Here is a 144179-nt window from a genome sequence, read left to right as displayed (position 1 = left end):
ATTCGTCTTAGCCATTATTATTTAATCCGTATTAAATAATTGTCTCAACATCGCGTTTGACTAATTACTAGTCAATAACTCCGACTAACTGGTTAGTCAAATTTGGCATCAACATGACTGTATTTTCATACTGTCACATCTCTCAAACGTATCTTATAGGTGTGACTTTTAGGGACCAGTTGATCACCGCCATCTGTATGACAATAACGTCAAACTTATCTAGCAAGCCAACCGTTATTGATAAACGTGGATCAACTGATAATAATACCAAAAGTATGCCCTTTGATCCTTTTAGAGATTTATAAGTCCTTGCACTAACTGTAAAGGACACCAGCCCCAACACCCACGAGTCTCTAAAGTCTGCCTCCACAATTCCAACTTTCTCTCCACCCCCTCTTTTGTCTCATCAATCAACACAATATCATCAGCAAACATCATACACCAAGGGATGTCGTCCTGAATATCCCTTGTCAACTCATCCATAACTATAGCAAAGAGAAAAGGACTAAGTGCGGAACCTTGATGCACCCCGATGGTAATAGGAAATTCTTCCGTTCTCCCAACATTAGTGCGAACACTTGCACTAGCCCCCTCATACATGTCCTTTATGAGGTCAGTATATTTTCGCGACACACCCTTTCTCGCCAAAGCCCACCAAAGTACTTCTCTTGGTACCCTATCATATGCCTTTTCCAAATCAATAAAAACCATATATAAGTCCTTCTTCTTGTCCCGGTGGTATTCCATCAACTGTCTCATGAGAAAAATCGCATCCATAGTCGATCTCCCGGGCATAAATCCAAATTGGTTTTCTGAGATGTCTACACATCTCCTAAGCCTTTGCTCGATTACCCGCTCCCATAACTTCATCGAATGACTCATAAGTTTAATTCCTCGATAATTGGAACACTCTTGAACATCACCTTTGTTCTTGTACAAAGGGACAAGAGTGCTTCTTGATACGTGCCTAATGTATAGTCTTTTTGGCCTATTTCAGCACGTATTTCCATGCATTTCTATACTGTTTTTATAGTATTTTGCCCCGAATTGGCTACTTTGGTGTATTTTGTCCTTTTTGTAGGGATAATCGCGGAAGTAGCGGAACCATGCTCCATTTCGTCCTTTTTGCATGCATTTAGAGGAGACGGGATTGTCCCAGGAGTGAGATGCTGCACTTGGAAGTGTCGTTGCACGCATTACGAAGCATTTGGGTGAAGACGTGAGCTGAATTGAAGACCCAAGTGGTCTATCGAGCTGTTTGGAGGTCGATCGAGTGGTTCCAAGGCTCCCTGAGGCTCGATCGAGAGGTTCCTTCCTCGATCGAGTTAGCTGAACATGACTAAGTCCTCGATCGAGTTGGTTGTTGGTCGATCGAGGGACTTCTGCTGAGACATTGGTCGATCGAGTGGTTTTGTCTACTCGATCGAGAGGTTTTCGACATATTGGGCTTTAATCAGTCCGTGTTTTATTATTTCTGCATAAACACTTAGGGATTTTTGGCTATTTAACCTATGTTTTACTAGGTTATTAGGCATTCATTATTACTATTTCTCTTTACTATCTCTTTTACTATTTTGACATTAGAACTCCTGCTACCTTCCTACGTTACTCTTTTTCTTCTACTGTTGCTTGCATTTTGGGATTATTTCACTCGGACTCGGTTGTTCTTTACGCCGGAATCGCTTAGATTGTAATCTCCTTCCTTCTTTAATAATAATTAACCTTCTGTTGCTTTCAATTCTTGTTATTGTTATTATTCTTTCTTGCCCTAATTTCTATCATTGAATTTTACTATTATCTCGTTATGTATTCTGCTGGGAATTTACATGCTGTTAGTTTAACAATAGACATGAGTAGCTAATCTCCCTTCATGTTGGGATTAGGGGATCTGCGGTAGAATAATGACGACGTAAGTGAATGAATTAGACAAATTGACATAAGAGACTCTGTCACTATAGCAATATAACTGTAATTCTCGACCTAGTTGAGTGCACGCTTCTATGTCACCCATTAATCTGGCTACAATTAATCCTGGATCGAAAGATTGGACTAAATAGGCCTGCTATAAACAGTAGACTACCCTAATGAGGACGAAAGTTAAGTTAGTGGTATTTTAGGGTGGGAAGTGGACCGAAAGGACCTTCTAATATCCGTCTCGCATTAGTTCGTCTGAGTCATTTACTGCCAAGTTGTTGAACTACCGTAGTGAACCGAATTCCCGACATGTCCCCCTCTTATTGATAGTTTTAAATCATTTTCCTGCTTATCTGCTCTTGCCTTATTTCTCTTCCTTTCAACTCCGTAGTTAGAACCAAAAATTTAATCAAACCCAATTGTTACCATAGGATTAGAAATTGATAGCTGTAGTTACATTACCTCCCTGAGGATTCGATACTCGACTGCCTCTACTACATTTTTAGTTGAGACCGTTAGGTTTTATTTTTGACAGTGCGCGACAGGACGTGTCAAATTTTGGCGCCGTTGCCGGGGAGGCAATTGTTTAATTTACTAGCTGTTTTATTTTTAATTCTTCTTTTAGTTTAAGGAACATCGTTCCTTAGACTATTCTCATATCTTGTCTGTAGTTTCGTCTTATGCGCAGGTCGCAAGGTGGTCCACTACTACCTTTTGATCCCGAGATTGAGAGGTCTCTGCACATAAAAAGGAGACTACTATTTCAAGAGCAACAGGCAGAGGAAGAGCCTAGTTCTCGCGGCAACTTTTACGAGAACGAGCTTTTCGAAGACAATCCGCCGTCTTCTCCAGTTTCCGATTTATCTCTTGAGTCTATCACTTTCCCAGAATTTCCTGAAATGGCTGAGGAAGCAACCATTGCTAGTCACTCCGAGCCCACGGCTGACAATCTCTATAAAGGGTTCGAATTACCAGGAGATGCTAGGAAGTTCGAACCGAAGCCTTCTTACATTAGCATGGTCGAGAAAATCAGTTCGGGAGCTGCGAAGGAAGATGCGGCTCAAAGATATGGAGACCTTCATTGATTACTGCTGCTCCCATACCTCCTCCCGCCGGCGTGACAAATGGATCGATAAAAGAAACCATGTTCATCTTCTCACTCCGCGATGCTGCAAGGGAGTGGTACAGGGATTTGGACCGAGCTGCTCACGCCATAACGGATTGGAATTCACTAGCATTGGCGTTCTATAAAAAGTACTTCTCTGCTTCGAGAACCATAGCCATCAGAGCTCAGATAACCAGTTTCAAACAGGGGCCCGACGAGAGCTTCCACGAGGCATGGCTTCGATTTAAGAAACTAGTGCGGACCATACCGCACCACGGTATCGAAAAATGGAGTCTGTGCAACCATTTTTACAATGGTTTATATGATGATCAGAGGGCTATACTAGATGCGGCAGCCAACGGTCGATTTTCTGACAACTTGGGGCCGACAAAGGGATGGAAAATCATAGATGATTTAGCCACTCATAGGGCTGAATACGGGAATTCAAGGGGAAACCAAAGGAGAGCCGTTGAATCCTCTTCAGTGGCCGCGTTAGAAGCCCTTACTGCTAGGTTCGACAAGTATGAACTAGGGGGAGCTTTCAAGCCAGGGATGTACCAGGTTAATGCTATGACAGACGGTCCTTTCGTGCATGCGAGAGTGCGGGTAGATGGACATGTCGCCGATTATTGTCCTAGTCCTTATGAGCAATGTGCTTTCAACACTACAGTAAAACAACACTCATTACGAGCCGAATATCCACCCCAATTTGAGGTGGAGTAACCAGAACAACGTACTCAATCCCACCGCTCCTCCAAATCAGCAGCAGCAGCCCTATATTCCTCCACACCAGAAGCAACAAGGCTATCAGAAGCCTCCGTCTTTCAACCCTCCTAACCAAGGTGCTTCGTCATCTAGTGGGGTGAGTGAGATAGGTGAGTTAAAGTCCATGATGCAGTCCATTGCAAAGCAATTACAACAGAAGGACACGGCATTCAAGGCACTTGAGACTCAAGTTGCTCAACTGGCTGAAAATCAATCTTCGAGGAAGCCCGGTCATTTGCCAACTCAAAATGACAAGAACCCAAATGAGACGGTACATCTGATAGAGTTGAGGAGCGGTCTCTCTTATGAGGGACCAGAAATGAAGAAATCAGACCTGGAAATAGCTGTAACTGATGATGAACAGTGTTCTGTTAAGAAAAAGGGGCTCACGACGAAGCAGTTACTCGATCGACTGAAATCAGGTGTTCGATCGAGTGGAATTGGTGAGGAAAGCCATCGATCGAGTAGTCACTCTGCTCGATCGAGTGAACTGGAAGCTGAAGATGGTCGATCGAGTGGAAATGTTGCTCGATCGACTGAAGTTGCTGAAGAAGGTGCTCGATCGAGTAAACACATTGCTCGATCGAGTGATATTGATGACGGGAAGCTTGTTCGAGAGCCTGCTAGTGCTCGTTCAAGCGAGGAATTACCAGAAAGGCCTCGTTCGAGAGGTAAGAAGCGTCCAAAGGACACCGAACTTGCTCCGGAAGACACTTTGGAGGCGAGAAATAAGGGACTTGAGATTCCAATCACGGTTCCCTTCCCGAGGCGGCTGCAGAATACCAAGATTAATCAACAGTTTGGCAAATTTGTTGAGCTTTTGAAGAGTTTGGAAGTTTCCGTGCCGTTCACTGAATTGCTAACCAAGGTACCCTCTTATTTAAAATTTATGAAAGAAATTTTAGCACGTAAGAGGACTATAAATGATAATGAGACTGTAGCTTTGACTGAGGTGGGGTCAGCCCTATTTCAAAATAAGCTACCTCCTAAGCAATCAGACCCGGGTAGTTTTTCGATCCCTTGTCATATAGGTATGCAATTGATTGATAATGCGCTATGCGATTTAGGCGCTAGCGTAAGTGTTTTACCTTTGTCTCTAGCTAAGAGACTTGGTGTGACAAAGCTGAGTTGCACCAACATGACTGTCCAGATGGCCGACCGTAGTTTATCACGGCCACTAGGTGTAGCAGAAGACGTACCTGTTCAGATCGGGAAGTTTTTTATTCCCGTTGATTTTGTCGTCTTAGATATCCCCGAAGATGTGCACACCTCTATCATTTTAGGGAGACCATTTTTGTCCACTGCCCGTGCAGTAATAGACGTCGGGGGGAAGACTTTGACCTTCCAGGTAGGGGACGAGGAGCTGACTTTTCATCAGTCCAAGTTCCGAAGGGCTCCCATGCAAGCTCAGCCTTGCAATGCCCTTTCTTCTGTTGACCCTATTATTGACACTCCAGGTGAAAATATGGAGAATATTGCTGTTATTGCTAACCCTCCGCCTCATACTGAGAGCAAAAAGGAGGAAAAATCGTCTGTTTTCCTTACTGCGGGTACAGATGAAGGCAAGAAAGGAGTTGTCAAAGGACGTGGTACAACCATTATCAATCGAACTGGAGCCAAGGATGCCAAGGAAGATGACAGAGGGGCGAGAACGAAGGCAGTTCGAACCTACATAGATTGGAACTATGTTCCTCCTCCTCTTGCGAACAGTAATTCAAGCTCATGGAAGTCAAAGAGGACGGTCGATGTCGCCAAGTGACGTCCTCCAGTCAGAAGCCCACGAAGGGGCTACTGAAAGCTAATGGGAATTAAACGGGGAAATGCCCCGTGTAACAAATTGTAATAGATATTCGTTTGAATTTCTTTTGAATTTAATTTTTATGTTTTTAATTAGGACAATTAGTTTAGACATTTCTTTAGTTTAGACTGAGACTATAGACTGTGTTTGCTGTGTATTTGGTATTTGGGATGTGTTTGGACGTGTTTTATGCAGGTTTGGGGAAATGTCACGCATTTCGAGGAAATAAAGACGGAAATCCAAGAGTCAACGAGAAGAAGCCCTCGATCGAGTACTTTTTGTACTCGATCGAATGGCGATTGGATCGATCGAGCTGGCTGGTTACTCGATCGAGGAAGACCAAAAAGAAACAGGTCGATCGAGAGGTTTCGTATTCGATCGAGCAGAAGGACATCAAAAAGTCCTCGATCGAGTGACTTAAAATCACTCGATCGAGTGAAATGAACAGGAGACGGGAGTTTTCTTTCTTAAAACTCTTTACTTTCCTAATTCTATTTCATTTAACCCCTAAATTCCGTCTAACTCCCCCTTAATTGCGATTCCCATTTCCCCCAAATCCCCAATTTTTGCCCAAAATCATCAAATCCACCACCTACATTCTATCACTAGCTAATTAATCTTCAATAGCCCCATATTTTCCCCATCTTTTATGCTCGTTTTCTCGGTTTTTAAGGGAGATTAGGGTTTGCGGTTTTTCAATCGAAAATCCGCCCTTGTTGCTTGTTATTTGAAGTTTAATTGCTTGTTGTAGGATAATCATCATCAAGTAAGTGTTTCTATCACACTCTTTGCATTTTCTCTTCATTTAATTCGATTTTTTTGAGGTGATTTGACTTAGGGCTCGAAAATCCATGTCTAGTCGATTTTGTTTCGACTTATTTGTGTTTATATGCCCTTAATTAGCTTGATTGATGATATTTTCGCAACTCCTCACTGTTTCTGCATGTTAAATTCGAATTTTGCGCGATTTCCGCGACTAGGGTTCCTGTGAGTCGAAATGTGTCGACTGCCAGACGGTTTTATGTTTCCTTGCTTGCTTAACTTCAGTCCATGCTTACTTACCACTGTTGTTAATTGCCGTTACCGTCCCCTATCGCCTTTATATGCTGTGAATTGTGGGAAATCCCGTGTTGTGAGTAGCGATCTTCGACTGCTAGGAGTCTTATGTGTTCCCCTATGTGGTTTTCATGCTGTGTTTGTCTCCTCTAGCAGTCACTACTTTGTCAATTTACCACCACTCACATGCTACCTTTCGAACTTAGTGAGGATTGTTGGATTTTGTATGCTGGAAGTCGGTTTTCTTGACTGATAGGGCTTTATATTTGTTGTCACATGTTGGTTGGCGGGTTGTTTTAACCACGGTTAGCAACATCATCCCTTATTCATGCCCTTTGACACTTTGCAGGATGGACGCCAGTTCTTTGCCCTCTGCTAGTTCATCTTCCAGCCCTTCTTCGAGCGAGCCAGTGGTCCCTGCTGTTGCCACTAGCTCTGCCTTGGTCACCACTGCAGCACCAGTTCTACTTGTCTCAGCTGCAGGGATAGTTTACTCCGCGAGCAGCTCAGCCGGGAGCTCGGTTCAGGCTTCACCAGCCACTACTCCTAGGCCTTTCTCTCTGCTAGAGTGCGGATTCACACCCCGTTTTCCGCAGCCTGGTATGCTGCCACCGAGGCCACATCAGCCGGCTAGCCAGTTAGCCATCACTTCCAGCCCTTCTGAGGCTGTTGCTACGGGGGAGAGCGCACTCACACCTCTACCGAAGATGCCCACGGTACGTTTCACTTCAGAGGCTCACCGGAAACGGTTAGTCACTTTACTTCGTTGCCCTCTCTCCCCCACCCGTTTCCTTGCACGAGCTGACCTAGAGACCTTAGGCATTTATGAGGAGGTCTGTAGTTTGTTAAACGGGACGGGTATGTCGGGTCTGATTACCATGCAGGAGGCTACCATTCGTACCTCTACTTACGAGTTTTTTAGCTCCTACTCTTTTGACACCGACTCTTACCAGGCTGACCACTCCAGTTCCTGCATTCACTTTCGACTCCGCAATGAGTCGCATCACTGGACCTTGGCCAAGTTTGGGCAGGTTTTGGGACTAGTTAGTGACGGTCCCACTGCCCCACCTCGAGAGCTCCTTCAGCCACTTTGGGCTGCGCTCACTCACACCCCCTTCCAGGCACGGAAGGGAGCTCATGTTCACTTACCTGCGCCCCGTTACTACTTGCGTCTGTTAGGAGAGACTATTTTTGGGCGCCCTGAGCCCAATAACGTGACCAACACTGAGCTAGCGATTCTCGCGGGGTACCTCAACATTGACTACGGTACCTCGTTTGTTCTAAACATTGCCTATCTGGTAGCTCAGCATTGGAACGGAATTGGGACTCGGGTCAAGACCGCAGTTGTCTGCGGCGGGCTGGTGACTAGGATTGCCCGCCACCTTTACCCCAGTGAGCCCGGACTCACTGCACCTGATCAGATGGCTCATCTTGACCTGGAGGCCATGGCTGACTTGACCTGGTTCCCAAAGGCGAAGGGGAGTGCGAGGACGTGGAAGATCTGTGGTTCCACGTCTGTTACCTTGCCGTGCTCTACCCTTCCCCCACTTTTACCGCTCTCATCTGCTGCTGAGGGAGCGAGGCCACCTCCACCTACCTACCACCTTACCTTCACCCCTCCTTCTTCTTCTAAGAAGAGGAAGCGGGAGGCCGGAGCATCCTCTAGCTCTCAGGCTCAGACTCAGGCCCAGGCTGGACCGACCCCCACGCCTCAGCCTACACCCTCACACACACAGACTCATACTCCACCTCCACTTGACCCTCCTTCTGGTTCGGTTTTTTCGGCCAATTTTGTCTGCCCTCCTGTCTTAGAGGCGCCCGAGGTCATGGACCAAGGGCGTCGTGATGCCGCGCTTTCGGATCTGTGCAGGTACATTACTGAGATGAGACGGGATATGGCTTTGGCTGTATTCCCGCTCTACGAGTTCCACATCCGAGCCCGGCGACCGATTCCAGAGGGGTGGCCGCATCCTTCCTTCTACCGATACCCAGCGGACGGGTACCCTCCACTACCTTCGACTCGTCGAGTCGGAGCCGGAGGAGACAGCGGTAGCACGAGAGGTGCGATTACGGGCGGAGCGGGCGGCACACCCGAGCTGCCGAGAGGAGGAGAGTGACCCTCCGTTCGTGCACCCTGGTGCGGAGGATCGGGATGGAGATGACGACCGAGTCTCCCCCTTGTTTGCTTTGCTGGTTTGGGAGACCGTTTTGTTGAGTCGGAGTACCGAGAGACAATGGTCTTGCCGACGACAGTAGCTTATCGGTCTACTCACTTCCCCGTTTTAAGTTGGTTTGGGGAAGTTCGTGTTTTGTATGTTCTCTCACTCTTTTTATTTCGTCTCCTTTATTTTTATTTTTATTTTATTGGTTGTATACCCCCATCCCCCATTTTTCTGCTGGTGTATGCTGGAGGACAACGAGGGCGTTATCCGTTTTGGTTTGGGGAGGGTATTGCATCCTTTTGAGTCTGCATCTGCATTTGTTTTGCATTCACGTTTAATTTTTCAGTTTGCATTTGTTGTTTATTTTCAAAAAATCAAAAAAATCCATAAAAATTAGAAATTGTTAAAATTCAAAAAAAAAATTCACGTTTATTTTTGCATTTAGGTTGAGTCGGAACGGTAGATTCCCGTGATGAAATTGCACTTAACTTGTCAATTCACTTGAGCCTTGCACTTTATTGATGGTTTTTAGCTTTGTCATACGCATAATCTACGAATTTACTCGTTCAAATAATAGCCGATTTTTTAGACTTGACCTGATAAATTGGCAAACTACTTAAAAATTCTGAGTTTTAGAGCCATAACTGGTGCCATTTATGACCAGTTCATTAGGAATTTGAGAGTAGTACTCCTTGCATAGCATGTTCGTCTCATTTGCACATTTATGACATTCAATTTCTCGTCAAATGCACATATTCGGGTTTGTGGTTGGTGTCACATGCAGGGAGGGTCTTGCAAATTCCCCTTTCTTTACATCTTTCACCTATTTAGCTCCACATTGACCAAAACTTGCCCTTTTGACCCATTAGCCACATTCCAAACTAAGCCTGCCTAGTCAAGCTAGTTAGTCTGTCCTTTTGTGGTATGTTTTCCGTTGCAGTTTGGTCCGTAATTCCCGTTTGGAGTTGGTGTTTGTATTAAGGAAGGAGGAAAAAAAAAAAAGTATTGAAAAAAAAAAAAAAAGAGAAACGTGAAAGAAGGAAGAAAAAGTATAAAGAAAAAAAAAAAAAAAAAAAAGAAGAAAAATGAAAAATGATGAGATTCACGAAAAAAAGAAAGAAAAAGTTGTGAAAAAGTTGGACCCTCTTGTCAGAGTTGAGAAGATGTTTGAAGACGTACAATCGACAAGAGGGTTGGTTGTTCCAGTTAGTTGTCTCAGACGGTGTTTAAAAAAGGGAACTTTGTGACCGTCCAGCTCCTCCATTCTTATTCTATATTTTTTTGAGGAGATTGTGCTTCCAGTCTAGTGAGTTTTGTGCCAAGTGAAGGGCACCTGTGTTTAGTCTTTCAGACAGTTGAGATTCGGATGGTTTATCATGGTCCTGTTAGGAACTAGCTTGACGCTTTTACCTCCACATTTCCATAACTTGTTTTACCTTTTCTCACCTGAACCTCACTATTCCCATATTATTTGCAAACCCTCGGCTGTGACGGACATTATTGGTTGGAGTGTGTGCATTAGTACTTGAATTGTCTTTCATTTTTGTTGCATGCATGCTATGTAGGTCGCAGTTAGGCGAGTGACTGTCTTTTCTTATCTCTTTTACATATAACATTTGCCCTTTGCTTCATGAGAGAAGAGTGACCACGTGAGAGTCCGGTTTTGTTGGTCTTGCAAGGTCGATAGGTCAGCTTTATTTCTGAACAGCTTATAATTCGTTTGCGTATTGACTGCCTAGCTTTAACTGTTAATTTTTGTTGCATTAAAGTGGTTCAAGTAGATAAGTTAAGCTAGCTCTGAGTTATCATGTCCGTTCCATTAGTTTAGTTTTGAGTTTACTCGAGGGCGAGTAAAGGTTTGGTTTGGGGAGATTTGATACATGCCTAATGTATAGTCTTTTTGGCCTATTTCAGCACGTATTTCCATGCATTTCTATACTGTTTTTATAGTATTTTGCCCCGAATTGGCTACTTTGGTGTATTTTGTCCTTTTTGTAGGGATAATCGCGGAAGTAGCGGAACCATGCTCCATTTCGTCCTTTTTGCATGCATTTAGAGGAGACGGGATTGTCCCAGGAGTGAGATGCTGCACTTAGAAGTGTCGTTGCACGCATTACGAAGCATTTGGGTGAAGACGTGAGCTGAATTGAAGACCCAAGTGGTCTATCGAGCTGTTTGGAGGTCGATCGAGTGGTTCCAAGGCTCCCTGAGGCTCGATCGAGAGGTTCCTTCCTCGATCGAGTTAGCTGAACATGACTAAGTCCTCGATCGAGTTGGTTGTTGGTCGATCGAGGGACTTCTGCTGAGACATTGGTCGATCGAGTGGTTTTGTCTACTCGATCGAGAGGTTTTCGACATATTGGGCTTTAATCAGTCCGTGTTTTATTATTTCTGCATAAACACTTAGGGATTTTTGGCTATTTAACCTATGTTTTACTAGGTTATTAGGCATTCATTATTACTATTCCTCTTTACTATCTCTTTTACTATTTTGACATTAGAACTCCTGCTACCTTCCTACGTTACTCTTTTTCTTCTACTGTTGCTTGCATTTTGGGATTATTTCACTCGGACTCGGTTGTTCTTTACGCCGGAATCGCTTAGATTGTAATCTCCTTCCTTATTTAATAATAATTAACCTTCTGTTGCTTTCAATTCTTGTTATTGTTATTATTCTTTCTTGCCCTAATTTCTATCATTGAATTTTACTATTATCTCGTTATGTATTCTGCTGGGAATTTACATGCTGTTAGTTTAACAATAGACATGAGTAGCTAATCTCCCTTCATGTTGGGATTAGGGGATCTGCGGTAGAATAATGACGACGTAAGTGAATGAATTAGACAAATTGACATAAGAGACTCTGTCACTATAGCAATATAACTGTAATTCTCGACCTAGTTGAGTGCACGCTTCTATGTCACCCATTAATCTGGCTACAATTAATCCTGGATCGAAAGATTGGACTAAATAGGCCTTCTATAAACAGTAGACTACCCTAATGAGGACGAAAGTTAAGTTAGTGGTATTTTAGGGTGGGAAGTGGACCGAAAGGACCTTCTAATATCCGTCTCGCATTAGTTCGTCTGAGTCATTTACTGCCAAGTTGTTGAACTACCGTAGTGAACCGAATTCCCGACATGTCCCCCTCTTATTGATAGTTTTAAATCATTTTCCTGCTTATCTGCTCTTGCCTTATTTCTCTTCCTTTCAACTCCGTAGTTAGAACCAAAAATTTAATCAAACCCAATTGTTACCATAGGATTAGAAATTGATAGCTGTAGTTACATTACCTCCCTGAGGATTCGATACTCGACTGCCTCTACTACATTTTTAGTTGAGACCGTTAGGTTTTATTTTTGACAGGTACGCGACAGACGTGTCACTTCTCCTCCAAGCCGATGACATCTTGTTGCTCCTCCAAATCTTGTTGAAGATCATGGTTACCCATTCGATCCCTTTCTCCCCGAAGCACCTCCAAACTTCTATGGGTATACCATCCGGTCCCTCTGCTTTCTTTGACCCCATCTTCCTTAACGCCTTTCTAACTTCACTCTTTTGTATTCTACGCACAAATTCCCGATTAACCATGCTTGGTGTTACCTCTACATCCCAAAAACCTTGTTCCTGATGTCCATTGAATAAATTATCAAAGTAAGAACTCCATCTAGCCTTTATTTCGTTATCCTGAACCAGAACCTTGTCGTCCATATCTTTCACACACCTAACTCTCCCAATATCTCTCGTCTTTCGGTCTCTTATGCGAGCCAGTTTATAGATATCCTTCTCTCCTTCTCTCGTGTCCAACCTGGCATACACTTCTTGGTTAACTTTTGCCCTCGCATCCCGTACGGCGTTTTTAGCGGCTCGTCTAGCCTCCTTGTACTTTTCAAAGTTCTCATCACTCATGCATTTCCCCATAACCTTATAGCATTCACGTTTAGTCTTTATCGCTTGTCTCACCACATCGTTCCACCAAGATGTGTCCTTACTTGATGGTCTATTCCCTTTAGATTCCCCTAACACCTCCCTCGCCAAAGCTTTTACAACATGCTCCAATTTATCCCATGTTGCATCAATATCTTTCTCATCGCAATCCGACCAAATATCGCTACTTCCAACCTTATCCAAAAACGCTTGTTGGTTTCCCCCTTGTAGCTTTCACCACTTGATCCGTGCCTCACCGATTATCTTTCTCTTCCTCAAGTCTCTCTTACTCCGAAAATCAAGAACCACTAGTCTATGTTGTGTTGCGGCACTTTCCCCGGGTATGACCTTGCAATCGGTGTACTCTTTCCTCCACACATTCCTTACCAAAATAAAGTCAATCTGACTAGCATTACCTCCAGTTCTATAAGTCACCAAATGAGAATGTCTTTTCTCGAACCAAGTGTTCATTACACCCAAGTCATATGCCAAAGCAAAATCCAATATGTCACTTCCTGCTTCATTTCTCTCCCCGAACCCAAAACCCCCATGAATGTTCTCAAAGCCAACTCGACTAGTACCCATATGCCCATTGAGGTCACCACCAATGATCAATTTCTCTCTAATAGGGACTCGTTCTACAACCTCTTCCAAATATTCCCAGAAGGCTCATCGAAAAGAAACATCCAAACCTACTTGAGGTGCGTAAGCACTTATAACCATCACCACCTCATCCCCGACTACAAGCTTAATGCTCATAATCCTATCACTCTTTCTCGATACTTCTACCACATCATCAATGTAATCTTTATCAATGACAATACCCACTCCATTACGAATTTTGTCTTTACCCGTGTACCAAAGCTTATAACCCCAATGCGATATCACCCTTGCTTTATCTCCGACCCACTTTGTCTCTTGTAGACACATTATATGCACTCTCCTCCTTTTCATAACCTCCCCTACCTCAGCTAATCTCCCTGTCAGAGAGCCAACATTCCAAGTACCAAAACGTAACCTACTACCCTTCCTAAAGTCATGTTCTGATTTCTTTACCCGCTCTTGACCATGCTTCCTAGATCCAAACCTATTTGACACCACACCCATACTTCGAGGTGGCGCGCCGCTTTTGGGTGACGACCTAACAACCCTTGCATATTTTTCACTACACCCGGGTCTAGAAGATGTAGCGCACCCTTGCCTATTTGACACCACCCCCAGATGTAAAGATGGCGCGTCGCTTCCGGGTGACGACCTAGCAACCCTCACATACTTTTCACTACATCCGGGTCTAAGAAGTGCAGCGCGTCGCTTCTGAGGAGACGCCCCAAAGATGTTCAAATTCCGATTCATGTCCATAAAATGTGACTAAGTTTTTATGCTGGCTGCCACAGACCTACCGCAACTCTCCTCCTTTATCCGGGCTTAGGACCGGCAGTGAATGCCCGAAAACACTCACAGGCGGAGTTACTACTCTATATTACTATATATATATATATATATATATATATATATATATATACACTAATACTATAATTAGATTAATTGTGGGTTATTAGCTTATTTTGGGATCCTTTCCTCAATGAGGTTTGAGGAGTATTTATAGACTTTCACCTTTTGTCACGTAGTGGCCAAGTGACCAAGTGGCAGAGCAGGTGGAAAGACTGTTCTACCCTCGGCCGAGGGACCCATGGCAGGCCGGCGGGCCCTGTTGACTCCATGCCGAGGGGTCTTGGATGTGAGTGCGCGGATGTGTGTCCCGGCTGGCTAGTTGCCTAGCCGAGACCCAAGTTGCGAGTGCCGTGTGCTTTTGATTGCCCCCAGCCGGTGCTGCCAAGCTCGGTTGAACAGCTGGCCGTTTAGCAAGTAGATACCAAGGGTTGTTTTGAAGAAGATACGTCGATTGGCATTCAGTCAAGGAGCGTGTTGAAGAAGTTTTGTAATCGCTTTGTCGATTGACATTCCATGGCTGCATGCTTGACACGTGGCTCGGCGTTGATTGGTTGACGCTTCATGGCCTTTGCTCTGATTGGTCGGATTGAGTGGGCTTTGCTCTATAAATAGGGCAGTTACCCCCTCATTTTGGCCTTCCAAATTTCATTTCTCAAAAATTTCCTCTTGTTTCGTTTTTCTTTCGCAGAGTTCCTTTCTCTTTCTAATTTCTCGAAGCGTTTACTCGGTGTAACATTTCCTTCCAAGGTAATCAAACAAATTCTTCAATCTTTTTTCTTGTTAAATATTCGTTGTCATGTCTTCTGCTGATGCCGGACCTAGTAATCCTGCGCCGGGGGGTTCCCCGTCGCGCCCTGATGAAGAGGAGGCACTAGCCGCCATCCCGATAAGGTCCGGGGGCCCTAGGTCTCCTTCTCCTGAGGTTGATGTGAAGGAAATGTAGATTCATATACACTAACATATTCATATATGTTTATAAATTAATTTGTCATAAAATTAATAAAGGTCTTATGCATGCAAACATTAAATAAAGAGATGAAAAATCTATATCTCACCATGTGATATTCGGATTTATGGGCACAAGTGAGTTCACCTACTCACTTGTTCTTGAGCTTTCCAAATGGAAGAACAAGGATTCAAGTGTAGAATCCCTCCCAAAAGCATATACCCAAGGAATACATCTTAAAGACTAAAAATAATGTGATCTAGAATTATTATTAGTCTTACTTAAAAAATGACACAAAATGTTTTTGATCTCTCATAAATTTTGGTTGAGAGAGAAGAGGATTTTGTGATTTTATTTCTCTAGAAATCTCATAAGATGTAGAGAGCATTTTTAATTTTCTTACACTAGAAAATTATTATATTCTATGAATGAATGAATTAGAAAAAGAAAAGCTCCTTTTCTTTCCTTAGGTGGCCGAAAAAGGCCTTGGGTAGCATGCCCAATGCCTTTAGATTTTGCTCTTCTCAAAAGCTTAGGTTGGCATGCCTACTAGCTAGCTTTCATCATTGTGTTTTTATATTTAAACAATCAACACAATTTCCACTAACTCCCTCTTAATATTTCGGCACTTATAAAATGGAGAGTCCATTTTATATTTTGTCATTTGTCAACTTTGTCACATGTTACATGTTACATGACATGTTACAATGCAATGTATTTTCATCATATTAAAAATCAACGTATTAATAAAAATACGTCATATACAAAAATCGACTTAGTAATTCATAATTACTTGTACCAAAATATTTTACCAATTTATAAATCACAATAAATTGTATTTATAATAATTCATTCAATTCAATTGTTTCCTTAAACAATAATTTCATCTGAGCAATGATACAATTCGATTACTCAGACCGTATCTCATTTAATCATATTTACAATAAGTTACGTAAATTATACTCACAAAATCATCCGTCAATTTTAAGCAATTTAATTAACTCGTATCGGTATACGATTAATTAAATAATCAATTAAGAGTATTTCCCTATAGGTATGACCTAAGGGGATCAATGATCACCATCGTCGCACGACAAGAATGTCAAACTCTAGTCGACCAATCATTACCGATATATGTTGACCATTGACATAAAAAAATTACTTCCCAATTGTATTCTTTAAAATGAGATTTAATAATGATATTTAAATCATGTGATCGCACTATTGTTGAGGACACATTTCCCAACAATCTCCCACTTGTCCTCGACAAGTGTGCGTCACCAATTCTCTTGTCCTATTACTATCTCCCACTCAATGCAAGGTGTCTTTCGGTCGTACTTGCAAGTGATCATATCAAGAGTGGTTTCCTCGATCCGGAGAATAATCGATTGACCGGATTTATCCACTCTGGATACCTTCCGAGCGTGGCCACGCATTTCCAGTTCATTACTCCTCGAGTGGCCCTGAGATATTGTTTTAACCCTGACAAGGGGATGGACAATTCCTATCGCACTCATTCCCTTCGACTAGCCACAGCCATCATAACCCAAAATATGCCCATTTGACCCCATTTACGAAGGTCGTAGTAACACAAATCAAAGTTAATCTGAAACTGTGCCATCTTAGGTGAATAGTCTTTAGTCAAAAGAATCGACTCATTTGAATACTATAGCAGCTCTCGCCACGACCAGGCTATATAAATTTGCCAGAATTCTATAAACGGTCATAAGGCCCGACAAAGTGTTCCTAACATCTGCCTATGTGATCGACTAGTCATCTCATATGACTGTATGGCACTTGAACTTGCCATCAATCGCATCACACTCTAGTCACTTCGAGACGTCACCTCATACAAGTGACCATGGGCGAATACTATGCTAATCCGTGTTCACTTTAACGGGGTTCAATCGTCTCTACAACCCGTTTGGATGTAACAAAGTATAATAAAAGAGTTTTAAAAATAAAACTCGAACGACAAATGCGATTATCACATATGAATAGTCAATGCCTGATTACTATTTCATGTTCTATAATCTAATTTGATCTTGTACGTAGTTGTTCATTTCAATTCAATTGAAATGACATGACTCATCATGTTTAGCCTTTGAGAAGGCTTTGGTTAGTAGGTTTTATCAATTTCTTGTACCTTACTCAACCTTACTACATACTTGTTTTCCTTTGTAATGTATGCATTTGCATCACAAAACTTTCTGAGTACGTGTCGAGATCCAATCAAGACATAGGCCTTCTATCCTTAGAACAGCTCCCACTGATTTCGCAGTGTGCGGGACTCTTCCTTCTTGCACATCTCATGATCGCAAGTGTGCTCAATTTCCGTTATAAATATCTCTCATTGTTCTTTATTGCCTAGAACGATTCTAGAAAATCTACTTCTTAATTAACATTGCCACAATGGTATCTTAACCATCCTAGTGTGTTTTGATTATGGTTTTGTCGGAAACCATGCGCAATCTCAATTGTCAATTGTCACTTGTGTAATACCCTTACACAATATTGCATCATAAACACTTTGCTTTACTTCCTTAATACTTCTGCAAGCACTTAAGGGTAATCTATATGGCTTACTTGGCAAGGATTACTTAAATTCGATTTTGAAAACAATTCATCATACTCAAAGCATATGAAGTGTTATACATCATTATTCATTTAATTGATTCGCAGCGAAGCAAATGAAATCAATCAAATATATTCAATTTAATTGAACTAGTCATGAATCTTATCAACATAAGACTTCTTAACGACGCTAATATCATGTGGATTTATCTTCATAAATCCGGATATTCAAGATGTATTATAATACTCCAAAAGTCTTAAATCATTCGCAATGATCAATATGTCATCCACATATCGGACTAATTAAAATTTCCGTAACTCCCGCTAAACTCCATGTATAAACACAACTTCTCGACTTATCGAGAAATGTTTTATCACATGATCCAAAATGTTGATTCCAACTCATTGATGTCCTACTTAAGACCCTCTCTTAAGTTTCACATTATCTTAGGATTGCAAGAATCTTCAAAACTCAAGATATGTATTGAATACATTCCTTCTAATTGAAGAAGTGAGTTTTAGATTCACTCGCTATGTATTTCATAATAATGAAACACAATCCCTAAGAAGATCCAAATAGGCTTAAGCATTTCAATTGGTGCAAAACCCTTTGCAACCAATCAAACCTTGAAATCTCTCTTTATTAGTGCAAAACCCTTTGCAACTAATCAAGCCCTTTTATTTCGGATTTCCATGGCTCTAAGCCTTATATTGAGTTGTGACTTAAACACTCTTATGTAAGTCATATGTTCATTACTTTCTAGAAGTAATCAACTTGAATCAAACAATTTCTTTTGTAAGTTATAAGCTCTTTACTTTCTTAAAAGTAGCATGAATTCATCATTTTTAACAAGTGACGAATTTAACCTCCTAGGTTTTGAAGAAACAACGTCTTACACAAAACGTCTCATGTAGCCAAGAAAGACCAGTTTCTTGTTACATAACATTCTTTGTGGCTCTTGAAAAATTTCTCCCACTCTGTCTTCAAAAATAAACTTGTATTTTAGAAAGAAACGACTTCACGAGCCACAAACCCGTCGTACTCGTGATAATTGAAAGGGAAAAATTGAGTATTTGTTTCTTGTGAAAACTTACAAACATGGTACCCTTACCATTTCATATTTCATATGATTCGATTTAGTGGAAAAATAATTTTAGACAAAATGATAAAATCCCCAAAAGGATCAAGTAACTCAAAGTAACTTGATTGAAGTTCAAACCATATCGAATAGCGTTTGATTTCTTATCCATCCACACATTATTTCATAATGCGTGCTAAGAGAGATTAACTTGTGATACTATATCACATTTCCTTTGGCTTATATCAAAGTCTTCACTTTGATAGTCCCATCACGACTAAATCGTGATTCCTTGAACTCTTGAACTTCTTCAAAGATTTCTCTATTTACCTTATTAAGTGAACACACTAGTGTCAACTTAAATCGTTGGTAAAAGATGATGATCAACCTATTTTGGATTGATGATTTATAACCTCGATCTCCTTTTCAACCAAAAGGCACGAGACATCTTGCTTTGAATACAAGATACACATATTCCATTAACAATCTAATGGTTTCAAGAGTACTCGATAACTCTTTGCGTTCATCATTCCAGAAATTAAGGTTTAATCTTGGGTTACCAATTTGAGTCTTGCATCATCTTCATGATATATCATTCTAGTTTGGTTTAGAATATAATCACCTTGATGATGGGCTAGCCATACATCAAATCATGGTGTATAGGGTCACAAAAGTGAAACCTCTTTTGTATCTTTAACAAATTGTATTCTTATTTAGAGTTTATGTACTTAATAGTCACAATTAAGTACAACTCTAAACCCAAAACTAGATTGATTACACAATGACTCTATCTCTCAATATGATTGTTGCTAGTCGTCATATTCTAATCATCCTATGTATCAAGTACAATGATGAAAACCTCCATTGGTTTCTAATATTGACGAAGTGGTACTAGCAAAAATTATGTTTAATCAAATAAACATTTAAAGAAGAAGATCCTATTAGATGTCCCACAACTAATTTGTTGATTCTTCAATAATTTGGGGTAGTTTCCTTTCTCGTGTCTAACATTTAAGACAATGGAAACTTTATCGGTTGGGATTGATAGGTTTTAGTATCGTCATTCTAAACAACTTTACTTTTAACATTACCTTGTATCAATACCATTATTATCTTTACTTCTTGAACCTCGTTCTCATCTTAACGGTTTAAGAGAATGCTCCCACTCATTTCAATGAGTCTTTGCTTTGAGAAGCAAAATTGAATTCATGAAGATTACTCTTCATTTGTTCGTTTTAGTCTTAAAACTTTCATTGAAGTGGTTGCGTTATTTTGGTCAATTACGAATTCTGAAAATCTAATCACCAAAACAATTTATCGCATCAAGGTACTTAATTCAATTAAGTATATGAAACATAATCCATTGTAAGTAGAAGTGTTAGTCAAGAATCAAAACCTGTTTGATAATGAATAACTTTAATCTATACTCTTTACAAGAGATCCTTATCAATGGTTCATTTGAGGTTTTAGAAGCAAATTCATATTTGTCTTTAGTTACGATATTTTAATGGAGATTTGAATCAAAAACGAAATGATATCGTATATGAATTGTGGTAAAGAAATAGAACAATATAAAAACGGAATAGTGGAAAACTTAACATTTATCGTTTTATTAATACTTGTAAATAACAAGTAAAGCATTTACATAGTGACCTCTACCCAACTATGATAAATGATTCCAAGACCCAAATTCATATTAACTTGGGCACGGTGTGGCCGATAAAACCCTTATCAATATAACTCGGTGGATTAACGCTTTAATCGATTCTACTTTTAGAACTCTTGGTCGATAATATTACATTAACATTTATCTTTAGCCCAAAACACATTCAACAAGGGGACGGTGTGGCCGATGAAACCCTTATCGAAAAACTTTTGTTGAGTTCAATCCAAATTTCGAATAAATGTGTCCATGATCCAAACCCACATTAACTTGGGCACGGTGTGGCCGATAAAACCCTCATCAACATGAATTCGGTGGATAGACATTTATCACCCACTTCCCCTACGTAACAAGGTTTGTACCCGGTGTGGCCGAGTGCACTCCCTCACGAAATAGGTTTTCATGGTTTCTACTATTTGGTAAGGCTAAGTCTCAATTGTTTATTTTAGCGAGAGGTCATGTCAATTTATTATCTATCACGTTTTAAGTGAACTAAAGCGGTGAACTACGATAATTTTAATTGACACGGTCGATAAACTCGATAAAATAAGGATGCATGTTTAGTTATGGCGATTTAGCAATGCATGTGACATAAAATAAAATGCAAGCAAAAAGATAAATAAATCCTAGTATGGCCTTTCCTAAAATAGAAAAACTCTTTAACTATTACATATTCGGAAACCAACTCCATTGGTCCCTTGAACTTCGGTTGTGGCACGCATCTCGAGGTAACACCGTCTTTATGTGTCGCCATTCTTGAAGAAATCCGTCTTTAGGAACTCCGGAATGAATAAAATTACATAATAAATTACATAATTTCCTATTATACATTTGTAACTAAAATAAAATAAATCTATTAAATTACAAAACGGTGATACGAGATCACAATAAAAAATTACAACCGAATCGATATTCCCATACATTTCGGGAAATACCAATTAAAATCTAAGGCCATACTAAGTAAAATTACATAATTCAAAATTACATAAATTAAAAATTATGACAATCATAAAGAAAAATGCAGCATTATAATATGTATGAACATGCTCAATTTTATGCTAAATCGCCTTTTAATTAGCCAATATCGTATATTACTCGGTTTTTACGGATTTGCGTGATTTCAACATTTTATAATCACAAAAATGCACAAACTCATATTTATGCATAAGTTAATTACCCTAACCTCTTAGGACTCAAAACATAGTCTTCACTAATAATTTGACCATAATTAACCTATATTTATAAAATTGTTCATAAATGGACCAAAATTACAAAAATAAGCTATTAAACTTCAAATAAATCACAAAATTTCAAATAAATTCAAAATTTGAAATTTAAACTCATGAACATTCTGGAAAAATTCCATGACACTCATAATGTTCAAAAAACTTTAGGTTAAAAATTTCGAAATTTTTCCGGAAAAACAATGTTGCGGTTTATCGATATTTAATAAAATAATCATAAAAACATGGAAAAATTATTTTCATTAACTTTTCAATTTTAGATCTGAAAAATATAATAAAATTCAACATTAGATGTTTTTCCTAAGTCATAGATTATGTTCTATTAGTTTTCAACTAATAATGTCACTATTTATGCCATTTTTCTTCAAAAATTCATAAATCATGCTAAAAGACTTATTTATAGCCAATTATTTTACACACATCTTGTAAAATTGCATGTGACAACATATTAATTTTCTATGACCAGATTCGAAATTTAACTCATATTAACCTATTTTTCTCTTAAATCCGAATTTAATGATGAAAAATTCATTTTTCGAGCATAACAAGTCCAAAAATTATGAAAATTTACAGGTTATCTCAAAATAATATATGTAACAACATATCCAAAAACCAAGTGAAAATTCGAAGTATAGCTAATTTTCGACCAAAAATGACATTTTTACTCATAAAATCACATTTAAATGCCATTATTATTAAATATGAACAATAAAAATCCGAAAAATTAACCAAAATATCCTAAAACACTTTAGGACCAGAAATATTAACATGCATGTAATTATTTCGTGATATATCATAATAACACAAATTTTACAAGTTTTATTTTGTTATTCATATAACTCGGAAAAACTTTTAACCAATTTGCATGCAAACAACCTGGCTCTGATACCAATTGAAGGAAATGTAGATTCATATACACTAACATATTCATATATGTTTATAAATTAATTTGTCATAAAATTAATAAAGGTCTTATGCATGCAAACATTAAATAAAGAGATGAAAAATCTATATCTCACCATGTGATATTCGGATTTATGGGCACAAGTGAGTTCACCTACTCACTTGTTCTTGAGCTTTCCAAATGGAAGAACAAGGATTCAAGTGTAGAATCCCTCCCAAAAGCATATACCCAAGGAATACATCTTAAAGACTAAAAATAATGTGATCTAGAATTATTATTAGTCTTACTTAAAAAATGACACAAAATGTTTTTGATCTCTCATAAATTTTGGTTGAGAGAGAAGAGGATTTTGTGATTTTATTTCTCTAGAAATCTCATAAGATGTAGAGAGCATTTTTAATTTTCTTACACTAGAAAATTATTGTATTCTATGAATGAATGAATTAGAAAAAGAAAAGCTCCTTTTCTTTCCTTAGGGTGGCCGAAAAAAGGCCTTGGGTAGCATGCCCAATGCCTTTAGATTTTGCTCTTCTCAAAAGCTTAGGTTGGCATGCCTACTAGCTAGCTTTCATCATTGTGTTTTTATATTTAAACAATCAACACAATTTCCACTAACTCCCTCTTAATATTTCGGCACTTATAAAATGGAGAGTCCATTTTATATTTTGTCATTTGTCAACTTTGTCACATGTTACATGTTACATGACATGTTACAATGCAATGTATTTTCATCATATTAAAAATCAACGTATTAATAAAAATACGTCATATACAAAAATCGACTTAGTAATTCATAATTACTTGTACCAAAATATTTTACCAATTTATAAATCACAATAAATTGTATTTATAATAATTCATTCAATTCAATTCTTTCCTTAAACAATAATTTCATCTGAGCAATGATACAATTCGATTACTCAGACCGTATCTCATTTAATCATATTTACAATAAGTTACGTAAATTATACTCACAAAATCATCCGTCAATTTTAAGCAATTTAATTAACTCGTATCGGTATACGATTAATTAAATAATCAATTAAGAGTATTTCCCTATAGGTATGACCTAAGGGGATCAACTGATCACCACCGTCGCACGACAATAATGTCAAACTCTAGTCACCAATCATTACCGATATATGTTGACCAGGTTGACAAGAATAAAAAATTACTTCCCAATTGTATTCTTTAAAATGAGATTTAATAATGATATTTAAATCATGTGATCGCACTATTGTTGAGGACACATTTCCCAACATGATGATCAGTATTTGGATGGTTTCTCGGATGATGATGATGATGTTGATGATGACGGTGATGATGACGGTGATGATGAGGAAATGACTCATTCCGGTGAGGAGAGGCCGCATCTCCTGGATCACGGCGACGCCTGTAAGATCGGCCCTGATCGTGCTTGGACCAACAAGTTCGCCAGTTGTTCTGGTCCTGAATTTTTCGAACATCATTTCTCCTTCGGCAGGGAGTATAGGATTGTTATTCCTAAAGAGGGTCAGGCCGTCTGTTGCCCTCCCCCGGGTTGTATCGGCGTATACATGAGACACCGGAGTATGGGCTCCGGTTTCCTCTCGAATGCATACGTTGCTTTGCCATAATTAAAGCAATGAACGTCGATGTGGCACACCGCATCCGTTGGCCATTAGGACGATTGTTGGCTTTGTGTGGCTATGCCGCTTTAAGGGGAGGCCCCAACGGTGAACCTATTCCGCCGGCTTCATCACCTTCGACCGAATGTCCAAGGTGGCAAGGGGTGGTATAGCATACGACCGAGCCAAGCCGGTTATATCACCGTCTCTAAGCTTACTTCCTGCAAGGACTGGAAGGCACGGTGGGTATATGTTGAGGTTCCAGGGGATTATCCACTGCCCCGGTCCTTCCAAAGCCGCGTCAATTTACGGTGTGAGAGTCGGGGGGAGCGTGAGAAATATGTCTCCCGGAATAAGCTTAAGATGGACGCCTTTAGGGTCCATCTTAATGAGGACGAAAGGCGGGCGATGAAACTATTTGAGGCTGAGAAGGATGGGACGCCGAAGGGATGGATGCCCCCGACGCAGATCATTCTTCAGGATGAGCTCCTCTGCCACGTCGGCCCCATACCGGCCCTCGAACAGGGTGAGTGGGGTCGGTGTGAGGTCCATCTCTGCTTTTAATGTTTCTGTACCTTGGCCTTGGTTTATCTTCTTTCGTTTAACTTTTGCCTCGTTTCTTTTACAGACCGTTTTGGCCCGGATTTGTCTGCGGATATCCTCAAGAGGATGGGACTTGAAAAGGACAAGAAAGTTGTTGATTTGCATCCTAAGGCCCAGACACCTGATCGCAGACCGGCGCCAAATGACCTCATGGATCAGCAGTTGAAGGCCCTAGATGTGACGGCGGCCCAGGCGAAGGTTGCCAGTAAAGTGCCGCGCCGTAAACCAAAGGCAATATCTATGGCAGCGACGGCGTCAACTCCGGCTCCGTCTTCGATCCCTGCGGTCCAAAAGGAGAAGGTGGTGGTCGTCGACATTACCGATGAGGAGGTCACCGTTGCAGAGGAATCTCCTCTTTTTCGTAAGAGGAAAGAGACAGCGTCTGCTGCTGCCGCTGCTACTGCTACCGAGGCCGGCAAAGAAATGAGTCCTCCAACCAAGAAGGCCAAGCCTGGTACAGATCTAACCTGTGGCTCAGATTTAGCTGGTTCATTAGGCGTTCCTGATGACAGGCTCTCTGGCATGTCAATGAACGTTGACATGGATGCTTTGTCCGAATTTTTTGTAGATCAACCGCCGCCGTTTACCGGTCTTACTGAACGGCGTATTGAGAAGCGACCTGCGCAGACGGGTGATAAAGATGTCGTCGTCGTCTCCTCCTCCCAGAAGCCTTCCCCCGCCCAGATTAGGAAGATGCTGGCGAAGTGGGCTGATATGGCCGGTGCTCATATTATGGAGCAAGAAAAGGTCATGGCCGAAGCTGCCCCACAGCTTGAGCGGCTCGAGCTTGAGCTCGGCTGCTGCGAAGAAGAAAGCTGAGAGGGCCAAGGTTGAGGCTGAAAAGGCGGTCCTTGCTGAGCGAAAACTTAGGGAGGACGCTGAAAAGGCGGTCCTTGCTGAGAGAGCCAAGGTTGAGGCTGCGGAGGCTGATGCCGCTAAGCTGCTGGAGGAGCTTGACAAGCTTCAGGCTGCCTTCGACTGCACTGTTAAGAAGAGGGAGGAATGGAAGTCCATGTATACGGCCCAGGCGAAGTCACACAGGAACACAAAGGCAATCCTCACCCAGAGAGAGGAGGACATTGAGACGCTCCAAAGCGTCGTCCTCCCTAACATGTGCGCCCAATACCGGGACTTGGCCGAAGAAGCCGCCAGGGAAGTGATCGGAAAGCTCTTTCCTGAAGGCTCCTTTCCGTGGCAAAAATTTGACGAGCTGTTTAATGATAAGCTTGATGCTAAGGCGAAGGCCGCGGAGGCGAAGGCTGCGGAGGAGGCAGAGGTGAAGAAGGAGAAAGAGGATGTAATACTCCGTATTTATGTCTTGGGGGGTACTCTATCGAGTAGCCCTTACTCTGTCGAGTAAGGGCAAGTTGCGAAGATAAACAGTTTCTGACCTGTTGGGCACTCGATCGAGTAGCTGGGGCACTCGATCGAGTAGGGGGGTACTCGATCGAGTACCTTGGGTACTCGATCGAGCGTCCGGTTTATCGGGGGTTTTTCTCGGGTTTTGTTAATTACGCGATTAAGGTATTTAAACATATTCGTCTTTATTCTAAATCACTTTTTACAAAACCTAAAACCTGTTTAAGAGAGAAAGCAACTAGTCTTCTTCCTAATCGCGTTCTTGACAATTCCCGGAGTTCAGACGGTCAGTTTGTATCGTAGTTCACGTCGTTGGATTCCTTGCGTCGAGGGTAAGCTTCTAGCATAATTTTTATAATGTTTTGCTAGGTTTGGTCAAACCCTAATTTAGGGTTTGGGGGTTTTATGAGTAGTAAGTAATTGGTAGTCTTTATGTGTTATGTATGATAGGAGGAGAATTCGTAGAGGAGCCGTTTTGATACAAATTGTAGATACCGTCTGCGTGTTGTGCTTTCCAGGTAGGATTTCCTACTCAGTATTAGTCCCATAATGGGATATTGGTGATGTGCTGTAGTTAGTTGTCTGATACGATGATTGTGTTTGTGATTGTGATTGTGTTTGGTTTCTTTGGCTCTCGAGATGCGTTCTCGGCTGAGTGGGGTCACTTGCGGGAGTGATCTCACGCTTTAGTTTCGCCCTTCGTGGAACCCGCCACGAAAGGGGATGTGCACATTAATGGACAGGGTTATCGCTCGTACGATGAGCGGGGCTTAGGTGGGAACGGCTGCGGTCCCCCACTGCGTAGGCTGGTCCAAAGGACGATGTCGATATTGAGATGATGGGAGTTGGTGGTGTGTGTATGTGTGTGTGGCGGTTCAAATTTGTCTGTTTGTCTTATTATTGTTATTTATATTGATTGTGTGATTAGTACCGACCCGGTGTTGTTTTGTAAAACCTGCGGTGATCCATTCGGGGATGGTGAGCGAGATATTGAGCAGTATAGAGATGAGTACGGGGATAGCTGGGATGGCCACGACATGACGATAGAGTCTTCCGCCGTAGTTTAGCTTTTATTTACATTTCGATTGAGAAAGATAGTTTGGAATAATGTATTGTACTTTCAGTTGGTTTCGAGGATTGTATTGATTCATTTAAACTATTTACAATAAATGTTGTTTCTCTTTTGTCTATTTGATTATCATACCTCGGGCGACCGAGATGGTGATGTCTTCATACCTGAGTGGTCCTGGTAAGGCACTCGGAGTATGGGGGTGTTACAAATGGTATCAGAGCGACGATCCTGAAACCTGTAACCAATGAACTTAATGAACATAGGGAGTCAATTAAAATGAAACCGGGGTAAAAGTCGTAGGAGCTAGTGCAAAGGCTTGGGAGACGTCCTAAAGTCGCAAGGGGTCGCCCTACAACTTTGAACCGGTCACATGGGGGAATGTGTGTGTTGAGTCATGTGTGTGCTTAGTAACTTGCGTAACAATGTGATGGAATGTGTTGATGGTCGTATGTTCGAATTGGAAGTTGATGAGATAAAAGAAAAGTGATGTTATATATATATATAGATATTGTTGATGAAATGATAGCATGATGGAATGTTTACAACGTGGCAATTAATAGCATGATTGATATGATATAATGTGATTTATAAAGTTAGCATGTTAGTATATGACGTAATATGCGGGTAGCTATTACGTATGGGTGGTACTTGATCGAGTGAGGCCGACTCGATCGGGTAGGTTTTTGACGATTTTGAGTCCGAATCGCGTTTTGGGGCACTCGATCGAGTAACTAGGGGTACTCGATCGAGTAAGAAATCACTCGATCGAGTAGCCTAGATACTCGATCGAGTGGGTTAGAGATCGAAGGTCCGTTTGGTTCGGGTTTGGGTACTCGATCGAGTACATGGGGGCACTCGATCGAGTAGGCCGTTACTCGATCGAGTGGGTTTGGATACTCGATCGAGTTGGTCTTTGGGCGTGCGTTTTCGTGTTTTGGGGTTTAGTACGTGTGTTTATGTTTACCCTTTCTTTTATAGCTTCAAGATGCCGCCCAAGAGAAATGCCTTGTATGCGAGAGCCGAGCTTATGACTACGGACGACATCGTCAAGATGTTAGAGCACCCAGACGCTCTTACGAGACCCCGAAGAGAGTGAATGAGGACAAGGATAAGAGTAAGGAGAAGGAGGTTGACCATGCTAAAGTCAGCCTCTATATTGCAAGGTTTAACCCGAAGGAGTACAAGGGGGTTGAGGAACCTAATCTTCTAGATAGTTGGTGAGGGAGATGGAGAACATACTAGATTTAGTTCGTTGTCCCGATGAGATGAGAGTGGATCAGCCGCATTTTATCCGAGGGAGGCACTGGTGGCAAGTGGTGGGACTCAGTGAAAGTGAGTGCCAAGGAAATATATACCAACCAGGGGTTACCTGCTATACCTTGGGAGGAGTTTCGTAGGGGCGGTGAGGAAGGAGTTCGTGCGAACATGTGTGAGGAGTAAGTTGAGAGAGGAGTTCGACAAGTTTAAGATGACCTTTGAGATGTCTGTGGTGAGTACTACAGTGCGTTCAATGAGAAATCTAGATATCTTTGAGGATATGGGTTTGAGTGAGGAGAATCTGGCTTTAAGGTTTGAGAGAGGGCTAACCACGAAAATTATGGATAAGTTACCCGTGGGAGTCCTTACGATGTAAAGGAAGCATATGAGAGGGTGGGAGAGCCGAGAGGCTAGTGGAGATGGCTCAGGAGAGGTCGGGTGGAGAGAAGAGGAAGTCCGAGAGCGAGGGTGGTGGCCAATCTAATTTCAAGAAAGGCAACCACAATCAATCTAAGGGGTTTTCTTACGGGTTCGGGTTTAGTGTTGGAACTTCCTTTGGGAGAGGCCGTGGGAGTGTGAGCAATAGGCGGGAGTGACTGCTTTGGTTGTGGTGGCGTAGGCCACAAGAGACATGAGTGCACAAGTGCACCGGATCTTTCCGGAGACTGCGCAGAGCTTCGCGAGCAACAGGACCGGCGGGATCATGGCCAAACCGGAGAGGTCGAGCTACCAGTGGAGGCAACCGCAACGGTAATTCTTATCGAAGACACCGACGAACAACAACAACAACAATCGGGGGTCGGGTGCTAAGCCGACCGCATCAGCCAAAGATCTTGTCCGGGTAGGTGGGCGGAAGACCGATGTGGCAAGTTGTTCATGATGGACAAGAAGGCAAAATGAGGAAGATGCGCACGTTATCACCGGTACATTTCTTGTTAATGGTGTTCCTACGTTTGTTTTGTTTGATTCGGGGCTTCTCGGTCGTTTGTGTCTTGAGTCATGTAAAACAGTTGGGTTTGAGAGTATATGAGTCGTTAGGGAACAAGTTTTCATACCTTCGGGAGAGTCCGTATCGTGTGGGAGGTTGTTTAGAGATGTATCCTTGATAGTTGGGCAAGTCGATTTCCCTGTAGACTTGCTAGAGTTTTCTTTTAATGGTTTTGAGATGATAGTTGGGATGGATTGGTTAGGAAAGTATAAAGCTAAGATAGACTGTCATCAAAAGAAAGTGTCCCTAAGAGGCCCTAAGGGTGTTAGTGTGTCTTACCGTGGGTTTCTAGTCAAACCCAAAGTTAAGTTGATTGCAGTTGTCACCTTGAAGTCGTATCTGAGGAAGGGATGTCCTCTGATTTTGTGCCATGTGAGAGATGACCGGATAGAGAGCCCTAGATTGACGAGATACCAGTGGTGGGAGAGTTCGCAGATGTTTTTCCAGAGGAGATTCCGGGGTTGCCACCGAAGAGGGAGATAGATTTCACCGTTGAGTTGAAGCCAGGGACGGGGCCAATCTCTAAGGCACCGTACCGTATGGGTCCTAAGGAGATGGAGGAGCTTAGGAAGCAGTTGGATGATTTGATAGAGAAGGGATACATTAGACCAAGTGTATCGCCTTGGGGAGCACCAGTTCTTTTCGTGAAGAAGAAAGATGGGAGTTTGAGGCTGTGCATAGATTACAGAGAGTTGAACCGTGTGACGATAAAGAACGGGTATCCTTTGCCAAGGATAGATGACCTGTTTGATCAGTTGAGTGGTGCAACAGTCTTTTCTAAGATTGATTTGAGGTTGGGGTACCATCAGGTGAAGATTAGAGATGTGGACATACCGAAGACAGCTTTCACGTCGAGGTATGGCCATTATGAGTATGTGGTGATGCCGTTTGGGTTGTCTAATGCGCCGGCGGTGTTTATGGATCGATGAATAGGATCTTGAGACGTTCTTGGACCAGTTCGTGGTGGTGTTTATCGATGATATCTTAGTCTACTCTAAGACTAAGGAAGAGCATGAGGAGCATCGAGGATCATGTTGCGAGACTTTGAGGATCATGAGTTGTATGCTAAGTTGTCCAAGTGTGAGTTTTGGTTGGAGAAAGTTGCTTTTCTGGGGCATGTAATCTCTAAAGATGGGGTAGCTGTGGATCCGGCGAAGATAGAGGCAGTGACAAAGTGGGAAGCACCAAAGAATGTTGCTGAAGTGAGAAGTTTCTTGGGTTTAGCTGGATACTACAGACGGTTCGTGAAAGATTTCTCCAAGATAGCTAGACCGATGACAGCGTTGATGAGGAAAGAGAACAGGTTTCGTTGGGATGAGAGTTGTGAGACGGCGTTCCAAACATTAAAGGAGCGTTTGACCACGCTCTCCCGTCCTCGCATTACCTGAGGGGAGCGAGAATTTCGAGGTTTATACGGATGCCTCGAAGAATGGGTTGGGGTGTGTGTTGATGCAGAATGGTAAAGTAATTGCCTATGCTTCTAGGCAGTTGAAGCCTTATGAGGAGAACTACCCTACTCATGATCTGGAGTTGGGTGCAGTGGTGTTTGTTCTCAAGATTTGGAGACATTACCTTTATGGAGCAATCTTTAAGGTATTTTCTGATCACAAGAGTCTCAAGTACATCTTCACGCAGAAGGAGTTGAACATGAGACAGAGAAGGTGGATGGAGTTGATTGGCGACTATGACATGGAAATAATCTACCATGAAGGGAAGGCCAACGTTGTAGCTGATGCTTTGAGTAGGAAGAGTGTACATTCCTTGTGTACGGCTCTATCTTTGATGAGGCTGAGAGATGAGGTAGCGAGCTTTGGGATACATATGATGCGAAAAGGAGATGCCATGGGTGATATGACAAAGACATATGGAGTTTTATGATGATATTCGGGATAAGCGGGCTTTGGATCCTAAGATAGTGGAGTGGAGAGTCAGGGGTAGAGAAAGGGACAGTGTCCCGCTTTTCCATTCATACAGATGGTAGCTTGAGGTTTGATGGTAGATGGTGTGTTCCTAATGATAAGGAGTTGAAAAAGACAATCATGACAGAAGCGCATTGCACACCATATTCAGTTCATCCGGGTGGAGACAAGCTTTACAAAGATTTGAAGAAGACGTTTTGGTGGCCTGGGATGAAGAAAGAGACAGCTGAGTTTGTGTCCCGTTGTTTGACATGTCAGAGAGTTAAAGGGGAACAAAGAAGACCTCAAGGCAAGGTTCAGTCCTTGGAGGTGCCTGAGTGGAAGTGGGAATCCATTTCCATGGATTTCATTGTGGGTTTGCCGAAGAGTCAACAAGGTAACAATATGATTTGGGTGATAGTAGATCGTCGACCAAGTCGACTCACTTTGTTCCAATGAAAGATACATGGACTAAGGGACAATTGGCTATGGCCTATCGAAAGAACGTGCTGAAGTTACATGGAGTCCCTAAGGACATAGTGTCCGACAGAGATGCGAGGTTTATATCGAGGTTTTGGAAGGAGTTGCGGAATCGTTGGGAACGACTTTGAAGATGAGTACAACATTTCATCCTGCGACGGATGGGCGGACGAGAGAACAATCAAGACCCTAGAGGATATGTTGCGAGCTTGTGTGATGGATTTTGGTGGTAGGCGGGAGCGAGGGTTGGACCGATAGAATTTTCTTACAACAACAGCTATCACACCGGTATAGGTATAGGTATGGCAACGTTTGAGGCTTTGTATGGGAGGAGATGTAGGAGTCCAATCTGTTGGGACGATAGTCTTTGAGGCAAAGGGTTTTAGGACCAGAGATGGTACATGAGATGGTGGAACAGTTAAGATGATCGGGGAACGGATGAGAGCGGCCCAGGATCGACAAAAGAGTTATGCGGATCTACATCGTCGGGACATAGAGTTTCGGGTTGGGGACAAGGTTCTTCTGAAAGTGTCTCCTATGCGCGGAGTTATGAGATTTGGGAAGAAAGGCAAGCTAAGTCAGAAGTTTATAGGGCCTTATGAAATCTTAGAGCGAGTTGGGGAAGTTGCTTATCGTTTGGCTTTACCGGCTGCGTTGGAGAGAGTGCATAATGTGTTTCATGTATCGCAGGTGCGGAAGTATGTGAGTGACCCGTCACATGTGTTGGAGGCAGAGAGCTTAGAGCTGGATGAGTCTTTATCATATCTTGAGGTACCTAAGCGGATCCTAGACCGAAAGGTTAGGAAGACCGGGAGTGGTGAGACAGTTTTGCTTAAGATCCTTTGGTCTAACCACGAGACCGAGGAAGCTACATGGGAGGCAGAGGATATCATGAAAGAGCGTTACCCCTTCCTTTTTGATCAGGTATGTGTGGTTACGGGGACGTAACCTTGTTTCTTTTAGGGGGTAGGAGATGATCGCGAGCGATTTTAAGAGTTTTATGCACCTTTTTGTATGTTGCGTCGGTAGGTTGTCGGGATGAGTTGGGTAAGTAGCGTGTTTTATGTTGAGTTTTGTTTTGGTTGTTGAGTCGGTAATGTTTTGGAGTACCTTTGTTTTAGTAGTGGTTTGAACTTCGGGGACGAAGTTCCTTTTAAGGAGGGAAGACTGTAATACTCCGTATTTATGTCTTGGGGGTACTCTATCGAGTAGCCCTTACTCTGTCGAGTAAGGGCAAGTTGCGAAGATAAACAGTTTTACGGCTCTGTTGGGCACTCGATCGAGTAGCTGGGGCACTCGATCGAGTAGGGGGGTACTCGATCGAGTACCTTGGGTACTCGATCGAGCGTCCGGGTTTATCGGGGTTTTTCTCGGGTTTTGTTAATTACGCGATTAAGGTATTTAAACATATTCGTCTTTATTCTAAATCACTTTTTACAAAACCTAAAACCTGTTTAAGAGAGAAAGCAACTAGTCTTCTTCCTAATCGCGTTCTTGACAATTCCGGAGTTCGACGGTCGGTTTGTATCGTAGTTCGCGTCGTTGGATTCCTTGCGTCGAGGGTAAGCTTCTAGCATAATTTTTATAATGTTTTGCTAGGTTTGGTCAAACCCTAATTTAGGTTTTGGGGGTTTTATGAGTAGTAAGTAATTGGTAGTCTTTATGTGTTATGTATGATAGGAGGAGAATTCGTAGAGGAGCCGTTTTGATACAGCTGTAGATACCGTCTGCGTGTTGTGCTTTCCAGGTAGGATTTCCTACTCAGTATTAGTCCCATAATGGGATATTGGTGATGTGCTGTAGTTAGTTGTCTGATACGATGATTGTGTTTGTGATTGTGATTGTGTTTGGTTTCTTTGGCTCTCGAGATGCGTTCTCGGCTGAGTGGGGTCACTTGCGGGAGTGATCTCACGCCCTAGTTTCGCCCTTCGTGGAACCCGCCACGAAAGGGGATGTGCACATTAATGGACAGGGTTATCGCTCGTACGATGAGCGGGGCTTAGGTGGGAACGGCTGCGGTCCCCCATCGGCGGTGGTCCGGTGGACGGTCGATATTGAGATGATGGGAGTTGGTGGTGTGTGTATGTGTGTGTGGCGGTTCAGTTGTCTGTTTATCTTATTATTGTTATCTATATTGATTGTGTGATTAGTATCGACCCGGTGTTGTTTTGTAAAACTGCGGTGATCCATTCGGGGATGGTGAGCGGATATTGAGCAGGTATAGAGATGAGTACGGGGATAGCTGGGGTGGCCACGACATGACGATAGAGTCTTCCGCTGTAGTTTAGCATTTATTTACATTTCGGTTGAGAACAGATAGTTTGGAATAATGTATTGTACTTTCGATTGGTTTCGAGGATTGTATTGATTCATTTAAACTATTTACAATAAATGTTGTTTCTCTTTTGTCTATTTGATTATCATACCTCGGGCCAGAGATGGTGATGTCTTCATACCCGAGTGGTCCCGGTAAGGCACTCGGAGTATGGGGTGTTCTGAGAGGAGGCCGCGGAGAAGGCGGCCCATCTTTGAAAAGTTGAAGGCGGCCAGGAGGAAGCCGAGAGAGGAAAAGGCGGTGGCCGGGAAGCGCGCCAAGTCGGCTCGGGTCGCCCACCAAAGATGATGTCTTTGCGATGTCGCCGGTGATGAGCGAAGAACAGGGCATAGGGAGACGGGCGGTCGTCACCGGGTTCACCCGGCATCTCGGATAGCTTCATCTGTTCGGGGGCCAATTATTAAGCCTTTCCTCCCTGCCATCTTTTGGCACTTCATGTCTTATGTCTGTACCCTTTTGCTGTTCCTTCTTTTTTGTAAACTTTGGTAGGTAGTGTTTAGGCTATCCCTATGGGGACGGCCGTCGACTTCTTCCTTAAATTACCTGTAAACATTTTTAATAAGAGTTTGTTTATTTTGCCTCTGGCTTGGCCGAGGTCTTTTTCTCATTTTTGTCTGAGTTGTCTTCCTTCGTTATTAATTAAGCGCTTTTTCTTTCGTTTCCACCTTCGGCTTTGGCCGAGGCAGTTAGAATGCGTATCTCAACTGTACTTAACGGTTTTAAACATGTTGGCGTGTCGGTCGCTTCCTCCACCGCCCGAGGCAGTCAGATTTGCGTTTCCCAACCGCCGTTATGAACATGTTAGCGTATCGGTCGTTGTGTCCCCGTCACTCTCGGTCCTGCCGAGGCAATCGGGTTACGCGACAGCGTCAGATCTGTAGACGTGTTGATCGCTTCCTCTTTCACTCTCGGTCTAGCCGAGGCGTCCGATTTGCGTTTCTCAACCGTACTTATACGTTCCTAAGCATGTTGGTCGTTGTGGCGAGTAACAACTGCTGTGGGGCAAGTCGCGTTTCCCTCGTCACTCCCGTTTTTCGCCGAGATGAACGAGTTTACGTTTTGACTGCTGTTGTAAATATCTTGGTATGACTATGGGAGGGACATTTCACTTTGATAGAAAACTTGGAACATTCTTTATTAGATATAATCAAGCGTTGGGGTGCCTACAACGGTCTCGGACACCTCCGCCGCTATACAAAGTATTTTCTAAGATTGTCGGTGTTCCAGTGGCTCATTAGAGGCACTCCCCCCATGTCTGTCAGCCGGTATGTACCCGGCCTCATTTCTCCAACCACTTTGTAGGGTCCTTCCCAGTTGGCCGTCATTTTGCCATGGATGTTTCCTTTGTTGGTGGCGGCTGACTTTATTAGGACTAGATCTCCTACTCTTAAGTCTCTTTTGTGGACCCTACGGTTGTATGCTCTTCTCATTCGATTTTGATATACTGCCAAGTTAAGCCGTGCCGTGTCTCGGCTTTCTTCGACCAGGTCTAGGGAGACTCTCAGGCCTTCCTCATTCTCGACTGGGTCAAAGGTTTGCCTTCTGAATATCGGCACCGATGCTTCAATTGGGGGACGGCTTGGACCCATAGACTAGGTGGAATGGACTGTACCCCGTTGCTTCTTTCTCCGTGGTTCTAAGGGACCACAGGACGCCGGGTAGTTCATCGGCCCACCTTCCCTTTAGATCTTCAACCTTCTTTTTAAGCCCGTTTAGGATTGTTTTATTAGCTGCTTCCGCCTGCCCGTTGCTCTGAGGGTGGCAGACGGAGGAGTACGCAAACTTGATACCGAGCTCTTCTAGCCAGTTCATCACCATGTCACTCCAAAACTCTCGGCCGTGGTCAAATACCATGACTTGGGGTAACCCAAAACGAGTTATGATGTTCTCCCAGATTACCCTTTTTACGGCCGTCGTGGTCTTGGCAGGTACCGCGACAGCTTCGACCCATTTGGTGAAGTAATCAACAGCGACGATTAGGTACTTCCTTCCTCCGGAGGCCGTCGGAAATGGCCCTATTAAATCCATCTCCCATTGTGCAAATGGTAGGGGGCTAAGTACTGGTTGTAAGTCTCGGGAAGGTGCGTGTATCACCGGAGCATCCATCTGACAATTTTTACACTTCTTGGTCTTAGCTCTGGAATCCTCAAGCATGGTAGGCCAGAAGTAGCCGGCTCGGAGAGCTTTGTGGGCTAGTGTTCTTGCCCCCATGTGATGTCCGCAGATGCCTTCGTGAATCTCTGTCAGTATGAGCTCTGCGTCGGCTGGGCCGACACATTTCAGAAGTGGCCTTATTACGGACCTTCTATACAAATCTCCTTCAAACACCAAGTACCTTGCGGCGATCCTTCTTATCTTCTGGGAGAGTCTGCGGTCCTCCGGTAACTCATTTGTTAGCTTGTATTTCATTATCGGAGTCATCCACGTCGTCTCGGCTTCTATGTCGCCCACCATGCCGACGGTCTCAGTGATGCTTTTAGCATTCCTGATATCTACCAAAGACGGTTCGGTGACATTCTTGATGGTTGAACTGGCAAGTTTTGAGAGAGCGTCGGCTCGGTTGTTCTCGGACCTGGGGATACATTGTATTTGGAAAGATTTCAATTTTGCAGTGTCAGCTTTTACCCTTTCCAGGTATCTCACCATTCCGTCGTCTCGAGCCTCAAACTCTCCTCTGATTTGATTGGTCACTAGGAGTGAATCTGTCTTCAACACAATGTGTTCCGCCCCGGCAGCTCTAGCTAGCTCGACTCCAGTTATCACCGCCTCGTATTCGGATTCGTTGTTTGAGGCCGAGAAGGTAAACTTCAAGGCATACTCAAACTCGTCCCCATTTGGGCTGATGATAAGGATGTCGGCTCCTGAGCTGTTCGCCGTAGAGGACCCGTCGGTGTATACTTCCCATACACCGGGGTGTGACTCTTCTTGGTATGTGCACTCGGCTAGGAAGTCTGCAAGTGCTTGCCCATTTATCGAGGGCCTCGGCTTGTATTGAATGCCGAAGCCGGATAGCTCTACTGCCCATTTGATGAGCCTGCCGGATTGTTCAAATTTTTCCAATGCTTTCTCCAATGGTTGGTCGGTTAAGATCGTCACGGGATGTGCGTCGAAGTAAGGTTTCAGTTTCCTTGCGGCAACGACGACAACAAAGGCTGCTTTTTCAATTAGCGGGTAATTTCTTTCGGCGGGCAACAGTGTATGGCCGACAAAGTAGATTGGGTGTTGCTGCTTGTCTTCTTCTCTGATGATTACGGCACTGACCGTGGCCGAGGTAACTGCTATGTATAGATATAGAGTCTCCCCCAGCATCGGCCTGGACAGGGTCGGGAGAGTTTGAAGATGAGCTTTCAGTTGCCTAAAAGCTGTGCTTTGTTCCTCCCCCCAGCTGAAGTCTTTATTCCCCTTCAACACTTTGAAGAATGGGGTGCTTTTGTCGGCTGACCGAGAGATGAAACGGGCGAGAGCCGCCATTCTCCCGGTCAACATCATAACCTCTTTTCGATTCCTCGGCTCCGGTAGGTCCAGTATTGCTTGGACTTTCTCTGGATTGGCATCAATTCCCCTGGCGCTGACAAGTACGCCGATGAACTAACCTGCCTGGACACCGAAGTTGCATTTCATTGGGTTAAGTTTCATCTTATATTTTCTAAGTGAACAAAATGTTTCGCTCAAGTCGGCCAAGTGCTCGCTGTCAGACTTGCTTTTTACAATAGCATCGTCGACGTAAGCCTCGATGTTTTGCCCTTTTTTATCTTGAAACACTTTGTCCACCAGCCTAGTGTAAGTTGCGCCAGCGTTTTTCAAACCGAACGGCATCATTTTATACATGTATGTGCCGTGTATGGTGATGAATGCGCACTTAGGCATGTCTTCTTCGGCCATGAATACCGATGGTACCACGAAAAGGCGTCGAGCGAGGCTCGGCATAGTGTAGCCTGCCGTTGCGTCTATTAAGCTATCTATTCGAGGCAAGGGATAACAATCTTTAGGGCATGCTTTATTAAGATTTGTAAAATCAACACACATCCTCCACCCCCCTGATGACTTCTTTATCATTACAACGTTTGCTAGCCACTCAGGGTAAGTACAAGGCATGATAAAGCCCGCCTATAACAGTTTGTCTACCTCGGCCTTGATGGCCTCATCTTTCTCGGCCGAGGAGTTCCTCATCTTCTGCTTGACAGGCGGCGTTAGAGAGTACGTTCACCTTGTGAACGATCACCTCTCGGCTCACACTGCATCTCGGCGGCCGAGTACGCGAAGACTTTTTGTTCTTTCTCGGCGGAGTCCGGGAGGTCGGCTCGAACTTTGGCTCCGGACCGACACCGAAAGCGATTCGGTGCGCCCGGGTCAATTTTTATTTGTTCGGTCTCGGCCCCCCCCTCGACCATGCTGACGTTGTTGGTGCTCATCGGATCACCCTCCGGTCGTAAGGATGGGCTCTTCCCCTTCTCCGATTTCTTCGCCACTTTGAGGGATTGCATGTTACACCCTCCGCGAGATATTTGGACATTGACGATTTTCTCTCTTTCGTCCTTTGTGACGAGCTTTTGCGCTTCCCCGGTCCGAGACATACATCAATGTCGGGGCCGGATGAACATCACAAAGATCGGCCTCACTCAAGGTGACTCGACCTATGAGGACGTTGTAGGCGGACGAACCGTCAATGACCACGAACTCAAAGAAAAACATTCTTGGCCGCATCGGCTTGGCCAAACATCACCGGCAGTCTAATAGACCCCAGGGGTACCAGGCCGGCCCCGGAGAAGCTGTACAGTGGGTTGGTGCAGGGGCTCAGGTCCTCAATCTTCAGACCGAGATTGAGAAAGCATTCCCTGAACATGATGTTTGTATAGGCGCCTGTATCAATTAGGCACCTCTTGACCAAGTGGTTGGCTATGTCTAGGTGGACTACCAACGGATCGCTGTGTGGGGCTACGACTCCATCGTAGTCTTTCTTTCCGATGGTTATGTCGGGGACGGTGGAAGCGGGGATCGCTGTGGTGGGCACAAAGTTGATGGCTTGGTAAAGCTCATTTAGGTGCCGTTTGTGCCCATTAGCTGACCCTCCGTTCTCGTTTCCTCCGATAACCACCTGGATCACTCCCATCCTCTGGAATACTGATTTCCTATTCGCCCCGTCGGAGCTCATTTTCGGGGACCCAGCTACGTACTTGCTAAGGGCCCCCTTTCGGATCAGCTCCTCGATGGCGTTCTTGAGATCTTAAGACGATCGTCGGTCTTATGGCCGGGCTGGCCGTGGTAATCGCAAAATTGGCTTGTGTCGCCCTCCGCCTTCGTCTTGGGGGGCCTTGCCCACTTCTGGCCTTCATTCTTGCTCAGGGCAAAGACCTCGGCCGGTGATTTGACCAGGGGGTGAGACCGTGGTACCGCTTCTGGGTGTATGGTCCCGAACTCTCCCCGGCGCCCGCCGAGTTTGATTTCCTGTTAGATCTTTCAGGTCGTGACCGATTATTGTCACGGCGACCCTCGTCAGTGTTCTCCCGGCGGCTCCTCCTCTCTGGTTGCCCAGCTTCGTTGTGGCCTACCCAGGTCTTGTGGTAGTCCTCCACCTTTATGGCTCGGTCGGCCATCTTTCTGACGGAGGCTAGATTGAGGTCCTCGCACTTGATGAGCTCATTTTTGAAATCGCCTTTCGGCAGGCCTTTCATCAGTGCGAAGGCCGCCAGTTCGGGGTTCAGTTCACGAATTTGCTGAACCTTAGCGTCGAACCTCTTGACGTAGCTCCGGAGGGATTCGTCTTCCCCCTGTCGGATAGTCAGGAGATCCGATGTCTCCACGGCCCTTCGCTTGTTGCAAGCGTACTGGGCTATGAAATTATCCCTGAGGTCGGCATAACAGTACACCAAGCCATCAGGTAGCCCTTTGTACCAACTTTGGGCCATCCCGTGCAGAGTTGTTGGGAAGACTCGGCACCATATCTCATCAGGCTGCTCCCACACCGACATGTAAGACTCGAAAGCCTCGGCGTGGTCGGTTGGGTCACTGTCCCCTTTGTATGATAGGGACGGCAGCTTCAGTTTGGTCGGCACCGGAACTTCGAGGACGTAGTCATGGAGGGGCTGTCTGACCACGTGCCGAATGACACGCGGCGATCGGCTCCTCGCATCCCTAGTCCTGCTTCTCTCCCCGTAGCGGGAAGGGCTTCTTGTTATCCGACTCTGGTGAGTCGGGCTCCTTTCTTCGTTTCTTCGGGGGTGGCCTCGTTGTTGCCGCGGCGACGCTGTCCTCCCGCGAGGTGGGGAAGGACTTTGGTCTGCCACTGACACCACGGGCACCGCCGGCGTCCTTGCATGCTCAGCTCCTTGTATTGCTCCGGTCAAGTTGATCGGAGTCACTTTATGGGCCCTGGTCACCTGCGGGTGTGCTGCCGTCACCGTCGTTGCGGCGGGGGTGATCGGCGTGTTACCCCCCAGGTCCAGGAATAGCTTCAGTTTGGCTTCATCGACCACATGTCCCATGACAAGGCGTGGCGGCGAGCGCGGTTTTCGGTAGTATTGGCATCCCGTACGCCGGTGGAATTACTCGGCCGGTGGGGGACTGCCCAATCTCAGAATTATGGACTGTGTCATCCTGATAGAATGCAGTTTCGTCGGTCACAATTATTTCTTGTTGCTTTGACATCTTCTTAGCTTGTTAGGTGGGTTTTGTGTTTTTTTTTTTGTAAGGGATTTGACTAGATTTTAGTATGGTTCCCCACAGACGGCGCCAATTGTTCCGGGTGTAATTCCAGAGCAGATTTGTTACCACGTAAGCTTGTAGAATGATGACTTTGCTTGACTCTTCCTTTCGGCCTCTCCTGAAACAATGAACAAACTGAGGGCTCGGCTTGGTACCGAGCGGACTCACTCCGACGCTCAAGTCAGTAAACTTAAAGGGATTAAGTTGTGTGTTACTTGGCAAAGTATATTGTAGAGAGATAAGGGAGTTTATACCAGATTAATTGTGGGTTATTAGCTTATTTTGGGATCCTTTCCTCAATGAGGTTTGAGGAGTATTTATAGACTTTCACCTTTTGTCACGTAGTGGCCAAGTGACCAAGTGGCAGAGCAGGTTGAAAGACTGTTCTACCCTCAGCCGAGGGACCTATGGCAGGCCGGCGGGCCCTGTTGACTCCATGCCGAGGGGTCTTGGATGTGAGTACGCGGATGTGTGTCCCGGCTGGCTAGTTGCCTAGCCGAGACCCAAGTGACAGGCCGACTGGCTGCGTCGGTTAGGCTGTCTAAGACGTTGACTTGCTGTGGATATCTTTGACCTTGCTCAATATGTTGACTCGGTCAGCGGGTGCAGAATATGCCCCATCATTAAGTTTGGTGAGTAGATCTTGTAGCCTTGTATTTCCAGTACAGGAAATACGGCGGTGACGCCTTGTAATAAATTTGTTTTCAGTTTTTTTTATATGAAATAAAAACGTACTCTTTGTTATTTCATATTATTGTCTTTATTTCAGCGTTACAATCTTAAAAGTCTTGTTAAGAAAAAAATGTAATTTAAATCATATCATTTGTACATATTTTAATTATGACAAAAAATGGAAAAAACATACGAATATAAATAGATTGTATAGTATTTTCTCATTATTAAATCGGGTTGGATATCGAAATAGGTGCAAAAAAGATGGTGTGCTTTTTCGTGTGTTATTTGTCCCACATTGAAAAATAATGTAGGTGTGGTAAATATACGACATATAAATAGTTGAATTGTCCCACATCAGAAAATTATTATAAGGTGGGGTGATCCTAAAAATTAATTTAGGAAAGTATCATAAATAATATTTTTCGATGTAGAAAATAAAGTGGAGAATCTTTTAATTATTATAATATTTATTTTCTATATATATTCAAGTGATGTTTCTAATTTTTATGTAAAAACTTTTACATTTCATTTGGCAAAAAAATATCGTTAAGAAAATTATGAAAATAACATAATTTGATTCGTGGTAAAAATGCTATCATTAGCGTACAGATTTCATATAATTTATACATATATAAAATTGTTTACTTCTTAGTCTGTTATATGTCCCACATTGAAAAATATTGTAGGATTATATAAAAATAATAAAATTGTCCCACATCGAAAGATTAATATAAGATGTGGTGGTCTAATGATTATAAATATGAGGCATCTTTGGAACTTAGGTATCAACCCAACATCTTTTGCGTCTCTTAAATAAGATGTTTTGACTTTTGATCATATCTAAATAAATGATTAGACATAAGATGTAAATATTAAGACCTTCTAACCATTTTTTGTTACTAAGTTAATTACCTCGTTGCAATGCACGAACATCCAAACTAATACACAATAATGCACAATGTAACTAATCAATCAATCAATACATACATATATATAAAGCAGAAACTTTTCGAGCGATATTAGAGAGTCCAACTTTTCAAGAATTTCTAACAGGAGCAGATTTCGAAACAAATTTAATAAAATTATTATCCTAATAAAAGTAAATTTATTAGTATTTAATAAAATAATCCTAATATAATTAGATTTCTTAGTATTTAATAAAATCATCCTAATATAAGTAGATTAATTTTTTTTAATAAGATTATTCTAATATAAGTAGGTGGTACTCAAAATACACAATGTAATTAATTACAGTATATAGTAATTAATAACATAAACATTATTCATATATACTATATCTTAAATTTCATTAGTCATACTAACTAAAAAGTTAACTGAAACCTAAAAAAGAACCTTAAAAGATAACTGAAAATTAGAGCTGATAATTTAATTGATTAAGTAAAAAAATATTTGGCAAACTAACCTAGCTGTTTTTTTTTTTTTTTTTTGGTAAAATGATATAAAAGGACATAATAAGTTATCTATATTTAATCTTATAAATTGAAGGAATAAAATGTTACTCTTATTTTGGTACGTCATTTATCTATCAAATACCTACAAAAAAATTAAGATAAATGAAAATTTGGTCGAAAGCTTATTTCTTTGAAACCAAGCCTAAATACGAGATTTTTCATGATCTCCCCCGACCTTCCTCATATCTAATTAATTACTTGATGTTTTATAATAGCTATTGGTACAGAATAAATATTAGAAATTAGGCATTGTAACACAAGATACACATATACTTAAAAATCATGAGGAACAGAATAAATAAGTATTTGGTTCAAAATAAATGTTGGCTTTCCACATAAGAATAAAAATTATTGGTAGCTCTATAATAAGAAAAAACAAATTTGATCAAAAAGGAAAATCTATCACAAGTGTCCAACTATATCGCATTTGTCTTAGATGTAGCGAATATAAATAAAGTTAGGCTCAAACTGTATTTTAAATCGTGTTAACCATGGGTGTTATATAAGGGTAAAAATAATATCAGAATTATTTGAGAACGCTATAGAATAGACGAGTACATGACATTTAAATGGAATAAAACGATTTTAAGATCTCCCCAAGTTGAAGCGGTTATGGTTCTGAAATTTTTTACCTGCGACAAGTAGGGGGTGTAATTTTTCTATTAAATACATGTATGAAAAGGCCTAAATCCGTCATGTCTGATCGTCCCCCATATGACATCCTTGTTTTTAGGAGTCATTTTTTGTTTTCATTATACGAGATTTGGTAGAGTATTTTAGTTGGTGTAGACTTTTGGAGCAAGATTTATTACCTTTTAGGAATTCACACTAAATGTACTCCATCCTCTTCGCAATGATCTTCCGTATTGCTTCTACACAACCGTCAATGCGGAAGTTTGATCATGATTTTCGACATATTAATGGTGAAAGTTATAAAAGTTTGACCTCTAAGAAGCAAGGTGAAGATGTATAAGAAAGGAAGAGAGTATACATGATGATTTTTTTAATATAACCCATAATGGTATCCTCTACCAAGTGTGGTATGCCGGTTATGTTATTGAGAAACATTAACTCTGTAAGAGGATTATCTAACGAGATCTGTCTTATTATCATTCGCCTTGAAAAATACATAGTAGAAGGTAAGATACTTACGGGTTCCAAAGTCGACAACAAGTACTGAACCCGAGGATAATAATGACTTCTTCGGATACAAAGATTCCTTTCGTTCTTAAGTAGAGACAATATACGTTGAGTCCATGCTACGTAGACGTGACAAACTGATCAGGTCGTGTCAGGTTCAGGTGTCATATTTAAACGGGTCACGAACTCTTCCTAATCCCGACCCAATTAAATATCGTGTCGTGTTCGTGTCGATCCAGTTACATTAATGGGTAACCAAGCCTCAACCCTAACCTGTTAAATTCCGTGTCATGTTTTCATGTCATGTCAATATTTGAAAAGTGTAAGTATATTTATGTGAGGAACAAGAAAAGTTGGGATTAATTTAGTAAATAGGTTATTCGTGTCGGTTTCGTGGGTAGAGTGCTCGACCCAAACCTATCCAATTAAATCTCGTGTCGTGTTCGTATTGACTAACTTGCATAAATGGGTCGTTAAATGTCACCCAAACCAGTTAATTTCGTGTCATGTCATTATTTGCAAGCTCTAATGTTGCGCCATGACAATAAACAAGAGTTAGGGACAGTCACTAAATCATGTTGAAATTTATATGCCGAAACAAGTTTTTATTAATGGCCAGCTTTATGTAGAAGCGTCAAGAACAACGTCGTTCGAGAGATTACGGTTCTAGATCGATGATGGGGACCAAATGTAGCAAGGCCACGAGAAGGATATTTTTTACAAAGAAGTTTTCACAATTTACCAAATTAAGATGTCGTATTATATATTACGATTCAAAGACTATTTCGGTTAAAAACTGATGGTGCTGAGATAATAAGAACGGTAACTCTATAATCCAATTATATCTCTGAATGTTAGTATACAACTGATATAGTTAAATACCAAATGCCACAATGATTTCGTTGCGTTTTTGTTATAGGAACTGATGATTAATCTGTCGTCATCTAAATCAACCCCCAAAATTTTGTTTGCTCCCATTTTTAGCATAGTTTGATTTTTTGTTAAATTTAATAGTTTTCTATTACCAGACCATGATAACGTGAAATAACGTCTTCAGCGGTGCCATAAAATATATACTACTAAATGACATTATTATACTACCTTGGTAACCCAACTATTTAAAAAAAAAAATGACATAAACTACTAACTGATGTTGTCATAGATGATACTAGTCATACTACTAGGGGCTCGTGCATTCTATGTAATAGAATCAGAGATATTTTGATTGTGTTTAAAGACTACTAATTCTATTGGAATTCAGTTTGGATTTGATTTTGCGAAATGTTTATAACGAGCAAATACTCTTAATTATAAATAGTCAAGACAAAATTATGTTGTAAGAGATCTAACATTTTTTTTTCAACGCACTAGATATACGGAGTATATAATTATGATACCTACTATTTTTTTTGTAAATCATTCGTTTTATGTAGTTGTAAAATAATTTGCAAAACTTATAAAAACATGTTTCCGTTATTAAGGGTCCATATTGGTGAGCTCCACATGTTTATAGAGAGAGTGTTTTGCATTTAATTAAAAACCGGTTGCGCTTGTAAGTTGTAACAATAAAAAAACTAGCAATACTATAACTATGTCACTTGATGTATATTAATCGATGGCAAAACTTTTATGCTAAAAGCACTAATTATTCATCGGTTATCATCTACACTAATCACGAACTAGTAAGACTTTTTTATCAACTTAAAAATATATTTTTACCGATTATCCTAATGAGAGCCTCGTGCATCGCACGGGCTTTCAAACTAGTAAAACAATATAACAATGTACAGAATGCATGGTAAGTAGTGGGATTCCGAAATTTGGTCGATCTGATATTTAGTTAACTCTTTGGCCCGTCTTTAGTTATAGACGAATATGTGCCGTCTATAATGAGATTTTGTGATTTTGTAGATGGCGGCATTACCATAAAGCCACAAACATGCTGAACGATGTCATTCAACGTCCAACTTGGATTCAACAATATGTTGGTGAACATATTGTAAAATACAGACAAGGACGTCCAACATACGAAGACGAAGATGAGGAAAGAGAAGTTAATTAACCCATGTGAGATACAGCTTGCTCAACTTAATTGTCACAGCGTCAAAGTCAAGAAAGCGAAACGGGGCATCAACATTGATCAAAGCCTCTTAGTTAACAGAAACATGTAAACACCGTGATATATATATGTACAAAAGCACTTCCTGAAAAGTTTATTCTTAGTTATCGTTCAAACTTCAAACAAACGCATTCGCATATACGACGTTTGTTATTTACATGTTAGTAGGAGGAAGTTGGAAGAGCATCTAACCAAAACTGTAACCAAAATGTCACCATCTACAAATCCCGGGAGGCTCATTCTGGCTCAAAGCAAGTATTTCGTCATATCTCGAAGCATAAGCAAATCCCCACAACTGCATAAAATATAGATTATTTATAAACACTGGCATATGGCAACCGCGGAAACTTGGAAAGTATGGGCACGTATAAAATAACAAGCTTATCGTGAGACGGGGTCCTTATTACTCATGACTAAATGATGAATATCAAATATGAAAGAGTATTCCGGTCTTGCAAAAGATGGTCTCAATATCAAATGAGCATATGAAATCAGAGCATACCTCAACATCTTTGACCGTAAAATCCTCAGCATGTGCAAGGCAAGGATTACCGTAGGTTTCTGATGCTGCACTTGATCCGAGCGCCCTATTCATAATGCCAAAATGTCACGATAAGTTCCTCTGTACAGTGTTCTAAATGTGAAAAAATAATGCTTTAAAAATAATAGAAAAATATTACCATACAAACAGCTGCGAAATTTTTAAAAGTATAACCAGATATAGATATCTTACAAGTCATTATCCAAGTGCAATGCAAAGTGACGTCCACCTCCTAATGCAAGAAAGTTGGGAGAACACAAAGTGTAATACCGGTTTGAACCTGCATGGATGCATGGCTGGGTTAACAAAGCCGATCATAAAGGAAGGAAGGGTGCAATAAAGAAACTCCAAAATCAAATGATGCACTGAGAGCAAGAATCAAGACCATTTCTCAAATAGTATACCTAAATAAAAGAGAGGACAAAAAGAATTGCTTATAAGGCGATTTTAAATAAGCATTATTCCTTGAACGAATATTAATTAGCATACCAACATGAAAGAGACTTTTTAAAAACTACCATAACTAAAAGTGGTTACAAAATATCTTAGTGCAAAACCGCCTTATAAGAGCCTCTAAGCTAATGCATACTTGGAACATTTCTTATTCAAGAACTGTTGTACGCTAATACAGAATCTATATAAGATAGCCAGTGCTTTTTTATGTCATAATCTAGCATACGAAGTTCGTGTATCGTACCTGTGGGTTGATAAATAACTGCCTGGCCAGGGGCATCTGTGAAGAGAAATGAGGTATTTGATCCCTGTATATACTATGGGATTAGAAAGGTGTACATACACCAATCAATAACTTCAATAGCATTATCTAACCGTGCTCACCTGATACTTCTTCGAATTAGGTTTTAAAGGTGTCTCAATCAAGCCACCGAAGACAGCACCTCCACTATCCCCAACGACCTGTCACGTGCTAATAGAGAGTAAGATACTTAGGCAAGAGGAAAACTACAATTTGATTGGAGAGAGGGTGCATTTCAGGAGTGGCTCCAATGCAACCCGAGTGATAAAACCTAATATTCGTAAAATACGTGCTCCTGAACATTAAAGTATCAGGTCAAGTACTTGTTACTTAATAATCAAGGTTCAGGCAATGGCGGAGTTTAGAACTAATAGAAAAAGGTCTTATTTACAAATTGCAGTCTCCAGGAATTTGCCAAAAGCATGTAGCTCTACCATAATGAGATAATATGTAGAATGAAACATTGGGTCTTCAATTAACAAGCGGAAAAAAGGGCACAGCAACAATAGTCAACCCATCATAAAAGGAAAGGAACACTTAATAAAGACTATACCAGCAAGCCATGGCCTTTGCATAGGTTGCTTTTCCGGTATAGTGTTGACAGCGATATGCCGTGCCTCCAAGTACTGCAGGTGCAACACAAAAATTATCACACATTCGCCAATTCATGGCATAACACACCACATAAAAACCGAATGCAAACTATTAGCTACACACCTGTACAACAATACCCATTTCAGGCCTTGTACAAGGCACGGAAGGGAAACATAAAGTTTCATCCGAGTATCTCTTGAGAGAAGCATGGAGGGCTCAGACATGTCCGGAAGATCACCAAATGAGACTAGACCATGTCTACTCTCTAACGACCCCCCTTCCCCTCCATCATCTCGGACTTCACCCTTAACATCAGCTTGGCTTTCTGAGTTAGGCTTCCTTTGAGATGCTTGATTCCGGTACCAAGCTAATCTAGCAGCATAACTCATAGCTTTACTCACAGTCTGTTTCCCTCTAGATAGCAGTCCTCTCCTTCCACTACCCTCCTTCACCACCACATTAACATTCCCAGATTCTAAAACAGGCTGTACTACCTCAATTCTAGCATTGTTACCAACCTCGCCCTCGGATTCTAGCTCAGATTCAGCAGCAGCTTTGTTCTCCCTATCAGCACTAAAGTAATCATCTTTTAACAGAGAATACATAAAGGCAGTGAAAGATGAGGTATCAGGTCCCTCAACTGAAAAACCCTCTTCAGCAATTGTCTCATCTTCACACTTCTCAACCTCAGCTTCATTACCCTACACCCAAATATTTCCATAAATTACACACTTTAACAGATACCCACAATCATTTTCACTTCCAATTTGATAAATATAACCTCATAATCCTCTTACATCAAAAATCAGGAAACTTTCAACAAATTATCAAATTAGTATTCCCTCTGTCCCAATCATTTGTTTACATTTGATTAAAGTACGGCTCACAACGAATTAAAAAAGTAAACGAGTGACTGAGAGTCTGAGAGAAAGGGAGTACAATCAAGGTCAAGAAGTTCACTGAAAATCCATAAAACGAATAACGACCAAGCAGTAGCAGAGCCAGGATTTGAAGTTAGTGGCGGAAAAATTAGAATCTTTTAATTTAAAGTTGCAATTATTCCATGCCCTATGAAGCTTAATTCCGCCACGACAACAAAGATAACAACTTTTAACAAAATTAGACACAAATAAAGAAACCCAATATCAAAAAAAGAAGAAAGAAAGAGACATACTTGAGGAGATGGAGGAGATTTGTTGGAGAGTTTATCAGAAATAGGATTGAGAAGAACAGTAGTGAGGTCTGATACAAGATTTACTGCTTTACTTCTTAAAGATCTTTGTTTTCCCATTTTTCTATGTTGATTTTTGACCAATTAAAACACAATTGTATTGAATTGGAAGAAACAATCAAATTGGTTTTGGTTTTAAGGTTGTTGAATTTGTTGAAACATTGGATTTACATTTTGTACCAAATTTGTTTTGTTTTGTTTAAGACATGAAATGAAATCAACCCGATAAATGTGATCTCACAACACCCTAGTACCCTACAATAGTAATAGTAGGAGACAAGTCACCATCAGGTAAGTGTTGTCTTTGACCAAGTTTTAAAATGGACATAGAAAGGATGTTTAACAGAATGACTCCGTGGCCCAATGGATAAGGCGCTGGTCTACGAAACCAGAGATTCTGGGTTCGATCCCCAGCGGAGTCGTTTTTAAAGTCGGCTCTATTTTTTCATCCTTTTAATTGCAACTGAGGTTTGGCCGTCGCAAGTTTAACACGCATTTTGTTACGAAATATCTAGAGATATTATATAAATGTCCATATATTACCGTATCTTTAGGAGATATTATATTACCATATTATAGATGTACTCTTGTACTATATAATGCTGCCGCGATTTATATGAGGTTTGGCCGACGCAAGTTTTCTTACATAATGCTGCCGCGATTTACATTAAACATACATGGATATAGGATTATTTAATATGAATACTCCAAACTATCGCCCCCCTTCTCAAAATACTCCGAACTTTGTTTTAACTAACAATAAACCATATTATTGTCCTCCTCTTCTCAGATTATACTCGGGTAATCGGCTACCTATTCAGTAGGTCACTCCACTTATTATCCTTACATAACTCATCCATGCCACATCCTACCATTATCATTGGCAAATCACCAACACCACAAGTCACAACCGCCACCTATAAACACTTATGCGCAAATCACGGAACGCCTTAGCCCGACGCCCGACTGTCATAATGACACCACCCACGTCCAACCAAGCCCGAAATTAATATTTCCCCAAATTGATTTGGGGATCTATGATTTTCGAAATTTAAATCAACTGTTGGTGGAGGGGTACACGACGACAAAGAGGCAGAACAATTTGAGGATGCACGAAGTCACAGCCGCGGTGGTCGAAAGCAGGAAAGTGAGGCACGACTGTCAAAGTGACCTATATTTTATAGACGAAACGGTGGAGAAGAGGATGCGAAGGTGAAGAATGGTGGTCGATAGCTGAAGATGGCGGCAGTTGTAGTGAATGGTGATTAAGAATGCTGTAAATAATGGGCGATTGAGGATGGTATTGTGGGTAGTGGTTGAAAGGGTGATGTATGAGGGGTAGTGGGAGAGAAACGGAATTCAAATTGAAAAAAGAAATGCAGGAGGAAATTTGAGTATAATAAAGAAGGTGAGTTTGGGTTTTACATTATAGGGACAACATATTTTGTGGAAAATAGGGTATAAAAAATCGATTATTAATTAGAATGTCTTTGTAGATATGAATTTTAATTTAATTATTTAGGTGTATTGAAGGAGATTTGTGTATAAAAAGAATTGAACAGGGATGAAGCTGGGCATGAGGAACATTACTGGGGAAGTTTGGATGGGAGAAGATGAAGGTGTAAGTCCCGTGTTTGGTTACCTGCTACTCTAAGTTACAAAATGGGTTATTCTATTAATAGTGAAGAGGTGTAATAGTTCGGTATATTGCTAGTTAAATCAAAGTTCAGAGTAATTTGAGAAGCACTCGAATAGTTTGGAGTATCCTTGTTAAATAACCCCATGGATATATGCACAATTTACATAAGATATTACACGACACAATCCACATGCACTTTTCTACATGCAGTATATTAATACGTTTTTTTTATTTTTTTGGTTTTTTCTCATTTGTACCCTTCAACTATTAGCTTTTCTCACTTGTACCCCTTCATTTTCCAAAAGCGCATTTATACTCCCAAACTTTGTTAGCAACTTTCATCTGTGACCTAATATTTAATTCCGTCAAGTTTACTCCGTTAAGTGGTAACGTGACAAATGGTTAGTTTCTAATACTGAATAATAAATGAATCTCCCTTCATGACAACTTCTTTACTACAATGTCGCACTAACGTAGAAGTCCATTTCACAAGAACAATGCGACGATCTCGCCGCTAATTGGGACTCCACTGCCTGCGACGAGCCCAAGCCCACGAACCAATACCACCACCCTACAAAACACCAGGCCATCACACATATAACACTCAGATCATGCCCACAAATCTTCTCGCCCACCCTCGGTCTTCATTGTAAGGATAAGGGATTGATGTTTCGTGTTTTGAAAATGAAGGTTGAACGTTAAAGCCTATCTACCCTGATGACGGAGGTTGTGAGCACCAATGTCAAGGTGATAGAACATGAATGTGATAGGATGAGTTGTTGAGGTGTGATAAAGGTGGCCGATGGGAAAGGTGGACCAAGATGAGAATGGTGATAACTCTGGTGAGAGAAGGTGGTGGTCGGAACTTAGAAGGAGTGATTGTGGATGATGGAGAGAGGTGATAGAAATTTTTAGTCACTACAATAAAAAGGAAACATTTTAATATATATTGGGTTTAGGAGATTAAAGTTAATTAACAACTAATTATTTGCCACATCAACACTTAACGGAGTAAAATTGACTAAATTTAACTTTTGGTCACGGCTGAAAGCTACTAACAAAGTTTAGGGGTATATATGGGCTTTTGGAAAATGGAGGGGTACAACTGTACAAGTGAGAAAACCTAATAATTGGAGGGTACAAATGAGAAAATCCCTATTTATTTTTTATTTACTTTGTTTTATCCGTATTTAGTTTAGACCCATCGCAGGTTTATCTTATCATTGTTAAATATTTGTTTTAATCGCATATAATTAACTTGTTTTATTTACTTGATAGTTTAAGCATGTCGAATTTGACCAAACTTGAGTTTGCTGTAACACCCCCATACTCCAAGTGCCTTACCAGGACCACTCAGGTATAAAGATGCTACCATCTCGGTTACCCGAGGCATGATAATCATAAGACAATGAAGAAACATACTTTACTAAACAAGTTAAGTGATTACATAACAAAACCAACTGTAAGCAAAATACAACTGCTCTCAAACTATAAACCAACAGAAAGGAACTGTCCTAACAAACACAAATGGAAGACTAAAGACTCGATATGTGATGACTCCATCCCCAGACTAGATCCCACGCGTATCCAAGATATACCGCTTGAAGCAACCGCTCACCACCCCCAAATGGATCACCACAGTTTTTAAAAAATTTAAACGGGGTCGACTAATCACACAATTTATTTACATATCAACAATCCGATAAAAATGACTCACACACCGTCACACATACAATCACACCAATCCCAACAATCTCAATCACCGACCGTCCACTGGACCACCCCGCTGGGGGACCGCAGCCGTACCCACCAAATCCCCGCTCTTCCTACCGAGCGATAAACCCATGTTCATTAATGTGCACATCCCCTTCCGTGGCGGGTTCCACGAAGGGCGAAACCAGGGCGTGAAGCCACTCCCGCAAGTGACTCCACTCAGCCGAGAACGCATCTCGAGAACCATAGGCAACCAGTCACAATCACAATATCAACAACCGTCTGAATCTATCAACAATGTACAATCACAATCACAGCCGTCACAATACAATTACTATAACAAACAATCAATCTCAACACATCAACAATCATCCCATTATAGGACTAATACTGAGTAGGAAATCCTACCTGGTAAGCACACAATCATACGGTCTCTACTGCTGAGTCAAAAAGCTTCCTCTATGAACCCTCCTCCTATCATACAACATATAGAGGCTACCAAATCACATACTACACATAAACTCCCAAATCTCTAAATTAGGGTTTAACCAAATCAAAGGAAAGACAATAAAAAGGGTACATAGATCTTACCCTCGACGCAAGGAACTCAACGGTATGAACAACGATAAGAACTGACCCTCCAAACTCCGGGGATTGCTAATAATGCGATTAAGAAGATGAACTTGCTTGCTTTCTCTCTTAAACAGTAATTTAGGTTTTGTAAAAGTGGTTTAGAACAATGACGACAAAGCTTATATACCTTAATCGCATAATTAACAAAACCCGAGAAAACTCCCCGTAAAACCGGCTACTCGATCGAGTAGCTAAGGTACTCGATCGTGTGCCCCCTTACTCGATCGAGTACCCACGTTACTCGATCGAGTACCCAACAGGTCAGAAACTATTTTAAAACACAACTCACCCTTACTCGACAGAGTAAGGCCTACTCGATAGAGTACCCAAAGACTTATAAATACGGAGTATTACAGTCTTCCCTCCTTAAAAAGAACTTCGTCCCCGAAGTTCAACCCATACATAAAAAAACAACCATACTGACTCGACCAAGACACAACAACTTAGCTAAGGACTCAAGAACTCGACCGAACATAGAACATGAACTCTTGACACCCACTCCACCAACTATGTTTACTTCCACAACATGACTCACTATATCGTATCTACCACATATATATCTCTCACGACACCAACTCCATGCATAACCAACTACCATCCTCTAATGCTGCTAGCTCCATAATATCATCAACTATCAAATCCAATACCAAGACACTCCTAGACATCAAACGGAATGTTACATTCTACCACCCTTAAAAAGAACTTCGTCCTCGAAGTTTACTCACACTCGTAACCTCATCATCCAACTGTCAACACTAGTGAAATATTCTCACACTCCTAAACATCACGCTACTACAAGCACGGTCATGACCTTTAATAAAATCACCCACAACACGAATCGATCTTATATTCTACATCAAGACTCAACTTCCGAATATATTATCATATGTACAACCATCAAAATCTGTTTTATCGCATCCTACTCCTCTTAAGACAAATGTTACGTCCTCGTAACTCACTAATACCCAAACCATATCTATATCTCATTACCCTCTGTACCACCACATGTCAAAGATAACCGTCTATAAACCAAACACTCACCATTCTTATATCCAAGGCTCCCATACATAAACATTTCTCATTCCTCAACTCATTCGGCATAGCACCTAACCTATACCATAAACTCGTAGCAAATCACCATACCCACTCTTCATTATTACTGCCAAACAACATACCTCTCTATGTAAGGCACTTATCTCCCAAAAGCATAACTCATGATCCGTACTCATTACGTACACGCACACTAGATCCTCAAGTTCTTTCTTTCATTACCGTAAAACTCATACACAACTTAACATGACACTAATTCCCCAAACACCCTACACTCACTGTCTCAACAAAAGATTATGAACTACCTGCCGCTTTCAGATCATTACAACACATGTTCCACGAATCATTTTCCATTACCATGTCTACCGATGTCTCATCCAAAAACAAGATCAAAATTATCGTAACATGACAACAACGAAAACATATACAACTCTATTTCATATCATATTCTACCTCATTCTCAACTTAACTCGGTAAAGAAAACATCAATCAACGAATAAACGTCTATCTCGCACAAATCGAAACTCGCAGGAGCAACATCAAACAAAACAACAAACTATGTATAAATGGTATGTACTTTCGAAACTCGAATCATAATCATCCCGCCTACTCCACCACAACCGGTGACGGCATCACAACACCGCCACCAACAACCACACCGTAGTGCGAAAATACCCGCATCACAAAGACTATGTACCGTGCTTGGATCACCACCCGAGGCACCACAACCACACCGATAGACATCACAATCGCATACAATTCCCATAAATACGACTCAAAGATAACTTCTCGACAAGAAAAACTTACTCAAATCGACTTTATTAAATCACCACGCAACATATTATATGGATAAACAGATAAGCATCTCATGAACATCATTTCTACCATTTCACGGAATACACATGTGTTATCAATACACATAAAATTATAACTAGCCATGTCAAATCAATCAAATTATTACCTTTTTGGATATCATTCAATTAAATTACCGTGTCCAACATATATATTACCGAACATTCATAAAACAACTTTATAATTATCACACCATACCACTTCTTGTGAGGTCAGAACCTCACACTAACATTTACACATAACATAGACTCGTAATCACAACCAACTAGTCAATCCTGACCACGTAAGTTACCACTCGATAAAGGTTACCTGTCGCCCGAGTTTAACTCATATGTCCCTCATAACATATTCCCCCATTCGCACAACCATCACTTCCTGCCAAATATAACCATACCTTTACTATTCAACTATTAGCATCCGCCTCATCTAACCACATCTTATACCCTCTCCCAATCATACACAATAATCAGGTCCCTACCAAATCAACCTCTTTAGAATTGCTACCTTTCTAATATACTATCACTCTTAACCACTAGTGACAACACCACAATGCCACCACTGCTCGTATATCAACCTCTTACACTCATATCAACATAACATGGTTTTTCTCCTATTTTTGGTTAACATTCCAAATAACGAACATCAAACCCATCCACAAAATTATCTCAACATTATTCCCAATACCATCTTATTTGTATTGTCATCCAACTCTCCACCAAATATCTCGTATCGTGCCAATACTCCACCAACTTCTTACTCCCTTAATTCCTCGAAACTCATTATCAATCATGTTGTCCTGAAACTCCTATATAACCTTTAGCTAACATCCTCGTGATACTATCACACATTTCGATGATTCCTTACCTTTATATCACATAACTCCGGTGAACAATTTCCTCAGCTTACTTTTATCCTTCTTTCCTCTTTACACTCAATAATACCAATTAATAGTCCAACTCCTTATTCCTTCTAGCTAACTCTTTAGAAATCCAGTTACCCCTTCGTTGCTCCAAAACTCAAATTCCATTATTTTCTACCGACATCATCTCACTCTTTCTTACCATGGATCTTCTCTTATTATGCTATCACTAACACTTGCCACTAATCTATCCATAGAATCAACGTTTAATGTTCAAACAATTGCATCTCCCTTTTTACATCTCTAGAAATCAGAATTCATTTAATACCGTTAATTACCCAAGGAAATCACACAGTAGTTTCATCTTTCAATAAACCAACCCTCCCAAACTCACTCACTGTCTACAAATACACCTCGTGACATGTCTCCACAAAGTTCACTATATATTACTCTTCTCAACCCCTTTAAACGAACTTTCACTACATATATCCATAACCCACACGACTCCTAACCATTTCCCTCCATAATTCTTTACACATCTCAAGCTGCCACTATCCACATCCTTACTTTCAATCTTTTATTCTCACGTTCATTATACTCACATCGTCCCTTGCCCATATTCACTTACTTTTACATTACTCAACACACAATCATATCACTCATCCCGTCTCGCAAAACGTGCGCCATGCCTCAATAAACTATACCAATCTTCCTTTTCTTTTTCCACCGTCTATCATAATCACATATAACTCATGTCCTCCCCACCGAACTCATACTCATCATAAGTGCCACTCTTTACATCATAAGATTGGGTAACTTACGCTTCAGGACCAACACATACGTAAAACAATGCATAAAGAAGTAATACAACACCTTTGAATTAAACATAATATGCAACGAATGTCAAAAGATAAACATATGACCCGAAACACGCATATGACCTGCACGGACAGACCCCACTCGATCGAGTACGTAACCTACTCGATCGAGTTGAGGCTACTCGATCGAGTGCCCAATCATGCTCGATCGAGTGCCCCGACTCCAGAACCCAAACAGACCTTCTGATCTCTGACTTACTCGACCGAGTAGCCCGGCTACTCGATCGAGTGACCCCATACTCGATCGAGTGCCCGAGGTACTCGATCGAGGGCCCAAAAGCACGATTCTGGTCAAAATAACGACAAATACCCACTCGATCGAATCAAACCCACTTGATCGAGTCATGCAGACTCGTGAATACTACCCGCATGTTTTAAACTTTCATAACTTTTTATAACACAACAACATTACAAATCCACTTCATCACATAAACACTTCCATAATCAAGAAATTCATATCCTTACGAAATTGCCACTTCATCTTTTCCAATCAATTCATCTAGTTCAATCATATACTTCATCTAACAAGCGCATATTATACGATAGTAGACAATTATACGAACTTAATATATAGCTTTACGCAAACAAAACTACGAAAACAAATCTTATCACACCCCCTAACCACATGTTATTAGGATTGCCTCACTATAAACCATTCGTCCTGCAACATCATTATTCATCACGCATCATCATATACGAACTACTTTCTTTTTCTACCATATCATTCATCATTCTCATATACTTTTACAACGATTCCAACCAACATGTAAACCAACTATCATGCAACATGCTTTCAACAAACCATATACAAAATCACATCGTCACCATCTTTGTCTACACATTCCCCATTCTCCACAATCATACATCCACTGGTTCATACCACACATTACTATATAGATACACAATACACAAGGTAAACACATAGCGATCCCGACTCGTATCCCAAGGTGACCGGTTCAAAATTGTAGGGCGAGTTCGCGACTTTAGGACGTCTCCCAAGTCTTTGCATTAGCTCCTACAACCTTTACCCGGGTTCATTTTAATTGACTCCCTATATTCTTTGGATTTATTGGTTACAGGTTTCAGGATCGTCGCTCTGATACCATTTGTAACACCCCCATACTCCAAGTGCCTTACCAGGACCACTCAGGTATAAAGATGCTACCATCTCGGTAACCCGAGGCATGATAATCATAAGACAATGAAGAAACATACTTTACTAAACAAGTTAAGTGATTACATAACAAAACCAACCGTAAGCAAAATACAATCGCTCTCAAACTATAAACCAACGAAAGGAACTGTCCTAACAAACACAAATGGAAGACTAAAGACTCGATATGTGATGACTCCATCCCCACTAGATCCCACGCGTATCCAAGATATACCGCCAAGCAAATCGCCACCACCCCCCGAATGGATCATCACGCTTTTAAAACATTTAAACGGGGTCGGACTAATCACACAATTTATATACATATCAACAATCCGATAAATGCATACCCACACCGTCACACATACAATCACACCAATCCCAACAATCTCAATCACCGACCGTCCACCGGGACCACCACGCCCGATGGGGGACCGCAGCCGTACCCACCAAATCCCCGCTCTTCATACCGAGCGATAAACCCATGTTCATTAATGTGCACATCCCCTTCCGTGGCGGGTTCCACGAAGGGCGAAACCAGGGCGTGAAGCCACTCCCGCAAGTGACTCCACTCCCGAGAACGCATCTCGAGAACCATAGGCAACCAAATCACAATCACAATATCAACAACCGTCTCGAATCTATCAACAATGTACAATCACAATCACAAAGTCACAATACAATTACTATAACAAACAATCAATCTCAACACATCAACAATCATCCCATTATGGGACTAATACCGAGTAGAAATCCTACCCGGTAAGCACACAATCGACGGTCTCTCTTTCGCCGAGTCAAAAAGCTTCCTCTATGAACCCTCCTCCTATCATACAACATATAGAGGCTACCAAATCACATACTACACATAAACTCCCAAATCTCTAAATTAGGGTTTAACCAAATCAAAGGAAAGACAATAAAAAGGGTACATAGATCTTACCCTCGACGCAAGGAACTCAACGGTATGAACAACGATAAGAACTGACCCTCCAAACTCCGGGGATTGCTAATAATGCGATTAAGAAGATGAACTTGCTTGCTTTCTCTCTTAAACAGTAATTTAGGTTTTGTAAAAGTGGTTTAGAACAATGACGACAAAGCTTATATACCTTAATCGCATAATTAACAAAACCCGAGAAAACTCCCCGTAAAACCGGCTACTCGATCGAGTAGCTAAGGTACTCGATCGAGTGCCCCCTTACTCGATCGAGTACCCACGTTACTCGATCGAGTACCCAACAGGTCAGAAACTATTTTAAAACGCAACTCACCCTTACTCGACAGAGTAAGGCCTACTCGATAGAGTACCCAAAGACTTATAAATACGGAGTATTACAGTCTTCCCTCCTTAAAAAGAACTTCGTCCCCGAAGTTCAACCCATACATAAAAAACAACCATACTGACTCGACCAAGACACAACAACTTAGCTAAGGACTCAAGAACTCGACCGAACATAGAACATGAACTCTTGACACCCACTCCACCAACTATGTTTACTTCCACAACATGACTCACTATATCGTATCTACCACATATATATCTCTCACGACACCAACTCCATGCATAACCAACTACCATCCTCTAATGCTGCTAGCTCCATAATATCATCAACTATCAAATCCAATACCAAGACACTCCTAGACATCAAACGGAATGTTACATTCTACCACCCTTAAAAAGAACTTCGTCCTCGAAGTTTACTCACACTCGTAACCTCATCATCCAACTGTCAACACTAGTGAAATATTCTCACACTCGTAAACATCACGCTAATACAAGCACGGTCATGACCTTTAATAAAATCACCCACAACACGAATCGATCTTATATTCTACATCAAGACTCAACTTCCGAATATATTATCATATGTACAACCATCAAAATCTGTTTTATCGCATCCTACTCCTCTTAAGACAAATGTTACGTCCTCGTAACTCACTAATACCCAAACCATATCTATATCTCATTACCCTCTGTACCACCACATGTCAAAGATAACCGTCTATAAACCAAACACTCACCATTCTTATATCCAAGGCTCCCATACATAAACATTTCTCATTCCTCAACTCATTCGGCATAGCACCTAACCTATACCATAAACTCGTAGCAAATCACCATACCCACTCTTCATTATTACTGCCAAACAACATACCTCTCTATGTAAGGCACTTATCTCCCAAAAGCATAACTCACGATCCGTACTCATTACGTACACGCACACTAGATCCTCAAGTTCTTTCTTTAATTACCGTAAAACTCATACACAACTTAACATGACACTAATTCCCCAAACACCCTACACTCACTGTCTCAACAAAAGATTATGAACTACCTGCCGCTTTCAGATCATTACAACACATGTTCCACGAATCATTTTCCATTACCATGTCTACCGATGTCTCATCTGAAAACAAGATCAAAATTACTGTAACATGACAACAACGAAAACATATACAACTCTATTTCATATCATATTCTACCTCATTCCCAACTTAACCTGGTAAAGAAAACATCAATCAACAGACAACTGTCTATCTGCACAAACTGAAACTCGCAGGGAGCAACATCAAACAAAACAACAATCTATGTATAACTGGTATGTACTTTCGAACACTACAAAAAAAAGTTCAATAGGCGACGGACGGATCCGTCGCAAAAATGGCTTATCCGTCGCTAAAAGGGATTTGCGACGGATTTTCCGTCCCAAATGGTCCGTCGCAAATTTTCTTCGCAAAATGCGATCTTGCGACGGAAAATGCGTCGCAAAAATTTTGCTACGGAATTTGCAACGGAATTTCCGTCGCAAAAAAATTTTAACGATTTTTTTTTTTGTCTTTTTCTTGAACTTCGTCATTTCCCGCGTTTTTCAAACGCGCGAACTAATTCCCGCGTCAATTCTCAAGTCATAATGCAATCAAACAAGTAAGTGAAACAACCTTAATAAACATAAGAAATCTGTGTTTCTTCGTCGATGTGGGACAAATTTTTTTAAGTTTGCGACGGAATTTCCGTCGCAATTTTAACTTTTCCGTCGCAATATTTTTCCGCGCATGTGAAAAACACGCGAAATCCCAAAAAAACTTGCAACGGAATTTGCAACAGAATTTTCCGTCGCAAAATAAAAAAAATTCCGTCGCAAAAATGGTATTTCCGTCGCAAGTAAAAAATATCCGTCGCAAGTTCTTGTTTACGACGGAATTTGCATCCGTCGCAATATATCCGTCGCTATTGATTGTTTTTCTTGTAGTGGAAACTCGAATCATAATCATCCCGCCTACTCCACCACAACCGGTGACGGCATCACAACACCGCCACCAACAGCCACACCGTAGTGCGAAAATACCCGCATCACAGCACTATGTACCGTGCCCGGATCACCACCCGAGGCACCACAACCACACCGATAGACATCACAACTGCATACAATTCCCATAAATACTGACTCAGCATAACTTCTCAGACAAGAAAAACTTACTCAAATCGACTTTATTAAATCACCACGCAACATATTATATGGATAAACAGATAAGCATCTCATGAACATCATTTCTACCATTTCACGGAATACACATGTGTTATCAATACACATAAAATTATAACTAGCCATGTCAAATCAATCAAATTATTACCTTTTTGGATATCATTCAATTAAATTACCGTGTCCAACATATATATTACCGAACATTCATAAAACAACTTTATAATTATCACACCATACCACTTCTTGTGAGGTCAGAACCTCACACTAACATTTACACATAACATAGACTCGTAATCACAACCAACTAGTCAATCCTGACCACGTAAGTTACCACTCGATAAAGGTTACCTGTCGCCCGAGTTTAACTCATATGCCCCTCATAACATATTCCCCCATTCGCACAACCATCACTTCCTGCCAAATATAACCATACCTTTACTATTCAACTATTAGCATCCGCCTCATCTAACCACATCTTATACCCTCTCCCAATCATACACAACAATCAGGTCCCTACCAAATCAACCTCTTTAGAATTGCTACCTTTCTAATATACTATCACTCTTAACCACTAGTGACAACACCACAATGCCACCACTGCGTCAGTATATCAACCTCTTACACTCATATCAACATAACATGGTTTTTCTCCTATTTTTGGTTAACATTCCAAATAACGAACATCAAACCCATCCACAAAATTATCTCAACATTATTCCCAATACCATCTTATTTGTATTGTCATCCAACTCTCCACCAAATATCTCGTATCGTGCCAATACTCCACCAACTTCTTACTCCCTTAATTCCTCGAAACTCATTATCAATCATGTTGTCCTGAAACTCCTATATAACCTTTAGCTAACATCCTCGTGATACTATCACACATTTCGATGATTCCTTACCTTTATATCACATAACTCCTGAACAATTTCCTCGACTTACTTTTATCCTTCTTTCCTCTTTACACTCAATAATACCAATTAATAGTCCAACTCCTTATTCCTTCTAGCTAACTCTTTAGAAATCCAGTTACCCCTTCGTTGCTCCAAAACTCAAATTCCATTATTTTCTACCGACATCATCTCACTCTTTCTTACCATGGATCTTCTCTTATTATGCTATCACTAACACTTGCCACTAATCTATCCATAGAATCAACGTTTAATGTTCAAACAATTGCATCTCCTTTTTACATCTCTAGAAATCAGAATTCATTTAATACCATTAATTACCCAAGGAAATCACACAAAGTTTCATCTTTCAATAAACCAACCCTCCCAAACTCACTCACTTGTCTACAAATACACCTCGTGACATGTCTCCACAAAGTTCACTATATATTACTCTTCTCAACCCCTTTAAACGAACTTTCACTACATATATCCATAACCCACACGACTCCTAACCATTTCCCTCCATAATTCTTTACACATCTCAAGCTGCCACTATCCACATCCTTACTTTCAATCTTTTATTCTCACGTTCATTATACTCACATCGTCCCTTGCCCATATTCACTTACTTTTACATTACTCAACACACAATCATATCACTCATCCCGTCTCGCAAAACGTGCGCCATGCCTCAATAAACTATACCAATCTTCCTTTTCTTTTTCCACCGTCTATCATAATCACATATAACTCATGTCCTCCCCACCGAACTCATACTCATCATAAGTGCCACTCTTTACATCATAAGATTGGGTAACTTACGCTTCAGGACCAACACATACGTAAAACAATGCATAAAGAAGTAATACAACACCTTTGAATTAAACATAATATGCAACGAATGTCAAAAGATAAACATATGACCCGAAACACGCATATGACCTGCACAGACCCCACTCGATCGAGTACCAGAACCTACTCGATCGAGTTGAGGCTACTCGATCGAGTGCCCAATCATGCTCGATCGAGTGCCCCGACTCCAGAACCCAAACAGACCTTCTGATCTCTGAATTACTCGACCGAGTAGCCCGGCTACTCGATCGAGTGACCCCATACTCGATCGAGTGCCCGAGGTACTCGATCAAGGGCCCAAAAGCACGATTCTGGTCAAAATAACGACAAATACCCACTCGATCGAATCAAACCCACTTGATCGAGTCATGCAGACTCGTGAATACTACCCGCATGTTTTAAACTTTCATAACTTTTTATAACACAACAACATTACAAATCCACTTCATCACATAAACACTTCCATAATCAAGAAATTCATATCCTTACGAAATTGCCACTTCATCTTTTCCAATCAATTCATCTAGTTCAATCATATACTTCATCTAACAAGCGCATATTATACGATAGTAGACAATTATACGAACTTAATATATAGCTTTACGCAAACAAAACTACGAAAACAAATCTTATCACACCCCCTAACCACATGTTATTAGGATTGCCTCACTATAAACCATTCGTCCTGCAACATCATTATTCATCACGCATCATCATATACGAACTACTTTCTTTTTCTACCATATCATTCATCATTCTCATATACTTTTCCAACGATTCCAACCAACATGTAAACAAACTATCATGCAACATGCTTTCAACAAACCATATACAAAATCACATCGTCACCATCTTTGTCTACACATTCCCCATTCTCCACAATCATACATCCACTGGTTCATACCACACATTACTATATAGATACACAATACACAAGGTAAACACATAGCGATCCCGACTCGTATCCCAAGGTGACCGGTTCAAAATTGTAGGGCGAGTTCGCGACTTTAGGACGTCTCCCAAGTCTTTGCATTAGCTCCTACAACCTTTACCCCGGGTTCATTTTAATTGACTCCCTATATTCATTGGATTTATTGGTTACAGGTTTCAGGATCGTCGCTCTGATACCATTTGTAACACCCCCATACTCCAAGTGCCTTACCAGGACCACTCAGGTATAAAGATGCTACCATCTCGGTTACCCGAGGCATGATAATCATAAGACAATGAAGAAACATACTTTACTAAACAAGTTAAGTGATTACATAACAAAACCAATCGTAAGCAAAATACAATTGCTCTCAAACTATAAACCAACAGAAAGGAACTGTCCTAACAAACACAAATGGAAGACTAAAGACTCGATATGTGATGACTCCATCCCCGCTAGATCCCACGCGTATCCAAGATATACCGCTTAAGCAATCGCTCACCACCCCGAATGGATCACCACAGTTTTAAAACATTTAAACGGGTCAAGACTAATCACACAATTTATATACATATCAACAATCCGATAAATAGACAAATTTCACACCGTCACACATACAATCACACCAATCCCAACAATCTCAATCACCGACCGTCCACCGGACCAGCCCTGCGATGGGGGACCGCAGCCGTACCCACCAAATCCCCGCTCTTCATACCGAGCGATAAACCCATGTTCATTAATGTGCACATCCCTTTCCGTGGCGGGTTCCACGAAGGGCGAAACCAGGGCGTGAAGCCACTCCCGCAAGTGACTCCACTCAGCCGAGAACGCATCTCGAGAACCATAGGCAACCAGTCACAATCACAATATCAACAACCGTCAATCTATCAACAATGTACAATCACAATCACGGTAGTCACAATACAATTACTATAACAAACAATCAATCTCAACACATCAACAATCATCCCATTATGGGACTAATACCGAGTAGAAATCCTACCCGTAAGCACACAATCGACGGTCTCTCTACTCGCCGAGTCAAAAAGCTTCCTCTATGAACCCTCCTCCTATCATACAACATATAGAGGCTACCAAATCACATACTACACATAAACCCCCAAATCTCTAAATTAGGGTTTAACCAAATCAAAGGAAAGACAATAAAAAGGGTACATAGATCTTACCCTCGACGCAAGGAACTCAACGGTATGAACAACGATAAGAACTAACCCTCCAAACTCCGGGGATTGCTAATAATGCGATTAAGAAGATGAACTTGCTTGCTTTCTCTCTTAAACAGTAATTTAGGTTTTGTAAAAGTGGTTTAGAACAATGACGACAAAGCTTATATACCTTAATCGCATAATTAACAAAACCCGAGAAAACTCCTCGTAAAACCGGCTACTCGATCGAGTAGCTAAGGTACTCGATCGAGTGCCCCCTTACTCGATCGAGTACCCACGTTACTCGATCGAGTACCCAACAGGTCAGAAACTATTTTAAAACGCAACTCACCCTTACTCGACAGAGTAAGGCCTACTCGATAGAGTACCCAAAGACTTATAAATACGGAGTATTACATTTGCGACCTTGGATATCTCTGGAAGTAATTATTCTGAATGGGTGTTAGATGCTGAGATGCATCTTAAATCTTATGCCCTTGGTGATGCTATTAAAGTGGAGAGTACAACATCCGAACAAAATAAGGCCAAGGCCATGGTTATACTAGTAATATAACCAACTATAAACCAGCTCGTGGAATTCAAGGGTTTTAAACTAGCAGCTAGTCTTGCTATAGACGTATATATCCGTCTATAGCTAAAGACGGGCCAAATAGTTTGAAAGTGGTGACATTTTTTGCCCCCATCACCTCACTTGTTACTTGTTCTATTAGGAATGTGTATTGTATTTGACCCGTCTTTAGTTATAGACGGATATGTGCCGTCTATAATGAGATTTTGTGATTTTTTAAATTGTTATATCGATTAGCAAAATTACAAAGTACGAGTGACAAGACAAGATTATATGACGCAAAATTAAGGTCGGAAGACTTCTTTCCTGGCTAAAATTACAAAGTATGGTCTAGAGTACCAATCACCAATCCGTATTTATAAAAAATTCAAAGGAAAAAAAATATTAAAAATACGGCTATTGTGGTTGTGAGTAGTAATTATTAAGTTAGACGATTTCACAATGTGATACAGTCCATAATGTGAAAGGACAACTTATTTATTAGCATTATATGAATAACTTTTTTTTTTTTTAATAAAAATGGACCGTTATACAATGTGAACCCTTTTATTCTATAATTTGGGATTGTATGAGACATTCTCAGTAAATAAATAAAAGATGTTTATTTATTATAAAATCGAATGTTTTTTCTTTTTAACAAAAATGATTAGTTTCATAGTTGAGTACTTGAGTTTATCTTACTCTATAAGTTTCGAATAATTATTTTACATGCTTCACTATTTTTTTCTGATGAACTTTTAATGTGCACATGAGGGCATAAGGATGGGCTATGTACCATTATGAGTGGTGATTTAGTACTCTAGGTTATGACTTATGAGTGACTTTATTTGAGATTTTTTTCCCGATAATTTTTTTCACCATTTAAGTGAGGTTATATGTCCTTTATATTGTCTACAAGTATCTCATTAGACGTGTCAAACGGGTCGGGTGCATTGGGTCATGTGTTGGGTTATTCGAAAAAGGATCGGGTTAGGTCAGAATACGAGGTCAAAAATTAGTTTCTAACGACTTTTTATAAATTGGAAAGATATTTTTTATAAACGATATTGAATGAATTATTAAGTTATTTTAAGAATTATTTTATTATTAAAGGTTCTAAAAGAGAGAAAATTGATTTTTTTATTTGAAATTTAAAGTGCTAAAAACTAACATTTTTTTAATTATTTTTTCAAATAAAATATATAAATATCAATATTTGAATAAAAATTTTGATTTATCTTTGACCTAACAAGTCAGGTTATGAGCCAAAATTTTTCGGATTCTATTTAAACGGGTTGTCGGTCGAAATTTTTGGGCCTTAAACATGGAAAAAAGGGGTCAAGTTGAGTCAAAATTTGACATGTTTACATCGCAGTCATGTTTTGAACTCATAACTTATCATTTCATTAAAATAATATGACATAAAAATCGTACATCCCCTATATACTAAAAGATTAACACATCCCTAAATGTTTCCGCTTAGTTTTCCCGCCTAAGTGACCTTCTACAATAAAATATTTGCCTATCTCACTATCTATATTTACTCTTATTACAAAATTTACCTTTTAATTTATTATATACCTTAAATATTAACGGTAGTTATGGTCATAATCCTCCTATATATACTAAGAGAATAAAATTTTTCTAAAGTTTTCTCTCCAAAATGCTCAAACTTAAATATGGAAATTGATGGGGCATATTCTGCACCCGCTGACCGAGTCAACATATTGAGCAAGGTCAAAGATATCCACAGCAAGTCAACGTATTAAACAGCCTAACCGACGCAGCCTGTCGGCCTGTCACTTGGGTCTCGGCTAGGCAACTAGCCAGCCGGGAGGCATTACCGCGTACTCACATTCAAGTCCCCTCGGCATGGAGTCAGCCAGGCCAGCCGGCCTGCCATGGGTCCCTCGGCCGAGGGTAGATCGCCTTTCCACCGCTTCCGCCACTTGGCCACTACGTGACAAAAGGTGAAAGTCTATAAATACTCCTCAACTCTCATTGAGAAAACGATCCAATAATCCACAATTCACCCATAAACTCACTATTTATCTGGTATTAACTCCCTTATCTCTCTACAATATACTTTGCCAAGTAACACACAACTTAGGCCCTGTTCTTTCTGGCTTATTTTCACCTACTTGATTGATTCATTTCGATTCGATTCGATTCATCGATTCGATTCGATTCGGCTCCATTCGATTCGATTCGATTCGATTCACTCCATTCATTCGATTCATTCATTCACTCCATTGATTCGATTCGATTGATTCGACTCCATTAAGTTCAGCTCATTTCAGCCTTACTCATCTTAAATTTAATAGTTATTATTAATTTTGTTATCAATAATACTATTTTTTAATATTATTCTTTATTATTATTATTATTATTATTATTATTATTATTATTATTATATTTAATAATAATGTTATTAATAATTTATTTATTATTATTATGAATATTATGAATATTATTATTAAAATGAATAATAATGTTGTTGTTGTTGTTGTTGTTGTTGTTGTTGTTGTTGTTGTTGTTGTTGTTGTTGTTAAAATGAATAATAATGTTATTAATGTTAATAATAATATTATTTATTATTATTATTGTTATTATTATTATTATTAGTATTGTTGTTGTTGTGGTTGTTATAATTATTGGTATTATTATTAAAATTAATAACATTTATTATTAATATTATTGATGGGGCACGCCCAACCGACTTGACCCAATAGCCAATACGAGGTCATACAAGTCAACACGCTTGCCAACATGGTTACGGATTCGCTTGATACTCTACGAATCACGGATTGTTAAAAGCGAATTCTATCAACTGATTACTAAAAATACATATAACACATTTTCTATAAGCGAATCGCGAATCGATAAGGCGTATTCATAGCGAATATGGTAACCATGCTTGTCAGCCATCATTTGAGGTACACATAGAAATCTATAAATACCTCATTATTCACCCATCAATGGTAAAATACTTCTCACCAACAACTTCCTCTCTCTAGAAGTAAAACTACTCGAGCTACTATGAGAAGGCACGAAAACCTTAGCTTCAAGCAAGGTCCCAACTATCCACCAATCTGTAAGGCATCGAGAGAAGGACCTGTTGCGAACCCTCTGAGGCCCTATTTGTTACGCGTGAAAGATCCATCCGGAGAGAGCAAGCATAGATTCGAGGTGCCATCGTCTGAAAGGAGCGCGTTGACCCGACCCGGATTCGAGCAACGCTTACTTGAGTGTTTTTATTCGAAACAATTATTTTTACTAATATCATTATTAATATTGACATTATTATTTATTATTGTTATTAAGAATATTATTAGTAAAAAATTACTATTTTTTCATTATTATAATTTATGATTATTCATATACTCCTCCCTCTATCCCGGTCAATTGTTGTCCTTTGGTTTTTGGCACAAAGACCAAGGAAAGAGGAGGGGCCAATTATAAATGACAAGCGGACCAAATTGAGTGTGAATGATCAAATTGCTCATCAAGTTCATTCTTAAAATAGAAAGGATAATAATTGAATGAGACACCCCAAAATGAAATAGGACAACAAATTACCGGGACAGAGAGAGTATAATATTATAATTTTTTTTCTTAAAAATATTAATTTTAGTATAAATAGTATTATACTATGAATATTATTATTAGTACAGTTGATAATAACAATAATATTAAATATTATTATTATTATTAATATTAATATGATTATTTCGATTCGATTCACTCAATTGACTTTATTCGATTCGATTCATTCATTCATTCTATTCGATTCGATTCATCCATTCGGCTCCATTCGATTCGATTGATTCGATTCGACTCCATTCGATTCGATTCGGCTTTCGATTCGATTCGATTCGCTCCATTCGATTCGATTCGATTGATTCGGCTCTAAAAAGCCAGAAAGAACAGGGCCTTAATCTCTTTAAGTTTACTGACTTGAGCGTCGGAGTGAGTTCGCTCGGTACCAAGCCGAGCCCTCAGTTTGTTCATTGTTTCAGGAGAGGCCGAAAGGAAGAGTCAAGCAAAGTCATCATTCTACAAGCTTACGTGGTAACAAATCCTGCTCCGGAATTACACCCGGAACAGAAATAAATTAAATTTTCATTCATTAAACTAATTTTTCATTAAAAATAATCTTTTCATCATCAAATTTAAAAATATAACCTTTTAACTAAAACAAAATAAATTTGGTATAAAACTATAAATGACTACTATACATAAACATAAACTATTACAGTATTACCCCTATTATTAACTTCGTGACGAAAAAAGAATTTATTAAAATAATTTGAGATAATTAAAATATTTTCGTAAAAAATACACTTTAAAGTTCAAAGAATTACTCAATTCTCTTGATTAAATTTAAGAAAATTATTGAGATATAAATCTAAAATCTCTTTATTAATACAATAAAAATTAAAAGTTTTATATATACCGCGCATTTGCGCGGGATCTATACTAGAAATATAACCAACTTATAAACTAGCCCGTGGAATTCAAGGGTTTTAAACTACCAGCTAGTCTTGCTATAGACGTATATATCCGTCTATAGTTAAAGACGGGCCAAATAACTTGAAAGTGGTGACATTTTTTGCCCCCACCACCCCACTTGTTGCGCTTGTTCTATTAGAATTGTGACATTGTATTTGATCCGTCTTTAGTTATAATCTTATAGACGGATATATGCCGTCTATAATGAAATTTTGTGTTAAAGTAGTTAAGATAAATGGCTAAAAAAGGTAGTAAATCGTCGACACGCTGTAAACGCGTACATCAGCAATAAAGGATGAAGACGTTAAAACAAGGAAAGCAATCCGACGAGTTTCCACGTTAATTAATGATTAGAAAAATGATAGTAATGGGATCATCACTCATTCCTCCACTTTTTCCTCCCTATATATAACACCATTTTATGACATAGTATATCATATTCATATATTTTGTGATCCGATCATCACACTTCCCCAAACAAATCCATCATTTTAATGGCTACCCTTACCGTCCCTGCTTCCCTTCCTGATGTTTCTGATGATGTTGAACAACTCCACAAAGCCTTCTCAGGTCACCCTTTTTTTGTTTTTTGATATCGGATTCATGTTAGTCGTTCCTAAATCATTTCGTGTTTTTGTTATTAACGTTGCTGTTAGACTGTTAGGTTGGTAGGTTTTAAGTTACAACAATAAATCAATAATAGCACTAGTACGTAGTGTCTCAAAGACTCCTATCTAAAGCGGTTTAGGAGTCGGATCCGGGCAATTTTTCCGAAGGACCCATAATGAAAATTGCGTTAAAATTTATTTCTATTCTTGATACAAACATATATACTCCGTACTACGTATTACATGGTGGGTGATCCATATACGTTCTCTTGTTATAAACATGATTGATAAATTATAAAATTACGTTTGATCTGATCAAGATAATAGTCAGATCTATGATGTTTCTAAAACTTTATTAATGTGACAAATTTGATGGTTAATCCATGGCGGAAACAGGATCGGGGATGAATGAGTAATGTTATAAGGAAAACTTGAAAAAAGTTTGAAAATTGAAAATATGTTGGTAATATGAAATTGCAGGATGGGGAACGAACGAGGACTTGATAATATCAATACTGGCACACAGGAATGCTACGCAAAGAAAGATGATCCGTGAGGTTTATTCTTCAATCCATGGAGAAGATCTCCTTAAAGCTCTTGACAAGGAGCTTACTAGTAACTTTGAGGTGATTTGGTTTGCCTGCCTATTATTATCATCATCATCATCATCATCATCATGTTTTGGTTAAGATTATGCTAGCGAATGCATGTCTTAAAACCCGCGGTCCTGGCCATTTGACAATGACAATCTTTTTGAATTCTGCTCTTATTTGAGATTTAAAAAAAAAAAACTTAAAAACAGTTTGTAATATTTGTATATTGATGCCTTAAAATGTTCTACTGGACTCGGAACAGAAAATTTTCTTAATCCGCCACTGATTAAAGACCGTCTTTTGGTTGGCATTGAGGATTTTGTAGAGGTATATTTAGAATGCAATGAACCTTGTTTATGTTGTGTGATGCAGAGGATAGTGCATCTGTTTACCTTGGATCCTCCAGAGCGTGATGCGTATTTGGCTAATGAAGCTACCAAGAAGTTTACTTCAAGCAACTGGGTCCTCATGGAAGTCGCTTGCGCAAGATCTTCTGATGACCTCCTTTCTGCAAGGCGAGCCTATCATGTCAAATTCAAGAAATCCCTTGAAGAAGATGTCGCTCATCACACTACTGGTGACTTCCGCAAGGTATGCAAAGTCCTGAATCAGAATTGAGGGAGTAACATTTTAGCTACTACTTAACATTTTAGCTAATTGAACTATTTATATGATCTTTTGCAGCTTTTGGTTCCCCTAGTGAGCTCATACAGATATGAGGGCCCTGAGATCAACGCTCATCTTGCAAAATCCGAGGCTAAGATTCTTCATGAGAAGATCTCTGACAAGGCTTTTGCTGATGAAGAACTCGTAAGAATCATCGCTACCAGAAGCAAAGCACAACTGAGTGCAACACTTAACCACTATAACAATGATTTTGGTCATGCTATTACCAAGGTATGCAACAATGACAACTTGTTTTGCAACTCCCGTCTCCCTGAGATCGACCCCTACTTCCCTAACTGCATTCATTTGTTATTAACCTAGAATAGGGTAAAAATATTATCTTTGATTTGGGTACGCGACAACCCTGTCAAATCCCTTCTGATTTCAGCTTTAAGTTCTTTCATTCCCGATTACATAACGTAAGTTAAAATACGCAAGTGCTGGCTGACATTTTGCAGGATTTGAAAGAAGATGCCAAGGATGATTACCAGAAGTTGCTGAGGGCAACCATCAAATGCTTGACCACTCCCGAGAAATACTTTGAGAAGCTTCTTCGTCTTGCTATAAATAAGATGGGAACTGATGAAGGTGCTCTCACAAGAGTTGTTGCTACCCGTACTGAGGTGGACATGAAACGCATCAAGGAAGAATACTATCGCAGGAACACTGTTCATCTTGACCGTGCTATTGCTAAGGATACTCATGGAGACTACGAGAAGATGCTAATTGAGTTGGTTGGTACCGAGAATGCTTGAGTGTCGTTATTAACCTTATATCTTTGTTACCAGTTACCTGACCATCAGTCGCTGTCGGGATAGGATTTTCCTGCTTTTTAATGTACTTCGGATGTTATGTTGAATAAGAGTTTTGAATGAAATGCGAGGTTGTCATTTTCTGTCACTTACATTGCACAGACTCTTAATTTTTAAACATTCGGTCAATCAGTCTTAGTTAGGGACTGAACGGGAGAAGCATAAGGCGGTGGCAGTACTGGCAGACCTTGAGAAAAAAGGAGGGGTTGCTGGGTTTGAATTTACGACATTGAGGGTCTAATGTTACCTTACAAACCAACCAATAACACTAATTGTATGGACAAAAGGAGCAACACATTCCTGTTTACCGACCTTTTTCTCACATGTCAAGCGGCCAGGCCCTTACCCTTCCCTTCTAAGCTCTACTGTAAACACTATTACTATAAATTTGCAATGCAACTTAAAAAACATGATTTGCTGGTATAAATCTGTGTATACTGACAAACTATACTTGCGTTGAACCGCGCAAGCGCGCAAGTCACTGTGAACTAACTTAGAGACATTCTGTGGTAATATGCCTGGAAAAAAATACACAAAAATAAATTTTAAATTAGTCTATTAAAATTCTCTGGTACATATTTACATTGGGACATTTAGTCAGGCTGAACTGCAAGAAGACCTCTTTTGTCACTTTCATCATAGCCAGGATATTGAATATTGCCCCCATATTCAATTATTACGGAACTTGGACCGTCATCACTACGATCAGCATCACCCTGCTGATCTGATTCCCAATATAGAACCTTGCCATTGTTGTCAGGATCAAGATCCTCCATTTGTAGTGTCTCTGGCTCAACCAAAGCCTGCATTCTAGCGCGGTCTCTGTCTCTCGGATAAGTGCAGTAAAGCAAGGAGTAGATAGCGCAACAAGCTGACATGGTGATAGTGAATGTGATGTTTATAGCTTTGGCAAGGGAAGCACCATTCTGTCTGTCAATTTTCGTCACTGAAGAATCCGAAGATCCTTTTGGGATGGGCTTGTAGCCGTATATGTGCTGAGCTAAAACCCCGACTAGAGGGGGAGCAAATGAGTTAAGTATCGACTCAAATGCACTATCTAATGCGTAGATGCTTGTCCGATGTTTCTCTGGCACTATTTCTGCAAAGATTGGACTGCACAAATCACAATGAACTATTGGTTATGGAGTACATGCTAGTCCAATGGCAAGACATAAAAAGCGCGATTTGTGCATAACCGATAGTTCATTGTGATTTGTGCAGTCCAATCTATCGCTTGCAGAAAAAGCACGATTGTGCACAAATCACAATGAACTATCGCTTTTTATGTCTTGCCATTTTCTGAAAAAACCTCTTCTGAATCTTTCAGAAAATGGCAAGACATAAAAAGCGCGAAAAATCAGGAATGTACATACTTGTTTGTGGCCGGGGCATTCCATGAAGTGAAGAGTCCCATAACAAACAAGACCAGACCATACTTAAAGGCAGCAGAAGGATCATCTGGTAATCCCAAAAACAAAATTGCTGCCAACGGAACTGCTGAACCAGAGCTGATCTGAGATAGAATTATCCTGCCGCAATTAGGCAATCGCTTTGACAGTATATCTCCCATTTTACCCCCAAAAAGTCCTCCAAGAGAATTACCAATCACATACAATCCGAAGAGAAACGCTGTCTTTTCATGGGAGAATCCTATAAGTTCCAGCCACATAGGCGCAAATGACAGCATTCCTGACCAAGGGAAAGTTCCGGCAACACCCTGGGCAACAATTATCTGAAAGGAAGGGATTCTGACTACATATTTGGCTTCTTCAATGACCTCTTTGAGTTCTGACCAAAAGTGCATTTTTGAAACTTCTGTTTTATCCTTTGCAGTTTGATTTGAGAATCGGGGATCTGTGGCAAATACACGGACTAAAATGCCAACGAGAACACTGACTAACCCAACCAAATGGAAGGCTATTCGCCAACCTGGGATTCCTAGGAAAGATGATGAAGCGACCAAGACAGAACAGGTACTTCCTAGGATTGCACCCATATTTCCTGTTAGCTGTAACCACCCAAATGCCATGCCGCGGTTACTGTCATCTGTTGAATCTGCAACGAGGGACTGTATTGCAGGGATCACTATTGCAAGTCCTATACCATTCAATGCTCTTGATACCGCCACCTGCTCATTTTCATCAGGGATCGGCTTATAGCAAAATAGAGCGAAAAATAAATCACATATCAATGTACACTAGAAACATCAGTAGAAGTAGTACGAGCAAAAGTCAACGGATCTGGAACGCGAACAAAAGAGAAATAAGTCAAACCTGGAAGAAGGTAGTGGAGAAGGCGACAAGAAAGGTAGCAGCAGCCCAAAGCAATGCACCAAGAGCAATGACATGAGTACGATCATGGCGAACAGCAAGATAAGCAGCAAGCGGGTAGCAAGACGACTGAACCAGTGATCTAAATAAAGTCAGGGATCCAAGACCAGTTGGGTCGATATTCAGGGCTGCCCCGACTTCTTTGTATACTCCCGGGAGTAATGACTCATCTGCCCTCTCCAATATTCCTGCAATGTTTACCAACACTAATGTCAGTGTCTCTGGAGTCATCGCTTCGCTTTCGTGCTGCTAACTCTAGTACATCTAAATGGAATAGTCAAAGTAAGATGTCATTGTAAGTGATGAACAATTCCAAAGATTAAGGCATTCAACTGATAAAATACTTAAAAAATGACAATAAAATAAGTGTAAGAAACAAGTGGGATTTAAGTAAGAATTACAACCAACTGGCAAATTACTTTAATGTTCCTTTAAGCAGTTCTTGCAGTCTTGGATCATATTTTACTGAAAGATCACATGACATGATAATTAAAGGAAGAAATAAAAAGAAACGCCGTTGCCGGGGATCGAACCCGGGTCACCCGCGTGACAGGCGGGAATACTTACCACTATACTACAACGACTTGTTGATTATGTACTTGTCTTTTGAGTCTAAGAACTTTAAATTTCCCAATAACATTTTGAGTCAATCTTTTGGCTAGAGTACTGCCTTAGGTTTTTATTGTTTGTTCTTATACTAGTTTAGACCTCGTGCACTACATGCACGGTATATAGAGTTTTTATATTTATAAAATAGGTAGCTTATAATTTTTCACATTTCTCATCATTGAATTTTGTTTTGCGAAAAAAAATTGGAAATGAAAATTAATCAAGAGAATTGAGTAATAAGCCGAAATGTAATTAATGAAAATATTTTTATACCATAAAGCTAGTAATTTCAATTTAAAAAATTTCTCAATTTTTTTTGTCATGAAACTAATAACAACAATTTACAGTTTTGTTTTTATACGTGGTATGGTTCAAGTTATTATCTAATAATATTATCAATAAAAGATTTAATAATTTATAATTTTATATCAATTTTATTTTATTCTAATTAATTAAAATATTATAGTTTAGAATTTAGGGAAAATAATATAATTTGATGAAAGATTAATTTTAATGAAAAAATAATAAGTAAATGAAATATATTGGGATTAATTAACAGGAATAATCCCAACTATAGGTGATCTTCCCAAACTAATCCGAACTTCAATCAATCTGAGAATAAACCATAGTATTGACACACTCTTTCCGGATTAAACTTGGCTAATTTTTAACCGGATATTTCAGGTGAAAAAGCAAAGTGGGTCCTATTTTCTTTCATAAACATAAAGAAGTCTTCAAAATAATCTATCCCCATCATACCGTCATCTTCAACCTCCCAATTTCACCATTACCCATCTTCATCATTCCATAATCTTAATAATACCCTTTCTTCAACCTTCCATCTTCAACATCACCAATTCACTCACACCTCCATCCTTCACTACAATAAGCACCAATAACATCAACGAGATCCCCTTAAGAACATCCGATTCCTTACCATAAACACCACCTATCACCACTTAGTAAAAGTTTAACCACTCTGCCAAAATCACACCACCATCGCTACTGCCCACTAGCAACGACCCACAAACCCGCGAGCAAATAAAGTGTCCAACCTAACCTCCCCCATCGCTTGCCATAATCTAAACTAATTTGGATCTTTTGTTGCTTGAAGCGAGTAACTACATGTTTCAGATCTCCACTTTTAATGTTAACCCATGGTAGTATCTTCATTGAAACCGAATGTGATTACTAAAATTGAGATAAAGCCTATCTTAGATTATGGTTCCCAAACCTGAAGATCATACGCCTTCTATTCTACCACCATCGAGTTTTTATTTTTTTGATCACCTGATTGTTTTAGGGGATAAGATGGAGGAGAGATGAAGTGTTTTCAATTGTTTTTTTTTTAAAAAAAAAAGTTAAAAAGAAAGATTCCAACAATCCAACCAGCAAAACAGGTAGCCGGTTAACTAAGTGTATTTTGAGAAGAAGGTGTTAATAGTAGGGTTTATTCTCAGATTTACCTAAGTTTGGATTATTTTAAGAAGACCGATAATAGTTGGGATTATTCCTGTTAATTAATCCAATATATTGTAATAATTAGTTTCCTTATTTATAAAATGCACTTAATTATCATTAATTTCCTTATTTGAGAAATGTGCATTTTGGCGGGAAAACTTTTGAGATCCCCTATTCTTTTAGTAGATAGGGGATTGGTCATTTGCTTATAATTTGTTTAAGTTGGAGAAATAAGAAAACTGAAAGATATTAGCCATATTACCGGTGGTTCTACGCTCCTACTAATAGAATCGACCACTTTGGATTGTCCCATACGCTTATATGTTTTGTGGCACTTGTTTTGTTTATCTGCCACCATTCAATATACATTTAAGAGAGCGATTTGAACATTTATGTGAGAACGAGAAAGTTAGTTACGGAGTAGTTATAAGTGGTCCGGTGGATACATGACTGTTAGGAGGCATAGGCTTGTCTATGTTGTAAATGAACTCCACTATGTACATAATAAGTTCATTATTTCGTTAACTTGATCAAATAATGTCTTTTTAATTACACTTGTTTCTCTCTTTACAAAATACTCGACAATTTCCTCTGTTATTCGAAGCTTATTGCTCATCCATGGCTTTCTCTAACGCTATTATTGAAGCTTACATTCAACATTCCATGATTTCAAACATTTAAATTATGTGCCTATGTTACTTAAATCATTATTCATAAATATGCCACTCTTTCCAAAACATTAACAGTGACTTGTATATTTCATTGGTCTTACAAAAGTTCGTTGGTGTTAGTTGTATGGGCTCTCGTAGCTTAAGCAAGTGATCTGGGACTCGATTCCTGACTCTTACGAATGAAAAACTAAAACATAAACGAGTCGCTACCAACATCATCAAGGAAGAAATTTATTGAAAACTACCGATCATTACGTTACACAAGATATAAAGTCGTTGATCAATCTCAAATCAAACCCACATCTCGCATACAACACACGCGCACACACACGCTCACACTCTAAGGTCCGAAACAAGACCAATTTAGATCGTAGAAATAGACTTCAAGCTGGGAACTTCTTGAATACTCCTAGTACCACCTTCAACATTAAGGCCGTCACGAGGGCAATAATCCCTAATCGCACTGAGCTCATAGGGTGGCGCGTCACTGGCAAGCCACTGTTCAACGTCAAACTTCACCTTGGCACATCCCAAATGTGGGCCGGTGGTGGTGATGTCGATGTAGTTAACGTACCAACCATGGTGTGGGCCGGACCCATCAGAAATAAGCTTAATGGCGCATACAGGCTCATCAAGACATGGGCCTCTGCCACTAAAGACGTCCAAGTTGCTTCGCTCGAAGTAGTCGTAGTTTTGACCCATGAGTCCACCCCAGTTCTCTATGTCCGTAATGCGTACGCCATCGCCTTTCTTGTTGTAGAGCTCTAGGGTGATTTTTGAGTCTGTACCTGCCTTGATGATGGATCCGGTTTTGACGTAAATGGTGTAGACGCAGTTGGACTCGTCTCTAGCCTCCTGTAGATCATAATTAACCAAATCATATACGGAGAATCAAAAACCAGTGACGGAGCTAGGGGAGCAATACACGTTACTTTCTCCCAACAATAACATTTCTATATATATATATATATATATGTCAATCTCACACGACGACGACTGTGGCCATTAACCAACTAGTCTTATAGTCCTATCAACCATTGACACTTAAAAATTTGGTGGGATCAATAGTACAAAAGAAAGTAGAGATTTATTATTATGACTAAATGAAGCAAACGTAAATAATTCATTTTAACGTTTCTATTATAATTATAAGCGTGTGGACTAATTGAATTGACGAAAAATGAACTAGACGACAGATCGATACGTGACACAGAAATTGATCGCTTTTGACCAAAAATCAATCGGCGATAAAAAAAATAGACTAATCTAAATAGATCATACATTCATACTCCATCTATCACGGTCATTATTTCTTTACAATTACTTTTAACATGAAGATCAAGAAAAGGAAATCTATGTTTTAAGAAACACAAAAAGTGAAGATTGAAGAATAACCAACTTTTTCCTACTAAGAACGGACCCTAAAGAAATAATTTAGACACCGGAATAAGGAAAATGTAAATAAATGACGGAGAACAAGATCATATATATGACTAGAAATGGTGGTGAAAAATGAAAAATAAAAAAAATACTGTAGTGGATATGTACTTACAGATGGAGCAACAAAGATCAAAGACGAAGAGAGCAAGATGAAGATATTGAGTAGGGCGATCTTCATCTCCAATATGCTTGCTTTCCGATCCGTTTGTGAGTTCACTGAAAAGTGGTGGGAAAAAGGCTCAAGTTTGATAATCCGGTTGTGGACGCTTGTTATTGTAACTTGTAATAATGTAAGCTAATTCCAAGCTGTACATGGGCCTAAATCATGTTTATATGCTTCCTTTTCTGTACTAAAATAATGTTTTTTTTAAAAAAAATAATGTCCTGCAAACACACTAACTTTACCACTAGCTCCAATGAGGCAATGATAAATTGATAATAAGGATTTTATTTCTATTGAGTTAAAATATAGCCTTATTACTAGTCAATTTGTAGACATTACTTTAAGTCCTAAACTTTTAGTTATGCAATTATTGATTAGAGAGTCGTGTTATGTGTTATTATCGAGTAATTTGCTACTATGCTTGCCATATTGGTGAGTTAAGCTTCCATCAGGATCGTTAAGTCTTATATAATGATCAGTAACTAAGCTATAACACGTTAAAAATAACGTATTTGCTAAATCCCGCACATGATTTTACTTAATCCCGCACACTTTGTCACCTTATCCCGAATTTACCCTTTGTTTAAAACAACAACTTAGAAAATTCCCTCTCTTCTCTCTCTCAACCCCAACCAAATTGCTAATAATTTAACGAATTATGGATTTTAATTCGCACTTATTACAAGTAATTTCGTCGTTCTATCAACAAATTTATTAATACACGCCTTTTAATTGATTGAATGAATGTTTTTTTATTTTAAAAAGAAGGATTTTTACAATTAGAGTTTTGAATTTAGGATTTTGGGATTTTGGATTGTTGAAGGGTGGTTGTTGGTGGTCGTCTTATTGGCCGGGGTAGGGTGGTCGGAGAAATGGCCAGTGTTCTGAGGAGGGCGCGGTGGGCAGGCCGTTGGTTGTTTCGAGGGATGTTATTGTGGCTGGTGGTGGGGTGGTTTATGGCGGCTGGTTGTGGGTCGGTTTATGGCGGTTGATGGTGGGTCGGTTCATAGCGGCGGATGGTGGAGCATTCTGGTTGTGAGCGGCTGGTGGTGGGGCGTGTGGTGGTGGACTGGTGGGGTGGCTGATCATACATGATTTTTTGGGGGGGTTTTCTTTGTTTTTGATTATTGTCCTCTCTAATTGGGGATGAAAAGTGAGAGGGGCAAGGTCGGAATAAGACGACAAAGTTTGCGGGATTAAGCAAAATCGTGTGCGGGATTTAGCAACTCCCAAAAATAAAGTAATATTAGTAATTATTTTCTATTCCAAATCCTGAAACTCAATATATCTCTTGTATTCATTATTATATAAAAAACATTAATTGAAAAAAGTTAATAAAACCTACACTTTAATTATAACCTTTGGCCTGTGCCATTTATGGGCTTGCCTGAAATGCATGAAATAATTAGGAGAACATTTTAATTGGATGATAATTACTGGGTAAGTTAATTACTTGGGTAATGAGTTTCTTGAAGATAGGTTTTGTGTATAGAAGTAATGATTACTGAGGAGATGTTTTACTCTCTTAATCATTACCCGGGGGGAGGGTGGGTAATGTATTACCTTTTTCATGAGGGTAATAAATTCGGGAGGTGTATTATCACTCCCATATTCATTCCCTCCTTTTTACCCTCAATCCAAGTAAATCCTATAAGTAAGATCTATTATTATCAATATTTAAAAGAGTAGAAAATAAAATGGGAAGATTTAAAGAGTTCACCTAATAAGTTTACCCATTGTTTCCGTGGGGCTAATCAAGTAGCGGACTTTATGGCCAATTTAGGACATTCGTGTCCTATTCTTTCGAGGTGGGCTGATAGCCAATAGCTTCACTCATCTCCCTTATTCGAAAGAATGGATAGACTGATCATATTTTAGCGGATTAACCTAGTTTTCTTTCCTTATAAAAAAAATTAATAACCACATGTCACCATGTGCACATGGTACGCGAGGAAAAGCAAGTAGGAGTATCAATCAATATGGTCAAACACTAATGAATAATGATACGATTCATACGAAAGTGATGTAGATTTAAAGTCCAAAGGTAAGGTGGGGCCTGGGGGGCAGGTATCCTAATATGTGGATCCATTCTCTTATTTAACGTCTCATCTTTTTGTCATATGTCCTCTACTTACACAAAATCTCATTGAAGACGGGCGATATCCGTCACAAGCTTGTGACGGATACCGTTTATTCTCACAAAATACCCATTAAGAGGTGAGTGGGAAGCAGTGAAGTCTTTTTGCCACCTTGTCCTCTCCCTTTTTGTGAGAAATCATGAAACTGTGACGAATTAGCGTCATGTCATGCAAGAAGACGCTTTGCTCTACTTATTGATTGGAATATTCCGTATTTTATATTTATAATATTTGCATTCAGATGTGTATATAATGTGAATTCATAGATCTCAATTATGAATTGTGATACTCAACTAGGTGGAAGATTTTTGATATTTTATCCGAGCAAATGTCAAATATCAGAATTATTTATTTAAAATGAATAGAACAACTCGAGTCACGCAGAAAAAAATATTGACGGGCTAGGGCCGGGAGAGTAGGAGACATCTGCAATAATCACCAGTTCACCACGATTACTTTTTTTTTTTTTTTTTTTGATAAGGTAAGAAAAATAGGTTGATCTTCTAGGATATGACCAACATATCTCATCCTTTCGAATGAGAGAGGTAAGTTGAAGTCACCGGCTTTCAAACTACCTCGAAAGAGTTGGATATGAATGTCCAATAGAAGCCATGAAGTCGGCAACTTTGTTGGCTTCACGAAAACAATGTTTAATTATCACTTCATCGAAAGCAAGGTCTAATCACCGGTTCACCACGATTACTTTATTGTGACCTGATCAAACTGATCCGATCTGAATAACCTAATTCGTTTCGGATTTCAGATGTTTTTCGAGTAATTTGGTCCGTTCATTTTCGAGTCAAGCAGATTGAGTTATTTCGGGTCAATGATAATTAAGAGTGGAAAAAGTATATTACTCCCTAAGTATTATTACTTATTTTTAGTTTAGTTTTTGTAATTTTTTTTTTTTTGAAATAAAACCACAAGGGTTTTAAGTTGTATTAACTAAATCAAGAGAAACAAATTCAGCAAGATCCTCATACCAAATTCTTCTCCCTAACTGCCAAGGCCACATATGAGCTAATTCATGAGCCACTCTATTAAACTGACGTCTAGCAAATAAAAACTCAACAGACTCAAAAGATAAACATAACTCGTAAATATCATCATAAATAAGAAAAATATCACTCCTTCCGGTGCTCCTCTTCTTTAAATCTTGAATCACGTTCAAACAGTCACTTTCGATCACCACTCTTGCAATGCCATGTCTTCTTGCTTCAGATAATCCCAAGAGGACCGCTTCTGCTTCAAGTATCTTAGGCTCCCTCTCCGTTAGTTGTTGCAGCGCCACACTCCACTTCACACAACCCCCAGCGTCCCGACACACCACTCCCATCCCCGACCCCTGTCCACATAAAATTCCCGCATCCACATTAACTTTACACCATCCCTCCCTCGGCCTCTCCCACCTTTCCACCGTCATACCGTGATCCATACCCGGACCCCCCTTCACTGGTGTACCCGCCTCCTGCATTTCCTCTACTAACTCTTTCACCCTGCTCAACACGTCCCGCACGCACACATTGCATCCCTCAAAGATCGACTTATTCCTCGCTTCCCATATAGCCCATCACCCAGTCATTAAAGCCACACAATCTTTCATATTCGCTTCTCTCATCATCGCCTCACCCCACTCCCTCACCTTAATGAACCCGACCTCCCTCATCGTATCCAACCCCAACCCATCCCATACTCCCCCAACCCAGTCACAACCTCGTACAACATGTAGACAAGTCTCCACATCATACGAACAAATAGGACAACCACCAGCTATCCCACTTAGCCGACGAGCTAAATTATGCTTAGTAGCTATAGCTTTATTACACAGCTGCCAGAAGAATACTTTGATTCGCGGGAGTACTGGTACTTTCCAAATCTTGTTCCATAACCATTTCTCTCGGGCAAAGTCTGACTGCTCCACCCACTCTTCCCTCTCCCCGTCCTGTGCCCAATAGGCTGACTTCACCGAGTAGTTACCATCCTTCGTCAGGTCCCAACAACACTCATCTGGTTGGTCCCTTTCACTAAGGCGAATGTTCATAATCCTCTCAACCTCAAATGGCAGAAACAATCCCGTGACCATCTCCTGATTCCACGCACGACCTCCCGGCAACAACAATTCAGCGACCCTCATATTCACGTCCGCAGTACCTAAAGGCGAAAAAACGAACTTCAATTTCGACTCCTGAATCCACGGATCGAGCCAAACCTGCGTTCCCATTCCATTACCAATACGCTTCCTAGCTGCTAAATTGATGACATCACGAGCCTCCCATATACTCCTCCATGTATAGCTTGGATTTGTTCCTAACTCGGCCTCCATAAACTCGGTAGTAGGAAAATACTTTGCCTTCAAAACCAACGTTAGAAACGAATTCTCATCAGTCATAAGCCGCCATCCTTGCTTACCCAACAAAGCCCTATTAAATTTGTTGAAATCTCGAAACCCCAGACCACCCTTATCCTTCGGCATACAAAGCTTATCCCAAGCTAACCATGCCATCTTCCGTCTTCCACCCTCTGAACCCCACCAAAATTTAGAAACAACAGCACGTAGCTCGTCACAAAAGTTAGCTGGTAATTTAAACACACTCATCGTATATGTCGGAATTGATTGGGCAATTGCCTTTATCAACACTTCCCGACCTGCTTTACTAAGTAGTAATCCCCTCCAACCTTGCAACTTCTTGCTAAGCTTGTCCCTAATAATTTTCGTGACCACCTGCTTCGAACGCCCTACAACTGTCGGTAAACCCAAGTATCGATCTTGCACATTAACTACACGTACTCCCAAAACAGCCGCCACTCGCCGTCTCCTATCCTCTCGGGTTCCCTTACTGAAAGACACCGTCGTCTTATCAAAATTAACTAACTTCCCAGAAGCCACCTCATACTCCCTAAGAATAACTTTCACTCTCCTAGCTTCTGCCTCATTTGCCTTAACAAAATATATACTATCGTCTGCAAAAAGTAAATGGGACACTGATGGGGCATATTCTGCACCCGCTGACCGAGTCAATATATTGAGCAAGGTCAAAGCTAAAAGACAACAAGTCAACGTATTAACAGCCTAACCGACCAAGCCTGTCGGCCTGTCACTTGGGTCTCGGTCTCGGCAACTAGCCGGCCGAGAGGCATATCCGCGTACTATCATCCAGTCCCCTCGGCATGGAGTCAACCAGGCCTGCCGGCCCGGCATGGGTCCCTCGGCCGAGGGTAAGATAGTCTTTCCACCTGCTAGCCACTTGGCCACTTGGCCACTACGTGACAAAAGGTGAAAGCCTATAAATACTCCACTTCTCTCATTGAGAAAAGGATCCCAAAACTATCGAATATCATCTTAATCTGGTATAAACTCACTTATCTCTCTACAATATACTTTGCCAAGTTAACACACAACTTATCTCTTTAAGTTTATTGACTTGAGCGTCGGAGTGAGTACGCTCGGTACCAAGCCGAGCCCTCAGTTTGTTCATCTTTACAGGAGAGAGTGAAAGGAAGAGACCAGCAAACGACGTCATTCTACAAGCTTAAGTGGTCACAATCCTGCTCCGGAATTACACCCGGAACAATTGGCGCCGTCTGTGGGAAGAGATACTAAAAGCTAGTCACCTCCCTTACAAAAAAAAAAAAAAACAAAAACAAAACCATTCAACGAGCTAAGAAGATGTCAAAGCAACAAGAAACTGTGAGTGAAGGAATGACATTCTACCAGGATGACACGTTCCGTAATTCTGAGATCGGGCAGTCCCCCACCGGTCAAGTCACTGAGCCGGCGTACGGGATGCCAAAAGAGCCAGAAACACCGCTGCCCGCCGGCCAAGTCACTGTCATGGGACATGTGGTCGATGCAGCCAAATTAAAGCTATTCCTGGACCTAATGGGTAGTACGCCGATCACCCCTGTCACGACGACGGTGACGGCAGCGCACCCACAGGTGACCAGGGCCCATAAAGTGACTCCGAACAACTTGTCCGGAGCAATACAAGGAGCTGGCCATGCTAGGACGCCGACAGAGCCCGTGGTGCCAGTGGCAGACCTAAGTCCTTCCCCCACTCGCGGGAGGACAGCGTCGCAGCGGCAACAACAAGGCCACCCCCGAAGGAATGAAAGAAGTCCGACTCTCCAAAGTCGGACAACAAGAAGCCCTTCCCGCCAGAGGGAGAGAAGCCAGACTAAGGTTGCGAGGAGCCGATCGCCGCGTGTCATTCGACACGTGGTCAGACAGCCCCTCAGTGCCTATGTCCTCGAAGTCCCTGTGCCGACTAAACTGAAACTATTGTAAAAAGCAAGTCTGACAGCGAGCACTTGGCCGATTTGAGCGAAATATTTTGTTCACTAAGGAAATATAAGATGAAGCTTAACCCAATGAAATGCAACTTCGGTGTCCGGGCCGGCAAGTTCCTCGGCGTGCTTGTCGGCGCGGGGGAATTGATGCCAATCCGAGAGAAAGTACAAGCAATACTAGACCTCTACGGAGCGAGAAATCGAAAAGAGGTTATGATGCTGACCGGAAGGATGGCGGCTCTCGCCCGTTTCATCTCTCGGTCGGCCGACAAGAGCACTCCGTTCTTCAAAGTGCTGAAAGGGAATAAAGACTTTAGCTGGGGGGAGGAACATAGCACGACTTTTCGTGCAACCGAAAGCTCACCTTCGACACTACCGACCCCGTCCAGGCCGACGCCGGGGAGACGCTATATCTATACTTAGCGATTACCTCGCCACGGTCGGTCTTGTAATCGTCGGGAAGAAAATAAGCGAAGAACACCCAATTTACTTTATCGCCATACACTCGCTGGCCGAAAAAAATTACCCACCGATCGAAAAAGCGGCCTTCGCCGTCGTCGTTGCCGCAAGGAAGCTGAAACCCTACTTCGACGCACATCCCGTGACGGTCTTAACCGACCAGCCATTGGAGAAAGCATTGGAAAAATTCGAAAAATCCGGCAGACTTATCAAATGGGCGGTGGAGCTCTCCGGCTTTGGCATTCGATGCAAGCCGAGGCCCTCGATAAAGGGGCAAGCGCTTGCAGACTTCCTGGCTGAGTGCACATATCAAGAAGAATCACATCCCGGCGTGTGGGAAGTGTATACCGATGGGTCCTCCACGGCGAACAGCTCAGGTGCCGGCATCCTTATCACCAGGCCTAACGGAGACGAGTTTGAGTACGCTTTGAAGTTTACCTTCTCGGCCTCAAATAACGAATCCGAATATGAGGCGGTGATAACTGGAGTCGAGTTAGCTAGAGCTGCCGGGGCGGAGCACATTGTGTTGAAAACAGACTCACTCTTAGTGACTAATCAAATCAGAGGAGAGTATGAGACTCGAGACGATGGGATGGTAAGGTACCTGGAAAGGGTAAAAGCTGACACCTCAAAATTGAAATCTTTCCAAATACAGTGCATCCCAAGGTCTGAGAACAACCGAGCCGACGCTCTCTCAAAACTTGCCAGTTCAAGCATAAAAAATGTCAGTCGAACCGTGATGGTGGATATCAGGAATGCTAAAAGCATCACTGAGACCGTCGGCATGGTGGGCGACATCAAAGCCGAGACGACGTGGATGACTCCGATAATGAAATACAAGCTGACAAAAGAGTTACCGGAGGACCGCAGTCTCTCCCAGAAGATAAGAAGGATCGCCGCAAGGTACTTGGTGTTTGAAGGAGAATTATACAGAAGGTCCGTGATAAGACCACTCTTGAAATGTGTCGGCCCGGCCCGACGCGGAGCTTATACTCGACAGAGAGATTCACGAAGGCATCTGCGGACACCACATGGGGGCGAGAACGCTAGCCCACAAAGCTCTCCGAGCCGGCTACTTCGGCCTACCATGCTTTGAAAGATTCCAGGGCAAAAACCAAGAAGTGCAATAATTGTCGATGCATGCTCCGTGTACATGCACCTTCCCGAGAACTCGCAACCAGTGATTAGCCCCCTACCATTTGCACAAATGGGGATGGATCTATTAGGGCCATTTCCGACGGCCTCCGGAGGAAGGAAGTACCCGATCGTCGCCGTTGACTACTTCACCAAATGGGTCGAGGCCGTCGCGGTACTGCGCCAAGACCACGGCGGTCGTAAGAAAGGTGATTTGGGAGAACGTCATAACTCGTTTTGGGTTACCCCAAGTCATTGTATTTGACCACGGCCGAGAGTTTTGGAGCGACATGATAATGAATTGGTTGAAAGAGCTCGTTATCAAATTCGCATACTCCTCCGTCTGCCACCCTCAGAGCAACGGGCAGGCAGAGGCAGCTAATAAAACAATACTGAACGGGTTGAAAAAGAAGGTTGAAGATCTAAAGGGAAGATGGGCTGATAAACTACCCGGCGTCCTGTGGTCCCTTCGAACCACGGAGAAAGAAGCAACAGTGGTGCGATCCGGTCCACCTAGTCTATGGGTCTGAGGCCGTCTTGCCAATTGAAGCAGCGGTGCCGACATTCAGAACGCAAACTTTTGACCCAGTCGAAAATGAGGAAGGCCTGAGAGCCTCCCTAGACCTGGTCGAAGAAAGTCGAGACACGGCACGCCTCAACTTGGCAGTGTATCAAAACCGAATGAGAAGAGCATACAACCATAGGGTCCACAAAAGGGACTTAAGAGTAGGAGATTTAGTCCTAAGAAAGTCGGCCGCGACCAACAAAGGAAACATCCATGGTAAAATGACAGCCAACTGGGAAGGACCCTACAGGGTGGTTGAAGAAATGAGGCCGGGGACATACCGTCTGACAGACATGGAGGGTGTGCTTCTAATGAGCCACTGAAACACCGACAACCTTAGGAAGTATTTCGTATAGCGGCGGAGGTGTCTGAGACCGTTGTGGGCACCCCAACGCATGATTATGTCTTATGAAGAGTGATCCAAGTTTTCCATCGAAATGCTTGTCCCCTCCGTAGTCGTACCAAAGTAGACGCCACGGCCAAAGCCGGGCAGTCACTACAATGGCAGTTGATACTCGCGAAAGCGACCAACATGCTTAGTAGACGCCAAATGGCAAATCACTACCAATGCAGTTGATACTCGCGAAAGCGACCAACATGCTTAAGAACGTATAAGTACATTTGAGAACGCAAATCTGACTGCCTCGGCCAATCCGGGAGTGGCAGAGGAAGCGATCAATATGTCTATAGATACGAACGCTGTCGAGCCGTAACCTCGATTGCCTCGGCCAAAGCCGGGAGTGACGGGGAAACGACCGATACGCTAACATGTTCACAACAGCAGTTGGGAAGCGCAAATCTGAACGCCTCGGCTAAGACCGGGAGTGGAGGAGGAAGCGGCCGACATGCCAACATGTTTAAAAACGTTTAAGTACAGTTGAGATACGCAATCAACCGCTTTCCTCGCCGCCAAGAAGGTAAAACGAAAAAGCGCTCAATATGTTTAAAAACGTAAGACAACTTAATGGAGGATGAAATCAAAAGCCTAGGCCAAGCCAAAGGCAAATAAACAAACTTTATTGAAAAATATTTACAAGTGAGGCAAAACAAAGTCGACGGCCTCACACCGACCCCACTCACCCTGGCCGAGGGCCGTTATGAGGCCGACGTGACAAAGCGGCTCGTCTTGAAGGATGATCTGCGTCGGAGGCATCCATCCCTTCGGCGTGCCATCCTTCTCAGCCTCGAACAAGCTCATTGCCCGCACTTCGTCCTCCTTAAGATAGACCTTCTTGGCATCCATCTTAAGCTTATTCCGGGAGACATATCTATCATGCTCCCCCTGACTCTCACACCGCAAATTGACGAGGCGCTGGAAGGATCGGGGCAGTGGATAGTCCTCCGGAACCTCAACATATACCCACCGCCCCTTCCAGTCCTTGCAAGATGTCAGCTTGGAGACGGTGACATAACCCGGCTCGGTCAGATCTTTGTCACCACCCCGAGCCGCCTAGGGTAGTCTGCCGAAGATGGTGGAGCCGGCGGAAGAGGTTCACCGTTGGGGCCTCCCCTTTAAAAATACATAACCATACAAAGCCAATAATAGTCCTAATGGCCAACGGATGCAGTTGCGCCACGGCGACATTCATGGCTTTAATTATGGCCACGACGTGTTCATTAAGAGGAAATCGGAGCCCATACTCCAGATGTCTGATGTACACGCCGATACAGCCTTCGGGAGGGCAACAGACCGCCTGATCACCCTCAGGGATAACAATTCTATACCCCCTGCCGAAAGAGTAATGGTCTTCAAAAAGTTCAGGAGCGGAACAACTAGCGAACTTGTTCGTCCAAGCACGATCGGGTTTAATCGAGCAGGCTTCACCGTGCCACAAGAACTACGGCCTTTCTACATCAGAGTGGGTCTTTTCATCATCATCATCATCATCAAAACCCTCCAAAAATTTCTCATCAACTTCAGGGGAAGGCAACAAGCGCCCCCCGAACCCTATCGGGGTGACAACCAGTGGCTCCTGTTCATCAGGATGCGGCGGTTCGCTCCCCGGAGTAGAGGTACTAGGAAGAGCATCAGCAGCAGACATGGTGACAACAATTAATTAACAAGTAAAAAGTTGGGGAAAAATTTGTTTGTTTACCTTGGAAGAAAGTGTTACGCCGAGTAACGCTTCGAAAACTAGAGAGAAGTTTCTTCGAAAAAACTAGAGAGAGGAAATTTTTTGAAGAAAATGAAGTTTGATGGTCAAAATGAGGGGCTAACTGCTCTATTTATAGAGCAAAGCCCATTCAGTGGACCAATCAAGAGCAAAGCCCATGAAACGTCCACCAATCAGCACCAAGCCACGTGTCAAGCATGCAGCCACGAAATGTCAATCGACATACAGTGATGAATCTTCTTCAACACGCTCCTTGGTATCTACTTGCTAATGGCCAGCTGATCAACCAAGCTTGACAGCACCGGCCGGGGGCAATCAAAAGCACATGGCACCCTCAACCTTGGTCTCGGCCAGCGCCATTTTCTTTTCCACATTGGATGTCCATTACACAACCATGTGGAGGGGGGATATGGTACGGCCTGAACAGAACCAAGCCGAGGAAGAAGATCGGCATGCGCAGAATACGCTCAACACTCATCGAAGGTCCATACCACGGAATAGACTACGCTGGGGGCAAATTGATGGGGCATATTCTGCACCCGCTGACCGAGTCAACATATTGAGGAAGGTCAAAGCTAAAAGACAGCAAGTCAACGTATTAACAGCCTAACCGACCAAGCATGTCGGCCTGTCACTTGGGTCTCGGTCTCGGCAACTAGCCGGCCGAGAGGCATATCCGCGTACTATCATCCAGTCCCCTCGGCATGGAGTCAACCAGGCCTGCCGGCCCGGCATGGGTCCCTCGGCCGAGGGTAAGATAGTCTTTCCACCTGCTGGCCACTTGGCCACTACGTGACAAAAGGTGAAAGCCTATAAATACTCCACTTCTCTCATTGAGAAAAGAATCCCAAAACTATCGAATATCATCTTAATCTGGTATAAACTCACTTATCTCTCTACAATATACTTTGCCAAGTTAACACACAACTTATCTTTTTAAGTTTGCTGACTTGAGCGTCGGAGTGAGTACGCTCGGTACCAAGCCGAGCCCTCAGTTTGTTCATCTTTACAGGAGAGAGCGAAAGGAAGAGACCGGCAAACGACGTCATTCTACAAGCTTAAGTGGTCACAATCCTGCTCCGGAATTACACCCGGAACAGACACAATTGGCGCCGTCGCAGCAATTCGAATCCCATGAAGCGAATTATTCTCCACCGCTCTCCTAACAAGACTAGATAGAACCTCAGCGCACAAGATAAACAAGTACGGAGAAATCGGATCACCCTACCTCAATCCTCTAGTCGGGCTAAACATCGCAGAAGTCTTGACGTTGACCAGAATTTCATACCTTACCGATGTCACACACTCCATAACTCGTCCTACCCATAAATCATCAAATCCCATGCGCACCAAAAGCTCTCGCAAAAAATACCATTCTACCCTGTCGTATGCCTTAGACATATCCAATTTAAGAGCCATATGCCCTCCACCACCCCTCGATTTTTTTTGTTGATAACGAGGGAGTTGAATCCCCCCAGGCCCATGCATTCCCGCACCACCACATGGACCATGTAAGCCACCCCTTTCGGGGGCTGCAGTGGCCAAGTGATCATCGCCCCAGCTGGTAGTCGTCGAACCCGGGACCTCTCAACTCCTGCATTTCTGCAAGCTTCAAGGTTTAACCCGACTACCACTGGACTAACACCACTTGGTTCACCCATCGAATTTTTCATATAATGAAACATTTCGAAAGCCAGAAGGATATTGTCTGTAATAATACGACCATGAGTGAACACATTCTGATTCTCAGAAACTATATCTCCTAAGAATAGCTTCAATCTATTAGCCAGAACCTTCGACACAATCTTATATAACACATTACACAAACTTATAGGCCTAAAATCGACCATCTTATCCGGAGCTTTCATCTTAGGAATTAAGACAGTATGAGTAAGATTCATGTTACCTGGCATTGGTGCACCATTAAGAATTCTCAAGACTTGACGAACTACGGACGGTCCCACTATGTGCCAGTAGGTCTGAAAAAACAACCCATTCATTCCATCAGGCCTCGGTGCTTTGAGCGGATTCATCTGGTTTAAAGCTTGCACAACCTCCTCCCCTGTATATTGAGCTCGCAACCCTTCATTCATCTCCCTGGTAACACGCCCTTCTACACCTTGCATAATATCCCCAAAATCAGTCGGTCTTGTCGAAGTAAACAGCTGCTCAAAGTACTCCACTGCCACACCCGCCACTTCCTCGGTTTTCTCAACTATCCTACCCGCATCATCAACAAGCCGATGTAGTTTAGTTTTTGTAATTGACTGTTTATTTTAACGTAAATAATATTAAGTTTTAAATTATGATTTCAAATCTTTTTTTGTTCAAGTAAAGATATTTTGTCGTCATTTTTGGGTCGGTCAGTTCCAGGTGAACAAAACCCGGGTCATGTTCGGGTCGTTCAGGTCAATTCATATTTCAGGTTACATTCGAGGGCTGTAGTTCGGGTCAATTTAGGGTCTTGGGTTAGTCTTTTCAGATCGGGTTGATTTTGCTAGGTCTAGGTTGGTATATGTTGGATCAGGTTAATTCAAATTCGAGTCAATCTCAAATCGTGAGTCGAGTGTCGGGTCGGTTATTTGGGTCGGGCCAAGTTCTTAGTCTAGACACTACTAACCTACAAATTCAAATTTAGGTGGACTTTGACTAGTTGATACATAATGCTGATAAAAATTTCACAAATTTTACTTATAAAAAAAATATATTGATTTTTTTTCTAATCTTATTGTCTAAGGTTTATTTCAAAGTGTTTGAAATTAAATGTATAGAATCTCCTATGTACTAAGAGAATAGGAAAAACTCAAAGTTTTTCCGCCTTCCCACATTTTGATATAATCTCTTATTTCTTTTCTATTTCAATATAGTTTCTCTATTTTGATATAATCTCTTATTTTCTTTTCTTTTCAATATAGTTCCCTATTAAGATTTGCTTCTAGGTTTTTTAATGATAAAAATTTCATTCTCGATAAGATAAGTTATAGCTAAAAGATATGCTATTAAAAAGCTATAAAACAATATCATTAGGCTTTGTTTGGTAAATGGCATATTAGCCAAATTTCGGCATATTGGAGAGGTTTAGCATGTTTGACTTACGAATATGCTATTTATAGCGTTCGGTTAATGGCATATTGAAATGGCATATTGAGGTCCAATATGCTATTTTACAATATGCTGCTCCTACCAGCATATTGGGTTAGCGGATTAGAAAGAAAAAAATTGTCCTCTTTACCCCTTAAAAAATATTATCCTTCCTTTAATATATTTAATAAATAATTTATTCATATCCTTATTTGTCATTTTACAAAGGATCTAAACAATCTGCTAATCTAAAACTGCCAATTACCAAACACCTGTAACACAATTCTGTTAAATAAATCTGCTAGTCAAACATGTTAAATCATTATGCTAGTCAAATCTGCTTTCTAAATCTGCTTCTGCTAATATTAATCCGCCGTTTACCAAATAGGGCCTAAATCTGTGTAAAAAACTTTTTTTCATTAAAATACACATTTTATGTTATGAGTATTACTTACATTGTTTTTTTTTTTCTCTCAAATCAAAATACAATGATGAAAAACGTTAAAATATAATAAATGGTCAATTTACACTCTATAAATATAGTATACTAAAAAGTAAAATTCTATAAATACCGTGCTTGCATTGCACGGGGCTATACTAGTTTTTAATTACTACAATTAATCGATTATGATAGTCGTTTTTAATTTACGACAGTCTTACTCTTAACCAATAATATTTGTATCACTTATCAATGTGAGCGAGGCTTCCTAAACGATTGTAGAGAATTCGGCAATCATAGTTAAAGCAGGCAGGGCCGTAGGACATGGTACTGAGTACTGACGTATACTGGTAATAAGACCTGCTCCATTCGGATCACCTAACAATCCTAACATTATTATTGTGTCGACAGTCGACGGGATACATGGCGTGATGACAATCGTCCATACTCATGCCTTTTTATCACAATGGCCTCTACTGTCGATATCATTCTCCTACTGATGGCGTTGCCCTTCATTATTGTCATAATGCAGCCAATAAATATTGTCTCCATTTTTCCACAAATCATTTCAAAACGATTGGTTCTCGTTGGGAAACTATTATGCATATCATGATCATTTTATCCATATTATCTCCTACATTTTTATCTATTCAATCAGTATGAATGCAAGAAATCTGTAAAAAAAAAAAAACATCTACTATTTGACTACTTGTCTCACATCAAAGTGTGCATGTGTATCACATCTTTGGGCATTCACTAAGGAGATCTTTTTAGCTTAGGAGACCTTTACTAAATAATGAGTTGCAGAGTAATTTTAATTCAGAAGTATTTACTGATATATAACAAATGTAAGAAAGAGATAACAAACGTAAATAAACACACAAATTTAAGGTGGTTTACTGTCGATGTATTACCTTTGTCTAACGTGTATAGGAGATTAAGATTTTACGGTTCTTGAGAAATTACAGATTCGGAATGAATTTAGGTTATGACCTAGAGAATTTATATACAAATATAACTCCCTAAGACAGATGCAGAATCCTAAACCGGTTTAAGATCATTCGAAAAAGGGGATGGAGTAAATAGGTTCATTCGAAAAAGGGGAGAACTTATATACCTGATGTATTGATGACATGTTATAATATATATACTCATGTACCTTAAAGAATTTTTCATATTATTTTTCTCTCTCTAGATATAACTCATATGAGCAATCTTTAATGTAAGAGTTGTTATTTTAGCTAAAAGGTAAAGAATGCAAGGTTGATTTAAAATTGTTGGAGGTGTAAACCTTGATGGGTATTTAGAATAATTTAATCCCTTTTTAATTGACGAGGTTTTGATGATGTGTTAATGGTAAAATGTATTTCGAGATGAGTTGAGTCTCATCGAACTAAATCATGGTCAATGTAATAATGTACTCTATTGCTCTATGACATGGATATCTAGGAAAATTGAAATATAGGATTCAATTTATTCGGTAAGTGGAAATCTATGTGAAATTTTAATTTTTACATACAACCAAACAATGTTTACAAACTCACATAAAAGGATACTACGGAATATAAATTATAATTTTGTGGACATTGGAAACTCCATCGTGACCTAAACGACCACCATAATTGTGTTCTGTAACTGACTCAATGGTTTAATTCACTCTATTGTTTCATTAAAGTACAACTTATGGAGTAATTTACTTCTAATGATCAAATATTCATATTCAGCAAACAGAAAGAAAGAAACCCAAAAACATAGAGAAAGATACTATTTTTATTTTTGGGTGTATTAATAAATAGTTATTTATTTACATTTTTGGAAGTTTTTGTGGACCATTTTTCATATGCACGTGGGGTTATAATTTTGTGTAGTTTAAATTCACTCATTTTTTTTCTTGGTCTTTATGTCAAAAACAATAGATAACTATTGATCAGCACTGATAGATTATTAAAATAACATAGAACCCAATACAAGAAAACAAGAGAACAATCAAGAATTCACGTAATGACGTAAGTGCTAATACAAATTGGATATCTCATCGTATAATATTGTACATACGTATATACTTTATAGTTTATAATTTATATATTAATAAAATAAGTGACATATAAAATATAATAGAGTTGTGACTTGTGACAAATTTTACTATTTTATCATAGGAATTTATTAGGAGAAACAACAAGTATTTTTTTAAGACGATACACCAGTCTTAAGAAGAATAAAACGGGTTAAATAATACCCGGAATTTGTGCAGGAGAAAAGGATATCCTCACCAAAATGCCATCAAGAAAATTGACAAATTCAAGAGCTTTGCCGAAGCACATCACCACGACCAAATTTGGTACGACGGTTGCCTAGACGATCATCATCATCCTCACAATTGTTCCGAACCGCGGTGAGCTCGTGGGGAGACCGGTCCAACGCGAGCCATTGCTCGACCGTGAATAACTGTTGAGCGCACCCAAGGTGTGGACCCGTGGTCGTGACCTCAACATAATTACAATACCAACCATGGTGTTCACCCGAGCCATCGGACATAAGCTTCATGGAACACACGGGCCGGTCTAGGCACGGTCCACTTCCCGTGAATATGTCAAGGTTACCTCGTTCGTAGTAGTCGTAGCCTTCGCCCATTATACCACCCCAAGCTTCTAAGTCCTTGATTAATACTCCGTCTCCATTGTCGCCGTATAAGGCTAGACTTATGATCGAGTCTGTCCCGGCGCTAAACGTCTTGCTTGTTCTAACGTATACTGTGTATACGCAACTGTTCTCGTCACTTTGTAGGCCATTGTTTTCATTTTTTTCATTGATCAATTGAGCAATCTGTGACTAAAAGGTTAATTAAACTTGATCAGAGATCTCGAGTTAGAGATAATTTGAAACAACAATGTTAAACTCAAGGGAACACACAAACTTTAGAGAGACGGTCTTTCAATAGTGTTATGACCTAATGCTATCTTATTTGGTTTAAAACCGAAGTAGATAAGATGTTGCAAACAAAACGAATAGGGATTTTCTACCGAGTACCTTTGTGTTTTCCGGATTTCTACTGGATATGCTCGTGTTTTTCCGAGCATATCCAGTGGGAGACGGTCTCTCTGGACATGATAAGGGGGGGGGGGGGGGAAGTTATTTAATTTCTATATTTTTCATGTCACGTCTCTCAATAGTTTAGTGGGAGACCAGACCTATTGGTATCTTATCTTATTTGGTTCAAAACCGAAGTAGATAAGATGTTGCAAACAAAACAAATAGGAATTTCTGCCGGGTATCTTTGTGTTTTTTCGGATTTCTACTAGATACCCTCGTGTTTTTCCGATTCCTTCAAGGTACCCCTCGGTTTTTTAAAAATTCATCGGTACCCTTAAATTTTATAAATTGTTCATAGAATACCCAAATTAATACAATTTGAAATTTGTGATAATAGTTTGACAAATTATTGCCAAAAAATTAATAAAAGGTGCATAAACTAAACATTATTTAAAAAACAAATTAACGCATTTTGGGTATTTATAGATGTGCTCATTAAGTTTAGGGGCATCTGTATTTTCAAAAGATGAGGGTAACACGTAGAATTCAAAAAAATACAACATATAGAAAAACTCAAGCAAATAAATAGGCTACAATGTATGGAGTAAGTCGGTATAGAATGAAATGAAGGATATGTGAAATCGATATCCAAGTAATTTGTATCAATACCTCCTTCTTAACCATTAAATATATAACCAAGTTAAGTTTAGTATAGTAAATGATAAATGAATGAACTTACATCACTTGTGGAGAGAGCAACACTAGAAAAGAATAATAGGATGATGGAAAGATTGACCGAGAAATGCTTGATTGCCATATTAATTTTTCTTATCTCAATTTTGTGATGAAATATGAAAACATGTGTTCCACAAATTTGGAGGAAAATAATAATGGAGGGAATGGTATTAATACTATTACGTCAATTGCTGTCCCTGTCTATACAATTTAATGATTTATGGTACAATTCATATAACAAATAGAGTATGTGTTACACAACGTTTTCACCTAGAAAATGCAACAAATCATCATTGACTTGGCAAGCTGTTCGGCTTAAAGTCGATAATTCAAATTTTTATATGAGACGGTCTCATTATCAACATGATAACATTATTACGAGAAGTCAGGAATGATCCAAACTATTGTTTGAATTGATTTGTGGTTAAATATGTAGGTGACATTTGTAATTAAACTAATTTTATTAAAAATGAGATGATCTTTGGAAAAGCTTAATGAAAACCGATACGGAGAGTATTATTTATGTGTTGGGCCAATGAAATTTTTATACGAATTTTAAAGGAGTTAATTATGTGATTTGATAACATCCAGCTTTTAGCTTGTGATTTGGTGGTTGATACTTGGTAGATGAGATGTCCAATTCATAGTCAAATGAGTTGATAAGTTTACAAATAAATAGATTCCGTAACAATAAGTCTCCCTTTAGACGACACTATCCGTCTTAAGCTTAAAACGAGTCAACTATATACCACTTATGTATATAAAAATAAAAATATATAGAAAAAAGTAATATTTATTTATATACACAAATACTATGATGATTTATAGAGTATCCCTCTAAAATGAGAATTTGTGATTCCGTAATAGATTAGGCCAGAAAAATCAATACGGTGATGGTAGATGGTTACAACTTACAAGTGTACGCACTTGTTTTATATCAGCAGAATATGTTGCAAATGTTGGATTAACGAGCTATTTCATTCATCCATATCAATCATTTGTTTACTTTTTTTATTTTTTATAAGAGGGATTTTAATTAAAAATAAACCAATGATTGGAATCGAGGTAATAAATTTACTGACTAGCTATCAATTATGTTGCGAATTATATTTTATTTTAATCTATATAACATTATTAAAAGGCTAGTCTAAAAAAAGCCACGTAGACAATGCCACATGCAATAACAATGTGACTTGACAAACTAATATGACATGGATTATCAATTTATTATTATATTACATTAATTTAATTCACTTATTTCTTTTACAAATCCATCCATATTCTATTAGCTTTAAACTTAATTAACTAAAAAAAAACTACAATAAAAAAATACGCATTAATTATAAGTTAATAATTTCAAGATATTTCATATGGAGTAGTATTATATATATTTGAAATAAAAACGAATACATGAAATTAAGAACGAAGAAGAATAAATGAAGTTGAAAAAAAAAAAAAATTGTACCTATACAATATAGTTAAAAGGTTACTAAAAACATTTAATTTTGATTCACATGCCGATTTTTTATTGGTGATGGGGCATATTCTGCACCCGCTGACCAAGTCAACATATTGACCAAGGTCAAAGCTAAAAGACAACAAGTCAAGAGAAAAACAGCCTAACCGACAAGGTCTGTCGGCCTGTCACTTGGGTCTCGGCTTGGCAACTAGCCGGGCGAGAGGCATATCCGTGTACTCACATCCAGTCCCCTCGGCATGGAGTCAACCAGGCCCGCCGGCCTGTCATGGGTCCCTCGGCCGAGGGTAAGATAGTCTTTCCACATGCTACGCCACTTGGCCACTTGGCCACTACGTGACAAAAGGTGAAAGTCTATAAATACTCCACATCTCTCATTTGAGAGGAGGATCTAAAAATCTGGTATAAACTCCCTTATCTCTCTATAATGTACTTTGCCAAGTTAAACATACAACTTATCTCTCTAAGTTTACTGACTTGAGCGTTGGAGTGAGTACGTTCGGCCCCAAGCCGAGCCCTCAGTTTGTTCATCTTTACAGAAAAGAGCGAAAGGAAGAGACGAGCAACGACATCATTCTACAAACTCAAGTGGTCATAATCCTGCTCCGGAATTACATCCGGAACAATTGGTACATACTAATTCATCTATATTGGTTACTTGATTATTATACAATATTATAAAAGGCCAGATTATGTATTAAAAATTTATCTTTAAAACTGTCACATGCTTATAAGTAAAAAAAATTAAAAAAAATATTAATTGCAAACACAAAAAATAAATTAATACAAACTCTTTATTTTCCTCTCATAAATTTGGTAATTAATCTACTTATTTATTTAACCTTTAATTTCTTTTATTTAATAGGATGGTTTTCCGGTTTTCTCTCACCATCATTATAATTTGTAGTTATCATAATTTTTTTATCTCCCTTTTAATTCACAAAATCGTTCCCCTTCCCTCGAATAAATTGAATAAATTGTTGAATTTAATCAATAATTAATAACAAAAAGTTTCCTATATAACTATTATAACAATCCTAATTTTCATTTTTATTCAAAAAGTTGGAAGGTAAAGTATACATACATAGATAATTAAATGAATTCTTTCGCTTTTTATTCTTATTATGTTTTAAATTTATTAATAGTAAGAATGTTATTTAGTTATTGTTTTTGTGTTTGTACTGAAATTTCAGGAAGATGGGATACTCAATTATCAATAACATTGCATTAAATTTATATCTATAAATATTATTAAAAGGCTACCCTTAAATAACCAATTAAGTCCACGTAGACAATGCCACGTAGGATAAAAAAAGCCACGTAGACATCGCATAACCCAAATGCCACACACACATTCATACCTAATTACACCGTCTCTTATCATCATTGTTCCTACCGACAACGACAATCCCCCTTTTTCCTCTCACTTCATCAACCGGCATTAATTTATTATTACGTGATATTAATTTAATTCATTTATCTAGAAATTAATTTAATTCACTTATCTATAATATTAAAGATATTATCTATATTCTTAAATGATTTTTGTATATTAAATACATTGTTTTCCAAAATTTATGTAACCCTTAGAAATTTACATTTTAATTGAAACTTTTGTGATAAAACATGTTAATAAAATCTATAAAATATTATTAAAAGCTTAGCCTAAAAATGCCACGTAGACAATACCACATGGGATGAAAAAAAGCCACGTACACAATAACAATGTGACTTGGCAAACGAAATGACATGGATTATCAATTTATTATTATATTGCATTAATTTAATTCACTTATTTCCTTTAAAAATCTTCATATTCCATTAGCTTTAAACTTAATTAACTAAAAAAAACTACAATAAAAAAATACGCATTAACTATAAGTTAGTAATTTCAAGATATTTATATAATAACATAAAAAGCCGACATTGAGTAGTTAGTGGAATGACACATGGCGCGCAACATTTACATGTTAGATCAATTTTTTATTTTTTATTTAAAAAAAAATAAAAATAGAAAATGAAAAAGCAAAGTAGTAATCAATAGACTAATTATTCATCGTATTTAAACACTTTCATTTACCATGCATTATTCCACTTAATAATCATTATTTAGTGATAATTTTTTTATATTCTACCGTTATGAAAAAATTTCACATATAAAAGAAAATAAATTGATAATATTCTAGCATATTCCTAGCAAAAATAAATTAATGAAAAATTAATGAAAAGTAACATAAAAAGCCTAGATTGAGTAGTTACTAGAACAACAACTCAACAAGTGACGAGCTACATTTACATGTTTGATCAATTTTTTATTTTTTATTTAAAAAAATAAAAATAGAAAATGAAAAGGCGAAGTAATAATCAATAGACTAATTACTCATTTTATTTAAACACTTTCATTTATCACACATTATTCCACTTAATAATCATAATTTAGTGCTAATCTTTTTATATTCTACCGTTATGAAAAATATTTCACCTATAAAAGAAAATAAATTGATAAAAATTCTAGCACATTCTTAGCAAAAACATATTAATGAAAAAGTTTGTTTATTTTCACCTAATTATTTTATTTGATTTATTTTTCAAAAATTCTCATATCTTTACTTTGTGGTGTGTAAGAATCAAATGGACAATAAATAAAGAGATAAGAGAGAAGTACAAGAAAAGTGGAGAATTCGACATGCATTTGTGTTATATAGTTTGCTTTAGGCATTGTCGAATGTATATAAAGATACTTGAGATCGTCGACGATTGAATATAATCGTCAGCGAATGGTGGTCAAACTTTGGTGAAGGAAATCATCAGTGAATTACTGACGGAAAAAGGCTGTTACTGAGTAACCCGCGTTTTCGTAGTAATATAACTTGACTAAATTGTAACTTTAGTTTTTTAATCTCTTTTCAATAGTGATAAATTGTTTTGCGGATATTTTTAATATATTCATCAGTGTTAATGTGTAATAAATTTATTAACATTGATATTAACAACAAATTACAAATATGACTAGGGCAAGTTGGTGTAAATATAGTATTCTCTATATATTTAATTAAGTTGGTTAGATGAGTAAATCTACATTTTTATTATGATTTGAATACTAATAAGATGAGATATGATACATTTGATTTTGTCTTCTTATTGTTGCTTTGATGATAAGATGGCAAAAGTACATTGTATAAATTGATTTGCGATAATCTGTTTATATTAATTCTCTTAGTGTAATTACTAAATTTTATCCCAAAACAACATAATACTAATGAGTAGAATATCTTTTTTACTTTTAATTTTCAATGTGAGAATGGATTTTATTTTATCTGATGGGGCATATTCTGCACCGCTGACCAAGTCAACACACTGAGCAAGGTCAAAGATATCCACAGCAAGTCGACGACTTAGACAGCCTAGCCGATGCAGCCCATCGGCCTGTTAGCCAGGGTCTCGGCGCGACAACCTGCCAGCCGGGACACATACCCGCGTACTCATATCCAAGACCCGTCGGCCGGCCTGCCATAGGTCCATCGGCCGAGGGTAGAACGGTCTTTCCACCTGATAGCCACTTGGCCACTACGTGACAAAAGGTGAAAGCCTATAAATACTCCTCAACCTTCATTGAGGAAAGGATCCCACAACTTAACCTAAATACACTATTCATCTGGTAATATCTCCCTTATCTCTCTACAATACATATCTAGCCAAGTAACACAGCTTAATCCTTTAAGTTTACTGACTTGAACGTCGGAGTGAGTACGCTTGGCACAAAGCCAAGCCCTCAGTTCGTTCATTGTTGCAGGAGAGGCCGAGAGGGACGATAGAAGCAAGAAGGGTTCAACTCAAGACATTATTCTACAAGCCACGGGTGGTAACGATACTTGCTCCGGAATTACACCCGGAACAATTGGCGCCGTAAGTGGGAAAAGACACTAGAAGCTAGTCACATTCATTCCCAAACAAAAATATACACACAAAAAACCCACCCAAAAAGCTAAGAAGATGTCGAAACAACAAGAGGTATTCGTGACGATTTAAAACCGAATTCTACCAAGATGATACCGTCCATAAATGCGAGTCGTGCAACCCTCCACCGGCGGAGTAATCCAACCGAGTTCGGGATGCCAATAATACCCGACACGCCGGAGCCGACCAACCAGTCACCATCATGGGACATGTGGTTGACGTAGCAAAGCCGAAAATGCTCCCGGACCTAATCGCATGTACGCCCGCTCACACTGTCACGCCGACAAGAGCGGCGGAAATCGTCCGGGAGACCAGGGCCCAAAACGTGACTCCGAGAAATTTGAACGGAGCACTAGGAGAAGCCGACCCAGTCAAGACGCCGGGGGAGCCCAAAGTGGGCGCGGTAGACCTAAGTCCTTCCCGCACTCGTGGGAGGACAGCGTCCCCGCCGCACGAACGAGGCTTACCCCAAGGGAGCCGAGAGGAGTCCGACTCGGCGAGTTGGAGAAGAAGTCCGAGTCGAAGAAGGAGCCCCTCCCGCTACGGGGAGGAGCCGGGTTAGGGATGCAAGGAGCCGATCGCCGCGTGTCGTTCGACACGTGGTTAGGCAACCCCTCAACGCCTACGTCCTAGAAGTCCCGGTGCCGACTAAGCTCAAGTTGCCACCTCTGTCATACAAGGGAGATAGTGATCCAGCCGACCACGCTGAGGCTTTCGAGTCTTACATGTCGGTATGGGAGCAGCCCGATGAGGTCTCAGTGCCGAATTTTCCCAACAACTTTGCATGGGATGGCTCGGAGCCGGTACAAAGGGCTTCCCGATGGCTCGGTGTACTATTACGCCGACCTGAAGGGCGCTTTCCTAGCCCATACTCTGCAATAAGAGAAGGGCCGTAGAGACATCGACCTCCGACTATCGACGGAGGGGGCGAGTCTCTCCGGAGCTATGTGAAGAGGTTTGATGGAAAGGTCCAGCAGATTCGAGAAATTAATCCCGAGCCGGCGGCCTTCGCGATGAAGGGCCTCCCAAGGGGAGCCTTAAAAACGAGCTCATCAAGAGCGGAGGCACGGGCTTGGACGCCGCAAGGAAGTTGGCCGACCAAGCCATCAAGGTGGAAGACTATCACAAGACCTGGTAGATCCCGCGAAGCCGAGCACTCGAAAAAGAAGAGTCACAGAGCGGGGCGATCGGGACGAAGGACGCCGCGACAACAACGGTTCGCGGTCCGATGGAAGACGCCGTGAGAATAATAGATCACGGTCGGACAGATCCGACCGGAAGCAAGACTCGGCGGGCGCCGGTGGAATTCGAACGTACCACCGGAGGCGGTATAGTGATAAAACCCCTCTCGTCGTATCGGCCGCCGAGGTCTTCGCCCGAGCAAAAATGAGGGCCGGAAGTGGGAGAGACCCCCAAGCCAAAAAGTGACGGTGACACGAGCCGATCTTGTGAGTACCACGGCCACACCGCCATTTAACCAACGATCGCCGCCATCCGAAGAATGCCATAGAGGAACCGATCCGGAAGGGAAGCCTCGGCAAGTACGTTAAAAGGCCAAAAGACCGACGCCGGCGATTCAGATAAGAAGTCCGTCTTCGAGCGGATAGGAGTGATTCATGTTGTCATCGGGGGCAACGAGAACGGAGGGTCCGCTCATGGGCACAAACGACACCTAAACGAGCTATATCAGGCCATCAACTTTGTGCCCAACTCAGGGATCCCCTCTGCAAACATCCCCGATATGACTATTGGAAGAAAGGACTACGAAGGGGTCATCGCCCCTCACAGCGACCCGCTTGTAGTCAATTTGGACATATCCAACCACCTGGTCAAGAGGTGCCTGATTGACACAGGCGCATACACGAACATCATGTTTAGAGAGTGCTTTCTCGGCCTCGGCCTGAAGATCAAGGACTTGAGCCCCTGCACCAACCCCTATACGACTTCTCTCGGGGCCGGCCTGGTGCCGGGGATCAATCGACTCCGGTGACGTTCGGCGAAAAGAACGCGGCTAAAAACGTCCTAGCTGAGTTCGTGGTCATTGACGGCTCGTCCGCCTACAACGTTCTCATAGGCCGAGTCACCCTGAGCGAGGCCGACGCAGTGATGTCCATCCGGGCCCTAACACTGATGTATGTCTCGGACCGGGGGGAAGCGCATAAGCTCGTCTCCAAAAACGAGAAGGATGAGGTGGTCAACGTCCAGATAGCTGCCCGAGGATGCAACATGCAATCCCTCAAAGAGGCGAAGAAGTCCGAAAAAGGAAAAAGCCCGTCCTTACGGCGGGAGGGCGACCTCATGGATACAACTAGTGGCCGATCGGGAGGTGCGCTGTGATGAGCCATTAGGGCATTGGTAATCTCGTAAAAATTTATGTAGCTGCGGAGGTGTCCAAAATAGCTGTGGACACCCCAACGCATGTTTTTACCTAATGAAGAACCACCCAAGCCTTCCATCAAAGCAAAATTTTCCCATCGCTTATTTATCGAGAAATGTACGCCGCTCACACTTTGTCATACCGACAAGAGCGGCAGTCTCCATCAAGAAATTAGCGCCGTCGCAGTCACCCCAAGTAGTAGACGCCACGGCAGTCACCCGAAGAGGTAGACGCCGTCGCAGTCACTCCAAGTGGTAGACGCCACGTAACACGCTATCGAGAAACAGACGCCGCTCACACCGTCATACCGACAAGAGCGGCGCTCCATCAAGAAATTAGCGCCGTCGCAGCCACCCCCAAGTAGTAGACGCCACGGCAGTCACCCGAAGAAGTAGACGCCGTCGCAGTCACTCCAAGTGGTAGACGCCACGTAACACGCTATCGAGAAATGTACGCCGCTCACACCGTCATACCGACAAGAGCGGCAGTCTCCATCAAGAAATTAGCGCTGTCGCAGTCACCCCAAGTAGTAGACGCCACGGCAGTCACCCGAAGAGGTAGACGCCGTCGCAGCCACTCCAAGTGGTAGACGCCACGTAACACGCTATCGAGAAACATGTACGCCGGTTCACACTCGTCATACCGACAAGAGCGGCAGCTCCATCAAGAAATTAGCGCTGTCGCAGTCACCCCAAGTAGTAGACGCCACGGCGCTACCCGAAAAAGGTAGACGCCGTCGCAGTCACTCCAAGTGGTAGACGCCACGTAACACGCTATCGAGAAACAGTACGCCGCTCACACCGTCATACCGACAAGAGCGGCAGCCTCCATCAAGAAATTAGCGCCGCCGCAGTCACCCCAAGTAGTAGACGCCACGGCGCCACCCGAAGAAGTAGACGCCGTCGCAGTCACTCCAAGTGGTAGACGCCACGTAACACGCTATCGAGAAATGACGCCGCTCACACTGTCATACCGACAAGAGCGGCAGTCTCCATCAAGAAATTAGCGCCGTCGCAGTCACCCCAAGTAGTAGACGCCACGGCAGTCACCCGAAGAGGTAGACGCCGTCGCAGTCACTCCAAGTGGTAGACGCCACGTAACACGCTATCGAGAAATGACGCCGCTCACACTGTCATACCGACAAGAGCGGCAGTCTCCATCAAGAAATTAGCGCCGTCGCAGTCACCCCAAGTAGTAGACGCCACGACAGTCACCCGAAGAGGTAGACGCCGTCGCAGTCACTCCAAGTGGTAGACGCCACGTAACACGCTATCGAGAAATGACGCCACACACTTTGTCATACCGACAAGAGCGGCAGTCTCCATCAAGAAATTAGCGCCGTCGCAGTCACCCTAAGTAGTAGACGCCACGCGATCACCCGAAGAGGTAGACGCCCGTCGCAGCCACCCAAGTGGTAGACGCCACGTAACACGTTATCGAGAAACAGACGCCGGCTCACACTGTCATAGCGACAAGAGCGGCAGTCTCCATCAAGAAATTGACGCCATCGCAGTCACTCCGAATGGTAGACGCCACGTAACACGCTATCGAGAAACAGACGCCGGCTCACACTGTCATACCGACAAGAGCGGCAGTCTCCATCAAGAAATTAGCGCCGTCGCAGTCACCCCAAGTAGTAGACGCCACGGCAGTCACCCGAAGAGGTAGACGCCGTCGCAGTCACTCCAAGTGGTAGACGCCACGTAACACGCTATCGAGAAACAGACGCCGGCTCACACTGTCATAGCGACAAGAGTGGCAGTCTCCATCAAGAAATTGACGCCGTCGCAGTCACTCCGAGTGGTAGACGCCACGTAACACGCTATCGAGAAACAGACGCCGGCTCACACTGTCATACCGACAAGAGCGGCAATCTCTACCAAGAAACCAACGCCGGCTCCCACGGTCAATCCGACAAGAGCGGCGATCACCCTCGTAAAGCGGATACCGCGACAGTAACGGCCATCGCACACTACACTCGCAAAAACAATCGAAGTGTCTTGGAAGCGTTGAAACACAGTTGAGATACGCACTCTAAAACGGCCCCGGCCAAGCCGAGGCGGAAACAAAAGGGGCGCTCAATTAGGAATACAGGAAGACAACTCTGACAAAGATGAGATAAAGACCTCGGCCAGGCCGAAGGCGAAAGAAACGAACTATTATTAGAAGATAAGTTACAAGTAAGATTACAAGTGAAAAGAATACAGACGACGGCCGTCCCCATAGGGATAAGCCGAAACACAACCTACCAAAGTTGTACAAAAAAAAAAGCAAAAGCTACAATTATGTTCATGTACCAAGAGATAGCGGGGAGGAAGGGCTGAGTAATTGGCCCCGAACACAGTGAAGCAGATCTCGTAAACTTGTTCTCATCAAGCAGCACATGGTAGTATGTGAGGAGCTGAAACAGATCTGCTGTAAACTTGCTCTCCTAAGCCTGTTGCTGCCTGCCATCAGTATCGGTAGCCGCATCTTCTTCAGTAGGCAACCCAGCAGCTTTTCTTGCAGCCTCAGCCTTGGCCTCGGCAGCCTCAGCTGCCCTCATCCTTTCGGCTTCTTCCTTAGCCACCCTAGCCTTCTCAGCAAGAGCTGCTTTCTCCGCGGCCGCCTCCCTCTCCATCTTCGCCTTCACCGCCCCCTTGGCCTTCTCCACCGCGGCTTTCTCCTTAGCCTCGAGCTTGTCATCAAGCAGCACGTCGAACCTGCCCCACGGAAAGGAGCCATCAAGAGGGAAAAGCTCCCCGATAACTTCCCTAGCAGCATCTTCGGCCAAATCCCGGAACTCGGCGCACAGTTTGGGGAGCATGACGGTTTGGAGCATCTCGATGTCCACCTCCTTTTGCTTGATGATGGCCTCTTTGCCCCGAACCACCTCCGCCTGAGCCTTAAACAGGCCCCTGGACTCGTTCCTCTGCTGGAGATAGAGGTCGGCACGCCCCTGAACAAGGTCACATTTCCTCAGCAGCTTCGCAGCTTCGGCCGCCGCAGCCTCGGCCTTAGCCCTCTCAGCAAGGACCTCCTTTTCAGCGTCCTCCCTAAGTTTTCTCTCAGCCAAGAGCGCCTTCTCAGCTTCTCCCCTAAGCCTCTGCTCATTGAGGAGATCCAGCTTCGCCGACGCAGCCACCTGCTTAGTGGCGTTACGCTCATGAACAGCCCGAGCCACGGCCTTCTCTTGCTCCATGAGACGAGCACCGGTAACCACGTTCCACCTCGCCAGCTCCCTAATTAGCTTCGTGCCCTCCTCTATAAGCTCGGAGACGGAAGCCTTCTGGGATGAAGGGACGGTGGTGACAATTTGACCACTAGCCTGCGGCTGGGAGACGAAAGCCTTCTGGGATGAAGGGTTGACGGTGGCGCCTTGATCACCAACCTGCGCAGAGGACCCCACCGCCTGCTGCCCAACGTGAGCAATAGCCGACTGCGGCTGGTCTGCAGAAATTCAATTAAAACATCAGTATCAACATTGACTTATCAGAAACACCTAATGGCACGGCTAAATTTAAGCCACAAGCTAGATAGGTACCATGTTTGGCCTTTTTGACCGGAGGAGGCACTTCCTTGCCAGCGGTAGAAGCTGTCCCTTTCCTCTTACGGATAAGGGGAGATCCCTCTGCGTCAGAGTCCCCCTCATCGGGAATATCAACAATCTCCACCTTCTTAGAGGAGGGGATGGGAGTTGGAACCGGTGTCGACGCCGTTGCCGCTGAAGGCTTTGTTTTCCGTGTCCGACGCACTACGCCGCTAACAACCCTCGCCTGCGCCTCCTCCTTGCTCAAGACCTTCAGCCGCTGTTCCATAAGATCATTCGGCGACGTCCTGCGGTCATGGGTTAGAGCCTGGGGATGCAAGTTAGCAACGGTTTTATCTTTGTGCAGCCCCATTCTCCGAAGAAGATCCTCAGATAGGTCCGGTCCAAAGTGGTCTGCAAAAGAAACAAAGCAAGAGTCAAGTAGAGGAAATAAATCGAAGTTCGAAAAGCAGGAACATTGAGAGCGGCGATGGGCCTCACACCGACCCCACTCACCCCGTGCTAGGGCCGGTATGAGGCCGACATAGCAAAGCGGCTCATCCTGAAGAATGATCTGCGTCGGGGGAATCCATCTTTCCGGCATCCCACTCTTGTCCACCTCAAAGAGCCTCATTGCCAGCCTCTCATCCTCCTTGAGAACGACCCTGCTGGCATCCATTTTAAGATGTTTCCGAGTGACCCATCTGTCATGCTCCGCCCTAGTCTCACACCGCAAATTAACCTGGTGCTGGAAGGAGCGGGGCAGCGGATAGTCATCCGGCACTCTAACGTACACCCACCGACCTTGCCAGTCCTTGCAAGAAGAAAGTTTGTCAACAGAGACATAACCCTGCTCCGTTTGCACACTGTACCATCCAACGCGGCCGGAGAGTGACGGTTTGAGATGATGAAGTCGGCGGAATAAATTCACCGTCGGAGCCTCTCCCTTAAAAAGACAAAGCCAGACAAAACCAATTATGGTCCTCATGGCCAGCGGGTGCAGTTGGGCAACGGCAACGTTCATGGCTCTAATTATGGCCATAACGTACCCATTCAGCGGAAACCGGAGCCCGTACTCCAAATGCCGCATGTATACGCCAGTATAGCCCGGCGGAGGACAACATACGGCCTGATCCTCCTCAGGGATAACAATTTCGTATCCCCTACCAAAGAAAAAATGATCCTCGAAAAGTTTCCCGCCGGAACAACGGGCAAGCTTACGGGACCAAGCACGGTCAAGACGGATCTTACAGACATAGCCGTGATCCATGACGTACTGTCTCCCCTCACTAGGACGAGACTTTTCCGCATCATCACCGAAATCATCACCAAGATCACCAAAAGAGTCAGAATCCTCCCATTCCTCCAGAATTTGAGGATCAACTTGAGAGAAGGAGACCTAGGGCCCCCCGACGCAGTTTACTAGGTCCAAGATCATCGAGAAGACATGATTCACAACAAATCACTAGCAAGAAAAATAAAAAGTTTGCTTGTTTACCTTAAAGAAAAACACTCGCCGGATCAAATACTCCGAAGATTAAGAAGACGAAGACAACCCTTGAAAGTTTGGAGAGATGAAGATTTTGGAGAAAATTTTCGAAAATAAAATGGAGGCCAAAATCACGGAATAACTGCCCTATTTATAGAGAAAAGCCCACGAAGAAGGACCAATCAGGGCACAGCCCATGAAGCGTCAACCAATCAGCGAACATACACGTGTCAAACATGCAACCGCGGGATGTCAATCGTTGCAACAGTCGAATGTCAATCAATGCAACAGTGACCAAGCGTCTTCAACACGCCTATTCACATCTCTTCGACTGTTCATCTTCCTCAACAAATTCCTAGGTATCTAGTCTCCGCCGGCCACCCGATCAACCAAGCTAGGAAGCACCGGCCGGGGGCAATCAAAATCAACCGGCACTCTCAGCCCTGGTCTCGGCCAGCGTCATGTCCTTTTCCACATCGGATACCCTTTACGCATCCATGTGGAGGGGGGATATGGTATATGGTACGGCCTAACAAGAGCCACGCCGATGCACAAGAAGAGGCCGATACAGAAAAATTTGCGAAATTTACTTGCGCAGAATATACGCTCAACATACATCGGAGCCCATACCACGGCATAGACTACGCTGGGGGCAAATTGATGGGGCATATTCTGCACCGCTGACCAAGTCAACACACTGAGCAAGGTCAAAGATATCCACAGCAAGTCGACGACTTAGACAGCCTAGCCGATGCAGCCCATCGGCCTGTTAGCCAGGGTCTCGGCGCGACAACCTGCCAGCCGGGACACATACCCGCGTACTCATATCCAAGACCCGTCGGCCGGCCTGCCATAGGTCCATCGGCCGAGGGTAGAACGGTCTTTCCACCTGATAGCCACTTGGCCACTTGGCCACTACGTGACAAAAGGTGAAAGCCTATAAATACTCCTCAACCTTCATTGAGGAAAGGATCCCACAACTTAACCTAAATACACTATTCATCTGGTAATATCTCCCTTATCTCTCTACAATACATATCTAGCCAAGTAACACAGCTTAATCCTTTAAGTTTACTGACTTGAGCGTCGGAGTGAGTACGCTTGGCACAAAGCCAAGCCCTCGCCGTTCATTGTTGCAGGAGAGGCCGAGAGGGACGATAGAAGCAAGAAGGGTTCAACTCAAGACATTATTCTACAAGCCACGGGTGGTAACGATACTTGCTCCGGAATTACACCCGGAACATTATCTATTTACCCACCTTATTTAAATTAATTTCATTTGATTAAACGTTACAATAGTTAATAGAAAATGAGTGAAGAATATTTTAAGTCTTAAATATCATCATTATTTCCAAATTAAAAAAAAAGAGGTATATAAACTATGTTTAATACTACTTATTATTTTTTTGATTAATACGGAGTATCATCATTTTAATAAAGTTGACTAACAAAAATATCAAATTTGACGTTGAATAAAAATGATATCATTTGATTACAAAAGTAATGAGAATGAAAATAACAAAATAATAGATTACAATAAAAAAACACAATACTTTGACGTAAAATCGTAAATAACTGAATATCAAGCTACTATAAAAAATAGTAAAAAAAATTTATGTCAACATATTAATGAAAAGTTAGAGCTTAACTCTTACACTTTCACAATAGGTTATCTTCTATTGAATAAACCACACCACACCCCATCCTTTCAATTTCCCTATCATAATATTACAATGGTTAGAACCCTACACAAATGTTTTGTGTGTCTTTTCATCTTTTCTAACTTTTAATTCTTTCATTAATTTGCCATAAATCCAAATTCATCATCCTCTTTAAAAGCTCAATCCTTTACTTTTAGAAAATATGAGTATATTAGTATGAGATATCGTGGAGGATCTCATGTGTCAACTTTATTTTTGTTATCGATTCATAGAAACGACTCATTTTCTAGCTCGGTAAAACATGCCTAAAATATGAACGGCCAATAATTATAGAGATAGACCACGAATGAAAAATGGAAAAATCATCAAAAAAACTAAAGAGGAAAATGCATGAACGATCCTTAAACCGAACCCGTGAATTTCACGGGTCACAAAACTAGTTGTCTAATTAAAAGGGTAGCTTAGAACATTCAATTTCATTTCATATGACATTTTCACACCCCATTAATTCTTATTCATTTTTATTGATTATTTAATTATATTGACAATATAACATGCATGGAATAATATTTGAATTTATAAAACTATAATCTATAATTAAAAAGTAAGCCAAACTATTTACCATCATCTGAATGTCATATTTTAAATTTCATAAGATAATTTCTAAACCACTCTTATGCAAAGTAGATTTTGTAAAAAAAAAAAAATAATAAGAATATGAATAAAGCAAATCTTTTACATTCCATTTCTCATTTCCTCCATATTTATGTCTATATTAAATTTCATAATAATGAGACAAATCTATAACTCAATAATCTAAATATAAAATATATAAATCTAATTAAAAGGCAAGCAAAACTAACTATCATCATTTACATGTCATATTTTAATTACATAATAAGACAACATCTTAAATAATTCTCCTGTAAAGTGGATCTTGTAAAATAAATAAATTATAATAATAATAATAATCAAGCAAAACTTATACATTTCATTTCTCTTTATTCCTTATTAATGTTTATATTAAATTTCATAATAATGAAAAATGATGCTCAAAAGTCGTGAACCTTGATTGATATTTATGCCTATATTAATTTTGATAATAATGAAAAAAAGGATGCTCAAAAGTCATAAAACACATCCTCAATTCTTTATATATTTTTTATGGAAGACAAAATTTATAAGCCAAAATTTTCTTATCTCTATCGCCAGTAGAATTAAATGTATCATTAAACTTTCCTATTATTCTATTAACATCAAGCCAAGTGTATTAAGGTTTTAAAATTATTAACTAATTTATTTACTTTTTATGTAAGTTCCATTGGATTATGAAATATTCATCACATTTTCAATTTCATCCTTTGTGTTTGTTTTGTTCTCATTTAGGGGATATCAAGATTTGTGGTGTTGAGTTATTCAAAGGTAATACTCATTCTCTACGACTTCATTCCCATTCCCTTTTTTATTTCACTATTTAAGAGGAAACTTAAGTTAACAACGATAATATTGCATAAAACAAATTTCACAATTTTGTTGGTTAATTCAGACTAATTATTGAGTTACTTTTTTATTATAGGGTCGATTCGTTGAAAAAGGAAGACTATATGAAGAAGTAAAATACTAGGATAGCTTAAATAACTATATATTGGAGACTAACTACAACTCTACAAGATTAATAACATCAACGTGAATGACTAATAGTTTTTTTTTCTTTTTTTTTCAAATGTATATTTTTATTTTGGTATTTGTTTGTTTTTTTCCCATCATTTTACCTTCGAAAAAATAGCAATATTCACCTACTTTGGCTTATTTAATTTATCGATTTTGATCTTTATGTTAACATGTAAATGCCCGTAATCTTAGTACGCAATCAATGATGAATTATTCATAAGGTGAACTTACTATATGTTTTGATATTTTATAAAATTTCAATTAATAAAAACACTAGAAACATCACACTCAAAACAATACATCCCGTGAATTTCACGGGCCACAAAATTAGTGAAAGTTTTAAAATTCAATAATTTATTAACTTTTACCGATTGTTTGAATATTGACAGCATAACATGAAATTATAATTAAATCTATAAGGAATAATAATAAATCTATGCAATATATATAAAAGGCTAGATAAACCATTAACATTTATTCCATAGGATATTTTTTGAATCCAATAATTGTTGTTGATTATTTAGTTATTGACAACATAACATGAAACATATACAATAATATAAAAAAGCTAACATCACGCACATTTTAAGTGATAAGCTATGTGGCATAACCATGTGATTTCAAAGAAGTCATATTGCAAGTCTTATCATATTTTTTTTTAAATGATTCCCCTAATATTTATTCCTACAATTATAATCTTATAAATATCATATTTGTTTTAAATAATTCCCCTAATATTTATTCCTACAATTATAATCTTATAATAAAGGTAATAAACTTTTTATCTCCCTCCACATGAATACCTAATTCAATTCACCATTAACTTTTAATTACACTTTTCATCTTCTTTCTCCATAACTCATTTCTCAAGTTCCTTTATAATGATTCATATTTTTAGTTTATCTTTGAAAACTTTCATAAAATTATGGTTTTTAATTCCTACTTTTTTTTTATCTCAAAATGATAATGTTCATTCCATAAGCATAACAATAGATATGCATTTTTTTGTATCACCATAAAGCTAATTTGTTTTTCTCATGTTCTCTTTTAATTTCGATTATAATCATTTACTCTCATTTGATAATGTTTTATTATATTTCGTGTGCATCTGATTTTGGCATAATACTGATTTGTATGTACAATTGACAAATTTCAGAAGAAAGACACATATGGATATCAATACATGAAAAATGACAACCTACAAGTATGTGAATTTTTATGAGTTAGCATGTTTCTCAAATTTTTCCTAGAATTTTTTTTTCCGGAGATTTTCTATTTTAACCAATACATGACAATAATTTTGAGCCATTATGGTTCTGGATATCGAAAAGACGACGACTATGGAAATAATTTGGTTATTTACTAAATCCGTATCATGTATCATTTTACGCTCAATTGATTGGTATGTTACCACAGTAATTTAGTTGGCTTATGTATCATTGTATTCCTACTTTCATTAGTTCGTGTTTATTTAGATCTTACTAGACGAACCTATTAGCATTAATACAACACCAAATATCATCATTTGGTACTCACTAAGTCAGTAGCATGAATTTATGTAAAATGATGTACAATAGATTAAGAAAAATGTCTTGATGAAAACATAACTTTAAATGACACCCGTGATTTTTCACGGATAAAAAAACTAGTTTTGTATTAGAAGAGGTCATAATATTGCTCTACCATGCGCTATTAAAGAGTAAATCATCAACATCAAAACTAACCTTTTACAGTTTTACCTTCCTTGACAGCCTAAGAAAAGTGTATGCTTCGTTAGACTAATTAAATATTTCTACAGACATTGTTAATAACTTAATACTCACTCAAAACCAACAATTTGGATAGACGAGGTGATAGTCAGATAATTACATGGGCCTTTCAGTATCTGAAAGGTGGTCTAGGGTTTGAATACGCGACTCGAGCAGCCTCACTTTTCTGTCTAATGTCCTCGTAGAGTTTCAGGGAGGCTTCAGAAAACTTGGTTAGCTTATCAAGCACCTTTGTCAGACTAGTGTGGATGCTGCCCAAGTTTCCAGAGTTATCCTCACTTCTTTGTTCGCCTCCTTCTCCTTCCTCCTTTTCATCTTTCCCTTGTACACCGTCTTTGTTCTCTTGAGAAACCGCGTCCTTGTTTTCATTTGCCTGCAATGTTATTTTTCCACACAACTAAAATATCAAAGCAATATTAAGTACGGAGTATAGTTTTCCTAGATAATGTTTGCAGTTCCTCTTTTAGGAAATTCACCACCTTGAATTCTCTAACATTTCCCCGCTTTCAGTCATGATTTCCAAAATCAAGGAGTAATGGATGGAGCCATGGAGGTATGTTTTCTATCTGGTGTGATCCTCTAGCTTGGTTTTCTATCTAAGTTTTTTATAAAAGAAATCCGGACTTCGATTTTAAAACTTGTAAGTTTACTTGGCTTTTGTATTATGTTTCACTTCCAAAAGGATGATTCATGTCAGCCGACCCCAAATCATTTTGGGATTAAGGCTCTGATGTTGTTGTTGTTACTATCGAGCATGTTTAGAAATGAGTTAAAAATAACTTACATGCTGTTGCTTTACTAGGAAATGGAGATCCGTCAAGAAGTTTCTGATAGCATCACTGACATCTTCAGAGGGCAAGGCTCTAATTCCAGCTGACCAATCTCGGCAAAGAACAAATATGGGAGGAGCTATTACCCGACGAGGAGAAAACGGCCTTCGACTTCCCCGAGTGCGCTCCTGAGGCAGCATCACACAGTTTTGTAGCCATCCATTGAGAGCTTCTACGTAGGATGTGTGACTGTTCATCCAGTCAGCAAAGCTGACACCAAAGCACTCGAATTCATATTGGAGTTGAAACATGATTTCCTTGCGTGTATCTCCTAAAGGAGTACCCAGGGAAGTCTTGGCATGGTAAGCTAATGAAATTGTTATGTACTGTGCATGGTGGCATTCTAGCATCGCTTTCCACATCCTGATGAATCTGCCAGAAAAAAAAAAAAAAAAAAAAAAAAAAAAAAAAAAAAAAAACAATTACTGTTAGGATGCCCCGGTACTTGTATTGAATGAATAAGGTGTTTCCCTGTCTCACTGGTAAGAAAATTAATCTAAGAAAATATTATTATATACTCCTATAATTTCTTTGTGAACGTTCTAGTATATCAGGCCAGTGTCTAAAAAGCTCTCGGAAACGCAACTAGTTTAGAGAATCTTTTGCTACACTTCAACCTAACGACACGAGATGACCCTCAGACACATCATTAGTCCAAACATGAAAGTTTTTCATCAAACAGCTGTCCGACACTGACACTCTCGTCGTTTCTGATACTTTCTACTGAGTCAGAGTAACAAAGATCCTAAACCAAAGGACACTGGATCTTTCAACTGCCGGCCTTCATTTTTCACACACAGATTGGATATTCTATGGTAAAGATTGGCGAGGCAGTTGGCTAAACCCATTTATACAGTATTTGCAACTCTGCCATGTTTCTAAATTCTAAGCCCTCTTCTGTTTAGTTTTCTAGATCAGAGGTCTTTCAATTGTCGACACTTGACAAAGGACCATAATGAAAAATTCATACCCGGTTATCAATTCAGTGAGTTGTGGCAGCAACTCTTCATCTCTCATTTTCTCGATGCGCTTTGCGATAGAATCCACGGCATGAAGGGCCACTCTGATGCGCGAATGCAGATCCTTCACGGCTGTTCTGGTCTTGTCAATTACATGAGTACTAATATCCTTCGCAAACTGATGCCTAAGTTGGTCACATTTCTTATCATAGTGCTTCCTGATAACTTCACTAGCCTATGCAATACCAAATTAGAGCAGAAACATTAGATAATTAGCAGAAATACTTCTGAGCGGCGTCATCATGAAACTGACCCCTATAATACGGTAGTTATTTTTTCAGTTTTTGGTAGGTTAACGAGTATATGGGTAGCGCACACTGTAGTTAAGGATTTGTTTTTGGACAGGGAAGTACTTCCCTATCTGATTGGAGTCCAAAATGAATAAATGGGGTAAACAACACACAAATGCTTATAGTCCTCCAACACTTGATAGCACTTTTATCCGCAAAAGACTTCGATGTGTACATCCTCACATTTACAACACAATCTAATTATTGTGAAATTTGGAAGTTCAATCATTTGGTTATGGAGCTGAGTTGTCCCATTGGTAGGCTGGTACTCTGGTAGTCTTAGGAATGCCAGTTCTGAACATGAATATATCATTACAAGACCAACAACTGGTCTGCATTAACATTCATTAACACCCTACCAGTATTTCACACACAAAGTTTCACTGTATAGAAGAATCTCTACCTTATCGAGTATGAGAAGGACAAAATGTACAAATTAGCATAGCCTTATATTGAATATTAGAATCTACTTAATTTTGGAAAAAGCGGGATTCTATGTCAACATATGACTAACATTCGTGAACGTAGTAGTGTAATACTATTTGTCAGATTACTAATCTTGAGCCAAACATGGTTGATCATTCTTTCAACAGTAGACTATCTCATATCAAGCTGAGCTAGGAATGCTCCTTTATATCAACGAAACAAAGTGGTGTTGATTTAATGAATGTTAAATGCATCTCCCACAAATGAGATGAATAAAGCTTCCACACACTACATTCAGTCAAAAAGCCCCAAAGTTCAAAGTTTTCCTCGCCGAGACTTACAAATGGGGGATTACGGAAATGGGGGGAGTATAACTATTTGAATGAATGATGATATGAATACCTTGACTTCATCATATAGCTTCCTCTCCCATGCATACAGCCTGTCAAGAGTAGAGGAATGACTTCCTGAAATCATGAAGAAATCATCGACACAATCACTTCCACTGTCATCAGCATCATCTTTTGACGAAGTGGCAAGCGGATTCCTTGATGATGATGATTGTGAAGACATGGACCGGTTCCACACAATAACTTTGGGTGCACTTTGTGAGTCTATGAAATAGATTAAAATACAGTTATATGATCAGCAAATAACAGTGCCGCTATCTAGTACGAAGTAATCTAGATAATCACGCAATCAGTTAGTGACACATCACAGATCTATCAGCTATTTCCTGCATGCCCTCTTTCAAACACGAATCCTAATGACTACAAGGTTTTCTGAACTGCTGGTCTTCTAAAGATGAAGTCTGTTAAACAACAAGAGATGTCTGCACCGACCTAAGAAAACACTTTAGTAACTATGTTGGACTACTTTCTACCAAATACGGAGACTAAAAGGATTCCATACTTACATAACCAAGCACTTTCACAGATAAGTAAATCGACTAAATTCTATAGTATACAACAACATAATCGCCTACAACAATGGTAACTTGGTAAGGGGGTCAGATGTCTGTAACTCATGGTTAAAAAACCCAAAGAGGGTATTTGCAGAAGACACATAATTAATGTCGTAAAATACATCTACTTCATGATGCAAGAGGCACAGAGAGTTTAGTTACTTATTTCACTCGGTTTCATCATATTTTCAAGGACGAAGAATTGTGGGTCTTTGCCTCCCATAGGAAATGGAACGGAGTAGTACTATAGCACAATTATCATGAAAGAAACATACTTGTTACATTGTTGCCAATATTAAATTGGAACTCTAGAAACTATTTGCAACTAACAATGATAAGGACCTTACCGTTAGAGGCATGCACACTTTTGCTGCGACAACAAACCAGATGACAAGCTGCCAAAGAACTCAATGGTGACGAGCTCCCTACAACATTAGCATGACTACTATTACATCACAAACTTTCTCTGTAACTTCAACAATGAACATAGAAACTTGTGTGAGACGGCCTTAAACCTGAGACCAACAATCAACCCTCTAACAACTCGAGGAATGCATACACAATTGGTTAGTCTCACATTTAAGACCGTCTCAAACAAGACTCACTAAACTATGATACAATAATCAAGTTCCTAGGACAAACATAAAACTACCTTTGGCCTCAGCATATCCAACTCTGATTTTATTAGCTTCAAGCAACCTAGAGACCTCTTTTCCCGACTCAGAAGCTCGAAAGAACTTATGCTCAATATCCTTAATACTAGACAGAAAATCCTTAGCCCTATGAGTTATAAACTCAGAAGGATCCTCCCTTTCCTCATTCAATTCCTTATCAATTCCATCCTTACTTGTATTCACTTTCGAGCTCGAATTCTCCAACATCAATCCCTCCTCATCTTTCCTCCCCAAACCCTCATTTCTACTCACCCCATCCTCATTCTTCCCAACTTCAACAACATCATCCTTCGCTAAATTCTTCAATCTAACACTCTCAGCCTTATTACCACCACCACCCACAAACCTAAAACTGTCACCACCATTATCATCACCACCAGGGTCAAAGAAATCCCATGAACCACAATCTGGTGGCGGAGGAGGCGGCGGTAAAACTAATGGCTCATCATCATTATTACCATTACCATTATCAACAAAAGTATGCATGTTAGTAGTAGGATTATACCTAAAAGTAAGAGCAACATTATTATTAACACCAACATTACCATTTCCACCAGATTTCATGTAACTTAACCTATGATTCTCAGAAACAGTAGTTTCAGCATCATCATTATCAGCAAGATGAGAAGGCGAAGGAGAAGGAAATGTATCAACTTCAGTATTAGTATTACCAGAAGGGGAAAGTGAGGATTCTAACAATACTTCAGCTTCAGCAAAACGACGTAGTGCAATCCCAATGTTCTTCAGAGATTGAATGTAAGATACATGTGCTGCTGCAATACTGTACCTTGAATCAATCCCTTGTTTTATCATCTTTTTCCGAAGTTTGCACATTTTTAATGCTTCTGTTTTCTCTGATTTTGAGTTTGTTGCTCCCATTTTTGAATTTTTGGGGGAAAAATCAGGGTTTTGGGGACTGTAGTGTTGATTTGGTGATGGGTAATGCAGAAAGTTTTGATCTTTTTGAAGAGGCAAGTTAAATTTGGGGTTTTTGAATATGGGTTTTAGGAAAAGATTGGTTCTTTGCAGGTGAAAGCGGATAATAATTATTGGGTAATACCGTCTTATAAACGAGTATTTAAATTTAATTTGTGTAAATGGGGTATTAATGAGAAGAGGTTTTTTGGTTGAATGAACAAGAAAAACAGTGAAAAAGTACAGAAAACTGAAAAAAAAAATGGAAAAGAAAGAAAAAAGGCAGAAATTTTGATGAAATATTATTATGGGGGTTTAAAAGTTGAGGAGATTGGAGAATAATGACAAAGATTAGTGGGAAAACAGAGCAACTGTTCATAGTGGGAGTGCCAAAAGGAGCAAGAATAGAGAGAGGGAAAAGAAAGTAGGGAGGCCTCGGGTAGTGGGAAGAATCTACAGTAACTACTCCCTGACAGTGAATTTAAGTGCCATTTTGTATCTTTCTACGAAAAAGCATTCGGGTAATTATTGAATAAAATTGTATATTTAGACTGGGTAAATGGGGTCATTTGATTTAGGTTCGGATCGAATTAAATCGGTTTGATTAAGATCGGGTATTTTAAGTCAGGTACAGTTTTAGTTGGGTCAAGGGGGTGTTTGGTAAACGGCGGATTGAGAAATTTTCAGCATATTCAGGGCTTTTAGCATGTTTGACTCACCAATCTACTATTTTGAGTGTTTGGTAAATGGCATATTGAAAGAGTAGATTGGAGCTCAATCTACTGTTTTCCAATATGCTGCTCTACCCAGCATATTCACATTAGTAGATTGTGAAATATAAATCCGTCAACAATCTACACATAGATAAAACAATCTATTAACCAAAATCTGCTAATTACCAAATACTTCTACTAAATCTGCTAATTGAAATATACTAGTCAAACCTGTTAATCCAATCTGTCATTTATAATCTGCTTGACCAATCTGCTTCTGCTAATATCAATCTGCTGATTACCAAACAGAGCCAATATCATACCAGTTTATATAAGTTTTGGGTTATAACTTTTTTGAGTTGAGGTGAAAAGAAAAGGACGTTTATTTACGCAGTACATATTTTACTAGGATATGCTAAATCCAACACATGATTTTACTACTTCCAACACATTTTTTCATCTTATTCTGATTCTGCCCCTCTCACTTTTCCATCAAATTGAGAGCTTGAAACACAAAAATACCAAAAAGAAAAGGAAAACGCATGAAGTCCTCAACATATGAACCCGTCCCCCACCCCCTGACCACCCCACCAGCCTTCTGCAGTCCCTACCAGCGTCGGACACAATTTCTCGGCAACCCTACCACCGCCAGCCACATATTCGCACCTCCGTCACCCCATTTCACGGCCATAACTTCTCTGTCTGACTTCATGACCCGCGGCAACCACACTGAAATCTCACTGCGTCAACAACCACCATGCCTGAATCTCACCGCGCTAACTTCATGACCCGGCCACTTCTCCCCGCACCACCCTACTCCGGCGGACGAATACTAGAGCCACTCTTTATAAAACCCTAATTGCAAAAACTCTTTCCGAAAAAATGGGCTAATTACTAATTAATTCAATCGATTAAAGGACGAAGTGTAGATTGTTGATAAGACGGAGAAATTACATGTGATATGTGCAAATTAAGATCCATAATTGGTGAGTCATTACAAATTGATTAGGTTTTGAGAGAGGAAGAGGAGATTTTGTTTTTAAGACGAAGGGTAGTTATGGAATACAGGGGTAAAGTGTGTAGGATTTAGCAAATTCATGTGCGGGATTTAGCAATTACGATTTTACTCATTACAGTACGTAGTTGACCATCCTACCCATCTCATTTTTCCTTCTCAATCTCCGTCTTAACCTCTCGTACTACATTCAGAAAAAGAAATATTTGTACAACGCAGTACACCTTCGATCCCACCACCTGCCCATTCTACAACCGCTCCACTGATCCCTCCACCGGACCCATCACCTTTTCTTCACCGGATCACCACCGCCTCCCACTAGCCATGTTACCTGCCCCGCCATCGAACAAATCTGACCATTAAGAAACCACTCGTTGGTAGACAACATACAATGATACAAACACCGATTTCGGACTTATTCGACCAGTCGATTTGGTAGGAGAATCGGAAATCGAACGACGAAGAACCGTCGGAAGTCACCGGAGCATTAACGGAGCTTCTGTCGGCGTAATGCATGGTGCTGTAAGGTTGAGAGGACCATTAATGAAAACCATTAATTATCCAAATTAATGAACAAAATCATCAATTTGGTCTAATAGTTTACGGCTAAATGAAGAGTTTAGGATTCCGAAGTACCTAATAGGGGGATGGGGTGAATTAGGTACCTTTTTAAATTTTTAACTTAACTTAATTGATTTAAGTTAGTTAAATGAAATGATATCTCAAATACCTAACACAACCTCTTTTAAATGAAGATTAAAAGAAGTGTCATTGGTTATGATTAAGGAAACAAGATGTAATGATCAGAACTTATTGTCTTTGTATAAACTGTAAACAACTGACCAACGTGACAGTATAGTAGACCGTTGCTTTGAAGGTAATATAAACGACAAACTAAAATTGCAGCGAAAAAAGAAAGAACGAAATAAGATCAACACAATCGGTTTTGAATTAGTTCAGCCTACACTCTATAGGCCTACGTCCAATCTACTTCTCATTAATAATTTGATAACGTAATTAACTCTAATTATAATTATTTTATTACAACGAGATTTTCCCACAATCTACTCCGATTGTGCTATTCAAGAAACTACTCCGTTCCTAAAGCTCATCTAATTCTCAAGTAGTTATATGATCAAATGTCTCTAGTTTGTTCACTTAAGAACGGGAGAGACTCAATGTCGATCTAACTAAGAGAAAGAAGATATTGAGATATGTCATACTAGACGAATAAACCATTTTGAGACTTATAAGAAATAAGAAAAGTTTGCAACTAAAAGTTTTAGACACCTGAAAATATTAAGAGTTTTTGCAAATGTTTTCTATCTCTTTCTCAGATTTTTGCAATGTGAAATATGTTTTTCTCAAAGGATGAAGCACTCCTTTTATAGATGAAAAAGAGGAATCTTTTAATATAAAGAATTCAAGTTTGAAGAGTCAATCCAAAGACAAGTAAGATATGACAAAAGATTTCAGATTTCAGATTTCAACTTTCTTACTTGCACCAAAATGGTTAATTAGAGAAAGCAAGCTTTGAAAAGGTTTATTTCCTTTCTTTGCCAAGAGTCACACATGTGACTTGGAAAAGAAAGGAAGGTTTTAAAAGTGCTTTCAAAAGATCAATCTTAAAGCATTTAACCAATTTGGGCAAAGCTTATAAGTTACCAACTAAATTAATTAATCAGAATAGTTGGTTAGGATTCCTCACAAACTTGTTCAACAATTTAAAAGGCAACTTTGAAAAGCATGGTTTATCCGTCTAGGACAGCAACAGTGGGCGACACTGTTGCCTTGGCATAGCAAACTCAATATTTTCTATCTCAATTCTAATGACCCAAATTAAATACAAGGCGGTCTTCATCCAATGCTTCAATCGTCTTGAATCAACAAATCGACAATTCCTATTAAGTAAACTTAAGAGAAAACATTAGTAACATTTGGTTTGTCATCATCAACATCAAATACCCAACACTAACAAATTATATATTCCTTCCATTCAACTCCACTTTGCAAGTATTCCTTTTTCGTCCATTCAACTCCACTTTACATATTTTCTTATTTGGCTAAGAAAATGAACATTCTATCCTTATTGAAAATCTATATTTACAAAAAATGTCATCCATACCCCACACTAATCCACCATAAAACCCCACCTTTATATTTTTTAAAATATTTTTAACCTCTCCATTCTCTTTCCCTATGTACTTTTAATAGTTTTTTTAATCCGTTTCTTAATACCCGTTCAAAAAGCAAACTTGCAAAGTGGAGTTGAATGGATGGAGTATATTTTATATACTTAATTGTTCATCCACAATTGTAGAAATTGATTGTTTCAAGTGTAATTGAATGGGTAGGAATTGAGAGATACTCCGTATTGGTTTAGTGTTGTTTTTAACACGAGGGTATCAAATGGAAAGTTATGTATAAATAGTACTGTAATGAGTAAAATACGCACTGCGGAAATAAATTGCGAAATAAAATTAGCATAACTGTAAAAAAATAAATATTTTTAGTTAAAATGATTCGATTCAGTTCTTATCAATTCAGATATATTCAGTTTCCTAATCATTCGATTATTATTTAATTCAATTCAGTTTCAGCACGATTCAGATTGAGTGGGTTCCAGGTGGCAAAGCTAACCCGACCCGATAAGGCTGACCTGAGACTCGAAAGTGACCCGAACTTGCTTGACCCCAATATGACCCAAGACCCGAATCGACCCGACCCAAACTTTGATCGACCAATGTTAACCCGACCCGAGATGACCCAGATCAATAATTGATCCGATCCAAAATGACTTAAAGTGACCCAAAATGACCCGAAATGACAAGTACTAACTACTAAGTCATATTAATATTATATATCAAAATAGAGTTTCATTGGTTATAATTATTCTTAATAAATAGTTAAATTTGTAAAATATCATTTCTTACTCAAAATAGTACTAGTAACTAAAGTGTTTTAGCCATTAATCCGAAAGCAACCCGACCCAAAATAACTCATACCCGAAAGTGACCTGACTCGAAGTGACCCGACAACAGGTCACCCGAAAGTGACCCGAGACCCGAAATGACCCGATCTGGCCCAACCCGATCCGAAATGTATGACAAACCTGAAATGACCCGAGTTAAACTGGCCGGATCCCTACCCGACCCGATTGACCCATTTACCACCTCTAGTTCCAGGTACTATACTACTATTTAGGTTACTCATATCAGATGTTCGATTGGTTATCAATTCAAGTATTTTCGCTCGATTTTTCAGGTTTGGGTTTACTTTGCCATGTCTAGTTATATTAGTGTGTAGAAAAGTAAATAGTCCATCTTATTGTAGTTACTTTGAATTTGTTTACTTTTTTATGTACACAAATTTATTTAAGACGGTCTTAATCTTAAAACAGGTCAAATAAATCGGATAAAACAAAAGAAAAAGCAATCCAACAAGTGTCATTAATTTGCCTGAATTTATTTCTTGAATGAGATTTGAACAGTTTACATAAAAAGTTGGAAAAAACAAAAGATTTACACGCCATAAAAATCCAGTGACTGCAAAGAAACTCAACAGTCCTTCATTATTTTCTCTACGAAATCTTCCATAATCTCTTCTTCCTTGACATCTCATCATCATTTACCTTACAAGGTCTTTCTAAATACGAAATATCCATCTTAAATCTTAAAACGGATAGTGTCGTCTATACATACCTTGAAACAAAACCTCCTCTTTCTATCTGTAATTCAAAAACCTCTTGAAACATTCTCAAATTTTAATAATGGCATCAAAACAAAACTCATCAACAATCTTACAATCCTGTTTCCCAAATGCAGAATCAAAAATACTACCAAACCCATCAAAATTCTACTCTCCACACCTTCATTCATCCCCATTTCCTGCTGATTCTTTCTTCTAAAACTTTGTTGTTGAAAATGGTGATCAACCTGTTTTCCTGCATCCTTACATGCTCAAACTCACTTCTAATGGACTTTCTTTTTGTTACCCTTCTGTTATTACATCTTATTAGATATATAGAAACTATGGTTGTTAACAGTTGGTTAAGAGTTAGGTAGAAAGTTAACTAAATCTGTTATAACTAACTTAACCATAGTTAGTTGGAGAAAGTCGGTGTAACAATTGCTATAAATACAAGAGCAACTGATATATTGAGATTCTAAGATTATTGAAATACAATATTCAGTCACATATTCAAACAAACTCTCTCTACAAATCTTTACAATAATATTCTACAATTCTAAATCTTCTTCGTCTTCTTCGTATCTTGTTCATATCTTCATAAATGCCTTTATAATTGCTTCATAAGTTTCAATATGGTATCGGTATTATGCTCAGTTCTATGATTCTGGGGTTCTTTTCTTCTATTTCTTGTCTTGCATATTATCAAGAACTAGAGGTATACACGCTTCCGCACTCACAGTTCCTTCATATTTGATTGTTGTTCGTCTCTTCACTTTTTTTTCTTAATCTTTTGTCTCATCATTGTTCAACACCATGCCTGAGCCTATTACCTCTGATTCTTCCTCTGCACTTGATTATTATGATGACCCATTATTCCTGTCCACATCTGACCAACCTAGTGCTACTCTTGCTTATTTTCTGTTTGATGGTCATGACTTTTTGGTGTGGAAAAAGGAGGTTTTAATGTCATTGGCAGCAAAGAATAAAGATGGATTGCTAGATGGATCTTGTGCTATGCCTCCTATATCAGATAAACGTCACAAACAATGGAAAAGATGTGACTTTATGGTGATGAGGTGGTTGTCTAATTCTTCCTCTGAGAGTTTCTGGTATGATTTACTTGAGCGTTATGGGCAATCAAATGCTCTCGAGGTCTATCAGTTAACAAAAGACTTAGGAGATGTTTCACAAGATAATCTTTCTTTAGTGGAATACTATGGTAAAATGAAGAATTTATGGGAGACCATTGACTGTTTGGATCCTCTTCCAGCTTGTTCTTGTGGGAAAGTTAATCTTTGCACATGTTCTTTGCTCAAGAAAATAGTAGAGAGGGAGAATAATGCAAAGGTTATACAATTTCTAATGAACCTAAACAGTGGATATGATGGTATAAGGACTCAAATTCTCTCAATGGAACCTCTACCTACCATGAATAAGGTGTTGAGTTTGTTGCAAAAGATTGAGCGCCAGAAACAAATAATAGACACTGTTGTTATGATGACTTAAGCGAATGCCTATGCTAGTTTCAGACAGTCAGATTCCAAGAAACCATCTGTTAAGAATGCTACCAACAGTTCTGCATCTTTTAAGCATTGTGATCATTGCAATAAAAATGGCCATACAAGGAAAACTTGTTTTGGTCTGACCAAATTTCCACACTGTCAAAAGACTGGTCATAATCCAGCAAACTGCTTCCTTGTGAGAGGTTTTCCAAATGAGAAGAATAAGGGAAAAGAGAAGACTTCTTTCACTAAATCTGCACCATCTACCAGAGGGGCTAATGTTGCTGATGTTCTTTTTGCTGATTCACCTCTTGATGACAATATATTTCAAGAATATTCTCATAATGGTCTTAATATCACCAGCACTACATTTATGAGTAATGGAATTAACTCTGAAGTATTGGATGGTATTATTACTTCTGTTGTTAATCAGGTTCTTAAAAGAATTTATGATCAGCAACCCAAGCTTTCCTCTGCTAACTTTGCAGGTATGATTAGTTCTCAATCTTGTGTGTTTAATGCTCATAAAGAAAGAGGTTTAAATGATTGGATTATAGACACATGAGCTTCTGATCACATGACTTATGATAATTAGATTTTAACTAACGGTGATGCCATATGAGGGAGCTTTGTGATTGAGGCGAGTGTGCTTGAGGTTTGAAGGGGCGCCATTCATACGTCCCTTCATGGAATTGTCCTTGAAGTAGTACTCGCCCCGTCGATATTTCTTTAAAACAAAAAGAAGTGGGTGAGAAAATAACTAGGGAATGGTTGTCCCGACAAAATTGAGAGACAGAAAACAAATTGCGAGAAATAGAGGGTACTAATAAAACGTTATTAAAATAAAGAGAAGAAGCAGGAGTAGAGATTTTGAATGAACCAAGATGGGTAATCGGAAGGGATGTGCCATCTCCAATCACAAGGTCATCCGAGCCATTGTAGGGGTTGTGAAGGGAGAGCATGTTGAGATTGTTAGTGACATGGTGTGAGGCGCCACAGTCAATAGTCCAGGAGGAGGGTACGGTGGGGCTGACCGTGGCTGTGTGTGCTTGAGGTTTGGCATATTTGGTGGAGGTTTTGGGTGGGGGAAAGACGACATTGGGATAGGCGAGTTTGAAATCAGGGCACTCCCCGGTAACATGCATGTCCCTGTTCTCGGCAGTAATGACACTTCCCTTTGAAGGGTTTGGGTTGGGCTGGTAGGTTATTGGTGGTGTTATTGTTGTGGTGGTAGGAGCGGTTGGCGTTGTGGTTGTTGTAGGATGAACGGGATGAGTGGTAGTGGCGTGTGGCAGCGAGTGCAGATGGGGCAAAGGTCGTGACAGTGGGTTTGTTTTTGATGGTGAGTTCATGTTGTATAATTATTTCATGAAAGGTTCAAAGGATATGGGTGTGTCACGAGCCCTCACAGCGTTGATGACGGGTTTATACGAGTCGTAGTCTAGACCAGAGATGATCTTAGAGGTTATGTCTTCATCGTCCATTGGTTTTCCTAGTTATGCTAGTTGAGTGGTGCACGACTTAATAGCTAGAAGAAAGTCCAAGATGGTGGAGGTACCTAAGGTAAGGTTGTTGAGACGATCCTTTATTTGAAGGATATGTCCCCGGAAAGGTTTGTTATAGGTGTGAGCGAGGAGATCCTGCGCTTCCTTGGATGAGGTTGCATCGAGAATGAGTGGAGCAACATTCTCGTGAAGTGTGCTAGTGATTGCACTGAGGATAAGTTGGTCCTAACGGAACCAAGTGAAGTATGCGGGGTTGAAGACGGGTGATGTCGTTTTGCCATCACTGGTGGATGACGTTATGTTTTCTGGTGGTGCGGTTAGAGAGCCATCAAGGAAGGCGAATATACCATACCCCATAAGGAGGCAGGTGATCTGATATCGCCAAGTGCGGTATGTGGTTGGTTTGAGTTCGACACATTGGGTGGTGTGGACTGAGATTAAGGGTTTTGATGGTTCGTCGGAGTTTGGGATGGTTGCACTGTAGGCTGCCATGAGTAAACCGAGTAGTAGCGCATCGGAAGTTATGATCAAGATCGAGAGGATTCTTGATACCATGTAAAAATGATAGTATTATTGATTATTAGAACAATATACATGGGTGTATATATACAATTACAAGAGAATCATGGGAGCCTATAATATCTATGATATCCATGATTTTCTCCATGATTAAGAAGATACAATAAGCTATCAAATAATCTTATACTATAATTACAAGGATGATTGACACACCTAATAATTACTTAGGATAGAATATTACATAATATTTGATTTGCTAGTGATATCTTCAATATTTTGAACAATTTCAAGTATAACTCCATAGATGGTGATTTAGTTGGTGTCGTAGCGAAATCATGGAGTCTAAGACTCTAAGAGCTCCTCATGTTCCCGTTACATGGCATTCATTGAGAGGAATTCCTAAAAATTTTCATCCTGAAATAGTTGTATCTTTATGGAAAGATATTGCTGCTCTTGATTAGACTGCGATTACAACTACTCATCTTCTATATTATAGTAATAAGACGTGTTCGCGTATTATACTGCATCCCTTTTAGGTATGGCTTATGGAGATAATCATTTGATAGGTATCAGGACTACTCTCGCTTCGTTTGAAATCGAAGCAACGAAAACATGGTTTCATGTAAGAGAAGATGGAGTATATGGTGAGAAATTCAGTTTTAATAACAAACTAGTCGGTATATCTCGTATGCATAAAAGAGAAGACAAGTTATTCTTTGCTCGGGCCGAACATAAGGAGATCAGGCTTGGACAAGCTACCCTTGTGTGTGTGTTTCGTCCATGCATTGTATACCTCTACTACCGCACCTGTAATTAGTAGTCGTGCCAGGATTTGAAATAAAAAGGAAGAAAACATAGTTAAATAGACCGTGTGACAATGTTGGAGTTTGGAATCAAAACTTAGACAAATACTTTCAGCTTTTGCCCAACTAAGAGTGTGTTCATATAAAACTGAGTAGCTAAAGGTGTTCATTATGTTAATTGTCTAGATGCACTGTTTCTGCTCTGCCAATATTTGACGTGTGCTTCCGGTACAGGTTTCTGATCTCAGAAAGTCGACACTATAAATTTTGCTTTTAATATAGATATTGGGACTTGGAAGAACCTACCACAATTTATAAATTCCACATCAAGCCTCTCACACAACCAATGTGAGACTCATATCCCATATCATACAATGGATCGTAACATAAATAAACATAAATTAAAGATAAAATTGAAGAAAGAGTAATGATATCAATATAACTGTTGGGTTCTCTTAATTGATGATGACATACCCATTTAACTTGTGCCTTCTTAGTTTACTATTTCAGGTATAATCGATCAATTTGCAAGTCTTAATCAAGGATCGTCAATCATTTGCTACCCAATATATAGAGTCGTTTGGTCAACCTATGTAAAAGATGAGAGAGTAAAATACATGTAATAGTGACAGTCAGGCATACCGTCACTTATAACGGGTAGTAGTATGCTTGACCATCTCGTTTGACCCGTCACACTTGAAGCAAATATTTCATTTCAAATATTTTATCTTTATCAAAATGGGCTTTCATACTTCAGATTTCAAACTTGAAATATTTGGAAGGGTGGTCTTTAGAAAGGAGTTTGTAAAGAGTACTTCAAAAGATTCCCTCTTTTATGATACACCTTTAGTCCTTTACTTGTTTTCTTATGAAACTTTGTTTGGTTCTTTCTCTCTTTAACAAGAATTGTCTTCTTGCTAATGCCCTCTCCTCTTTGTTTCTGAAAACACAAAGGCTCTTTAAGGTTACTTACAAAATCTATTTTCTCCTTTTTGCTTCTTAGAAAGAAGTCCTTTTGGTGTTAGTTTGGGAAGGTCAACACTTTTGTCTCATGACCAAAAGTTTTGACTACAAACCCTAGCATGCACCCATCCGTTTTTTCCTCTATAAAAGGAGCACCACCCTTCACTTTGAAAGCAAGACTTTTACTTGAGAAATCAAAGCATTTTGCAAAATCAGTTTTAAGAACTCAAAGCTTTTTAATTTGCAAAAATCTTCTAAAGTCTTCAAGTGTGCCAGTCGAAATCTCTGTTACCTCATAGTGGTGTACTCTCTCATCTAGAAACGTTTGTAACAATAAGTTGTCCTTCTCAATTCTTTTCAAAGAATCAGTCTAAGGAAACTTGGTTTGTAAACATTCTAGTTAGAGTGTAGAGTTCATAGACGGAGTAGTCTTAGAACTCGTGTCGCAACCGGAGTAGGTTGTTGGTCCTTTTGTTGTTAGTGTTTTAAAGTAGTCGGAGTAGATTGCCTCACTTATCAATAAAAGAAGATTGGACGTAGTCCTTTAGAGTGTCGGCCGAACCAATTCAAAATAGCTGTGTTGTTTTTTCTCTTCGCTTTTAATTCCGCTGCAACTTATTTACTCGTTTTCATTTTACGATTTTGTTAGTAACAATACTGAATACTGTCACTCCTGGTCTTCTGTTTTTACTTCATAAACTAAGACCATCGAATAACAGTCAGAACAACTGTCACTTCCAAACATCACTTATTTCTTCGAGCTTCCGTGATACACATTTAATCATTTCATTTAATTGATGTATCCATTCGCTCTTCACATTGTTCATTAACTTATCTTTAAACAATAAAGATTTAAGTTGATTTTTTAAAATAGTACCTAATTCACCCCTCTTCCCCTCTTAGGTACTTATAATCCATAACTCTTCAATTGGTATCAGAGCCTCGTGCTCTTGATCGAGGTTAACCACCTTTGAGTTTGATTCTTGGGATATGGATTCTACAAAACACTCCAAGATCCCGGTCTTTACCGGTGAGAATTTTGGGTGGTGGAAGCTCAAAATGGAGCACTATATCAAAAGTATCGATTATCAATGTAGGAAAATCATTAAGGATGGACCTCTTGTCATTGAGGAAACCGACATTATTACGGGTTCTACTAAAATCAAGGCCGAAAAAAATTACAATGAAAATGATTTTAAACTGGCCGAGAAGAACTCGAAAGCAATGTCGATTCTTCAACGATGTGTTGGAGAGGCCGAGGTGAGTCGAATCTCCGGATGTCCTACGGCTAAATTAATTTGGGATTCCCTTGTTCTTACCTATGAAGGGACGTCTCAAGTTATAAAACACCGTATTGACCTTCTCATGCAACAATATGAGATGTTTCACATGTCAAAGGACGAATCCATAAATAGTTTTTCATCTCGCTTTTCGTGTATTATCAATGAAATAAAAAGTCTAGGGAGAAATTTCGAGTCCGAGGGACATCATTCAAAAAATTCTTCGTAGTCTTACCACTAAATGGTAACCTAAGGTGACCGCCATAGAGGAAACTAAAGACTTGTCCACTCTATCTCTTCATGAACTAATGGGATCACTAATGGCTTACGAGTTTGATGTATCACTTTCATATATACTTTTATAGCTCCCTTTATACCATATTTCATACCGTTTCGTGCTTATTATATCATTTACATGCTTTATTTCAATGAATTGTCGATACTGCCGCTATTTTGTGTTTTGATGCAGAAATGACTCGTTATGAGTATTATCAAGCTAAGATTAGCATGGCGGAGACGGCGTAGAAGAATACACGAAGTATGGCACGGAAAACGAGGAATCATGAAGACTAGAAGTGAAAGAAGAAAAGAAAGAACCTGTGAAGCAAGTTCCTCGATCGAGTCACTCGCGACTCGATCGGCAGTATCCTCGATCGAGTCACCTGCGACTCGATCGAGGATCCTCTCTGGCGGGTTTATTTCCGGAATTTCCTAAAACGTTAATCTTTTGTTATAAATTAAAGACTCGTGTTTTATTGTTAGACTACGTTATATTTTGCTTGGATACTGCTGGAAAACTCTCTTAGAACCCTAATCTTTCCCTTGTATGGTACTAATCTTTCCTCATTAATTAATCATTATTGTTTTATGTTCTTCAATTATTGTTTTATGCTTGCAATCATGCTTTCATCTTTAATCATATTCATTGTTGTTATTATAATTATGAGTAGCTAATCCCCTCATCTAGGATGAAGGGGATCTAGGTTAATTAAAAGGGAAAATCAATTAGTTGCTATTGATATCGTTAAAGTTGTTGTTTGATTATTGTAATTCTTCTAGTTAATCAACTTGAGGCGTGAGTTATTAATTAGTGTAGCAAATCGATCCTATCGCCGACCGGGTTAGAATTGATATAGGCTGCGATAATCAAATAGAAAGTATCTAATCATAGCGACCGCATGTTAGAATCAATCTAAAGGGCATAATGGAGTCGACCGATCTTATGACCTTAAACAACTTGATAAATCTAGTAATTGATTGATAATCCCCGACTGATTGACCTAGTGAAGCTAATTCCTAGACTTTCAATAATATTGTTATTCATCCTTTATTTACATTGCAATTAGTTTGTTAGAATCAACTCAAAACAAAACCCCCCGAAATCGGTTACTTCTAGACAGCTTAAATACTCTTAGACTTAGCTTTTGCCGCCTCCCTGTGGATTCGATACCTGTCTTATCACTAGCTATTCTTGTTAGTCCTGAGATAGTTTTACTTTGATTTGGTAATACGACTTTAGCCACATCAGAGTTCAATCTCGATAAGCATTCTGGTGAATCCTCAAGGGAAAAGAGTCTTGCTCTAGCATCCTCTTCAATTGATGATGAGGATGAAGAGGAAGATGAGTTTGCTTTGTTCTATAGGAACTTAGTTGGAATGGTAAATGGTCATGGACATAAAAAGTTTAACAATAATTACACGAAAAAATGCTTTCCCAAAAGAAGACCTACTTGCACTATAGGATGCTTTAAATGTGGTGACAAATCACATCAAATTAAAGAATGTCCTAAGTGGGATGATATTAAGTCTAAGGATAAGCGAGATAGGGCTAAGAAGGATTACAAGAACAAGGTCATATCCGTCATTTGGGGAATTTTCGACTCCGAGGAAGATGAAAACATCGAGGAGGAACTAGAGGCTAAAATGTGTCTTACAAGTCATCTCAAGGACAAAGTCTCAAAAACTTCTAAAGTTGAACATCTTAGATGTCTCATGGCTCACCCCGATGATTCCGACTCGGACTCCGACAATGAGGTAAAACATTTAAAAGCCAAGGTTAGATCTTACTCCAAAGAAAAAGTATGTAAGCTTCTCGACAAACTCTTTGATAAGTGTCGTTCACAAAATGATAAGCTTGATGTCATGCAAGACGAAATTGAAGAAATTGCACAAGAAAACTTTAACCTCAAAAATGAACTAATAGCAACAGACAGTGTCACTGTCACCTCTGAAGCATATGATGAAGTAAAAAGAGTCAACAAAGTGAACAAACAATTGTCCAAAGAACTAGAGTGTCTTAGGTCGACCCCCAATGATGTCTCCGACCTCGAAAATGTCAACACCACTCTAGTTATGTAAATGTCCATGATAACCAAGGAGCGTGATGAACTTTTAACAGAAAAATCTGTTTTCAAAGACGTTATTGATGACCTAGTTGATGAGGTAGAAGAACTTAAAGTGACAGTGTTTCAGACTGTCACCTCTGACAGTAACAACGAAGTTTCGAATGAACTTGTCACTAAGTTATCCAAGGAGAATGAATGTCTTAAGGTTAACATAGATGCCTACAGGAGGAAGATTAGAATGCTTCACGAAAAATTTGTCAAAGTTCAACATGATTCTCCCGAATGTAGTTCATCTAGTTCTAAAATCGTTCACCAACAGAAATGCATCTCGAGTCTCAAGCTTAATGTTCAACAAAAATCTGAAACTTTCATGGAGCTTAAATCCGAGTATGTCATAATGAAAAAGGAGCTTGAAAACTCTAAAGAAGGAAACAAGTATCTCACTTTCAAAGTCGTGGAACTAAACAAGGAACTTGTTGAGGCTAAGAATGTTTCAAAAAGGTGGGAAGGTAGCCAAAATGTCTTAAAATTTCTCACTAATCAGTCCAAAAGATGTGATAAGGTTGCCGGTCTCGGTTTTAAGTGGAACAGACAGTCTGACTGTCACATCAACAAACCGGATCCAACCAAAACCGATTTTAGAAGAAAGAAATATGTTGGTTTTCCCGAGTACATCACTTGCAACTATTGTGGTAAGACCGGTCATGTATTTAATGCTTGCAAGAAAAGACATAATGATATTAACAAGAACATCAAAGTGGTAAAACAAATGTGGATTAGAAAAGATATATTGAGAAATGTGAAAGATAAGAAAGGACCCAAATTTATTTGGGTTCCTAAACTCAAAATATAATCTCGTGTAGGGCTTGGTGAGAGGTGGCCGCAATTGGTACTTGGATAGTGGATGTTCTCGCCACATGACGGGTGATAGAAGCCAATTCCTCTCACTAGATGCATATGATGGTGGCAAGATAACGTTTGGTGATGACAAGAAAGGTGAAATTATTGGCATAAGGTCGGTAAGTCATCGTTACTTTATGTCGACAATGTGCGGCTTGTCAAAGGTTTCAAACATAATCTCCTTAGCATCTCTCAACTTTGTGATAAAGGTAACATTGTGGAATTTAGTACTAATTTGTGTCGAATAATTGATGCCACAACTCATGAAATAATTCTCGAAGGAATACGTGTCAAAGATGTTTATTTAACCGACTTAAACACGTTATCCGGTCATACCATGTCATGCACGAGTGTAATGAAAAATGATCCTTGGTTGTGGCACAAAAGGTTTGGACATGTTAGTGCTAAAACTCTTAACACTCTTAGAAGACTTGACTTAGTTGAAGGCTTTCCTAACATGAAGTTTGATTTTGATAAAGTATGTGATGAATGTGCTAAATGTAAACATGTTAGAAGTTCCTTTAAACCAAAAAGAATCGTGAGTACTAGTCGTCCTTTACAACTTTTACATATCGACTTATATGGACCAACAAGAACTAGAAGTAGAGGTGGTAGTTGGTATGTATGTGTCATTGTTGATGATTACTCTAGGTTTGTTTGGGCACTCTTCTTAAGCTCAAACAATGAGGCATTTGATGAGTTTCTAATTTGGTTGAAAAAGATTCAAAATAAACTTGATTTAAAGCTTGTTTCCATAAGAATCGATCATGGAACCGAATTTGAAAACTCATCATTTGGTGCTTATTGTAATGACAATGGTGTAGACCATAATTTATCGGCTCCTAGAACCCCATAACAAAGTGGAGTGGTTGAAAGAATGAATAAGACCCTGGAAAGTATGGCTAGAACCATGTTATTATGTAGTAAGTTGCCTAGAAACTTTTGGGCCGAAGCGGTTAACACCGCTTGCTATATTCATAATCGTGTCATGATAAGAAGCATAATCAATAAAACACCTTATGAACTATTACGTGGAAGAAAGCCCAATATTTCATATTTTAGATGCTTTGGAAGCAAATGTTTTGTTCACAACAATGGTAAAGACAACTTGGGAAAATTCAATCCACGTACTGATGAAGGGGTATTTATTGGCTATTCCGACCATAGCAAGGCCTATAAAGTTTACAATAAACGAACCATGTTAATGGAGGAAAGTGTAAATATCATATTTGATGAATCTACCATTCATGGGCAGGTACAAAATAAGGATGAAGATGATGAAGATGATGAAGATGAGTTTGAGATTGGTCTTGTGAGGAAAGACTTTTATTCGCGGAAGAGGAGGGTCCAAACAACGCTGCCATGCAACAGACAGACGGACTGTTACCTGCCAATATCAATAACAATTCAGGGAGAACAGTCAGTAACACTGATGCTACCTGTTCCTCCTCTCAAGCAGTAACAGACTCAACCATTGTTGCATCCACCTCCAGAATAGCAATAGTGGAAGATACCGTCACCACAGACGAGCATTCAAACCCCATTGAAGCCCCCAGTTCTGATCAGCAAACAACAGTCATCGAGACTGTCACATCTGAGGGGGAACAAACCACCATTGTTCCAAGAAGGTGGAAACATCAAATCTCACACCCACTCTCAAATATCACAAGTGATTTAAGTTCTGGAATCAAGAGTAGATCTTCCATCAACCACTTAGCCTACCTCAACGAGTATTATGCCCACAATGCCTTCCTCTCTCAAATTGAACCCGCCAATGTGACAGTCGCTCTGACTGACGCAGATTGGTTGATTGCTATGCAAGAAGAACTTAATCAATTCAAGAGGAACGAGGTATGACACTTAGTCCCTAGACCACCTAACCGTACCATCATTGGTACTAGGTGGGTCTTTCGCAATAAGCTTGATGATTCCGGAGAAATCGTAAGGAACAAAGCTAGACTATTGGTGCAAGGTTACAATCAACAAGAAGGTATCGATTATGACGAAACCTATGCACCGATAGCTAGGCTTGAGGCCATACAATTATTGATAGCTTTTGCAGCTCATAAAGGCATTAAGCTCTTCCAAATGGATGTCAAAACCGCCTTCTTAAATGGATATTTGGAAGAGGATGTCTTTGTAGAGCAACCTCCGGGCTTCTTAAACAATGATTTTCCTAAACATGTTTTCAAATTAGACAAAGCTCTTTATGATTTAAAACAAGCACCTAGGTGTTGGTATGATAGATTGTCTAAATTTCTCATTGAAAATGGTTTTAGAAGAGGTTCCATTGACAAAACATTGTTTTTGAAGCAACAGTCGGATGAACTGTTGGTTGTCCAAGTATATGTTGATGATATTATATTCGGGGCAACCAATGAAGTACTCTATGCTTATTTTTCGGAACTAATGAAATCGGAATTTGAAATGAGCATGATGGGTGAGCTAAAATTTTTTCGTGGGCTCCAAATTAAGCAATCCAAAGACGGAATCATGATCCATCAACAAAAGTATATTAAAGAAATGCTTAAGAAGTTTGGGATGACTAATGGGAACTCATTTCCTACACCTATGATATCTAAGTCCAAATTGGACACAAATGAGAACGGTAAGAGCGTTAGTGATAAGGTGTATCGAGGTATGATTGGATCACTTCTCTATTTAACCGCAAGTCGTCCCGACATACTCTTTAGCGTTTGTTTATGTACTAGATTCCAATCAAATCCGAAAGAATATCATTTTAAAGCGGTTAAACGTATTCTTCGATATTTGATTGGAACACAAGAACTTTATTTGTGGTACCCCTTACATTGTCCTTTTGATCTTATAGGATATTCCGATGCGGATTATGGGGGGTGTAGTGTTGATCGAAAGAGCACGTCCGGAATTGCAACATTCTTGGGTCCTTGCTTGATCTCGTGGGGCTCAAAGAAACAAAACACGGTTGCTCTTTCAACGGCCGAAAGTGAGTACGTTAGCGCCGCTTATTGTTGCTCACAACTTCTTTGGGTAAAACAACAAATTCTTGACTTTGAAATTTTTACGACTCCGTTCCCATCATGTGTGATAATAAGAGTGCAATAAATATTTCTAAAAATCTAATTCAACATTCTAAGACTAAGCATATTGTGATTCGTCATCATTTCATTCAAGACCATGTAGAGAAAGGGCATGTTAAACTTATTTTTTGCAAAACCGAAGATCAAATAGCCGATATATTTACTAAACCACTTGAAAGGAAACAATTTGAGAAGCTTAGGCTAGATATAGGTTTAATTAATTGCTCTTAATTCATGATCATGACTACATTTTTTCTCTTAAATGATTGACTAATTAGGGACATGTTAGTATGATATTGTTCTTTCTCGTGTTTACATATTGTTTGTTAACCGTAAATTGATATCGTCTTTGTGAATTGGTAATCACTCAACCTCACGTCTAGTGATATGTTTATTTTCACACGACCATTGAATCCAAAAAAAAAAACCGAATTGTATACATTTCATTTATGTGGCCCAACCAACCCTTCCTATCCTATCATTAATTGGGCCTATTCCCCTACAAACAAAACCCGTCCAACCCACCAAATCCATCCAACCTCACAAACTCCTACCTACCAACCGTTCATCTCCCTCCTCACCTACCTTTACCGTTTTACCATATGGTAAAAACCTCATTCAACACCAAACTTAAACCCACCTTCATGTCACCCTCAACCTCACCATCAAATCCCACCTCCAATCCATCCTCATCTCAAACCGACATGACCAAAAGAAAAGGATCCTATGCCTTTCCAATTAACCCGACACCTAAAACCCCCCTCGAACCCGAAACCCCTCTTGAACCAACACCTCTAGCCTCTCTCTCTCTCTCCCGAAAAACCCATACCCCCCTGAACTGTTGGAGCTTGTGTCCTTCACAAATTAGTGTGATAACATTTGTAAATCTCTTACAGGTTCACAAGGGTATACTTCGTATATTTAATCAGTTGATTAACGTTTACCTAATAACGGTTGGCTTGCTAGAAAGTTTGACGCTATTATCATACAGATGACGGTGATCAACTGGTCCCTAAAGGTCACACCTATAGGACGTGTTTGAGAAATGTGGTTATAGAAATATAATCACATTGATGCCTAATATGACTAAACAGTTAGTCAATGTGTTGATGAGACAATTATATAATGAAGATTAAATAATATTAGTTGAGACGAATTAACTTTCAATTCGTAAATTGAATATAATAAGTTATATTTAATTAAATGTATGTAATGTTAGCTTGGACGAATTAATCTGTTAATTCGTAATTAAATGTAATCAGTTATATTTAATATCAATAAGATGAATGTGTCATAGTGGTAATAGTGAGGGTACACAAACCAAGAGGTCATGGGTTCGATCCTCACTAGATGACAATTTAACACATTTTATACATTTTTGGAATAACCAAAAATAAGGAGATTACACTCCTTATTTCGGTTATATGGGCCGAAATTAGGAAAGATTATATCTTCCTAATTGACTCCCATATTTCGGTCAGTATAAGAAGAAAAGGGAGATGATTATTTTACCCTAATTCTTTTTGACCTAGCCTCCTCTCTCATCAGAAGAAAAACACAAAACAACTAAATTTTACAGAAAATTTTAGATCGATTCTAGCATTATCAATAGGGCATATCTCATATCGTCTTGGGTGCAACTGATAGGCGAATATCTATTTTGATATTGTTCTTAGGCCATTTTTGCTAGGACCGAAGGTTATTTCTGAATCCTTTTCTTTTGTTTATGTATTTTATTTTATGACTAGTGATCGTCATCATTATATTCGTTATAATCCTTCAATTATAAGGGAAGTATTCAGATTATTTCCCACAAGTGGTATCAGAGCTTAGGCCACGGATTTTAATTTTGATGATTTTCGTAAAATTGTATGTAAACAATGAGGAATTTCGAAAAGAGAAAAAAAAAATTTGTTTCGGCTGAAATTTTTTTTTTTTGCCGTGAGGTAAATTTTTTTACCGTCTGTTTTTCTCGCTTTTTCTCTTATTGTTGATGATTTATTTCCATTTGATTCATACAAATTATTGTTTTAATCAGTTAAGATGATAATAAAATAAATTTGTAGATACCTTGATTTAATTCGGATTAAATTAAATTGTTAATGGAATAGTCATGTCGATGATACAAGAATTTGTTTTTGCTATATAATTTTAGCATATAAGATTAATCATGTTCATTAATTCATTTGCTAAATCATGTTCTAAATAGCAACTGTAAACATTTTCTTTATCGTTTTATTTTAGTGCAATTTTTGCCGCAAGAATTTTTTTGACGGCTGTTTTATTTTTTTTTGCCGTTGAGTTTTTTTTTTCCTGTTCGGTTACTGTTCACCGTGAACAGTGTTCATAAAAAAAAACAAAAAAACAAAAAAAAGGTTTCGGTTTTTACAAGAAAAAAAACCGAGTTTAAAAGAAAACAAAACGGGCTGTTTTGTTTTGTTGTTTTGCCGAAAAGAAAAAAAGGATGGGCTGTTTTTTATTTCGGCCGTGAGCTGAAAAAAAAAAATTTCTGTTTTTTTTTTTGCCGAGACAAAATAAAAAAAAAAGAATTTTGTTTTTTTTTTGGTTTTGGCCAATTAGTTATTGTGAATCGGTTCACAATTTAAAGATACCGAATTATTTTAAAGCAGTTTAAAATTTTGACGGATAGAATTCATATTACAAGTTTAATATGAATTAAGATTGAAATTAATGTGATTAATTGAGGAATTGTCACTTAATTTGTTTTAAATAGGTGGTTTGGATAAATTAATCAACATAATTAAGGAATTGTGTCATGTATGTTTAATTTTTTTTTTAGTTGATGCTTTTTAATTTTGTTGAATGAATCGAATGAATGAATTTTATTTACGTATTTATTTTTGCAATCGGTTGTAATTTGTAATACTTAGTGTGGCCTTAGTCAAATTATGTTTTCGTAATGAAGGAAACATGATTTTTTATGTAATTATGAGATCTCGAATCTTCTTTATTTTTAGTTTTGGGTTTTGATATTAGATTGTAATAAATAGGTTTATTATGTAATTTTAATTATTGTAATTTCAAAGAAAACTAAAGATGGAGATTGGAGCTCACTCCCGCTACATGGATCAAGATGGAACATCAAGACAAGCTTCTCGGGTCCAAGGATGGATTCCAAACTTGTATTTATTGTTCATTTTGATAGGATAGGCCACACTAGGACTTTTACTGTTTTTACGTTTTTCTTTCTTATTGCTTTTCATTCACATGTTAGTTTTATGCATCATATTCCGCCTAAAACCAAACCACCTACTACTAAAATGCATGAAAATTGACTCATATAGGTTGTATGTTAGTTTTCATGGACATGCAGATGTCACAGTCTTTAAGCCATCACCTTAGTTTATTCATTCTCGCATGCTAGATTATAGTTCACTTAAAATGAATTAAAATAAAGTTGATGGGATCTTCCTCTAAAACGGAAATTGAGATTAGTCTTTATAAGGGCAAACATCTATGAATCCCTTCTTCGTCGGTAGGCATAATATGACCCCTTCTACGTTGAATAAGTAGTTGTGTTGACTTAGTTTACCTCAACATCATAGTCCGAAGAGTTTCTCGTGATTATGATGGACTAAAGATAGAATTTACTGAAATTTATCGACCAAGAATTCTAACGGTAGAATTAGCTAAAAGGTTAGCTTATCAATTTACAGAGAATTGAGTCTTGGGATCATTTATATAATTCTTGAGGGAGGTTGTTTGGGCTAAAAATAGCGTAATAAAAAAAGCCCACTTGTTGAAATAAAAGATTATAGAGAAGAGGTGAGGAGGATGGGAGCCCGCAGTCAGGAGAAGGGGGAACGGGCTTAAGAAGGATCAAGAGCCCATCACGGTAGGCGCCCGTGTTAAGGAAATGAGTGTCAGGGAGAAGTTAGGGAGAAGTTAGGGAGATCGGAGAGAATTGGCATGGGAATCCGGATTAGGAAAGAAGTCCTTATGGAAATAATATTCTCTTTCCATATTCGAGATAGAGTATATCTAGGGTTCTTACCCTATAAATAGCAAAGGAATGAAATCAAGAAGGACATACATTCATTCATAAACACCCGCATTCATACATCAACACTCAAGATCACATCTCGGCAAATAATACACGTTCATTCTCGATCTTGCAGGCCTGGCACCTAGGGCCAGCAGGATTAGCTTCGTACCACAATTGTAACCATCCTCCAATTCATATAGTGCAATACTTGGCAGGGTACCGTCCCTCCCGCGGTTGTTCCCACATTGGGTTTTCCGCGTCACCAAAATCTTACGTGTCAATTTACATTACGCACTTTATTTCTCGTTTACTTATTGACATATAAATCATCATACAATCGACCAACGAATATAGACTACATTGACCCTAAATCGACTTAGGTAAAAAAGACCTAAACAGTTTGGCGCCCACCGTGGGGCCTTGTGGTCGTCAATCGTTGATATTCTTAATATACAATGGAAAAGCAAGTATCTGAAGCCACGTCAGGGAGCAGGCAGCCATCGCCACCACCATCGTCTAACCAAAGTCCAACATCGACAGTGGCCACGCAGGCTCCCGGACATACCCCAAGAATCATACCGACAACAAAAGCCTCTCTACCTCCCAGGACCCCTGTTGTCTCAGCCCAGACCAGATCGGACAAAGGAACATCAAGCTCGGGCGTCACTCCGCCGCCCGATCCCCACGCAGATTACGCTCACGGCGCGTGGAAAATCTTCGAAAAGTTATGGAAAACATGAGAGAAGATCAAAGGAGAGCAGATCTTTGAGGTAAGAAGGAGAGACAGAGAGCTCGGGCACAAATTGATCTCCTAAAGCGGCGAAATCCAACACTCCAAAGAAACAAGACAGGTGAAGGAAGATTTCCTTTGGTAGATCTGACGCAAGGAGCATCAGGCAGATACCAGC

General features: G+C 40.0%; 8 protein-coding genes and 2 non-coding genes across 11 annotated transcripts; 2 read left to right on the top strand and 8 right to left on the bottom strand.

Annotated features, from left to right (window-relative positions):
* Positions 1-46313: 46313 nt before the first annotated feature.
* Positions 46314-49657, bottom strand: LOC141643459 (uncharacterized). Its single transcript, XM_074452630.1, has 8 exons — positions 49360-49657; positions 48309-48886; positions 48145-48217; positions 47675-47752; positions 47535-47598; positions 47030-47117; positions 46799-46883; positions 46314-46591 (listed from the first exon to the last, which is right to left on the bottom strand). Exons 1-8 carry the CDS (start codon positions 49474-49476, stop codon positions 46508-46510), a joined length of 1167 nt encoding a protein of 388 aa, XP_074308731.1. The 5' UTR covers positions 49477-49657; the 3' UTR covers positions 46314-46507.
* Positions 49658-49765: 108 nt separating this feature from the next.
* TRNAR-ACG (transfer RNA arginine (anticodon ACG)) lies at positions 49766-49838 on the top strand. Its single transcript has one exon. It is a non-coding gene; the product is annotated as a tRNA-Arg (tRNA).
* Positions 49839-70929: 21091 nt separating this feature from the next.
* On the top strand, positions 70930-73376 carry LOC141643458 (annexin Gh1-like). Its single transcript, XM_074452629.1, has 5 exons — positions 70930-71179; positions 71698-71843; positions 72183-72401; positions 72495-72707; positions 72935-73376. Exons 1-5 carry the CDS (start codon positions 71104-71106, stop codon positions 73229-73231), a joined length of 951 nt encoding a protein of 316 aa, XP_074308730.1. The 5' UTR covers positions 70930-71103; the 3' UTR covers positions 73232-73376.
* Positions 73377-73825: 449 nt separating this feature from the next.
* LOC141631353 (uncharacterized) lies at positions 73826-75964 on the bottom strand. Its single transcript, XM_074444040.1, has 3 exons — positions 75562-75964; positions 74662-75416; positions 73826-74401 (listed from the first exon to the last, which is right to left on the bottom strand). The coding sequence occupies exons 1-3, from the start codon at positions 75847-75849 to the stop codon at positions 73882-73884; spliced, it is 1563 nt and encodes a 520-aa protein (XP_074300141.1). The 5' UTR covers positions 75850-75964; the 3' UTR covers positions 73826-73881.
* Positions 75965-76130: 166 nt separating this feature from the next.
* Positions 76131-76202, bottom strand: TRNAD-GUC (transfer RNA aspartic acid (anticodon GUC)). The gene has a single exon. It is a non-coding gene; the product is annotated as a tRNA-Asp (tRNA).
* A 2372-nt stretch (positions 76203-78574) lies between these two features.
* Positions 78575-80239, bottom strand: LOC141643456 (PLAT domain-containing protein 3-like). The gene is made up of 2 exons (XM_074452626.1): positions 79912-80239; positions 78575-79214 (listed from the first exon to the last, which is right to left on the bottom strand). Exons 1-2 carry the CDS (start codon positions 79975-79977, stop codon positions 78723-78725), a joined length of 558 nt encoding a protein of 185 aa, XP_074308727.1. The 5' UTR covers positions 79978-80239; the 3' UTR covers positions 78575-78722.
* Positions 80240-83031: 2792 nt separating this feature from the next.
* Positions 83032-83574, bottom strand: LOC141641697 (uncharacterized). The gene has a single exon (XM_074450349.1). The coding sequence runs from the start codon at positions 83572-83574 to the stop codon at positions 83032-83034; it is 543 nt and encodes a 180-aa protein (XP_074306450.1).
* Positions 83575-83670: 96 nt separating this feature from the next.
* LOC141641696 (uncharacterized) lies at positions 83671-94731 on the bottom strand. The gene is made up of 3 exons (XM_074450348.1): positions 94603-94731; positions 92317-92926; positions 83671-85061 (listed from the first exon to the last, which is right to left on the bottom strand). The coding sequence occupies exons 1-3, from the start codon at positions 94729-94731 to the stop codon at positions 83671-83673; spliced, it is 2130 nt and encodes a 709-aa protein (XP_074306449.1).
* A 1457-nt stretch (positions 94732-96188) lies between these two features.
* LOC141643457 (PLAT domain-containing protein 3-like) lies at positions 96189-98123 on the bottom strand. 2 transcript variants are annotated; one of them, XM_074452628.1, is made up of 2 exons: positions 97949-98123; positions 96189-97002 (listed from the first exon to the last, which is right to left on the bottom strand). In XM_074452628.1, the coding sequence occupies exons 1-2, from the start codon at positions 98024-98026 to the stop codon at positions 96478-96480; spliced, it is 603 nt and encodes a 200-aa protein (XP_074308729.1). In that variant the 5' UTR covers positions 98027-98123; the 3' UTR covers positions 96189-96477. The 2 variants fall into 2 exon arrangements, with proteins under 2 accessions (XP_074308729.1, XP_074308728.1); XM_074452627.1 differs by having other exon boundaries at positions 96189-97008; positions 97949-98111.
* A 17610-nt stretch (positions 98124-115733) lies between these two features.
* On the bottom strand, positions 115734-121435 carry LOC141643455 (uncharacterized). The gene is made up of 6 exons (XM_074452625.1): positions 120035-121435; positions 119730-119807; positions 118821-119032; positions 117654-117877; positions 116638-117055; positions 115734-116226 (listed from the first exon to the last, which is right to left on the bottom strand). The coding sequence occupies exons 1-6, from the start codon at positions 120933-120935 to the stop codon at positions 115963-115965; spliced, it is 2097 nt and encodes a 698-aa protein (XP_074308726.1). The 5' UTR covers positions 120936-121435; the 3' UTR covers positions 115734-115962.
* Between the last annotated feature and the right edge of the window lie 22744 nt (positions 121436-144179).

The sequence above is a fragment of the Silene latifolia genome, chromosome 2 (assembly GCF_048544455.1).
Source record: "Silene latifolia isolate original U9 population chromosome 2, ASM4854445v1, whole genome shotgun sequence".
Taxonomy (NCBI): domain Eukaryota; kingdom Viridiplantae; phylum Streptophyta; class Magnoliopsida; order Caryophyllales; family Caryophyllaceae; genus Silene; species Silene latifolia.
This window is presented reverse-complemented; position numbering and strand designations above follow the sequence as displayed.

Coding starts and splice junctions, on each gene's coding strand:
- LOC141643459 (XM_074452630.1), bottom strand. CDS start 49,476: ATGGGAAAACAAAGATCTTTAAGAAGTAAAGCAGTAAATCTTGTATCA. Junction 48,218..48,308: donor AAATGGGTATTGTTGTACAG/GTGTGTAGCTAA, acceptor TTGCACCTGCAG/TACTTGGAGGCACGGCATAT. Junction 47,599..47,674: donor CTAATTCGAAGAAGTATCAG/GTGAGCACGGTT, acceptor TAGTATATACAG/GGATCAAATACCTCATTTCT.
- LOC141643458 (XM_074452629.1), top strand. CDS start 71,104: ATGGCTACCCTTACCGTCCCTGCTTCCCTTCCTGATGTTTCTGATGAT. Junction 71,180..71,697: donor ACTCCACAAAGCCTTCTCAG/GTCACCCTTTTT, acceptor ATGAAATTGCAG/GATGGGGAACGAACGAGGAC. Junction 71,844..72,182: donor AGCTTACTAGTAACTTTGAG/GTGATTTGGTTT, acceptor TGTGTGATGCAG/AGGATAGTGCATCTGTTTAC.
- LOC141641697 (XM_074450349.1), bottom strand. CDS start 83,574: ATGCAGGAGGCGGGTACACCAGTGAAGGGGGGTCCGGGTATGGATCAC.
- LOC141641696 (XM_074450348.1), bottom strand. CDS start 94,731: ATGGAGACAATATTTATTGGCTGCATTATGACAATAATGAAGGGCAAC. Junction 92,927..94,602: donor GACGATTGTCATCACGCCAT/GTATCCCGTCGA, acceptor TAAAATAAACAG/TCAATTACAAAAACTAAACT. Junction 85,062..92,316: donor TTATATGAAAAATTCGATGG/GTGAACCAAGTG, acceptor TACTTTTTGCAG/ACGATAGTATATATTTTGTT.
- LOC141631353 (XM_074444040.1), bottom strand. CDS start 75,849: ATGACTCCAGAGACACTGACATTAGTGTTGGTAAACATTGCAGGAATA. Junction 75,417..75,561: donor TCTCCACTACCTTCTTCCAG/GTTTGACTTATT, acceptor GAAAATGAGCAG/GTGGCGGTATCAAGAGCATT. Junction 74,402..74,661: donor AATGCCCCGGCCACAAACAA/GTATGTACATTC, acceptor TGATTTGTGCAG/TCCAATCTTTGCAGAAATAG.
- LOC141643455 (XM_074452625.1), bottom strand. CDS start 120,935: ATGGGAGCAACAAACTCAAAATCAGAGAAAACAGAAGCATTAAAAATG. Junction 119,808..120,034: donor TGGATATGCTGAGGCCAAAG/GTAGTTTTATGT, acceptor CTAATGTTGTAG/GGAGCTCGTCACCATTGAGT. Junction 119,033..119,729: donor AAGTGTGCATGCCTCTAACG/GTAAGGTCCTTA, acceptor TCTATTTCATAG/ACTCACAAAGTGCACCCAAA.
- LOC141643457 (XM_074452627.1), bottom strand. CDS start 98,026: ATGGCAATCAAGCATTTCTCGGTCAATCTTTCCATCATCCTATTATTC. Junction 97,009..97,948: donor TTGCTCTCTCCACAAGTGAT/GTAAGTTCATTC, acceptor TTAACCTTTTAG/TCACAGATTGCTCAATTGAT.
- LOC141643456 (XM_074452626.1), bottom strand. CDS start 79,977: ATGAAGATCGCCCTACTCAATATCTTCATCTTGCTCTCTTCGTCTTTG. Junction 79,215..79,911: donor TGATCTTTGTTGCTCCATCT/GTAAGTACATAT, acceptor TATGATCTACAG/GAGGCTAGAGACGAGTCCAA.